Genomic DNA, 144179 nt, shown 5'->3' with positions numbered 1-144179 from the left:
CTATTTGTATTGAACTTTCATTCCGTGTCTACCAACTATATATCTATAACATTAGAACAAAAAAGAAAAGGGATTTACGTAATTTAACGTTACTCCCATCTCAACAAATGAAATTCTTATCGTACCTTGTTCCTGATAACCTTGACCTAGCTCAAAGCAAACTAGTATTAGAGCAATTATCAACTTTTAATTTTTGTGTCACATGGTGAAAAGATTACGTTATCTAACATAATTAAATTACTAGCAAATGAAGATGTTGTTGTTTTAAGGATTTTTTAGGGTCATAACCTTCAAAACAAGTTTTATTTTGTTATTTTTTATTATACACAGGAGGAAAGGGAAGGATAAATAAGAGAGTCTTTAGCGGTAAAGTGAGGAATATTTTTGTGTGTATCTTTTTCCACTTGTTTTAGGCATACCAAATCACATAGCCTTATGTTCCATCAGTAATTAACACTGTGAGTTTTGAGCTGAAAGAGTAGCATTGACTGAAGCACTAAATTTTGTTGAACCCATAGTTAGATTCACCACTATTTTCCTCCAACGAAAAAAAAAAGGAATTACATGATTATGTACTACGTGCACTCTAACTTTTCTATATAAGATTAGATCACAACATGTTTTCCCGATAACTTGGTGTCAAATATTCCCTTAAAAATAAATTAAAAAACTCTTCAGATGAAGGAATAGATCACTTGACCAAATCTACTTTTTAAGGTCATAAAGTCGTTCTAAGAAAATAATCATGATTAACATTACTTTCAAACTTCAAGTCCTGTTACTTCTACTTTGACTCCTTTAATTATTCAGTACCGTTTTATTAATTTAATAATTAAATATTCTTTACACTAAATAATAGGGGTTCCTTTCTTCTTAAAGCTACATAAACAAACTGAATTTACAATCAACACCCACCATGCCGTATGTCGGGGTGACATCCTGTCATTTAAAACACAATTTCATTCCAGAAATTTGGTAGTTTCTTATATTTTTTTAGTCTTAATAAAACCAAAAATACCTTAAATTAGACTACATTCAATTTTATTATTATATATATAGTCCTTAGTTTTATGTTTCCTAGGTTTTGACCACACGAGTGAGAATCAAACCTTTAGCTAGCCATTAGATAAAAGGAAGAAAACTTGTAGCCTGTAGGGCCATGACAATATATTGCATCATCCAAATATGATCGATTAACTATGAGTTTTAGTAAGCTAATACTATTATTCTTTTTGCTTTTTATTTTTACCTTAAAAGAAAGAGAAAAATAAATAATAGGAAACCATGTTTAGGTTTTAGAAATTAAACTTTTATAAGAAACTGTATGGAATGTTGTGACCTGAATGAAGGGTTAACCACCTTTGTCAATAAAGTGGATATTCAAAGTTCGATTTTTAGCTAGTTTGAGTTTAAGAATGCAATGATTTTAAGATTTTATTTTCTTACTAATATTACTTTTATTATTTTTGGTATAGCTATAGTTTGTATTATTAACACACAGTATAAAACAATTTTTTTTAACGAAACACTGTTGGATGACCCTTACTTAATTAAGAGTGCCTCTACCACTGCATAAAATGAAAATAAATTCACTAACAACTTTTTTGGTGCTAGTATTACGAAGGGTAATCCAAAAAACAATTAAATGAAAAATTTAAATAAATAAAAGAGAGTAGCAGCTGTCCGTCAAAATACAAAATCAAAGTCTCAAACCATCAAATAACGTCATTTTCTTTACTTAGAAAGGACGTTAAGGCTATGTGCTTAGTTACAAATTAAACAGACAGGGATGCACCACATCTTTGAAATTGTTAGTTTCTAGATTCAGAGTAGTTAAGGTTATACCATTTTTCTTCTCGATGAAAATTTGTCCAATTTCCAAATCTGATATTCCATTAAAATCGTCTTTTTTCTTCACTGGTCAAAGGTTCTATATACGGTCAAAACCGATTTTCGACCTTCGTATGGTTAGTAAGGATTGGAACATAATAGACCGAAGGTCATCTTCATAATATCGAGACAAGATCTGAATCTAGGTTACCAAGCTCGAATTTTTGGGACCGATCAAATACCGAGCTCGAAGTCATTAGCGAGCTCGAAGTCCAAATCGGACTATGAAGTGAAGCGGTGTCATCGAACTTAAGAGCCAGAGACCGACCAAATATCAAGCCCGATTCGATACTGAGCCCCGAGTCAATATCGAGCTCGAGTTAATATCGAGCTCTAAATCTGGAAATCGATCAATACCAAATCCGACCAAGATCGAGGCAAGAGACAAGAGCTGTTACAGTCGCACTAAGGGAGAGAATCTCAGCGGGAATTAGGAAAAAGCTAATCTATCATAGGATTCCCACTATGTATTTTTAATTATATCTAAAGTAGGATTCCTCCACTATAAGAGGGATAGCTACTATTTCTGTAAGGAAAAAAGATCAAGGCATACATACACTCTCATATTATTGATATTCATAGAGAAAAACATACTGATATTCATATAGAGATTATCCTTTTTTGAGTTTTGTATATTGATTCGTCTTGTTTGTTCATAAACCATTTTTCACTCAGTTTGGTTTGTATTTCATTCTTTATACAGTCAATACTCAATATATTTCTATTTACCTTTATAATTTGTGCCACGTTATTCTACGTATCCTTAGAACCACGTATAAATTCAACTCTATCCGATTTCAGTTAAACCGTTTGGCGCCCACCGTGGGGCTAAGGATAACCGTGGTTATTTGGTACGAATCTCTACAAAACATACTATTTTACGCTTGCTCTTGGAAGTATCTTTGATTTCAGGTTGAAAATGACGAATTCTCAATTGATGGCCCTACCTATCGACAATGAAATCGGCCTTCAAGATGAGAACAACAATTTAACCCCCGAGGGTGGAAGGCCACTCGTCGATCCCGTTGGAGCTCGGGTCGAAGAGCCAGTAGATGTTAATTCATATGTGGCCATCGAGGCGAACCAACGTTCCGACCCTGAAAATAGCATTCATGATGGAACTTGGTCTGCAGCTCGAAATACCCAAAACGAGGAGAACGTAATCAGCTTGCGTATGATTTTGAAATGTTGCAAGCTCAACAAGTAGCAATAGCCCAATTATAGAGCCAAACCCAGGCACCGACCAGACTCGAGCCCAGTCCACCCCAAGAAGTCACCCACAAAATGGGGCCAACCATAGTAAGGTCAAATGAGCAAGAATCGGGATTAATCCCAAAATCGTTAAGATGTTCGAAGAACTGACAAAACGAATAGAGTGTGGAGAAAGGAGGATCGAAGAAACGACAAAAAAATAAAAACATATAACTCCAGGGTTGATCAGATCCCAAGGGAACCTCCGATATTGAAGGACTTAGATTCAAAAGCCTTTTCCCCCGAATGCGGCCCCTAAACCAATCCCAAAGAAGTTTTGCATGCCCGCAATTCCTAAGTATAATGGAACGACCGACCCCAACGAACATGTCACCTCTTACACATGTGCCATTAAAGGGAACGATCTAGAGGATGATGAGATCGAATCTGTATTATTGAAAATATTCGGTGAAACTCTGTCAAAGGGAGCAATGATATGGTATCATAATTTACCGTCTAACTCTATCGATTCTTTTGCTATGCTTGCAGATTATTTTATAAAAGCACACGCCGGATCCATAAAGGTCGAGACAAGGAAGTCGGACCTTTTCAAGGTAAGACAGAAGGACACCGAGATGCTGAGAGAGTTCGTATCTCCTTTACAAACGGAACGAATGGTTCTACAATTGGTCACTGATGATTGGGCTGTATAAGCTTTCATTCAAGGACTGAACGAGCGGAGCTCGATGGTTTCACGACAGTTGAAGCAGAATTTGATTGAGTACCCGGCTATTACTTGGGCTGATGTACATAATCGATATCAATCGAAGATCAGAGTTGAAGATGACCAGTTGGGGTCTAGGTCCGTTATTAAAAGGAACATCGACCGAGAACCAAGGTCAAACAAGGATCGATATCGGCCATATAACGGAGATCGTAGGGGTAGCAAACCTTCGCACAACCCCGTACGAGGTGAAAGGAAAAGTGATCGAGGCCAAGGGTCTCGGGGCTGATGAACAGGAATGGGTTCGACATGCATATCGGACCTAAGGAAGCACCACGGTTATCAGAGTATAACTTCAGCATCGATGCATCCGCCATTGTGTCGGCTATCAAACACATCAAAGATACTAAATGGCCTCGACTCCTGCAGACCGATCCTGCCCAGAGGAATCCCAATAAAATGTTCGAATATCATGGCACTCATGGCCACAGAACGGAAGATTGCAGGCAATTGAGAGAGGAGGTAGCCCGGTATTCAATAAAGGGCACCTTCGAGAATTTTTAAGTGATAGGGCCAAAAACTATTTCAAAAACAGGTGCTTAAACGCACTAAGATGTCGATTGTAAGAGAAAAGCGATCCCGGACTATGGATTACTCCCCTGAAGAAACCCTGTCCTTCAATAACGAAGACGCGTAAGGAATCATGCAACCACAAATGATGCACTGGTAATATCTGTATTTATGAATAAAACTCAAGTTAAACATGTGTTAATTGATCTAGGTAGTTCGGCCAACATTATTCGATCGAGGGTCGTAGAGCAACCAGGTCGTGCCCTCAACTTTGGTACTAAACGGATTCATCATGGTATGTGAAACGACGAAGGGCGAAATAATCCTGCCAGTTAACGTGGCCGGGACCATCCAAGAAATAAAGTTCCACGTGATCCAAGGCGATATGAGATACAACGCCCTGTTCGGAAGACCATGGATCCACAATATGAGGGTTGTACCCTCGACCCTCCACCAGGTTTTGAAGTTCCCAACATCGAAGAGAATCAAAACGGTCTACGGGGAGCAACCGGCCGCAAAAGAAATATTTGTCGTCGATGAAGTGATTCTGATATTATCATTATTATCAACAAAAGGATTAGATTCGAAAGAGGAACGGAATACCAAATGGCAATCACAAACGTCAGCTTCGACCCAATTAGAGAATCAGAAGACTGACAAAGATGATGAACATGGGGTCCCTCGATTCTTCGTAGTTCCCGATGATTCTGACGCTACCCAATCAACGATCAAAGAACTGGAGCAAGTCATACTAATCGAATATCTGCCCGAACGAAAGGTATACCTGGGCACGGGGTTAGATCCCGAGTTCAGGAGAAAGCTTATTCAATTTCTTATAGCTAATATAGACTGTTTCGCTTGGTCCCATCTTGACATGATAGGGATCCCACCGGGAATCACCACTCATAAGCTAAGCTTGGACCCAAAGTTCCACCCGGTAAAACAAAAAAGAAGGCACCAGTCCGAGGTCAAACATGCCTTCATCAAAGACGAGGTAACCAAACTTCTTAAAATAGGGTCCATTCGGGAAGTAAGATATCCCGAATGGCTAGCAAATGTGGTGGTACTCCCTAAAAAAGGGAACAAATTTAGAATGTGTATAGATTATTAAGACTTGAATAAAGCATGCACTAAGGATTCTTTTCCTTTGACTAATATCAATCGTATGATTGATGCCACGGCCGACCACGAGGTTCTCAGTTTTCTCGATGCCTATTCTTGGTATAATCAAATACAGATAAACCCGGAGGATCAGGAAAAGACTTCGTTTATCACTAAGTACGGGACTTATTGTTATAATGTAATGCCATTCGGCCTAAAAAATGTTGGCGCAACTTATCAATGCCTAGTAAACAGAATGTTCGAAAAGCAAATAGGAAAATTAATGGAGCTTTATATTGATGGCATGTTAGTTAAACCCCTACGAGCTGAGGACCATTTAAAGCATTTGCAGGAAACTTTCGACATACTAAGGAAGTCAATATGAAGCTCAATCCCAAAAAATGTGCTTTCGGGATTGGCTCGGGCAAGTTTCTCGGTTTCATGGTGTCTAATCGAGGAATCGAGATTAACCCCGATAAAATCAAAGAAATCGAGGACATCACAGCGGTAGATAATGTAAAGGTCGTACAAAGGCTAACGGGACAAATAACCGCCCTAGGACGATTCATTTCAAGATCCTCGGATAGGAGCCACCGATTTTTCTCTCTGCTTAAAAAGAAAAGCAATTTTGCATGGACTCCGGAATGTCAGCAGGCTTTGGAAGAGCTAAAACGGTATTTATCGGGCCCTCCGTTGCTTCATACCATGAAGGCAGATGAACAACTTTATATGTATCTAGCTGTCTCGGAGATATCGGTAAGTGGAGTCCTAATTCGAGAAGAACGAGGTACGCAATTCCCTATTTATTATGTAAGTCGAACTTTAGGTGAGGCCGAAACTAGATATCCACACTTAGGAAAATTAGCGCTTGCTTTAATAAGTGCCTCTAGGAAACTAAAACCATATTTCTAGTGCCATTCGATACATGTTGTAACAACTTATCCTCTACGAAATATTTTACACAAACCTGAGCTTTCAGGTCGGTTGGCCAAATGGGCCATAGAGATCGGCGGGTACGACATCGAGTATCGACCTCGAACCGCTATCAAATCTCAAATCTTAGCGGACTTCGTGGCTAACTTTAAGCCGGCCTTTGTACCCGAGATTGAAAAAGAATTACTAATAAAATCAGGTACCTCTTCGGGAGTCTGGACCCTCTTTACGGACGGTGCCTCGAACGCAAAGGGGTCCGGACTGGGCATCGTACTAAAATCACCCACAAGTAATATAGTTAGACAGTCTATTAAAACTACAAAATTGACTAACAATGAGGCCGATTATGAGGCCGTGATTGCAGGTCTCGAACTAGCTAGAAGTTTGGGAGCCGAGGTCGTGGAGGCTAAATATGATTCCCTCCTCGTGGTAAATCAAGTCAATGGGACTTTTGAAGTCCGAGAAGATCGAATGCAGAGGTACTTGGATAAATTACAAGTGACTCTACATCGATTTAAGGAATGGACTTTGCAACATGTACTTCGAGAACAGAACAGTAAGGCCGACGTTCTTGCAAACTTAGGTTCGCGGTCGAGGATGACAAACTCAACTTAGGTTCGTCGGTCGAGGATACGACAAATGCCAAAGACATGCGCCCATGATCCATCAACCTGGGGAAATTCTCCACTCATTCTTATCTCCATGGCCCTTCATGAAATGGGGAATGGACATCGTCAGCCCCCTCCCATCGGCCCCAGGTAAGGCTCAGTTTATTTTGTTTATGACTGATTATTTCTCTAAATGGGTTGAAGCACATGCTTTAGTCAGAGAAAAGGAAGTAATAGACCTCATTTGGGACCACATCATATGTCGGTTCGGGATGCCATCCGAAATTGTATGTGATAATGGAAAGCAATTCATCGGTAGTAAAGTAACTAAATTTCTCGAGGACCACAAAATTAAAAGGATCCTATCAACAACTTATCATCCTAGTGGGAACGGACAAGACGAATCGACCAACAAAACCATCATCCAAAATCTTAAGAAAAGATTAACCAACGCTAAAGGAAAATGGAGAGAAATACTACCCGAAGTCCTATGGGCGTACCGCACGACATAACAATCCAGTACCGGAGCAATACCATTCTCGTTGGTTTATGGTGCAGAAACTCTTATCCCAGTTGAGGTCGGAGAACCTAACGTGAGAGTTCGGTATGCAACAAATGACTCGAATAACGAGACAATGAACACGAACCTAGAATTATTGGACGAAAAACGAGAAGCAGCTCTCGTCCGATTAGCCGCCCACAAACAGCGAATCGAAAGGTATTATAATCGAAGAACCAATCTTCGATATTTTAAAATTGGGGACTTAGTGCTAAGGAAAGTCACCCTCAACACCCGAAATTCAAATGAAGAAAAATTAGGTCCTAACTGGGAAGGATCGCATCAGGTTCTCGAAATCGTCGGAAAAGGATCCTACAAGCTCGGTGTAATAAACGGCAAATAATTACCAAGCAATTGGAACGTGTCACACCTACTACTGTTAAGGTATGACCCTTCTATGTCCATTTATATTTCGAAATTAACCGTTGCAGGTGTTCAACCAGAAACGAGGATGAAGTATTCAACTCGAAGCCTTTAGGCCTGAAAGCACGCGTTGCACTCTTTTTTCCTTAGACCGGTTTTGTCCCAAATGGGTTTTTCGGCAAGGTTTTTAATGAGGCAACCATTGATCGTGCTAACTTAGAACAATTCAACAATATCCGAGGCCTCTTTATAATCAACATCGGATACTGGGGGGCATTACCCTTGAATATATCAAGTTCCATGCAAGGAAGTTATTTCATGACAATAGGATTTCGATAGGAAAAATTGTAAGAGCCAAATGGTCAAAACGAACCATGCTCGTGTAGTTTGCTCGATCCCTGGTACAAAACATGAACACATATATAATAACATAAAGAGGAATTTCTTCTTTACCTATATCTCATATCTCATAATACATCCTCTATTTCGTGATCTATTATGCAAACAAGTTTAAGGGCCGACCATTACCCATAAATCGGGGACTGCCAACCGAAAAATCAACGAAATACATAAGCCTAAGGGCTACATTACTTCGAGTTCGAGCAAACACTCACGCGACTATTAAGCCTAAGGGCTACTCTTGTTTCGAGTTCGAGCAATCACTTACTCGACCATAAAGCCTAAGGGCTACATTACTTCGAGTTCGAGCAAATACTCACTCGACTATTAAGCCTAAGGGCTACTCTTGCTTCGAGTTCGAACAATCACTCACTCGACCATAAAGTCTACGGGCTACATTACTTCGAGTTCGAGCAAACACTCACTTGACTATAAAGCCTACAGGCTACATTACTTCGAGTTCGAGCAAATACTCACTCGACTATTAAGCCTAAGGGCTACTCTTATTCTGAGTTTGAGCAATCACTCACTCGACCATAAAGCCTAAGGTCTACATTACTTCGAGTTCGAGCAAACACTCACTCGACTATTAAGCCTAAAGGCTACTCTCGCTTCGAGTTCGAGCAATCACTCACTCGACCATAAAGCCTACGGGTTACATTACTTCGAGTTCAAGCAAACACTCACTCGACTATAAAGCCTACGGGCTACATTACTTAGCGTTCACTCGACTATTAAGCCTAAGGGCTACTCTTATTCCGAGTTAAAGCAAACACTCACTCGACTATTAAGCCTAAGGGCTACATTACTTAGAGTTCGAGCAAACACTCACTCGACTATTAAGCCTAAGGGCTACATTACTTCGAGTTCGAGCAAACACTCACTCGACTACTAAGACTATGGGCTACATTACTTCGAGTTCGAGCAAACACTCACTCGATTATTAAGACTAAGGGCTACTCTTATTTCGAGTTCGAGCAGTCACTCACCCGACCATAAAGCCTACGGGCTACATTACTTCGAGTTCGAACAAACACTCACTCGACTATTAAACCTAAGGACTACTCTTATTTCGAGTTCGAGCTAACACTCACTTGGCTACTAAGCCTAATGGCCACTCTTACCCCAAGTTCGAGCAAACACTCACTCGGTTATAAAGACTACAAGGTCTGACCTCGATCAAATTGCCTAAAGCCTCGAACTTATGAAAACTTTCATAAGGCATGAATGAAACAAAATCTTCACAAGGCAGAGAATTAAACAAAGACAAGTCGGGAAAGGAAAAGATATTTAAACATATATAGTATTTACCAGGTCCGATCAGGACCCTACACAGAAAGATCAAAATGGAAAAAACCCTAAGTTTCCTGATTATCTCCGGGGGCATTTCTTCTCCATCAGGCTCCTCCCCGCTCTCAGACCCACTCTCGTTATCGTCATCATCGTCATCGAAAGCCAAGGCTCCAGTATCGGCTTCAAGTTCTTTAGCCTTTAGTATCTCTTCGGTAAGGTCGAAACCTCCAGCATGGATCTCCTCGAGGGTTTCCCTCCGAGATTGGCATTTGGCAAGTTCAGCAACCCAATGTGCTCGAGTTTGAGCGATCTCAACTGCCTCTTTCGCTTGTACTTGAGCGGCTTCAGCATCAGCCCGATAGACATCCACGATTGCATCCGTATCGTCTTTTGCTTTCTCGGCCTTGGCAAATTCGGAAGCCAACCGAGCTTCGAACTCTTCTATTTTTCTTGCTTGAGCCGAGCTCTTCTCCTTCATGACTTGAAGTTGATTTTTGACCGATGATAATTGAGCTCGAGCAGTCTCTTTCTCTGCAGCAAGATGCTCCATACCTTCTTTCTATACCAAGGACTCCGCCTTTATCGTGTCGACCTCCTCATGAAACTGCTCGATCCTCTCGATCTTCTGCTGCAGCTGTGAGATTGAAATGTTAGCCACCGTTCCCGTGTTGAGCCCATGAGCTTTTAAAATTTTCATTACCTGCTCGATCAGGTTTGTCTGATCTTGATGAGCCTTGGCCAACTCGGCTCGAAGATCTTTGATCCCTTCCTCTTTCTGCCCACTAAGAAGTTTGAGGGCATTTATCTCCTCCAAAATCCCTCGGAAGTCGGCCTCACGTCGACTCAGCTCTGCCCGAGACTTGGAAAACTCCTCTTGATGAAGAGCTAAAGCGTATACGAAAAAGAGAAAAAGTTAGGCAAAAAATGAAAAAATATGACATCGACAAAGGGAATCGAGACTTACCCGACTCAGGGTTTGTTGAACCTCGAAGAAAAGACCTGACGCGTCACTCGGGCCAGCAACATCCTCGATACCGGTAAACAAATCATGGAAGGGGTCCGCTCCCTCATGGGCCCCGTCTACCTCTAGGGTCTCCAAAGCTCGGGCTTCCCGAATCGCTCCTTTGAAAAAAGCAGGGAGAGCAAGCGAGTCTCCGATTACTATTGCCCCAAGTGAGTCTCTTGGGGCATTCTCCTCAGTTCGAAGAGCTTCAGATATATCCACCGTTTGTTGACTTCGGTGGGAGGCATCTTCGATCTCCAACGACTCGGGGACTTTGCCCGAGTCCTGCTCCGATACCCCCTCAGTTCGAGAGGGAGCCTCATCAACCACCATCGAACCAGCTGCCTTTGGGGCATCGATGGTTTTCTTCACTCGGGCCACCAGTATGGACCCATCATTTTCTTCTTCTTCTTCGTCTTCATCCCTTAGATGCCGAACTGATTCTTCGGTCAAAAGGATGGTATTCTTCCTCGGCTTATTAGCCGTCCTTGTCTTAAGTTTTGGATCCTCGGAATTAGAAGTCCTCTTTCTCTTATTGTCCTTCGCCGATTTTGGAACCGGGGCCGAAGTCTCTTCCTCGGCAGACGGGGGCCTCGTAACTGCATCTTTGCCCAAGCTTACACACAAGAAAATTAGTTAAGTATAAAAAGACATTTTGTTCGAATCATCGAAGACATGGGAAAGAGGCTTACCATGAGTTTTAGCCTCCCATCGGCCCTTTGATAAGTCGCGCCACGAGCGCTCGGCATATGTGGAGGTCGAAGCCAGGTCCCGTACCCAACTCTTAAGGTTAGGAACAACATCGGGCATCCAAGCAACCGCTACATCACGGAAAAGGATATTGGTGAGAAAGAAACGAAGGAGCAAAACGATAGGAGCTAACAGTAAAATTATACTTACGCTTCATGTTCCATTCTTCGGGAAATGACATCTTCTCGGCCGGGATTAGATTGAAGTCTTCACTCGAACGAACCAGCCCATCCAGCCTCGGTCCTTGTCCTTGTCTATGCTCGAGAACAATACTTTGTTAGCCTGGCGTTGGAGTTTTATTAACCCACCCCGATAGAGGCGAGGGCTGTACAATCTGATGAGCTGGTAGAGGGTGAAAGGCATCCCCTCGACTTTGTTCATGAAGAAGCGGATCAGAATAATGATTCACCAGAAAGATGGATGGATTTGGCCCAGGGTTACTCGGTATTGGCGGCAAAAATTTATGACAACTGGGTCGAGGGGGCCCAACGTGAAAGGGTAAGTATAAACACTTAAAAACCCTTTCACATGAGTAGTAATATCTTTTTCGGGAGCCGGGATTATCACTTCTTTGTTCTCCCAGTTGCAATCTTTTCTTAACTGTTCAAGATGTCCCTCGGTTATCGAGCACATGTACCTCGATACTGGCTCGCATCGACCGGGAATCGGCGAAGCTTTGTCGATCTTAAAATCAGAAATAAGAACATACACCGGGAACACACTCTTCATGTCGTGGCTCCACCAGTATTTTGTCGCCGGCGGGCCGTGAAGAGGAAGCTTTTTCTTTTTGAGAAACGGTTTTGACGTTTTCGCCATTTGGATTTTGAATATAGAGGAAGATGACAAGATTTGGTGTTCTGAAGAGGGATTTTGCAGTGAAAACCACAGATTTACAGATGAAGAACTCAGAAAATGTAAAAAATAACTTAGAAGATTTGGAAATTGGAGATATAAAAGTAAAAAATGGTAAAAAGAGGAGCTATTTATAGGGTTGGTAATGACGGTTCAATACCGGCAATGGCCGACCATCGTCTGACACACATTTAATTTCATGGTAACTGAACCGACGGGACATCTATCACGTACACCATGGTCGGGCTCGATACAAACGTCATTGTATATCTAGTCATACCGTTGGAAAATCATATCGTTTCTCACCATATTCTTCCCGAGAAATGAGGGGACTATCTGTATATGGTCAAAACCGGTTTTCGACCTTCGTATGGTTAGTCAGGATTGGAACATAATGGACCGAAGGTCATCTTTATAATATCGAGACGAGATCTGAATCTAGGTTCCAAGCTCGAATTTCTGGGACCGATCAAATACCGAGCTCGAAGTCATTACCGAGCTCGAGTCCAACTCGGACTATGAAGTAAAGCGGTGTCATCAAGCTTAAGAGCCAGAGACCGACAATATCAAGCCCGATTCGATACCGAGCCCCGAGTCAATATCGAGCTCGAATCAATATCGAGCTCTAAATCTGGAAATCGATCAATACCAAATCCGACCAAGATCGAGCCAAGAGACAAGAGCCGTTTCGGCCGCACTAAGGGAGAGAATCTCAGCGGGAATTAGGGAAAAACTAATCTATCATGGGATTCCCACTATGTATTTTTAATTATATCTAAAGTAGGATTCCTCCACTATAAGAGGGATAGCTACTATTTTTGTAAGGAAAAAAGATCAAGGCATATATACACTCTCATATTATTGATATTCACAGAGAAAAATATACTGATATTCATATAGAGATTATCCCTTTTTGGGTTTTGTATATTGATTCGTCTTGCTTGTTCATAAACCGTTTTCCACTCAGTTTGGTTTGTATTTCATTCTTTATACAGTCAATACTCAATATATTTCTACTTACCTTTACAGGTTGTGCCACGTTATTCCACGTATCCTTAGAACTACGTATAAATTCAACTCTATCCGTTTTTCGGATAAACAGGTTCAAAGTACAACAATCTTCTGCGTCAATTTTTTTTTTCCCACCAAAATTCTTTTTTCCAATAATAGTTTTTTTATGCATCTAGATCAAGTCATTTTTCCTTTAGAAGGTCATCAATGTACCACATTTGATGCATTAATTAGTGCCCCATACGTAATATAACAAAATAAAAGTGATAATACGGAAACGCAACTCACAATTACCATCCGAAGATTAACACTGTTATTTTATAAAGTTATCAAATTACCCAAACGAGATCTTCATCAACTTTATCTTGTTCGACATTTTCTATAGAATTACTACATTAATTAATGGTTCTAAGTAAATGTTTTATTTGATGGGTTTATATTGGTACCGAGATACTCGACTAGACATTGCCTCAGGGGTCGTCTGGTTCGATAGATAAACTAAAATAACCTTGAAATAAAAACTTAATACCGTCTTATCCCATATTGGGTTACTAATGTTGGGATAAATTATCACATAATTAAAAATATTATCATGATATATCAAACAGTCAATAAAAATTTAAATCAAAATAGTTAATCACAGTATAATTAATTTAAACATAATTAATGTATGTGTCAAAATCTGCCATAGAATATTTAAGATAAGATAACATCAAAGGAAGAGTCCTCGAGTCGTCATCACTCGAGGTCGACCAGGAAACAACGAGATTCGTGGTCGAGATGTCAACAATGGTTGAGATCGAGCACCGTTGACGAAGCTGTAACGGCTAGTATTCGTAATAGGATATTAAAAAGAATATTCTAGTGGATATATTCTTTGCACTTGTACTATTAGGGTTTGTTAGTAAAATATTTGAGATAAATAGAAAAAAGACAATGGTGTAGGGAGGAAATTCATTTTTGATAAGAACAGATTTTTGATAAAAGATTTTCTCTCTCTCTTACTAAGATACAAACACTGCCTTTTTCATCAAGATTCTTGCTCATATTATTCCACACTTTTCCATCAGATCTAAGAATAATTCGAACATTCTAGGATTTGTCTGTTACTCATCATTGTCAGGAGAGACAATCATCTAGATCATCCTTTATTGGGTGAATCACTCCTCGTATTTATTTAAATGTCATTTATTGTTATTTATTGCTAGTTATTGCTATATTATTGCTCATACTTTTTGAAATAGTTAATGCATATTGTTGTCAATCCACCACCACATCTACCTATTACTAGTCATATTTTCTGAACTCACTTCTAGAAATATTATTATTAACTAAGTTTAACCCATTATTATATAAACTCAACTGATTTTTTCAAAAATTATATTTTTTTGTCAAACAATTTGGTTCCGTTTGTGGGGATTTCTTAGTTATTCTTTAAGTTTTTTCTAGATCTACGAGCAACACGGGTCCCTAACGTACAAAAACAAAAGCAAAAAAAAAAAGATCTCCTTTCTTTATACGTACAAAATCCTAACATGGCAGGTAATCGAGAAGAATGGACGAGAATAACAAGCGACCTCCCAACTAACCTCATGAATGTCATCAACGAAAGCTGTGAAATGGCAGACGAAGGCGCAACGCCCAACGCCTCCCATAAGCGAGATGGGTCACCGCCTCCTCACTGCAGTATCACAAAATCTCTTGGTAAGGGAGTCTCCACATCTATAGGGGAGGAGACGCCCCCAGCTATAAAAAAGCTCCATGAAGCATGGGTAACTGACACGCTAACCAACATCCTCAACAAGCCCGCACAGGACGCGACTACAAAAAATGCAAGGATTTGCACTATGCAACCGACAGACGAACAATGCAACCAACTCCCTCATCCTCCAACGACATGTATTGCTCACAATGTCATTAATAATGCAGGTTACAACGCCCTTGCAGCTATTTTGAAAAGGATGGAGGAAATGGAGAACGAGAACAAGGTACTCTGAGATCAAATGAAAGAGCACCAAAAAAGGGTCGATAAATACCGGGCGCCCCCAAGCTGTTGCCAAATAGAGACGCCGGCCGGTTCGTCGAACAACCGTACAGTGATGATGCAGCCCCCCATGCCATACCAAAAATCTTTAAAATGCCACCCTACCTCAGGATATATGATGGCACGACTGACCCTGAAGATTATGTGACTCACTACGTTACTGCCGTGAAAGTCAATGACCTCGCCAAAGAACAAGTATCTTCCTTTTTGTTGAAAAATATTGGTAAAACCCTCACATGAGAAGCATTAATATGGTATTCACAACTACTAGCGCGTTCTATTGAAACTTTCCAAGAAATGGCTGACAAGTTCGTAACGGTCCATGTTAGGGCCAAGAAGGCCGAGGCAAGAGTGAACGACACAATTGCTATTAAACAGTCTCGAGGAGAGTGATTGAGGGACTTACTCGCCCGGCTCAACCGAGTAAGGATGACCCTGCGTAATGTATCGAAAGTGACGACGATCACAATCTTTCAAAACAGGCTGAGCAAAGATGGTTCGAGAGCGACAAGAATGTTATTAAGTCGACTTATGAAGTACCCCCAACCACTTGGGACAAAATACACAATTCATATTATGCCGAGGTCCGAGAAAATGAGGATGACCTTAATGGACCAACTCACCGACTAACCTCGGTACAGGCCGAATCCAAAAATGATCGAAGAAATGATCTAACAGGGAACGACATCAACCATATGTCGGAACGACCGTTGTGCCTTCCTCCCCCCACAAAGAAGGCCCGCCTAGACCAAGGACAGGGACTTACCAGAATGAAAGAGGTATGCCCCCTTTATTATCCGCTCACAACATATGTGTGTCACCTACAGAAATAGTCTATGTCTTGGATAAGCTCTGACCAATGGTAAAGTGGCCGCAAAAGATAAGGTCAGATCCGAGCACTAGAAAGTTAGACACCCTCTACGAGTTCCATAAGGAACGAGGATTGCATTGCCCTAAGGTAGAATAAACATGTTACGACAAGGACACCTCAAAGAGTTGCTGAGTGACCGGGGAAGGACCAACTTTGCTAGAGGACGCGAACAATACCAAGGACTATCGAAGCCGCCCTCGCCAGCTCGTACAATCCACATGATCATCGGCGGCGGCGATGATGCTTCCATCAACAGCGTGAAGTTCGCCACTACCCACAAACTCAAATGATCGATCACTCGTGAACGGTATGATGAACTCGAAGAGAGTATCATCTTCGATAAGTCAGATACCAACAGTTTGGTATTTCCTCACTATGATGCCCTGGTTATCACTTTACGAATTTTAGATACCGACGTGAGACGCATTATGGTAGATGATGGAAGTGGCACATGTATTATCCATCCTCAAGTGCTTGTACAAATGAAGCTCGAAGATAAGATAGTGCCGCGTTGCATCACTCGAACTGGTTTTAACAATGCAGTCGAGCAAACATCTGGTGAAATCACTCCCTATTCTGCCGGTGGCGTCACTTTGGAAACCACATTCCACATCATGGACCAAGACATAACGTACAACACCATAGTAGGGCGACAATGGATACACACCATGCGAGTCGTCCCTTCCAATTTATACCGGGTTATCAAGTTCCCGACTTCGTGAGGAATATTCAATGTACGAGGGGAACAACGCACATCCCGGGAATGCTACAGCATCGCCTTAGACAGCATAGTCACTCAACAAAAGAAGGAAAAGAAAAAGAGGCTTACATCGGCTGCAAAAGAGACCTCGATATGGTCAACCTGCATGTTCAACCTTAGAAGACCTCGACCCCATTACATTAGACCTCAACGACCACGTCAAGAAAGCTTACACATCAGCTGCAAACTTCAGGAACCGGGTAAATGCCGTCAATTCTTAGCAACTAACACAGATTTGTTTGCTTTCGACCATGCAGACATGCCAGGTATCCCAAAGGAAATTGCCACGCACAAACTGAACGTCGACCCATTCCACCCCTAGTAAGACAGGTCAGACGTAAGTTCAATTTCGCAATTAACGATGCAATACATGAAGAGGTAGAAAAACTGTTGGAGAATGGCTCCATCAGGGAGTCAAAGTACGCCCAATAGGTCACCAACGTGGTCATGGTAATCAAATCCTTATGGAAGAAGAGGATCCGGAAAAAACCACATTCATCACCCATTAAGGGACATACTACTACAAGGTCATGGCTTTCGGGTTAAAGAACGCGGGGGTGACTTATCAAAGGTTGGTGACGAGGATGATTAAGGACCAACTCGGTAAAACGGTGGATGTATATATAGACGACATGCTGGTCAAGTCCAAAAGGAAAGAAGATCACATCGACCATCTAAGAGAAGCTTTTGACATACTCAGGCAATACAGAATGAAGATGAACCCTAAAAAGTGTGTGTTTGGCGTGGCCTCAGGAAAGTTTCTAGGTTCCTGGTATCACATAGAGGGATCGAGGTCAATCCTGACCAAATCAAAGCCATCGATGGGATGCCGGAACACTTGATCACTAAAAAGTAGGTTCAAAGGTTTACTGCCCGGATTGCCGCCATGTCAAGGTTCATTTCACGATCATCAGATAGATGTCAAAAATTCTTTGTCGTACTCAAGAAGGATGGAGGCTTTAGGGTATGCCACATCGCATTCCAGATTATCCAGATGCTTACGGCCCCAATGGACTTCAGAGTGAGTCTAAGCCCTTAAAGGAATTAAAAACATCCTTGTCTTTACCACCACTGCTTTCAAAATCACAGCCAGGAGAACGTCACCATGTTTATCTTGCTGTATCCAAAGTAGCTGTGAGCGCAGTCCTGGTTCGAGAAAATAAAGGTACACACTCCCCCATCCATTAAATTAGCAAAATATTAGTCGACACTGAGATGAGGTATCCTCACCTCGAAAAGCTGGCCCTGGCCTTAGTCGTAGCTTCGTGAAAGCTTACAAATGGGAAGGCTGTACAAATGGGCCATCGAGCTGAGCAAGCACGATATCACGTTGGAGTCGCTAACAATAATAAAGTCACAAGTGTTTGCTGACTTCGTCGCCGACTTCAGCGCAAAATTAATGCCCGAAGTTGAAAGAGAAGCCTTCAAACTTCTCCCAAAACACAAGACCTCTGGGTCTTGTACACCGATGGTGCGTCCAACGCGTTAGGGTACGAACTGGGACTCGTACTCGAAGTCCCAACCGGCGAGGTAATTTGCCTGTCCATAAGGGGCCTGGATATGACTAACAACGAGGCCGAGTATGAGGCCGTAATTGCAGGTTTGAGGCTAGCACTCAAGTACGTGGCTAAACGGTTAAACTATGTTGTGATTCCCAACTCGTAGTCAACCAAGTCACAGGGAATTTCCAAATCAAGGAACAAAGATTGCAAAAGTGTTAGACCGAAATTTGCAAGCTGTTGCCCGAGTTCAACGAATGTCAACTCAACTAAATTCCACGGGCACATAACGCTGAGGCAGATAGCCTCGCTAAACTAGCCGCAGCCACCAAAAATATTATAACTTGAGACAGAAGCGTGGTCTACCTCCTCAACTCATCGCTAGACCAAGTCAAGGTAAGAACCATAAACTTAACTTGGGATTGGCGAAATCGTATTATTACCTATTTGCTGGACGTCACACTCCCATATGATAAAAAAGAATCCAAGAAACTAAGAATGCAAGTGGCTAGGTGCAATATCATCCACAACAACCTGTATAAGAGAACTTATGGCGGTCATCTGGCAAAATGCTTGGGCCCAGACCAAACGCTGCGCGTCTTTGAAGAGGTCTACGAGGGCCATTATGGATCTCACTCCGGCAATCGGGCTCTGGTCATATGCCTTATTGATCGCGTCCAAATGCACACATCAAAAAAGGTATGAAATGGCCGTTTATCATTATAGAAACTCAACTAAGAGTCAGGGTCGAATCCACATGGAGCTAAGATGGGAGTGAGGGGTATATATTTCAATGCGCGTGATTGAACTATCTAGATTGCACTTCCAGTTAAATATTGGTAGTCTATTTCTAATTCTACTCTATTGATTGTAAAATAAAGAAAGAAGACTAGAGATAATTATTTTTTAGGGTTTTTTCAAATTGATAAAAAGCCTAGGGCTGCGACCATTACCTAGGCGTTTGCCTAATGGGATAAAGACTTCAATGCTTGTTCTGTTGATTATGGTGTATTATAGCTATCAACTCAAAATTGCCCACTCGATACCTCTCAATCAGAGAGTGGTTTTGTCCAATTTGGCTTTCTCAAGACCAAATAGGTATCATACAAAACAATTGATAAAAGCTCAAGTCGGTTTATTACTATCTCTAGGTTGAACCCTTTAATTGGGTAAATCAATATCTCGATTGACCCAATTCCTTGTTAGACAAATTATCCTAGACTAGGTCTCTCTTTCTCAAGTAAAGACTAAGTCAAGTAGGCATGAACTAATGTTTGCAACCATTAATTCTACAAATTAAAGAATAAACTAAGCTAAATAATAAACACTCAATCATAAATAAACACTAAATTAAATACCCATAAGGTTTACACACTAGAGTTGGATCACAACCCTAGTAAAATTTAGCTACTCATAATTGGGTTTGAAAAGAATGAAGAAGAAAGACTAATTAAACTAATAATGAAAACTTAAAATGATTAAAACTATTGTAAAATACACCAAAGTAAAGTAAACTTCCAAAAATGGCAAAGAAAAACGACTACAGTAATTGCAGAGGTTCAAAATTGACCTAATTGTGTGAAACTCGTCTATTTATACAAGGCTGAAAATCTCAGACAAATATACCCCTCGAGAGGTTCTGCGACCGCACAATTCTGAACTATGGTCGCGAAGCAACTTTTCTGTTGTCCGTAATGTTAGGGTTGCGGCCGCAATACAATCTTCTGCAGCACACAAATGTTGTGTGGTCCGCAATTCACTAAAGTTCTGGACTTGGTAATTTTCATACTCTCTGATCTTGACTCCTAGCCCAACTTTTGTGGCTGCACATTTCATGTGTGGTTCGCAATTTGCACAAATGTCTGCAGATTTTTCCTTCTTTGGTTGCGGCCGCAGATGGAATTCTGCGGTCTGCGATTTCTTCTACGACCGCAGAATTCCTTCCACGGATCGCATATTTTATGCCTTTGTGCCCGTTATTGCCTTGTGCTTAGACTGCTCCTTTTTTAGTAGGATTTCATCTCGGGAGCCCAACTTCCAGCATTCCTGAAAATTTGCATAATTTCATTAGTTTCGGGCACACAATTCAATGCTTTTAGACTAAAATAAAAGTTAAAAGGCGCTAATAAGTAGTCAAAATCCCTACTTATCACTCATACCGACAGGATATTAGTGGCCCACCATGAAAAAGGAGGCCGCAAACTTCATAAAAAAAATGTGAGCAATGCCAAAAGTATGCTCTGATGATTCACCAAGCGAGTGAACACCTTCACTCGGTCACCTCACCTTGGCCGTTCATCAAATGGGGAATGGACATCGTGGGCCCCCTCTCGGAAAGGCGAGGTAACGTACGATTCCATTTGCTTTCAACTGACTATTTCTATAAGTGGGTGGAAGCAGGAGCATTTGCCAAAATACGTGAACATGAAGTAATCACCTTTATATGGAGGAACATCATATGCAGGTTCAGCCTTCCCAAAGAGATCGGTTACGACGACGGACCCCAATTAACGGGAAAGAAAACCGATGAGTTCTTTGAGAAATGGCATATCAAAAGGATACTCTCGATGCCATACCACCCCGCAGGCAACGGGTAAGCGGAGTCCTCCAACAAGTCGATATTGAACATCATAAAGAAAAAACTTGAAGACGCCAAGGGAATGTGGCTGGAAATATTACCAGAAGTACTGTGGGCTTATCGAACAACTCCAAAAATGAGCACATGAGAGATACCATACTCTTTGGTCTATGGGACTGAGGTAGTAATACCACTCGAGGTCGGTGAGCCCAGTCTGAGGTATTCCCACGAGAGCGGTACAAGAAATGATGATGGTCGAAAATAGGAACTCGACGAAGTCGACATACGGAGAGATATGGCCTACATAAAGATGATCGCCCAAAACCAACAAGCAGAACGCTATTATAACAAGAAGGCAAATGTCAGACCGCTCAAATTCAGGGACTACGTACTTAAAGCTAAAACACAAGCGAGCAAAGACCAATGGGAAGGTAAACTAGGAACAAATTGGGACGGCTCCAAACAAAGGTTCATTCCAACTAGAAACAATGGAAGGAAAGCTACAACCAAACAACTGGAATATTACCCATCTCATGTACTTCAACTTTTAAGAGATAAAGCGTCCCCCAAGACATACTCTTTTTTCCTCACTTGAGTTTTGTCCCAATTGGGTTTTCTCAAGGAGGTTTTTAACGAGGCGACGAAGGGAACACATCAAGTCGAAGTACGCAAAGACGGGACCGGGACGACTTGTTTATTGCTCGACCTCTCAAGCACTCTCCTGGTCAACCAATGAAGGGACTAGATAGACTGGGACTGGAATGCTAGCCAACGGCCGGAAATTTATAAATTTCTCCTAGTATATGACCAAAGCAACAATGCTTGAAGTTTATTGGTATTTATCCAAGTATATGACCAAAGCAATAATGCTTAAAGTTTATGGTTTAGACAATCTTTGCACTTATCAGCACATCTTTCTAAATTTAGGTTATGTTCGATCTTGTTCGAACTAACACCTACCGACCCTCGACCGAAATTGAATTCAGGTAATGTTCGACATTGTTCGAACTAACACCTATCGTCCCTCGGCCATAATCAATTTAGGTTATGTTCGACTTCGCTCGAACTAACACCTACCAACTCTCGCCCGAATTCAAATTTAGGTTATGTTCGACCTCACTCGAACTAACAGACAGAAAAATTAAGTCCTGAAATACTTACCCTGAGAGCAAGGTCGGCTATGCTCCTCGATAAAGTAACATCGTCCAGCTCTTTCAGGGTTTCACCCTCCACGTCGGAGGTAAGGGGGCCAAGGGAAGGGACCACGTTCTCTGTATTTTTGATTAGATCACGATCCATAGGGATCACAATGGTCCGCGTAGATCCTTCCAGCCTCACCTCGAGCTGGGTAAATCCTTCAACCATCATCCTCAGCTCTGCAACATCGATGCCTGAACCCGTCTCATAGCAGTCTTCAGCAACGCCTTTGCCTATCCCATCGACTCGCGAAGAAGCATCATCAGTCAGTTGTGAGGTCGACGGCCCCTCATGCCGCGAAGTATTAGTCCTAGCTGCCGGCCCTTTGGTTTCGATCATCGCAGAAGGAAGAGATACACACTCGGCGGCCTCCGCCAACCTCGAAAACTCAGACGTCGGTCTGACATCACCGTCTATGACGATAGTCTCCATCTCATGAACCATGAAGTCATCCATCACCGAATCAACAACCCAGGAAGCCCCAACGTCCATGTCCACTAATCTCCTTTTACGGGGCATTAGGTCCCCGGTACCTAGCGCGATTGCTCCTCTTCGTCTATAAGACCATACAAGGGAGAAACTGAGGCTTCAACTGCAGAAGTCTCCAAAAATAAAGAAGGAGTTGATGCGGAAGTAGAAGTAAGTGGGACTGAGGAATGACCCAAATCAGTCGCGGTCGGAGAAGAGGCAAGAGCCGAAGAGGCGGAAATTTTCCTCTTAATAAATGCAGGCGTGGGGGCTCTCGACCTCCTCGAAGACCCCCTAGCTAAAATCAAGGGAAGCACAAAAAGATAAGAAAGTTAGCGAAAACAACCACATAAAGAAATAACCAACAAAATAAAGACAAAAGTAACTTACCGGTTAAAAGGGGAGCCGGTCCAAACCTCTTGAAGAAGCCCGGCCACTCGTGAATTCCCGTGATGTGAGGGAGGAGTTGGCCGACCTAACCAGAAATGTCCTCGACCAAAGAGGGAGGCGAGGTCTTGGATGCACAAAAAAAGGACAAGGGGTCAGAATCCACAACTAAGCAAAGTAAACCATACCTACGTGCAAGGGAGCGAGCCACTTATGAGTGCAATTCCAGGCTTTAGGGAAGTTGTCAACGTTGACTACTACATCTTCAATTCTAATGAAGAAGATGTTGATCCAGAACTGGCAGTTAGCCTTATCGTCCATCTTCAACACCAGGTATTTGCCCCCTCGGTGGCGGAGATTCAGCATTGTCCCTCTGTAAAAGCTGAAGGCGAACAAATGCATCAAATGTCGAAGTGTGATCTCGACCCCGGCCGATTCAGCGAACTTGGTGAACATCCATATGAGCTTGTAAACATAAGGAGTGAGTTGAGCCGGGCAAATGCCGTAGAAGCGACAGAATTCCTGCGCCAGATGGAGGAGAGGAAAAATGTAGACGACGTGAATGGGGTAGGCGTAGAATGTGCAATACCCATGACGGTGATGCTGCACCGCATCTCATCCGGCGGGAATCAATTCGACGTGGTCGGGAAGGCCGTACTTGGCTTTAAGCTTTGACAAATCGGCCTCCGTCATCATCAATTTAAAGGTTCTAGGCTCGGCTTTAGGCTACTTTGAGAAATCAGACCTAACGTCGGGGTTGCGAGGAACTATCTCTTCCACAGTCGGGAAGCTTCCATCCTCTATAGCAGTAGCAACGCTCTCTGCATGAGGAGGAAAGAGAATTGCCAGTGGGACCGGGTCACTTCCCCCGCTGGGCCCTGAAGGTACGTTAGACATATTTTCAACAAGAGGAAGGAAGGTATCAACCAACGGAGAGCCGAAAAAGATAGAGATCGTTGGAACAGGAAGAAAAAATGCACAACAATAGAGGAGGAGGAAGAAGGTACATAATTTTTTATGCAAGGATTTCGTAAAGGTTAAAGCTATACCCATACACCCCTATTTATAGAAATTCAAGCGTCAGAACTAATGAATTAATTCATCATTACCTGGCACTGTAATCGAAACGGCATATTCAATCAAAAGACGCACGCAAAACGAAGTAACACAACGGGAAAACGCGTCTTAATGACGCATGACGTCACCCTGATTCATGGAACTCATAACTCAAGAGTTTGCGGTTCACAAAGGGTCACGCTGCCTACTCGCCCCAATCGTCACGACTCGGTCAACTCATCCAATCGTTTCAACCACACTAAACAGAATCCGTTCATCAAGCCCGCCTGAGGCCGCCCTCAATAAACGGAGGGACTAACTATATGGGTTAAAATCTGCCCTAGAATATTTAAGATAAGATAACATCAAAGGAAGAGTCTTCGAGTCATCATCAGTCGAGGTCGGCCAGGAAACAGCGAGATTCGTGGTCGAGATGTCAACAATGTCGAGGTCGAGCACCATTGACGAAGCTGTAACGGTTAGTTTTCGAAAAATCTAAAAATACTATTATTAACTAAGTTAAACTCATTATTATATAAATTTAACTGTTTTAACTAAAAATTATACTTTTGGTCGAAAAATTAATCCTCGCATAATTTGTCTTCGAACCAAACGGTCGGTTAAGATTTTTGCTTAACCGTTGAAACTTGCAAATTAGAGTAGCTAGACGTGTCATGGTGTCGATTAGAAGAGGAAAAGAAAAAACACAATAGTAATAAAAAGGTGACCTCACTGAATGAGATGAGTCAGTAGTCAGTACTATGCCTTGAGCTTCTTGTGTTTGGTGAAGAACCGACTGTTCTAACGTAAGCAAGCGGTCATTTAAGGGATTTCACGGTGACACGTGGCGTGTCAGCTGTGGGTCCAAGAAAAGCCTTCCTGTCCTTTGCTTCCTTCACACACCACACGCTTGAGACAAGAATCGGACGGCGCGGTCTTTAGCGCCGTTACTAACTGTTAATGATTCTCAATTTGTACGACTTAGATTTTCTTTAACTATTAGGACTATTATCAATTTAAACTGTAAAAAAAATTTTACCGCCAAAGGGGTCGATGAGGTAATAGATTGAAATTCATTCTTTTTTAACATTTTTAATTACTCAACTCATTTTATTACTGTTATGCAACTTATTGTAGATGTGGTGAGATCATTCATACTGTGGCCGTTACGTTTGGCATCACGAAATCCGACGTGGCATCTTCCTATTGGAACCACAAATGAAACGCCTCACAGGCTGCTTAGTGCTTTGAACGCCGAACTGTCCACTTTGACTTTCCTCTTTTATATAAAAAAGAAGAAGTTGGAGTTAGAGTTAAACTTTGGACTCTCTTCCAAATTTTGTTAAGTGACAATTACGTCCAACTTTTGGATCTAATTACACATAATTCCTTTCCAGTTTTAATTTCTTCTTCAATCCTCATCTCAACCAGATGGAATTTCCACTTTTGTAAGTAAAATGAAAGTATTATATGTAAACACTCACACTCAACAACCATTTACAATATTTAAAGAATTGATCTTATTGAATTTGTGATCATTTTCTTGGGTCAAAATGTATGTAAAGGTGACTGATTAGGTAAATTATATACAAATACTCAGAAAGTTCCATATGAAATGATGCTTTTGTTGCCGGACCCTTCTTCTGTGTTCATAGAACTATTGACAGGGGCGGATGCAAGGTAATAAAATAGACGAATTCAATTGAATTCATAACTTTTTTTATGTGTAAAAATTCATTAAAATTAGAACAAATAATAGATTTGAACTCATAGCTTTAAAAATATAATGGATTCAATACTAAAAATCTTAAAGTTGAACCCATAAAACTTTGAATTCTGGATTCGTCTCTCATTATTGATTATGCCTACTGCAACTTATAGAATGTTTAGAGAGTTGGGGTGCTTGGCAAAGCTTTTAGGAGAAAATAAATACCTTTAAATAGAAGCATAAGTTGTTTTTCCAAAGCTGAAAGAAGTAGCTTTTCCCCCCAAAAATAGGGGTAGAAGTTATTTTTAATTTTACTCTTGAAAAAAAAGACACAAAAATACTTTTTAAAAACATAGCCAAATATTGAAAAAGTGATTAAATCAATTAGGTGAGAAATCTAAACCAAAACTTTCCTGGTGCTTCGAGGCCGGCCAGCTAATATATACTTGGTGTAATTAATGTTGTGAAAGCTTCAAAAACTATTTGTCAAAATTAAAGCTAACAAAAAAGATGTAGAGGCGTAATTATCAAATTGGAACTATATTAGAAAAGCTATATTGAATTCATTTTTCATAATGTTTGATAGAATTCCCAAGGCAACTAGCTAGCTTCTAAGTCCCACGCATGACAAAGAAATCAAAAGCACGATGAATAAATTTATGAACATAGAAAAGCAATGACATTACATAGTAGTTTTTTCTAAATTGATATTAGATTAGTTCTTGTTTTTCTTCAAAGGGATGAGAGTACTAAGCTATGCAAGTATTTGGGTGATATATATATATATATATATATATATATATATATAGGATGATATACCACGTCTATATATATACTCATCGTTTCTTAATTGGCGTCTTACAAACTGTTATACAAGGACAAAAGATTAGTAGCACAATAATTAACAGTCTTAGTAACTTTACTTTTTTTAAGTGACGTACGTCTATGATTTAAGAGTAAACAAAAGTGTTATGCTGTAAAGTAACTACCACTTTGTCCAAATTACGATTTAAACCAAAGAATATGCATTCCATTGTAAGCCAAGTCAACCTATTAATGAAGTGAAAATTAATTGAGCGAAAATGAAACAATTTGTATTATATGCCATGCATATAAACTTTACAAGAAATTCTGTAACACATTTTAAAGTTGGCGTGAATAATAAAAGTTGGGATTTAACTAATATCGACCGGTACGGTAAAAGAATTACACTATAAATTATTTTTATCGTTATAGCGAGCCACTTACCCTTTTACCTGATATAGTATCAATACAAGCTTTATTAGGGAGTTATATGTAATTGGCATTTGGTGACTTTATACCTAGTATAATGATTCTTTTCACAATCAAACACTTAAAAGTTTAATACTTTTATGCTATGAATGATTTGACTTTTTATAAAATTAATGAAGTAACCGGCTAAATTTTTAAAAGTAAAACTAGTCATATGCGTATCGATAAACATTCTTCATCATTAGATCAATCATATATTTAGAATCATGCACGTCAAGAGCACAACCTAACCATATCTTTTCATGCATCTTATAATGTGAAATTAATCTTGAGCATTTGAATGAAAAACTGCAACAAAATGGAAGAAAAAATGGATCACATTAGAGAAAGAATAGATAGTGAAGCCAAGGTGGTAAATCTATGAATATACTCTTTTTTGAAAACATACATTTTGGTTAATTTGTTGACACGATATGATTGATTATTCGGCTAAATAAAACAATAAAGTTCCTCCTGGACAAAATATTTTTATGGTTAATCTTCATACGTATTCAAGTCTTCACAATTTTTCTACAAGGGGAAAAATACAATCTATAGGAATTCACTTTAAGTGGACTAAGATAAATAAATAGCAAATTATTTAGTAGCTTGAATGAGAAAATCTAAAATTAAAACAAAAAAGGATGGCTGTCAATATCACCCCATCTTTTCATTTTGATGTAGTTATTTCAAGTGCTGCAATACCAACTTAGCAAATCTAGATATGGTTAGACAATGGACAAGAATCTATGATAATGATTTTGCTACAAATGTTATTTTTAATACAAAATTGTTACTTTCTTCCTTACCTTCTTGATTTCCCATCTTTTCCTTTTCAATTTCGCGACAACTTGACATGTTTGATGTAAACATTAATATACAATAATCACCATAAATTTATAATATTAGTGTACTAGTACATATCAGCATGTATAGGCTTAAAAATTTTCACACTCCTTAATTCTTATACTAACACTCTAGGAAAGAAACGAAAGAAAACAATACGCCTAAATATATAAATCTTATACTAGTAGAGTAATAATAAACCAGTTAAGTAGCTTTTTAGGTAATTATGTCATTCCAACAAACTCTTTTGTATAGAAAAAGCGTATAAAGCCGTTTCTATTTGGATTTTTTTTAATGAAAATTTATAAAAGAATGAAAAGATGAGGTAGAATGAATTCCTTTTCAACGTCGAAAAGGAGAGATATAGTTGGCGTCTTTTGCCCTCTACGCAGCTTGAAACACGCAGAGAAAGGCTAATATAGACACTCCCATTGACACGTTTCAACATCTCTCTCTCTCTCCAAAAACTATTCTCTTAGTTTGTAAGTTTGTGTTATATAGCAATGGTTTTTTTCTAGTATAAAGCAAGATTGGATGTATTCTTCTTGTATTACATCAAAAGTGGTATAAAAAGAGAGCCAAAAGAAAAATAGGTTATTATTGCTAGAAGAAAGAAAAGAAAAAGAAAAACATGAGGGGGTGTTGCTAATGCTAGCTAGCAAAGGCCAAAACTCACGAGAGGAAGGAAGATAAATAAAAAGGCAGTTGGCTTATCGCATGTTTGCTTCACGCAAGCAGCTAAATGGAGTTTGCTTCATCGCGTGGCTTTAAAGGCTTCATTTAGTGTTTAAAACACCCCCCCTCTCCACTAATATACACACTTCAACAAAACTCAAAATAAAAAAAATAAAAAAAATTAATACCAACAAATACCACCAACCAAACCCTAGTAAGTACTCCCTCTATTCTTCTTCTTCTTCTTCTTCTTCTTCTTCTCTAGAACCCCTTCAAATTATGTTATATCAAGTTCCAAAAGAGGTGAATTCTCCAAAAACATGAGCTCAAATAATCCTAGTAGTTGCACTGGAGGCGGGATCACCGCCACAGGCGGAGGAGGAGTTGGTGGTGGAACCAGTGGCAGTAGTAGCACCGGGGGTGGTGGTGGAGGAGGGCCATGTGGTGCTTGTAAATTCTTGAGAAGGAAGTGTGTAGCTGGTTGCATATTTGCACCTTATTTTGATTCAGAACAAGGTGCAGCCCATTTTGCAGCTGTCCACAAAGTATTTGGAGCTAGCAATGTTTCAAAGCTTCTCCTTCACATTCCTGTCCACAAACGTCTTGATGCTGTTGTCACCATTTGTTATGAAGCTCAAGCTCGACTCCGAGATCCTGTCTATGGCTGTGTTGCTCACATCTTCGCTCTTCAACAACAGGTAAACTTATATATTAAATTGTACGTGTCTATCAGCGTATATAAGTTAAATTCATATATCAAAGTGAAGACTCAACAGTGTTTCTTGCCATGACTATAGATTGGTTAACACTCATTATCTGAACTTTAATTTGGTTCTTGAAAAAGACTCATTTGTCCTCCTCAAGAATAGTTTTAACTCGTGGGGGTTGCTTTTTTTAATTATTCAAAGTCTGTCTTATCAACAAAGTTGGTAAAATAAAGGCACTCCTCTCTTCTTCCGTTACAAATCGTTTTGCTTCTTCTTTTAGAACTTCTCCAACAACTGATTATCAATGCCTTCACTCTACTTCCACGTTATGTTTTCATATGTAGAATAAATACAAAGCACAACCCCATATGCGTATTCAAGAATCTCCATTATTTTTTAAACCATTTTCTCCATGCGTTACGAATATGATCAACTCTGAATTAAACACTCTTAAGTCCCAGGTCCTGTTCAGATTTTCCCAAAGTTCAAAGGAATTTATTTAAGATTATGATGATCTTAAAAAAGAATACCATATTCATTAATTTTTTTTCAAAAGACTCAAAATTTTAGGACGAGTGAAAAGAGACAGCTTTCACGCATTAATTAATGTTTTGTGTGAAGAAAGCAAAGAAGAAATGTATGTAGGAAATAAAGCCTTCTTGCTAATTGAGGAACATGGTCTTGGATCTGGCATTGGTTGTCAAAAGTAAAGACTTCTTAAGGTTGCGATGAGTATGTTTTAAGATTTTGAGTTGGCATATGTAAATTGTCTAACATTTTTTGTGTTCAATAAACTTAATTAAACACCTATATATAAGTGAGTGAAAATAATGTACTTAGATCTTGAACAAGATTTTCTTGTACAAAGGGGAAATGGACCATGATGTGTTGCATTTGGGGAACAGTTTTATACTTTGCTGAAATCAATAAGTTGTTTGATTGATTAACTTATGATGATATGGGCAACAGTACCTCTACTTTTTCTCTTGCATATCTCTTTGAATTTTGCTGTTATTAAGGAAATGGTCGGCATAGGCCTAAAATCTCCATTTCTTCCCCTTCTTCTCCTTATTCAAAATTCATAGAAATATTCTTCTCTTTAACTAAAACAAAAAAATCAGTCTGTTTTTTCTTTGGAGCAAAATGAAAATATAATATATTTTGGTTATTTTTAGCACAAGGGACAATGACCACTCTTTTGTTGCTTCTCTAAGAAGCATGTTGAAACCGATACTCCTCAACTAGGATAATAATAAAAAATTTAAAAGCTTTCTTTAGCCCTATCTTTTTCTCTCTCCTTACATCCGGTTAACAACTTGACTTAATTTTGGTTCTTCAATTAGTATAGTGAATTATGTCTGCTTATTTTGATAAACTGTCCTTTTAAAACTTTTTTAACGTTAATTAACAGTGTAATATGTTTGTGTTCGCTGCATTCAGTTGCTTTCACATTAAGGCAAATCTGTATGGAGGTCACCACTGAATTTTCCCTTAAATTTTTCGATAATCTAAAATTTAACATTTGTAAAAGTAAACCGGCCGATTTCTTCTGAAAACATAAGGCATACACTATATTTTTCTTGATATCAAATATCTTAGAAATTGATGATAATTTTGATCCTTTAAATGGATTTAAGATATTTTTAATTAAAGTTCCACTTCAATAATTCACTTGTATTAGAGATTTAATTAGATTATTCTCCGTGTCTGCTGGTTGACTTTGAAGGTTATTTGCTTCTTGCATTTTTTCATTCCTCCCTTTTTATTTATCATTTGGAGTATTGAGAAGAGGGAATTTGTTAGATGACTTTTATGCTTCCCAAAAGAACCTAAATCAACTTCTATTCCCTTGAATTTGTCAGTAATGCACAGATCCCAAAGTTTACCATTACTTAAATGTGTATTTGAAAAATGCATAAGTATGGAAAATGTGAAGTATATACGGGACCTATAGAACACCAGCCCTTGGATGATTTTGTCATTCTTATAAGAAAAGTTTATCCCCCACCTCACTTTGTGTGCCTTATACTTGAGCTATATATTTTATATTTACTTTTTTTTTTTGAACTCTTGACTTAAGATTTGAAATTTATGAGTTCTAAATTAATAAATTGTAAATATTTGATGAATTTTTTAAGATAAATATATGTTTTGGACAAAAGCGACTAAATTTCTTGTAATATGAACACTTTGATAACTTCACGCAATTTTGAAAAGCTATAAAACTTTTAAACTAAAAAATTATGAAAATAGCACGGGCGATCTAGTTTTCGGACTGGTAGTTGAAAAATAGTCAGCGTGTGCAAAGTCAATGAAAAATAGCCACTATTTTGCTGCAACACGGAAAGTTCCAGCATAATATACTGGAGATTGGTGTACCCGTGTATGAACTTCCAGCATACGAAAAGTTCCAGCATAATTTATTGGAGATTGGAGCACATGTGTATGAACTTCCAGCATATTATGCTGGAACTCCAGTATACTATGCTGGAACTCCAGTATATTATGCTGGAAGTTCACATGTAAAAAATTCGAACTCCAGTATATTATGCTGGAATATTTTTCGGATTTTGAATAATGTTTTCGTTCAGATTTATCTTTAAATAAAAAATGGCTAAATTTCGATTACTTTTGAAACTATGGCTATTTTTCAATTATCACTTGTAAATCTGGCTATTTTTGTAAATCACCCTAGAAAATTTGAATCACGAAACCTCTCCTTCCTCTTTCACTAGGGGTCATTTGGTTGGGAAACAAGTTATCCCGGATTGTTATCCCACCCTCTTATAGGGATAAAAATAACACTTCAATCACGGGATAACTAATTCCGAGATTAATTAGTTATATTACGATTTTATCTCAACCAAACATAGAATAAACTCATCTAAAATTTAATCCCGAGATTAATTATCCCTTTTATCACCCGTACCAAATTCTTCTATAGAAACTTAGCCAAATAGATCACTCAGAATGCATTTACCTAAAATTGCTTTTCCTTCTTTCCTGGTAACAGAAAGGCACCCCATGATTACAAAATGGTTATTTAGACTATATAGCATGCAATATATACCTTTTTCTTTAAATTTGGATAAAGCAAATTTTTTCATGTAATCAAAATCTCGACTCTTTGTGAGAGTCACTCATGCATCATGTAAGTTTAGTTTTTTCTCTTCCAAATAATTAGGTGGTTTTTAAATAATAAAAAAATCAAAGCATAATTAATTCTGCCACTAGTGATCCACGAAATTATATTGTTCATTTTTCAGGTATAGTATGTTAGTAAAGAAAACGTTTAATTTCTGTGGACTGACAGCGTATAATTTTTTATCAACTCAGGTAGTGAATTTACAAGCAGAACTCTCATACTTACAAGCCCACCTTGCAACCCTAGAGCTTCCAACACCGCCGCCGCAGCCGCCGTCACAACAACCACAGACACTGCTACCGCCACAGCCAGCACTCTCCATAGCAGACTTGCCAACAGCAGGAACTTCAATATTGCCAGCAGCATATGATTTATCCTCACTTTTTGACCCAATGGTTCAACCCTCTTGGGCAATGCAGCAGCCACGGCCGCCGCCTATGGACCCACGCCAATTTGGCGGCGGCGCTAGAGCTCCGGTAGAGATGTCACCGTCGACTACCGGAGGTGGCAGCGGCGATCTTCAAGAGTTGGCACGTGAACTTCTGCATAGACATGGATCTCCAACAGTAGTGCAATGCACGGAATCCTCAGCTTTGCCACCACAGACCAAGTAACCAGAGACTTTGAAAACTGACCTATGTTAAAAAGAAATGAGGGTTTTAATTTTAATTAATCAAAAATAGGCAAAGTCATCTACTCAATATCCTTTAATTTTACCCTATTTGTAATTTCTTGATAATCCTTCCCTTTTTGTTTGCTGTACTTTTTTGGAATACTAATTACATTCAACATTAGTTAGTCTTAGATAATGCTTACTTTTAAATTACTCCGTGTGTGGTATAGCTACTACATAATTGATAACCGTAGCAATTAAATCAGGGTAACAATATTTAGTTTTTTGGATAGCATGGTTATGTTTTTATGGATTTGCTCTAAATTTTTTAGTGAAAGTAGGACACGTCAGCATAACTTTTTATTTGCAAAGAATCTTGATTCTTGTCTAGATTAGCGGTTCTTTTGCCTAGTATAAGAAATCTTGATTAGGATACGTAACAATATGATAAGTGATGGTTTAAAAGTTTTCTTTCATTAATTATTTATTATTGAATTGAGAATTCCTCAATATCTTCAACAATTTAATCACTTTTACTCCATTGAGTACTATTGGATCTTCGATTTTCTTTCGATAGTATGTGGTAGAGGTATACAAAGAAAACCGATAAATCGCACCAACCCGATAATCCGAGTCAAACTGAGAAAAAACCCCGACTATGATTTGGTTTGGTGTTAGAAAAAAAAAACCAACTATAATTGGTTTGGTTTTAACTTTAAAAAGTTAAACCGAAACCAAACCAACCTGACATTACATGTATATAAGTTTTAACTATATTTAATATATAAAAATGCTTATTGTAGTGTAGTTGATAAATATTTTTAAATTTTTTTTTATAATTTTATCATTTAACGTATTATTTCAAACTTGGACTTATAAGTTTTGAATGCTCCAATAAATTTTTTTTTTTTTTTGAAATACGCCAGACAGAGGTCTGAGCGTGTTGTATTTCAAAAAAATTGCAGTGAGGGGGGTTTGGCCTTACCTCAATAACGTAATACAACATGGTAATTTTTATCACCCAAAAAACAGTAGGAGGTATACAAAGTCCTCTCTATTGCCAGTGTATATATATACATAATCAACTAACAAAAAAGTTGCACTTATCATATTTTATTTTGATACTAGGCATTTGCCTTTTATCCAGAATGAAGGTGCTTTTAGCTTCCTTTGGTAACTGGCCGAAAGAGTGGCAGATCAACCTTGTACTGGAGGTGGAGGCTAGTTTAGCTAAGGCATCGGCTACTTGGTTGCCCTCTCTATAGCAGTGTTGAACAGTCGCATTTGCATATTGGACAACTTTTATAATCCTATCCACCACCATCTTTAGTTTCATGTTCTTTGTTCCTCTTTGGTTGATCATGTTAACCATGACAGTTGAGTCTAGTTCGAGAGCAAAATTAGTAAAACCTAATTGGTTGCACCATTTCCCTCCAAACTCCGCAGCTAAGGCTTTGGCCATGTTATTGCTATCACAATTAACAGGCATAGCAAAGGTCATGATACAGTTACCATTCCCATATCTGATTATCCCTGCTATGCCAGCTTTCCCGCTTTCCTTTATATAACTACCATCAGTGTTAACTTTGATAGTGTCATATAGAGGAGGATGCCATTGAACTTGTTTCCAAGTTTAAACAGGTCTCAACTTCTCTATCCTGCTGCATAAGTTAGGCCAGTGTTGATAGACGCCTCCATTTGGCATTAATTTGGAGATTATGGATTTGATAGTCCATATAACTTGATGTTTCATGAAGTTAAGATGAAATTTCTTCTGCGTGCCATATCTACAAGAGCTTCTCTGTTTCCAACTCTCCCATTATATGACTATTGGTGCTACTTGGAGAATCAAGCTATGAACTCTGTTCTTTGCTTTTCCTTCCCACCAGTTTTTGAAGATGACAGAAACAGGGTCTGTTGATGCCCAATTCCCAGCGGGTTGCCCATTGCCTTCCAAATAAACATAGCTGCCTCACTTTCCACGAACACATGTTGCACAGTCTCAATCTGTGGGACACTACAGCAAGAGCATCTAGAAGCGATGTTAGTACCAAACCAACCAATCATGTCATCAAACGGGAGTTTTCTTTTAAGAAGTCTCCAAGTTAGGAAGGACATTTTAAAAGAGGTAGAATGATGCCAAACTTTCTTTAAAAAATCACTTTTTTGCTAGTTTGATCTAATTAGGTGCCAAGCCGACTTGTTTGAAAACAGACCATCATCAGAAGAATTCCTGTCATGACCCGAAATTTCCCACCGATGGGACCGTGATGGCGCCTAACATTTCACTTGCTAGGCAAGCCAAAGTTTGAGAATCATTAAACCAATTCCTTATTTCTATTCATTAATTAACAATAATTAATTAAGATGAAATATAATATGTGCGGAATATCATAAAACTGTATTAATTACTACCAACACGATCTGGATTCATAATTCACGAGTATTTTAGAATTTATGACAAGTAATAGTCTGAAAGAAATACAACTGTCTCAACGAAAAAAATAGTAGAATAGAAAAGATAGACGGGGACTTCAAGGTCTGTGAACGCCGACAGATCTACCTTGAGTCTCCGGACAGTGAATTAATAGCAAAAATCTCGATCAACCCAAGCCGGTATCAAAATCTGCGCAGAAACTGCAGAGTGCAGTATCAGTAGAACCGACCCCATGTACTGGTAAGTGTCGAGCCTAACCTCGACGAAGTAGTGACGAGGCTAAGGCAAGGCACCTACAAATCAACATGTACAATTTAAGAGTGTATATGCAAATAACAGAAATGGAGAACTAAACAGGAAATGTCGGGAGGGGAATCATACTCAGGGGAATACAAGATAAAGAACTACAACAAAATGATCACCGGAGCAATCAATATACCATGAATCGACAGGAATAGAGAATACAGTAAGGAAAAATGCACGGCATCAGCCTTCATGCTTTTACTCTCAATCTCACCATAAAATTAATAGAAATGGCACGGCATCACCCTTCGTGCATTAACTCTAATATCATGGCACGACATCACCGTTCGTGCATTAATACTCACAATATGGCACGGCATCACCCTTCGTGCATTAACACTCACAATATAGCACGGCATTACCTTTCGTGCATTAACACTCACAATATGGCATGGCGTCACCCTTCGTGCATTAACACTCTCCCTTACCATAATGTAATGCATAAATAACAACAGGGAGATAGAATAACAAGTACAAACCTTACTTCAACATTTGGTTCTATAATATCAATCTCAACTTAAAATAAAAACTCAATTATCACCAGAAATTCCGTAAACATAATAAGAACGATAAATTGAACAACACTAGTATAACATGTAGCAATTAGGCATAGGAATGAGACAATACAAGAAAAATAGAGAAACATGGAAAAACGGGTAAATTGGCGGCGCATAAGTACTCGTCACCTCACATATACGCCGCTCACATGAATTTCACTTAGCAAGTAATCTAAGGTTCCTAATTTCCTCAAGTCAGGGTTAGACACAACACTTACCTTGCTCCGAAGGCCACTTAATTCTCAATCACAACTTTTCCTTTGGAATTCACCTCCAAATCACTCGTATCATTCAAAATGACTCAATAATATCAAACATTGCTAAAGGAATCAAGTTTAATGAACAATTACAGATTTCCCAAATTTTTTCTCCAAAAAGTCAAAAATTAACCCCGGGCCCGCTTGGTCAAAACCCGAGGTTCGGACCAAAATCCATCTACCCATTCACCCCCGAGCCCGAATATGTAATTAGTTTTGGAATTCGACCTCAAATTGGGATCTAAATCCTCAAATTTCCGAAATTCATAAGTTCTACCCAAAAATCATAATTTCACCATAAAAATTCTAGATTCTAGGTTGAAATCTTGTAATAAGATGTAAAAGATTGAAAGAAAAGAGTTAGGAATCACTTACCTATGATTTGGGGAAGATTTGGTCTTTGAAAAATCGCCTCTTAAGGTTTAGGGTTCGAAAAATTGAAGAATGAAATTAAAAATCCCGTCTAAGTCCAAAGTTATCAGCTGCGGACGTCGCATTTGCGACCTGAGCTAATACGAAGGGGTCATCGCAAATACGAGATCCTTCACATTTCCGCTGCCTTCGCATTTGCGAAGAATATATCGCAATTGCGACAATTGGCCCATCGCATTTGCGGGCAGAAATTCACATTTATGAACATACCCTTCCCTAGACCCCCATCGCAATTGCGAAGACAATCTCGCAATTGCGAAGACAATCTCGCAATTGCGAGAACATGCTGGCCCATGCCTTCTTCGCAATTGTGATAGATACCTTGCAATTGCCAGGCCTTCTTATTTCGCATTTGCGAAGCCTGATCTCGCAATTGCGAGATCAGAGGCCTGCAACAGGTTCAGTTATACCAGCAAAATTTTCTAAGTTCAAACCATCACGTGGCCTATCGGAAACTCACTCGAGCCCTCGGGGCTCCAAACCAAACATGCACACAAGTCTAAAAACATCATACGAACTTGCCCGCGCAATCAAATCGCCGAAATAACACCTAGAACTACGAATTTAGTACCAAATCAAATGAAATTCTCAAGAACGCATTAAAATTTCTATTTTCTCAACTGGACGTCCGAATCACGTCAAATCAACTCCGTTTCTCACCAAATTTCACAGACAGATCTTAAATATCATAATGAACCTGTACCGGGCTCCAGAATCAAAAATTCATAACTCAAGCTAGGGACCTCCTAATTCGATTCCGAGCATACGCCCAGGTCCCATAATTCGATACGGACCTACCGGGACCGTCAACGCACGAATATGGGCCTGTTTATCAAAAATATTGATGAAAGTTATCTAAAGTCAACTTTTAAGGCATAAATTCTTATTTTCATCAATTTTCAACATAAAAGCTTTCCGAAAACCTGCCCGGACTGTGCACGCAAATCGAGGAGGGTAAAAATGAGATTTTTAAGGCTTAAAAGTGCAGATTCGAGTTCTAAAACATAAGATGACCTTTTGGGTCATCACATTCTCCACCTCTAAAACAACCGTTCGTCCTCGAATGGATATAGAAAAGTATCTGGGCTAGTAAAAAGGTGGGGATATCTACTCTGCATATCGGACTCGAAATCCCAAGTAGCTGCCTTAATAGGCTGACCTCTCCAGTACACTCAAAATGAAGGTTAACTCTTTGATCTCAACTGGCGAACTTGTCGGGCTAGAATTGCCACCGGCTCCTCCTCGTAAGTCAAATCCTTGTCCAACTGGACAGAGCTGAAATCTAACACATGGGACGGGCCACCATGATATTTTCGGAGCATAGACACATGGAATACCAGATGAACTGAGGATAACCCTGGAGGCAACGCAAGTCTATAAGCTACCTCCCCCACTCTCTCGAGGATCTCAAATGGCTCGATATACCTAGGGCTCAACTTGCCCTTCTTCCCAAATCTCATAACACCCTTCATGGGCGATACCCGAAGTAATATCCTCTCTCCGACCATGAATGCCACATCACGAACTCTACAGTCGGCATAACTCTTTTGCCTGGACTGAGATGTACGAAGTCGATCCTGTATAATCTTGACCTTGTCCAAGGCCTCCTGAACTAAATTAGTACCCAATAACCGAGTCTCCCCCGGCTCAAACCACCCAACTGGAGACCTACACCGTCTACCATATAATGCCTCATAGAGAGCCATCTGAATGCTCGACTTGTAGCTGTTCTTGTAGGCAAACTCCGCTAACAGCAAAAACTGATCCCAAGAACCTCCAAAGTCAATAACATAGGCGCGGAGCATATCCTCCAAGATCTGAATAGTACGTTCGGACTGTCCGTCCGTCTGAGGATGGAATACTGTGCTCAATTCAACCCGCATACCTAACTCACGCTATACTGCCCTCCAAAAGTGCGAGGTAAACTGCGTACCTCGATCAGAAATGATAGACACGGGCACACCGTGAAGACAGACGATCTCACAAATGTAAATCTCTACCAATCGATCCGAGGAATAGGTAACTGCCACAGGAATGAAATGCGCTGACTTAGTCAGCCTGTCCACAATGACCCAAACTGCATCAAACTTCCTCTGAGTCCGTGGGAGTCCAACAACAAAATCCATAGTGATACGCTCCCACTTCCACTTAAGAATATCTAACCTCTGAAGTAAACCACCAGGTCTCTGATGCTCACACTTTACCTGCTGGCAATTTAGGCACCGAGCTACATAGGCAACTATATCCTTTTTCATTCTCCTCCACCAATAATGTTGCCGCAAATCTTGATACATTTTGGCAGTACCTGGATGAATAGAATACCTGGAATTATGTGCTTCTTCAAGAATTAATTCACGAAGTCCATCCACATTAGGCACAAAAATACGACCCTGTATCCTTAAAACTCTGTCATCTCCAACAGTAATCTGCTTGGCACCACCGTGCCGCACTGTGTCTCTAAGGACAAGTAAATGAGGATCGTCATTCTGCCGATCTCTCATGTGCTTAAACAAAGAAGACCGAGCAACTGTACAAGCTAGAACACGGCTGGGCTCAAAAACATCCAACCTCACGAACTGGTTGGCTAAGGCCTAAACATCCAATGCAAAGGGTCTCTCACCAACTGGAATATTTGCAAGGCTACCCATACTGACTGACTTTCTACTCAAAGCATCGGCCACGGCCTTCCCGGGATGATACAATATGGTGATATCATAGTTTTTCAATAGCTCCAGCCACCTCCTCTGCCTTAAATTGAGTTCCTTCTGCTTGAACAAATACTGTAAGCTCCGATGATCAGTGAATACCTTACATGGCACGTCGTAGAGATAGTGCCTCCAAATCTTCAGCGCGTGAACAATGGCTGTCAGCTCTAGATCATGAATAGGGTAATTCTTCTCGTGAACCTTTACCTGTCGCGAAGCATATGCAATAACTTGCCACCCTGCATCAACACCGCACCCAGACCAATACGAGATGCGTCACAATATACTATATAAGATCCTGAACCTGTGGGTAACACCAATACCGGGGTCGTAGTCAAAGCTGTCTTGAGCTTCTGAAAGCTCGCTTCACAGTCGTCTGACCACCTGAACGGGGCACCCTTCTGGGTCAATCTAGTCAACGGGGATGCTATGGATGAAAACCCCTCCACAAATCGACGATAATAGCCCGCCAAACCCAAGAAACTACGAATCTCTGTAGCTGATGTGGGTCTAGGCTAGTTCTGAACTGCCTCAATCTTCTTAGGATCCACCTGAATACCTTTTGCTGATACAACGTGACCCAAGAAAGCAACTGAACTCAACCAAAACTAGCATTTTGAGAACTTAGCATATAACTGGCTGTCTTTCAGAGTCTGAAGAACGATCTGAAGGTGTTGCTCATGCTCCTCTCGACTGTGGGAGTAGATCAAGATATCATCAATAAACACAACTACAAAGGAATCCAAGTAGGGTTTGAACACCCGGTTCATCAAATCCATGAATGTTGTTGGGGCATTTGTCAGCCCAAATGACATCACTAGAAACTCATAATGCCCATACCTAGTCCGAAAAGTTGTCTTAGGAACATCGGATGCCCTAATCCTCAACTGATGGTAGCCAGATCTCAAATCAATCTTTAAAAACACCTTGGCACCCTGAAGCTGATCAAATAAATCAGCAATCCTCTGCAATGGATACGTATTCTTGATGGTGACTTTGTTCAACTACCGATAATCTATACACATCCTCATCGATCCATCTTTCTTCTTCACAAACAACACAGGTGCACCCCAGGGCGAGATACTAGGTCTAATGAAGCCCTTATCAAGCAAATCTTGCAACTTCTCCTTCAATTCTTTCAACTCTGGCGGGGCCATGCTATATGGCGGAATGGAAATAGGCTGAGTGCCCGGAGCCAAATCAATGCAGAAATTAATATCCCTATCGGGTGGCACCCCCGGCAGGTCTGCAGGAAACACCTCTGGAAACTCACGAACAACCGGCACCGAATCTATGGAATGAACTTCCGCACTAGAATCGCGGACATAAGCCAAATAAGCTAGGCACCCCTTCTCGGCCATATGCCGAGCCTTCACATAAGAGATAACCCTGCCGGCAGAATGGCCAAGATTCCATTTCCACTCTAATCGAGGCAACCCCTGCAAGGCTAAGGTCACCGTCTTGGCGTGACAATCTAATATAGCATGATAAGGTGACAGCTAATCCATACCCAGTATGACATCAAAATCAACCATGTCAAGAAGTAGAAGATCTACGCGAGTCTCAAGACTCCCAATGATGACCACATACGAACGATAAACACGATCTACAACAATAGCATCACCCACTGGTGTGGATACATACACATGAGCACTCAACGAATCACGGGGCACAACCAAATAGGAAGCAAAATAGGATGACACATAATAGTAAGTAGATCCCGGATCAAATAGAACTGAAGCATCTCTACTGCAAACTGAAACAGTAACTGTGATAACAACGTCAGATGACTCAGCCTCAGGCTTGGCTGGGAAAGCATAACACCGGGGCTGGGCCTCACCACCCTGAACTACGTCCCTAGGACGGCCTCTAACTGGCTGGTCTCCACCTCTAACGGCCTGACCTCCACCTCTAACAGTCTGACCTCTACCTCTGGCTGCCTGACCCTTGCCTCTGGCTGGCTGAGCAGGTGGTGCAGCAACTGGTGCCGGAACTATGGCACGAAAATTCTGATGATGTGAGTTGCCCGTTGCTCGAGGGAAAAATCTAGCAATGTACCTCGGATCACCACAAGTATAACATAACATCGGCTGCTATGACTGCTGACCCTAAAACTGACCATGTCGACCTGAATAACCACCCTGATAACTCTAGAGTGGAGGTGTACTAATAGGAGCTGGTGGTGCACTATAGGCTAGCTGGTCGAAATAATGCATCCGAGGGCCACGACCACCTGAGGCACCGTGGGATGCCTAAAGCACTGAATGAAATGGCTTGGGAGGATAGACTCTACCAAAAGTACTCCTGCCTCTAGATGAGGCACCGCTGAACTCACCGGAATAACAAGGTCTCTTGTCAGACCCCTGACCTCTCTAAGTAAGAACCATTTCGACCCGTCTGGCGATATTAGCAGCCGCCTGAAAAGAAATATCACTCCCAGTCTCCTTAGCCATTTGCAATCTGATAGGTTGAGCAAGTCCATCAATATACCTCCTCACCCTCTCTCTCTCTCTCTCTCTCTCTCTCTCTCTCTCTCTCTCTCTCTCTGTGGGAAGCAGAATAATGGCATGACGGGCCAAATCCATAAAACGAGTCTCATACTGAGTAACAGTCATACTGCCCTGCTGGAGACGCTCAAACTAACGGCGACGCTCCTCTCTCAATGTGATAGGCAGAAACTTCTCTATGAAGAGCTGAGAGAACTGGTCCCAAGTAAGAGTAGGCGACCCAGCTGGTCTGGTCAACAAGTAATCTCTCCACCATTTCTTGGCGGAACCAGTCATCTGAAATGCAGCAAAATCAACCTCATTAGTCTCCACTATACCTATGTTTCGTAGAACCTCGTGACAGCTGTCAAGATACTCCTGGGGATCCTCTGAAGGAGCACCACTGAAGTGAACAGGAAAGAGCTTGGTAAACCTGTCCAATCTCCATAAAGCTTCAAAAGACATAGCTGGCCCATCTCAGACCTGTGCTGCAATAACCGACTGAACTAATCCGACTGGCTGAGCTGTTGGAGCCTGATACTGGGGAGTTATCTGCTCCGGAGCGGGAGTGGTGGGAGTCTGGGCTTCTCCTCCAGCCTGAGAGACTGCTGGTGCTATAGGAAATGCGCCAGTCTGGGCCACACTCTCCGTAAGGCCCACCAAACGGACCGAAGCGTCCTGAAGTACTGGGGTGGCAATGAACTCCTCCGAAACTTGAGTTGGTCCAGTAGGAATAGTCTGGGCTGGAACCTTCTCGTCAAGCTCTATATGAAGCTCCACTGTTGGGGCTGCTGCTCGGGCCCTAGGTTGAGCCATGCCCCTGCCCCTGCCCCTGCCCCTGCCTCGACCTCTGGCACGGCCTCGGCCTCGACCTCTGCCCCGCGTAGGAGCTGTCACTGGAGGCTCTGGTTGCTTCTCAGCTGAGGAAGCAGTATGTGTTCTCGCCATCTGCGAGAGAATAAGAGTAGAAGAGTTCAATTAGTATTGAGAAAGCAAAATCGCATGACAGAGAAGAATAGAAGTGAAACTTATTCCTAAACTTCATAGCCTCTGGAAGATAAGCACAGATGTCTCTGTGCCGATCCTCCAAACTCTACTAAGCTTGCTCGTGAATCGTGAGACCTAAGAAACCTAGTGCTCTGAATCTGTCACGACACGAAATTTCTAACCGACGGGACCGTGATGGCGCCTAACATTTCACTTGCTAGGAAAGCCAACGTTAGAGAATCATTAAACCAATTCCTTATTTCCATTCAGTAATTAACAATAATTAACTAAGATGAAATATAATAAGTGTGGAATATCATAAAACTGCATTAATTACTACCACTCGGATCTTGAGTCACAATTCATGAGCATTCTAGAATTTACGACAAGTAATAGTCTGAAAGAAATACAATTGTCTAAATGAAAGAAACAGTAGAACAGAAAAGATAGATGGGGACTTCAAGGTCTGTGAATGCCGATAGATCTACCTTGAGTCTCCGGACAGCGGACCAATAGAGAAAATCTCGATCAACTCGAGCCGATATCAAAATCTATACAGAAAGTGTAGAGTGCAGTTGTAAGGACCCGTAAAAAATTTAACCAAAAATTCAGGTTTTCGTGGTGCCAAGATAGATTCCTGCGTTACCATAGTAAAAATTCTTCGCGGCGAGCAAGCTCGCCGCGGTTTGGACTTTTTGGACTGAACAGTACCCTACGGACTTAGAGAAAAATGTTTCGCAGAAGAAAGCGTTTCTGCGGCCCATTATGCGGCCGCATAATGGCCGCAGAGTAAAGCAGTAAGTTTGGCCAGTTTGAGGTCAGTTTTGCGGTCGATTTTGCGACCGCATATCGATCGCATAATTCCTCTTAGGTTTCTGCGGAGGGAGTTCTGCGGTGCATTATACGACCGCAGAATAAGTATGCTGACCGCATACTGTTCGCATACCTGAGCCGAAAGTTTAGGCCCCTAAGGGCCATTTCTGCGGTAACTTTGCGGACAACATAACCATTATGTGGTCGCATATGCGACCGCAGACCTGTGTCGGGGCACCATTTTTTCTTAATTTAAAACCCGACCCCCATTCCGTTAAAACACCTATTTAGTCTATTTTGAAGCTCATTTTTGATATTTCTAGAGTGAGAGAGAGGGTTCTAGAATGAGGGCCTAATTTTTCATCAAATTGATCTTCAACCATCACTCAAAGCCTTGGAAATATTTAAGTAGAGCACCAAAATTCTTCACCCAAAAAGGTAAGACTTCATCACCCCAGCTCTTAATTTCAAACATAGCTATAATGGGGTACTAGGGTGATACTTCATGGGTATGAGGGTGGTTTATCTTGCATACATGTGTGATGAAGAGTGTGGGGAAAAAGGTGAGCTAGAACCATGAACGTTTTCCTAATTCTGGGTTCAATTTGTATATTTTTAAAATAGATTGTGGTTGCTAAGGGTTCTGGATAATTGTAGAGTCTAAAGAAGCGCAATTGAGGTATGTATGGCTAACTCTCTTCTTCCTAGAATCAAACTCCTGGTGTCCGAATGATGGGTGTAAGTTCTAACTTGATCATACTAGAATTGTTTGCCTTAGTGTGTTGGATTGAAAGATTCATGTTCCCTAATTGTTTTAGATGGTTACCATGTCATCATGCTATTTGAGAACGTAATTATGCTATTTCCAAGCTTCTTCCCTTATGTGTACAATGCCTTATGTGATGATGTTATTTGAACGGATAAAAAGGGAAAAGACTTGAATTGTAAAATATTCCCAAGTGCCAAGAACTACTTAATAAATGAGGTTGTTTGTGCCATGTAATGAAAGATGGGAAAAAAATATGAATTTAGTAAACAATTTAAAGAGGCTATGTCTCAAGTGAGATGGCTTAGCAGATCGGGCCGAGATCGGACGTCATATTGTACACATGGTGGCATTTGTGTTGGAATTATTGATTTATATTGTGGATATGGATATGTCTCACTTGAGATGGCTTAGCCGGTCGGGCCGAGACTGGACTCCGTGTAAAAACACGGTGGCATTGTGAGTTGTGGCTTTGGCACTAAAGATTATTAATCTAAAAAGATGGAAAGATTGAATTGGAAACTATGTGACCCTTACTTGGTGTTTTCTTTGTATTTCTATGAAACTCTTATTGATTATTATGACTGCCTTCTCTTTGTTTCACTGTTCATTCTACTAAGATTGGTGTTTGCCTTACATACTAGTACTATTCGACAGTACTAACGTCTCTTTTGCCGGGAGTGCTACATCTTTGAATGGATGTAGGTGATTCCATCGCAGATAGGTGGTGCTCTCTTTCTCTCCTCACAACAGTCTTGGTGAGCCCCATTTCTCTCTGGGGTCATGTAGTCCTTCTTTTGTATAAGTTTTCATATTTTGAGGTATAGCCGGGGCCTTGTTGCTGGCATTGTCATATTGCTATTTTGTACTCTTAGAGGCTCCGTAGACGTTTATGTGGGTCATGTATGTATGTTGGGGTGTTCGTTGGATCAAGTTGTATTTTGGGAACTCAGCTATGGCATAAGGTATATAAGAAAAAATGAACTAGCAACGTTTATATATTTATATAACTAATCCCTCCCCCCTTGTTTTATAAATGGTGATGCGATCCCTTTTTGGATTATGAATGAGTCGGGTAGGAAAGGTTTAATAGGCTTGTTCGACCGGGTTTACTCGATTGAGCGCCGGTCGCGCTCCCCGAGGTTGGGGTGTGACAGCAGTATCAGTACAACCGACCCCATGTATTGGTAAGTGTCGAGCCTAACCTATACGAAGTAGTGACGAGGCTAAGGCAAGGCACCTACAAATCAACTTGTATAATTTAACAGTGTATATGCAAATAATAGAAATGGAGAACTAAACATGAAATGTCGGGAGGGGAATCATACTGAGGGGAATACAAGATAAAGAACTACAACAGAATGATCATCGGAGCAGTCAATATACCATGAATCGACAGGAATAGAGATTACAGTAAGCAAAAATACACGGCATCACCCTTCGTGCATTTACTCTCAATCTCATCATAGAATTAATAGAAACGACACGGCATCACCCTTCGTGCATTAACTCTCATATCATGGCACAGCATCACCCTTCGTGCATTAATACTCACAATATGGCACGGCATCACCCTTCGTGCATTAACACTCACAATATGGCACGATATCACCCTTCGTGCATTAACACTCACAATATGGCACGGCATTATCCTTCGTGCATTAACACTCACAATATGGCACGACATCACCCTTCGTGCATTAACACTCTCCCTTACCATAATGCAATGCATAAATAACAACAGGGAGTTAGAATAACAAGTACAAACCTTACTTCAACATTTGGTTCTATAATATCAATCTCAACTTGAAATAAAAACTTAATTATCACCAGAAAGTCCGTAAATATAATAAGAACGATAAATTGAACAACACTAGTATAACATGTAGCAATTAGGCATAGGAATGAGACAATACAAGAAAAATAGAGAAACATGGAAAAATATGTAAATTGGCGGCGCATAAGTACTCGTCACCTCACATATACGCCGCTCACATGAATTTCACTTAGCAAGTAATCTAAGGTTCCTAATTCCCTCAAGTCAGGGTTAGACACAACACTTACCTTGCTCCGAAAGCCACTTAATTCTCAATCACAGCTTTTCCTTTGGAATTCACCTCCAAATCACTCGTATCTATTCAAAATGACTCAATAATATCAAACATTGCTAAAGGAATCAAGTTTAATGAATAATTACAAATTTTTCCTCCAAAAAGTTAAAAATTGACCCCGGGTCCGCTTGGTCAAAACCCGAGGTTCAGACCAAAATCTATCTACCCATTCACCCCCGAGCCCGAATATGTAATTAGTTTTGGAATCCGGCCTCAAATTGGGGTCTAAATCCTCAAATTTTCGAAATTCCTAAGTTCTACCCAAAAATCCTACTTTCACCATAAAAATTCTAGATTATAGGTTGAAATCTTGTTATAAGATGTAAAAGATTGAAAGCAAAGAGTTAGGAATCACTTACCTATGATTTGGGAAAGATTTGGTCTTTGGAAAATTGCCTCTTAAGGTTTAGGGCTCGAAAAATTGAAGAATGAAATTAAAAATCCCGTCTAAGTTCAAAGTTATCAGCTGCGGACGTCGCATTTGTGACCTGAGCTTCGCAATTGCGAAGCTCGCAAATGCGAAGGGGTCATCGCAAATGCGAGATCCTTCATATTTCTGCTGCCTTCGCATTTGCGAAGAATATATCGCAATTGCGACAATTGGCCCATCGCATTTGCGGGCAAAAATTCGCATTTGCGAACATACCCTTCCCCAGACCCCCATCGCAATTGCGAGAACATGCTGGCACAGGCCTTCTTCGCAATTGCAATAGATACCTCGCATTTGCAAGGCCTACTTATTTCGTATTTGCGAAGCCTGATCTCGCAATTGCGAGATCAGAGGCCTGCAACAGGTTCAGTTATAGCAGCAAAATTTTTTAAGTTCAAACCATCTTGTGGCCTATCCTAAACTCACCCGAGCCCTCGGGGCTCCAAACCAAACATGCATACAAGTCTAAAAATATTATATGAACTTGTTCGCGCAATCAAATCGCCGAAATAACACCTAAAACTATGAATTTAGTACCAAATCAAATGAAAATTTCAAGAACGCTTCAAAATTTCTATTTTCTCAACTGGACGTCCGAATCACGTCAAATCAACTCCGTTTCTCACCAAATTTCACAGACATGTCTTAAGTATCATAATGAACCTGTACCGGGCTTCGAAACTAAAATACGGACCCGATACTAACAATGCCAAATATCAATCAATTCTTAAAAACAAATAATTTTCAAACTTTTAACTTTTATCAAAAATTCATAACTCAAGTTAGGGACCTCCGAATTCGATTTCGGGCATACGCCCAGATCTCATAATTCGATATGGACCTACCGGGACCGTCAACGTACGGGTCCAGACTCGCTTACCAAAAATGTTGACCGAAGTCAACTAAAATCAACTTTCAAGGCATAAATTTTTATTTTCATCAATTTTTAACATAAAAGCTTTTCGGAAACCTGTCCGGACTATGCACGCAAATCGAGGAGGATAAAAAGCACAGATTCGAGTTTTAAAATATAAGATGACCTTTTGGGTCATCACAATTCCAAACAGGGAAGTCATCTTCCATATCATTACCTATATCAATTTTAATAATGTAATCAGTAATATGAGAAGGAAGAACCTTGTTTAACCTGTTGATGTCCCATTGCCCATTGTGAAAGAAGCCATTTACTTGAGTTTTTTCAGATTTCCTGGTACCTTGATATAGGTGAGCTAGAGGTCCTTTACTAGTCCAATTATCCCACCAGAAGCTGGATGAACCATTTTGAATTTTCCAATAAATGTGCATTTCAGCTTTACTCCTGGTCTTCAATAGATTTTTCCAACTGTGAGAATCTGACGAGTTAAGGACTTTACTCACGGGATGAGATCTCTTACAATACTTGTCTTTGAGAAAGGTGGCCCATAAAGAATGTTACGTTCTAAACCTCCACCATCTTTTGATACTAAAGGTTTCAATCACATCTTGCATCTTCCTTATACCATGCCACCTTCATCTTTGGGAAGGCACATATTGTGCCAAGAGCTCCAGTGGTATTTATTCTTACCATTCGTAGATCCCTAGAAGAAATTCGCAAAATATTTTTCCATAAGGGTAACAGTACCCTTGGGGGGGGGGGGTTCATAGCTGACAGAATATAAGTGGGAAGTGATTGTAGAACATGATTGATCAAAGTGATTTTTCCACCTGATGATAGAATCTTGCCTTGCCATCCATCAAGTCTTTTAACAATTTTAGCTAACATGCCCTCAAATAGGACATTGTTCTTCCTCCCATGGTAGATAGGGCATCCCAAGTAATTGAAAGAAAACTTTTTATCCATGAAACCAGAAGCTTGTCTAATTCTATTGATCCTGGAGGCAGAGGTGTTGGGAGATGTAATGAAATAACTCTTGTCATTGTTGACTTTTTGCCCCGAGGCCTTTTCATACCTCTTGATTTGATTCTTGATAAGCTTGATAAACTGCTTGTTTCCTCCACAGAATATGACAATGTCATCTGCATAGGCTAAGTGGTTGATGTTGGGTCCTCTATTATTCATGCTGAATGAAGTGAAGTTGTCATATTCGAATAGTTTATTCAAAGACCTGGATAACACTTCAGCACCAATGATGAACAAGGATGGGGACAATGGATCCCCTTGCTTCAGACCGTGGGAAGAAGTAAAGAAATTTTTTCTACTACCATTAAAAATAATAGAAGACCAGACTTCGTTGACCAAACCCCAAATGATGTCAATCCATTCCTCGGAGAAACCATATTTCCTCATAACTGACATAAGAAAATTCCAAGACATTCTGTCGTAGGCTTTCTCCATATCTAGCTTGATAATAACATTATCACCACAGTTCCTATGATTGATATTCTGAGTGATCTCTTGCGCAAGTAGAATATTTTCAGTGATATATTTTCATTTGACAAAACCACTTTGATTCTCTGAGATGAGCTTGTGAAGCATAGGGTTAAGTCTTCTTGAAAGGATTTTGGAGATGATCTTGGCAGTGAAATTGCTTAGGCTGATAGGTCTAAGCTCAGAAAAATTGTTAGGAGACTCCACTTTAGGAAGCAGGACAAGGCAGGTATGTGAGAATAATTTGGACAACTCTTCCCATTGAAAACCTCTTGAACAAAATCAGTAATATCATTTTTGATAATATCCCAACATTTATGGAAAAAGGTGCCAATGAAACCATCAGGCCCTGCTGCACTTGTAGCTCCCATATCAAAGACAGGATCTCTGATTTCATCAATATTAGGAATGGCAGTGAGAGTTCTATTGTCCTCATATGTGATTCTTTGAGGGATGCATTCAAGAATTTCAGTATCTCTGAATTGGTGATTGATGTTGAATCTCTTATGGAAGTGTCGAATAGCAGCTTTTGCTATGTTATCATCACCTTCCACCCATTTGTCTCTATGATCTTTAATTCTGTAGAGTTGTAGTTTTCTTCTTCTTTCTCTGATTAGGCTGTGAAAGTACTTGGTATTGGAGTTACCTTCTTCAAACCACTTGATATTAGCTTTCTGTTTAAAGATAGTATCTTGCATGGTCATCCATCTAATGTATTCTGCTTGCCCTTTGTTTAGTTCTTCTCTAGAGAAATCAGTGTTGTTGTGTAAATCTAACTCCTCAAGGTCATGCATTATGGCCTCCCAGTGTTGAACATGATCAAAAACATTGCCAACTTCTTCTTTAGACCACTGAGTAAGTCTTTTGCTGAGCATCTTTAGTTTCTGTTGAAGTTTCCACAAAGCATTCCCACGTATGTTAGTTGCCCACACTTCTTCAACCAGGTTCATGAAGGAAGGCTGCTCGGTCCAGAAGTCAAGGAATCTGAAGTACTTTATGCCATTATTGTTCCTGTTATAACAACTAAGCAGCAATGGTCTATGGTCTGATCCAGTCCTCGGAAGGTGCTTGACAATGTTATTTTGAAGGAGTTGGCACCATAAATCATTTACAAAAATTCTATCCAGTCTCTTCCAAATTCTTCTTCTAGACTCCCAATTATTACACCAAGTGAATTTAGGTCCAACATAGCCCAAATCCTTAGCTTCACAATTGTTCATACAAGAGGTAAAATCTAGACTTTTGTACATTCTGTGTGGACGACCCCCCCTCCCCCGTTTCTTATCTGGATCAAGAATAACATTAAAATCTCCTCCAATGCACCATGGCCCATCAATAAACATATGAATATCCTCTAAACTACTCCAAAGATATTTTCTTTTATTTGCATTTAGCATAGACATCTGTGATGAACATATTGGTAGTACTCACCCCATTCTGCATTTTGATGGTGATTTGTTGGTCATCTGCACTAATCACGCTTGTTTGATAATTACCTGACCACATGAGCCAGATTTGCCCATTGGTGTTGGAGATGCAGTGTCGAAACTTGAGATACCCCATGTATTTATCAATCTTGTTCGTGCTGGCAAACGGTTCCATAATAGCTATGAAATCTACTTTGTTGATGTTGACAAGCTTTTTAAGCCTAGGCATGGCTTTCTTGGTATTCACTCCTCTAATATTCCAGAAATTTGCACTAATCATGGAAATATGGGAGGAGGATTAGTTTGATCTACCCCCCTAAGGAGGTGAATTGGTATTGTATTTTTTCTTCTTTTTTTTCTTTTTGTTTTGGTTTCTGTGTTTGGTGACAGGTGAGAAACCATCCCCTTCCTCTTTGTCATGCACAGTATGTAATTGATCTTCTGAAATCACAACAGTGGCTTTGTTGGGGGAAGTTACTTCAAATTGTTGTTGAGTTTCTCTCCTCATTAAGGTTGCTTCTGTGTGGGCTTCCTGTTCTTCAGGGATCAAATCGACTGCCAGGCAAATTCCTGGTAGATTCTTGATGTCTGAAGGGACACTAGTGGATTCATTGATATACCTCTGCCGGTCAGGAGCCTTGTCTGATTTTATGGCTTCAATATTGCTTGATTCTTGCACTGCTTATTCATTCTCATTTTGACTTTCATTCTTGGTCACATTAGTGCTTCCTTCATCTCCATTTTGTATCTTATCCTCACTTTTGTTAGTGTCCATCTGAGTATTTATTTGCAACTTGTTTTCTTGTTGGTCATTCATAGTAGTCTCTATAACTCCCTTGTTTTTGGAGTTACCAGATATCTTGACATGTTTAAATGTCACCTTGGGCTTCTTTTTTGGAACTCTCTTATGTCTTCTAACTTTGATTTTTTTGGTCGTTCTTCCCTTGATGCTTTGCATCCTTTCCTGACTTTCCACTCTGTTCTCATCAGTTGGTTGTTCTTCCTTGCTGATTTTGTTTTTGCTCTCTTTTTTGTTGTTCTACTCTATACCGTGTCCCTGTTTCCTCTGAGAATGCAATTCCAAATTTATTCTGCTGACTTCCCCTGTTTCTGCTTCTTTGTTATCTGTTTTTTTCGCATTTTCTTTAGTTTCAATATTCCCTCCCCTGTCCTGTTTTGCTTCCTGTTCTTTCTTTTCCAGTTCCCTTTTTCTTTCCAAAACTCTACATTATCATATTATGCCCAAGCTTTCTACAATGTTTACAATATTTTAGAACCCCTCATATTCAAGTTTTTGAACAAAACTTTTTTGAGGGGCATCATCATAGACTTGACCAACATAGACCGAATCTGGTTGTTGTTTTAGAAGGTCAATTTCAATTCTTACCTTAGCCATGCTAGGTCTGGTCTTTTCTCTCGTTGCCAGGTCCATTTCCAGTGGAGTCCCAACAGTGTTGACTACCTGTTTAACGTATTGTCATGTGTGCATATGAAAGGGGAGTCCTGGTAGAAGTACCCATATTAGTGCCACTGGAAGATCTTCTCCAGGCTTGAAGTCCGGCGACCACCTTTGTAGCCACATTTGTTATCCCTCAATTTCAATAACCCTCTTGTACCAGACAAAATTGAAATCATCTTCGTTGGTGAAATTCAAGAATATATTGTAGTTATCATAAACCCCAATTTTGACCGAGCCTTTGATAAAAATTAATTCTTTGAAATTTGACCTAATTCGGTCAATTTGGGGCCTAGGTTTGAGGAATCTTCCAACAATTATGAGCCTACACTCATCTTCCATGATGCCGTAATAATTCGACGCCTTGAAAAGGACCGTCGGCATTCCATTGTGAGTGGTATGTGTTTCAATGACAGATTCTCTTGCATGTTGATTTGGGGGTTCTGGGAATTGTTTGGAAGAGGAAATTTTATTTGCATAAGACATTTTTCTATCAGATGGTTCAGGGTTCTGTTTTATTGGGAGGTTGAGGTTGGACTGGCCCTCCAGACGCGTCGGCGGGGCACCGTCCGGTGGATCCATGAAGAAGGAGCGTGAAGGCACTCGCTTATGAAGTAGCCGTTAGCTAGCCGTTTCTAGAGAGAGAAGAGAGAGTTTCTTGTCAATCCTATTAGGTATGCTCCAATAAGTTTGATAGTCTATAAATATTGGTAACTCAAATAAATCCTAAACCAAAATCAAATCAATATTAATGCTAACAAAAGACAATAGTGTTGGATATCTCTTTTTTTAGTTTTTTCATGGTTTAAATAAAATGCACAACTTATTTTTTCAGTATTTAGTCATGTAAATAATAGTAGTACTTATTAGTCGTACTTATTTTAGCAACTTAGTAATTTTAGATCATGTTTGTTTTTATTATGGCTTATTAAAATATTTATTTTATGCGATTTTATTATTTTTATTGTTGAATATTTTAGTACAATGTTATGGCGTATCTTATATTTTATGTTACTTTCTTGAAAAGCACCTTATATAGTTATGTCTTACTAGGATTAAAGAAATATTTAGAGCGCAAATTCTATGTTTTGTGCTATGAAAACTTTATGGAAAAAAAACCCAGAAAAAACCCGAAAATCCAAAAAATTCAAGAAAAACTGAGATTACAAAATCCGACTTTTATTGGTTTGGTTTGGTCTTTAAATTTAATAACCCGACATAATTGGTTTGGTTTGATAATTGAAAAACTCGAACCACCCCGACCTATGTACACCCCTAGTATACCGTTGATGTTGATCCTGATTCACTGCTTCATGGATTAAACCTTAAAGGCAGATCTAAGATATAAACTTGATGTCATCGACTTTTAAGATTCTTAAAAGTGAACTCATTAATTATTCTTTTATAATAATGTAAGTTATTATCCAATATTTGCTGAAACTTTAGTGGGCCTTCACATAAATTTATATATATTTCGAGTCGACAATGCTAGGTTTAAATGAATCAAAAAGTTGCATATGCACTTGCTAAAAGATTGTATTATGATGGATAGTAATGAATACCTAGAAGACGAGATGATGAAATACCTTATAATCCTCCTCTTGTTCTTCTCCAACGTAATCGAATAAGGGAAGATGATTATTGATATTTGATACCCTAAAATTTTCCTCAAAGTTTACTTTAAATTCTTAATTTAATTTGATGAAAATCTGATGATGTCCTAATTTGGGTTGCCCAGGTGTTATACGATGGATTTCAGGATGTATAAACCGTTCAATGGACAAACAATAAGAAAACTTATCATATTTTAGATTAATAACAGTGCGTGATAAAAAAATTCAGCTTGAATCATCATTAACAAGTTAAGTCATGAGGTTATAGATTAAGGAGAAAATTGCATCTTTTACGTCTCAAAGAGGATATTGGCAGATCGCACACCCTGTAACCTTTTTCTGAAATTTTATTATCTCGTTTGAAGGGCGAGCAACCGGGGTTGTTTGGTGGGGAACAAGTTATCATCGGGTTACCATGACGTGATTATAATACGAGGATTAAATAGCAACACGATTATTTAGTAGTGGATATACTTTTATTGAGAGATATTGGCTCCTTGGACTAGAAATGAAATATATTGTGTATAATATAAAATATATGTTTGGTATATTCGAGATAAGTTAGGATAAACTTTTATTTTTAATTTTAACCTAGTACTTTTTAAAGGACTTTAGAGGAAGAGCCTTGGAAAAGGGCATCTTTGTTATTGTAGTGTTTTATCTCGGGATAAAGTAATCCAAGGATTATTATCCCAGCCTCAAAATGAGATAAAATAATACCATAATTATGGCATAAATTATTCGAATTCAACCAAATGAGAAATAAAATAATTCTGCATTTAATCCCAAATTATTCCTTATCCCACCGGTCAAACGACCCCGTAGAGTTATTGGCAAAGGACTATGTTATCTTTAACAACAGCATTTTTCGCCTTCTCCTCTTCCTTTTTTCCTTTTTGAGTAATTTTGTTTTTCAGAATAATTGAGTGATTATAATTTGTTACTTCTCCACTATGGCAACCCAATTTTTCTTTTCTTTTTTTACCTAGAAGAAATAAAACACCATTTTCCATATAATTTTCTTTTTCTGCCACTTTCTTTTCTTTGTCTAATCAATTATCACAAGTTTCTCAATTCTCTTATTAATTTTGAACAAGTTCCTCATGTATTTAGGTTCAAATAAGATTATTTATTCGAAAACACTCATGTTGTCGTTGTTATTTCTTTATAGTGCATTAATTATTTATCAAATTTAGATTAACACAGTACTAATTTTGCCGAAAAACTGCTTAATGGTTCTTTCACACATGTTACACACACACACACCTATATAATATATATCCAAATACGAGTTAAAACAAAAAATCACATACTTTATAAATTTAAATTAGCATCAAATATCTCCTAAACCATTTATAGGCTCATAAAAATTAAACAGTGAATACATATTCTCACATTGCTTTAATTTAAGTTTTACACAGTATCTTTTGCCATTTTGACTAGTCTATAACTCAGTCACAAGAGTGAGTTGCTCTAGTGGTGAGCACCCTCCACTTCCAACCAAGAGATTGTGAGTTCGAGTCACCCCAAGAGCAAGGTGGGGAATTCTTGGAGAGAGGGACGAGGGTTTATCAGAAACAACCTCCCTACCCTAGGGTAGGTGTAAGGTCTGCGTACAAATTAACCTCCCCAGACCCCACTAGTGGGATTATACTGGGTTGTTGTTGTTGTATTAGTCTATAATTCTATATAGTATAATAAAACTATTTGTGGAATGAGAGCTGGGAATTGTACTTATCGAACTAAACAACAATCAATTTATGGAGAAAAAGTGTAGTTGTCATAATCAAAATCTCGTCCTGCCCTTAAGTATGCAATAAGTAATCAAAATGACAGATTTTGGCATTCGCTGTATGTTTCCTGATCTGAAGTACACGTACTTTTCTTAATAATATTTCTCTAATCAAACACTTGGATTTTTGTTACTGGCTTAGGTTCAACAAAAATAAGGGTTACAACTCAGGATGAACCAACTCAAGGAAAGGTTTCACATAACTAAAAACTGAAGCTGAAAGAAGATGATCAACCAACACTTGGGAGTTGGGACAGAGCCATCACCTTTTATGTACACCGTTGTTCCAGTAATTGAGAGTTGCTTACATACATGAAAAGCTGCTTGTTGCCCTCAAGCTCTTACCAGAAATATGAAAAACATACTCTCTGCTTGTTTTGTTGAAACAAGCAGCTGTAACTTGTGATACTTTCCTGGGCAGTATGTTGTATCGACTTACAGCATAGTGTGAAGATACCTGAACCAAAGCCAAAAATTTAAACTCAAACACTAGGCTCGAAAAGCTTGACATATGTGTCGCCCACGAGATTATCTTGTGCTTGAACATATGCAAGCATGCAGATTTACGAGTATATTCACCAAGTCAGAATGAAAAAAGCCAGCTCTTGTTTCCAGTTCTCTTTGTTTTACTAGCCCCTTTTTTCTTATGTGGAGGCAGGGATTGGCCGGAGTTACTGAAGACAGATTTAGCAAACAAAGTTTCTTAAGCGAAAGAAGTTACATACCTGTAGATAGGAACCAAGACTAGTTCTCAAACAGATGCAACGGAGAGAAACTTCAGACTACAGCAGAAAGCATCGGTATTCTTAATACACTAAGTTTGATGCATAAATTCTCTCAACACAAGCTCCACTTCTCCAACTACCCCAAGTTTCTTGAACCAACGAGCCAATATTTCGGAAGCTTCTCTACCAAGCACAACACCATCCCTCTCCAAATTCATCAAAACATCAAGTGCCTTGCTCAGGTTGTTTTCGGTTTCATAAGCTGACAACAGCAGTGCGATACACTTGTCATTAGGTTCTATGCCAGCTCTTCTCAAATTTTCAAACGCAATACAAGCCTCGCTCAGTTGACCAGCCACAACATAGGCATTCATAAGCAGCCCACAGACGGTCGCATCAGGGATTATTCCTGCTAACTGAAGAGTATCAAAGACCCTTTGAGCTCCTTTGCTATCACCAATCATCGAATAGGCTCTCAGAATTGCTTTATAAACTTCTCTTCCAGCATAGATCTCTTGTTCTTCCATTTCCCTCAGTAAAGCCTCTCCCTCGCCAAGCATTCCAGCTCTGACGTAGGCCATGATCATTGACCCATAGGATCTCTTATCTAATGCTACTCCAAGCAACCTCATCTCTTCAAAAGTATCTTCAGCCATCTTAAGGTTACCAGCCTTGCTATACATGTGAACTAAAGCCGTGAGAACCACCTGATCACATGTGAAGCCTCTAGTCTTCATGGCTAAGAGCATACTTTCAGCTTCTCTCAGCCGATTCTGCTTTGCATAGCCATGAATTAACTTGGTGTAATCACGAACATTGGCTTCAAATGATTCTTCTAAGAGGGACACTTCAGCTACCTTGAGATACAGAAAGTGCACCGAAGGAACTAATAAGTTGACTGAATTACTCGTTCTTCATCACAAAAAAAGTCATAAGTTTGGCGAACAGATTAGTAAGCACATAGTTCACTGAAATCAAGAAAATTCACAATAACTATGGCCCTGTTTCTGATTCCTATCTTTCTTTGCAACTGGGATCAAGAGAAGAATGTGTCTTCACTTGTTCTTAACCAAATTGTGATTCTATAACTGATCGATAGTGAGGCTCTATGGAAAATTCCAACAATTTTGGGGGCTAGAGTGGTCAGAAATTAACACACTTGAAAGGTTTGATGGATAACTCTTTATTGATAAATGACACAATGGAATAGAAGAATCAAATGCTCTTTAGGAGAATACTAGAACTAGAAAACAATCCACAGATTAAATATTAGTCACCTTATGGATTTGGAAGATTGGAATTGCGACTCTCTGAAAAAGAAAAAGAGAAAGGCTTGAGCTTTTCATACCCATGAATTTTTTAGGTATAAGAGCCCGTTCGAATTTTTTGCTTAAAAGCACTTTTTAAGTGCTGCGACTAGTTTTAAAAATAAGCAATTACGCGTTTGGATAGAAGTGTTGAAACTGAAAACAAGTTGTTGATGTATTTGGCAAAGAAATGTTGACGCATGCTTTTATTTGTTAGAATGACTTAAATATCCTTAAAGTTGTTAACATTGAAAAGAAGTTGCTTATCACAAAATATTTGATTCTAAATTAATACACAAACAAATGAAGTTATGTTTCAATTCACTTTAAATTTTAAATTAATTAAAAAATTGTATTTAATAAATATAAATTAATTACTGAAGTAACATATTTACTGATATGCTATTTTTCCTTCTTCATTGCTCGTAACTATTCATCTAATTAATTTGATTTTGTTCTTCTCTTTCTTCATTGTTCCTAATTTTTCCTTTTTTTTTCATGGTTTTCGTAGCGTATTTACAAAGAAATAACTTGGTTAAGTAGTTGAAAGAAAAAGAAAAAAAAAAGATGAAAAGAAATGAAACTATTAAAACATCAAGAAATAAAACGGAAAAGCTCTCATTCAGGAGAAGCTTGATGAAAAAGTGGAGGAGAAGTAGGAGAAGAAAAGATATGTTGCAATGGAATGAGAGCATTTTGATGATTCTGAAAAAAGACAAGGGATAATAGGTAAAATTATTGGTCAAACGTAGATAGCTTAAAAGCCAAAAAGCCATAAGTTGGGTTGCCCTGCTTATGACTTTTGGCTTGTTTTAAGCACATTTTAACTTGTTTTAAGCACTTTTTGTTTTTGCACTAAAAAGAGCTTAAATTTTAGTTTGACCAGCTTAAAAGCCAATCCAAACACCCTCTAAATCAAACATTGGCTTCAAATAACCCAACCGAATGGGAAGGCATACCATAAACTAGCAATCCCTTAGGCACATACCAGGGTATAGATTAATATATACTACCATTTAAGAAAAGTTATGTTAAAATAATTCTATATTCATGGACTATTAATGAATTAGAAGATCTCCATGGTATTCTAATGATTCTATAGTTTTCTGATTGAAAGGGATTCCAAATAATAACACGGCAAGTATCTGGCAAGATGCATTTACACATACTTCAAAGTGCAGTTTTCCTCCTTATAGCTTCTAAATAAGCTAAGGTCATAGATTGCTGGTCTGTGCCCTCGCCCTCACAATAAAACCTCCACCCTCTCCCCAGGTTTAAATTAAGGAAGTTGTTTGTGTATATGCTGTCATGGAGCTCTTAGGATTACTAACGAAGTCGGAATTCTGCACATCCAACTGTAAAAGAAACCAGTAACTTGCAGTAACAAATTGACACTACAACGAAAAGGAAACAAGGCAACTCAAATAACCAGTAACTGAGGCTTTCGACAGCAGTAATAAATTAATCATTTAATCTAGTAAGACTTATATGCATGTACAGGGATAAATATGAAGTTTTTTAGTAATTTTTTGGATAGGTGGATAAGTATGAAATTTTAAGAACCCTAGTTTTAGATAATCTCTAATGTGCCTTGAAAGACAAATAATTTAGTATATGAATGATATAGACATGAATAGAGCGGAATGGATACAAATTATTCATGTAGCCAACCACAACAAATTTGAGATTGAGGCATAGTTGATTGAAATTGCCGGAGGGCTAGTTAGCTGTAACTAGGATCTTTGACATGTGCCAGTTGCCCTCATCTCCTAGGGAGAGGGGAGCAAGCTTTTACGAGAACAACTAAGTCACTGCATCAAGTGTTTTACCACAAACCGGTAAGGTTATGCCAGAGTAAAAAGTACTAGCACCGTAGCACATCCATATGACAGTTATAGAAAGATGCCCTGCCATCTCACAATAATGTTAATGGCAACTGAAGAAAGAAATAGGGTGGTGATGAAAGACAATTATTCTCCGGCACAAAAAAAAAACATGACCTATCGCAGAGATTAAGAGTAAAAAAGATTTAATAGATTTTGTATACTGATTTAGACAAATTGTTTGAAAAATTAGCTTGAATTTGTTAAAAGTAATTAGTTAGTTTGTAAAAAGCTGCATCAGCTCAAAATAATAGTACATATTAGCGTGAACTGTAAAGTAAGGAGTGGAAATCGTCAAGCGTTTCTGGTAGACAGGGAACAAAGTCAATTGAGTTTTGTGAGAACAGAGAAGAGCAGTTTTTGGTTTTAATTCTAAAAAGCAATGAGGCAACCTTCTACACAGAAAAAGACAGAAGTCGGACATACACCTCATAACTTCAGGGAAGATATCTAAGCCATTGCCTCTCTGTTTAAAGATCAATTGAAGAAAACAACCTCTCAACATAGCAACCATTATAGAAAAGACCACAGATGCCGTAGAAGACATATAGTTATTTAAGTCTTAGTAGGTAATTGTGCATCTCCTAATTTCAATTATCTAACGGATAGGTGAATAAAATCTCTAATCTACTATCCAGTGGATGATGATTGACAAAGATAACAAATTCATCCAATTTGGATCTAGCTTCCTGATTCCTGTTTAAATAACATTAAAACTAGTGCGAGGGTACCAGCTATTTCAAGGAGAATGTCTACAAATCAAAAGCTTATGAAGAGGAAACACACACTATTTGACAAGAAATGGAGTCAAATTCTTGTAGGACAAAAGTTTAGCCAATGCAAAGTGATCCCAATACTACTTCAAGCCATTAATACAAACCTTTAGTGCTGAAATAGTGAGCCCTCCAACTAAACTCCACAAGGAAAGAACAGGACAGACAAATAATGGGAATAGATTGAAGTCTTCAACCCAAAAAAAGGATCTTTAACTTCAATATTTAATGGCAGCAGAAAGATCAGACAAATCAGTGTCAGAGGTTAAGGTATGGAAGACATGGAATAAAAGAAAGAATGCATATGATTTGGCAGAGTAGTTCCAAAACCACCTACGAAATTTGTGGGAACGAAAAACATCATGAAGTTAGTAACAGGAGGCAATATCAACAGTTGTTGAACACAAATTTTTGGAGATGGTTCCAAATAACCACCCTTAAAGTGATATGAACATGGACTAGAAGTATAAACCAACCAATTACAAGTAGAAAAAAGTTCCAACCATTTCTGTCTACATCCTTCAAGTTTGATGAAGGAAATGTGACACTCAAGCACAATCCTGACCACATTTTGAGTTTAAAAACGTGGCCAAAATAATGGTTGTAATTAACAATCTTCCACAATAGATAGAAGATTGAGTAAATAGAATACTAATACAGCAAACTTTAAGTGACAAACTCAATGAATATGAACATAAGTCAGCAGCAAGCAAGACTTTGGTGAAATCAAGAACTATGTTGTAGAGGAAGAAACTGAAATTACCTCAAAATACAAGGGATGATTCAGCCTGTCCAATTCTTTGAGTGCCTCAAGCCAATCAGCTCTCTCGGGCTTCATACTCTTCACCCAAGCCTCTAACAAGAGTGACACACTACCCTTTTCAGCTGAATAGCAAATGATCTGTTGCATTAATGCCTTACATCTATTTGCCATCTTTGGTGGGAGCTTCAAAATAGCCTGTTTCTGTACCTCAGTAATATCAGAGCCTATCTTAACCCACTTATACCTGGGTTTATCATTAGCTTGGTTTTCAGCACTACCCTTCTCAGCTGCTACATTACTCACAGCTAATAATGGCTTAAAACCCAATTCACCGTACCCAAAAATGGTAACTTTTTGCAAGGGAAAAACACAATTTAAAGGGTAGTGATGGATTCTTCGAATAGTATTGCTTAATGGAGATGTTTGAATGGAACAAGAAAAGACACCATATGCCGTAAAACCCATGTCAAATTCAGATATTAATTAATACCAGAATACTGCAAGATTAATGGGTTTCTCCCACAGAATTTTGTGGGCTCTTTTCAATCTGCCATCATCACTGCGAGCAGCCAACAACAATTCGGTCAAGCCGAAGCGTTTCTTGGAAAACTGGAGAGGCTAACTGGCTAAGTGGATAATAAACGGGTTAATACTTAATATTTAATCTTATTTTGCCGGGTATTGTGGGGCTCCTAAGCAGCTGTTTTAAAACATAGCCAATATCTGTAAAATATTAAAAACTTAAAAAGCCAAAGATACCCTCCTCTTCTTCTTCTGTGCTTCTTTCTAAAGTGCGAATCAAACTTTAAAAAATTGTATCCTGAACGCATTTGCTTGTGCTTTACAAATGCAGGTCTTTTCTCTATTATATAAAGATTAAAACACAATTGATCAGTAGACCTTCCCTTATGCATTCTTTTGTCGATTAATAAGCTTTCTTTTTCTTTTTCTTCTCCTTTTTTTAAAATAAATAAATTGTTATCCATAAAAGTAGAAAGTCAAAACAATCCTTTTTTGGAGAGAATATATTTGGCACAAAAAAATATTTTTTGGCGCTATATTCTGGTAAAATTTTGGTTGCACAAATTACAGTAATTTATTTTTAAGTAAATTCTTGGATTAGTGGCTTTGGAATCTTGAGAAAAAAACCAAACTCATTTCAACACCAGACAAACTTTTCAAGGTGAGTTGCTTTCTTCTATTGAAGTAACACGCCATGTCAATAGATTTTTGCTTGTGTGCAAATTTCAATTTTTGAATTGGGGCCTTTCGAAAACGGCATCTTTACTTTCACAGGGTAGGGATAAAGACAGCGTATATACTACTATTCTCATACGTGAAAATATACCGAATATGTTTTTGTTGTACAAATTTTATATATGTATATATATATATATATACACAACATTATTTGCCATGTTTCATATTTCAAAAGGACAAAGTACATATACTAAAATACTACAATATGATTCATCGTCTTATCATCGAGAAACCATGGGTACTGCTCAACAGCAGTGGGTATTCGAATCTTCTTCAAAATCAACTTCTTGATCAATACGAGGGATTATCACATCTATCTCGTGGATATTATACATCTTTCACTTTTTTTATTTTTACTCTAAGAATGTTTTTATTATTATGTGAATTGGTTTTCAAGTGGGTAATTTTCCAACTTGTCAATCCTGCGGCCTGTTTGGCCAAAGCTTCTCGAGCCAAAAGCACTTATTTTTCAAAAAACAAATATATATATATATATATATATATATATATATATATAGTTAAAGTGTTTGACCAAGTTTTTAAAGTGAAAAAAAGTATTTTTGGGAAGAATTAGAAGCAGTTTTGGAAAGTGGCATCTCTCCAAAAGTACTTTTGAAAAAAATACACTTAGAAGCAGTTTTTAAAAGTTTGGTCAAATATCAATTGCTACTCATAAGTGCTTTTCAAATAAATTAGCCAAACACAAAAAAATTCTCAGCAAAAGTATTTTTGAAAAAAACACTTTTGAGAAAAAAAAACACTTCTCAAAATAAGCTTATTTTTGCAGCTTGGCCAAGCATGCTACTAATATTCTTTCTCTTCGTCGATCATCATGGAGGAATTCATTTCTTTTCAATCCAACAGCATGAAAATGCAACATGAAGAACTTTCCAATCATATGTCTTATTATATAGTTCAATTTTCTGTTGCTACATCTTTTGTTAGTGTCACTTTAATATGTTGGCCTAAAATTTTGATAAGCATTGAATTAGAGCTTTTAGGATGATATGGCCATTTATAAATTGAATTTAAGTAAATGTCCCTACCTCTTTTAATATTATTTTTTTCAATTATTTTTCTTATATATTTTCTTATGTGGCAATATAGAAGCCTACATTTGCAAACTCCAAATGTCAAAGGACGTATTTGTAAACCAAAATCAAATACTTTTCCTTTACAGTAGGAAAATTTCTCTAGAAAGACAAAATCCTTCCCTTGAAAACCCTTCCGTCGATTTCGACTGAAAGAGTGTTGGCTTCTAAATTCTCCATTTTTTTATGTTTTCTAGTCCTTTATGTTCTGCTATGTTCTAAGATCCCCATTGTTTCTTGTCCAAACTGGGGGAAAATGAGGTAACTCAATTTTTTGTTCCACTTGAATTTGTCAAAGCTACGGAAAATGAAACACAAATTCTTGTTTTTCTTGTTTTCATCCAGGCCTTTCCTAAATCCATGTGAATTTTTCTTCGTAGTTTTTCATTTCACGAGGCCCGTGAAATTATTTGACTTCCACAATTCAATAAGACTGGGGATAACAATTAATGTCGAATTTGCTGCTCGAAACACAAATATAGCTTGAGGACTTTGTATTGATTGTGATTGTTGTTTTTCTTCTCCATTTGTATTTTACGTTTGAAGTTAATAATATTTCTCAAATGTTTAAAAGCCTTAAATTGCTAATGATCATTGTATCATATATATATATATATATATATAATCTCTTATGTATATTCTAATATCTCTTGTATTTAAAGTTAATGATCTCTTGTGTTTTGTTGTAAGATCTCTTATATAACTAGTTTAAAGTTTATATATGATCTCTTATGTTTATTCTAATATCTCTTGTGTTTAAAGTTAATGATCTCTTATGTTTTGTTGTAAGATCTCTTATATAACTAGTTTAGATCTCTTATGTTTTGTTGTAAGATCTGTTATATAACTAGTTTAAAGTTTTTGCTAATGTACTAGTTAAAAGCTTTGTAAAATCTCTTATATAACTAGTTTAATGTATATATATGATCTCTTATGTTTATTCTAATATCTGATGTGTTTAAGTTATGTTATAAGTTTTATTGTTAATTAATCGTTATTATTTTCTTATAACATCTTATAATTTAGGGATCTTTACACAAATAGCTGGTCATATTCATTGTTTACTTTTTTGGCCATATGCATAGATTATACATTCATTCTACACAATTATACACATATAATACATAAATTATATATACATTATACCTCCACCGACTATTTTTAGTTTAAGCGGTTAGGTGGACGGCTATTTGGGTTAATTATTCTATAATTGAATAGCAGTATACATATGTTTCCCTTGATAGGTATGGGATTATGAAGCAATAAATATGTTTGAGGAGCGGTTAGGCAAGGCTGAGGAGTATTTAAAGATACATTCAGAAAAGGTGAAAAATCCTTGGATAATATTCATGGAAGTAAAACTTATGGTGCAGATGTTTTGAACCAATCCAATTGCTGTCAAATGTTTAAATGTTTAGAATCTAATTATCTCCCATGTTATACATATATTTTCTCCTATGCTTTATTCTAAAATCTTTTTTGTTACGTTCATTAGTATCTTGCAATTTATAATCTCATGTGTAAGAGATCTAGCATTTAGTCGTAAGAGATCTCTTATACTTTATATATCAATCTCTTATGTGAACATAAATATCTCCTACATTGCAATAGAAGAATCTCCTATATTTTATATTAATATCTCCTACAGTTTACCACACAAATTTCATGCTTCAAATCGCCATGGTCGCAAGAGATCTATGTCAAGGTCGTAAAAGATCATTAGTTGTTCATAAGAGATTAAGACCATAATATACACATTAACTTTCTTTCATTGTAATTTGGAGTTAGTATGAATAATTACTTGACAAGCATGATTGCACTTACTACCAACTAAATTTGAAAGTTTCAAAAAGATAAATTGTGTTGTAGTTAAAAAACAATAAATATAATAAAGGGTGACCACTAAATATAACTTGAGAGATCTACTCATGGTCGCAAGAGATCTGTATCATGGTCGTAAGAGATTAAGATCATAATATACGCATTATCTTTCCTTCGTTGTAACTTGGGGTTATTATGAATAATTACTTAACAAGCATGATCGCACTTACTACCAACTGAATTTGGAAGTGTCAAGACGATAAAATTGCATTTTAATTAAAAAATAATAAACATAATAAATGGCGACAAATAAAAATATAACTCGAGAGATCTACTCATGGTCGCAAAAGATCTATATCATGGTCGTAAGAGATCATTAGTTGTTCATAATCGATTAAGACCATAATATACGCTAGGGGTGTCAATGGTTCAGTTCGGCCGGTTATTTTATAAAATTTGTACCATATCAATTTTTCGGTTATTCTATTATGTATAACCAAAATTAGACTTTTCGAAACCATTCTAATCATGTCGGTTTCTCTTCGGTATCGGTATCGGTACGGTTCGGTTAATTTTCAGTATTTTTTAAAATATCATGTAAAATTTACAAGTAGAAGTAGAATGTAATAACATGTGTTCTTTTCGAATATCCATTGATACCCCTAATATACGCATTATCTTTCTTTCGTTATAACTTGGAGTTATTATGAATAGTTACTTAACAAGCATGACCGCACTTACTATCAACTAAATTTAGACGTTTCATTAAAATAAGTTACGTTTTATTAAAAAATAATAAATATAATAAAGAGTGACCACTAAATATAACTTGAGAGATCTACTCATTGTCGCAAGAGATAAGTATCACGGTCGTAAGAGATCATTATTTGTTCATAAGAGATTAAGACCATAATATACGCATTATCTTTCTTTCGTTGTAACTTGGAGTTATTATGAATAATTACTTAACAAGCATGATCGCACTTGTTATCAACTAAATTTAGACGTTTCATTAAGATAAATTATGTTTTAATTAAAAAATAATAATAAACATAATAAATGGTAACCACTAAATATAACTTGTTTTACTGCACTTTTCTTTTCAATTTCATATGCATCCTCAAGTAAACAAACTTTCAATGTTGGCCTAGCACCCCGTTCATCAACAATTGTTAAATAGGACTTTAAATCAAAATCATCATCTATTTGATCATACAAAGTCTCTTGCCAAGTTTTATCCAAAACCATTGGCTTGTAACTTATAATAATATTTTTCGGGTTACATGTTATCTTGCGTCGCTGACATATTACTTCTACCAAGTCATTATAACGTACTCTTTGGCGATAATGAATCACCCTAATAATTTTCTTCTCCTTAGACTCAAACTCAATGCAAATAGTCAAATCACCCATTGATATCTACATATATTGATTACCTGTAAATAAAAATAAAAGTCAATTAATATCAATATCTTACATTTTATAATAGCAACCTCCTACATTTAATATGCTAACATTTCATAAAATAACAAAAAAAATAGAAGTTGAAGTAATGTATTACTTACTTAGACATTTATGAACTCAATGCAACTATTTTTTTTCACGCAATAGACGTATTTGGAAGCTTGGACTTATCATTGATGGAGAAAATTCGCTCGCTTCTTTTTTCTAGGCATATGGTTTGATAATATTTTAATTGCAATGAGGCCCTCCAATTTGCACCAATTTTCCAACACAATCACAAATGCTGACTTGGATGGCATGTAGGTCCCACAAAGGTCATAAACCAAAATGACAATTTGAAACATCCTCAAAGCAAAATGACATTTTGTAAAGGATCAAATAATGAATTGACCCATTGAATTATCAGTTGTTGTTTAGGTATATAATGACATTGTGTTCTATGGTCCTTTATCTCACTTTCAGTTGTTTGATTTATGGTAAAGAATGGCTGGAAGTTAGCTTTCATCTAGAACGAGCAACAATACAGAAGATTGTCCTAAGGAGTTTAGCCGCACTTCTATATTTAATCAAGGTTAGTTAATGTGTAAAGCAAATCATGAATAAACAAGAAGTTATTTTTCCAAAAAAAATGAAGGAGAGGAAGAAAAAGAAAACCTAATTGGAAAAAGATTACATAGGGGGTTCACTTTCTCATTCAAAATGCGAGGGGTGTCATTTCCCAACCTATAAGGTTAAGGGGGTAAACTGAGTTTTACTCAAAGAAACAATAGCATTTGTGTGGTGGTTTATTTTTTTTGTCAAACTTTAAATATTTCACAAATAACACTAAATATGTTTAAACAAATCTAAAAGTGGTTACGAGTGCGTTTAGTCCCATTTATCTATTAACTGGCGTATCCATATTCTTGTAAATTTAAATGTGAGCTTTTATAGCATGTTTGGCCAAACTTCTAAAATCAACTTATTTTGAAAAGTACTTTTCTATTTTTGATAAAAAGTAATTTGTGTTTGAGTAACTAATTTTAAAAATACTTTGAGCATCAATTAGTGTTTGACCAAACTTTTAAAAAGTGATTATAAGTGTATTTTTTCTCGAATTACTTTTAAAAAAAGTATTTTTAGGAAAAAACTACTTTTTTTATACTTATCAGAATTTGCTTCAAAATATTTATAAAAGCTTGACCAAACAATTTAACTTAGGAAAAAATACTTTTTAAAAAAAGGCCAAATAAGCTTGGGTAACCGGACTATTAATCCAAAACATTCTTCTGAATTGATCATTATTATAGAAGTCTTGACATTGGATTTAATGCGGCTAAGGGTCAAATATACTCCTATACTTTCGAAAATGGTTTAAGAATACCCCTCGTTATACTATTGGGTCATTTATACCCCTCCCGTCATACTTTGGAACAAATATACCCTTATTTTGGATGGAGTGCCACGTGGCAGCATCAGATGAAAACGACCCATTTCTTTTTTTTTTACCCGATCCGTTTTAAAAAACCCACCACCCGACCCGTTTTAAAATCAGTTTTTTCAGTTATTTTAAAGCATATATTTTGTAAAAACTGGATTTTTTTTGTAAAAACTGAAAAAAAGGAATTTGCAATATATATATTTTTAAGTTTTTTCAGTTTATTTAAAGTATTTTTGTTGTAAAAACTTTAAAAAAAATATTTTTTGTAAAAACTGAAAAAAGCTGAAAAATACATATTTTGTAAAAATTGAAAGAAAAAAAAGAATTTGCAATATATATATTTTTAAGTTTTTTCAGTTTTTTTAAAGTATTTTTTTTGTAAAAATTGAAAAAAAAACTGAAAATATATATTTTGTAAAAATTGAAAGAAAAAAAAGAAATTTGCGAAATATATATTTTTCAGTTTTTTCAGTTTTTTAAAGTATAGTTTTTGTAAAAACTGAAGAAAAAAAAGATTTTACAAAATATATATATTTTTTAAACTAATGCATATGTAGTCCACTGCTTTAGAAGAGTTTTTTTTTCCAGTTTTTACAAAAAAATATTTTTTTTTTAATTTTTACAAAAAAAATACTTTAAAAAAACTTAAAAATATATATTTTGTAAATTCTTTTTTTTTTTTCAGTTTTTACAACAACAAATTTTTTTTCCCAGTTCTTACAAAATATATGCTTTAAAAAATTAAATTTTAAAACGGGTCGGATAGTGGGTTTTTTAAAACGAATCGGGTAAAAAAAAAAAATGAGTCGTTTTCATCTGGTGGTGCCACATGGCACTCAATCCAAAATAAGGGTATATTTGTTCCAAAATATGACGGGAGGGGTATAGATGACACAATAGTATAACGAGGAGTATTCTTAGACCATTTTCGAAAGTATAGAGGTATATTTGGCCTTTTGCCGGATTTAATAACAGCCTTCTATTATTTTACTTAAATAGTATATGTTTTGTGAGATAATTACTAAATAATGTACATTATTATCCGGGTAACTACACAATCAAATAATCACAAAAGATAGTAAGTTTAAAACGTGTTTGTTTGTCATATTATAATTATAATATTATATATAAAGTCATATTTGCATACACAAGTGTAATTACATAACATATTTCACAAATTTAATTGAGAAAATTAGTCTTAATGAGTGGCACATATACGTGTATCGACAAAGTGACAAATATTCTCCATCAGCGGATATATAAAATGCATATTACTGTTAAAAGCATATTATATAAATATTAATTAGATAACTGATAATGTAAAAAGTAAATATTATACTTTTTTGATAGTCCACATTATGTTTATACCAATTAAGTACCACAAAAACTCCATGCAAATACAATATTTTGAGAGAATTGTAAACAATAGTTTACGTTTTTGTTAGTAATATCGTAAGTTTGAATATCTGGAGACATTCCTAGGTCTTACTATAAGGAAACTTCACTTGACGTTCCTAATTTTTTTGTTTCAAATTCATTTCCTAGTCGTAGTAGAGAGATTGATAAAGCAGAAAACGTAATAGTACGTACGGTAGGTACTATTAGCCATTAGACGTCTTCCAATTTCCTAAAATCCCAGTACCAAACAACCACCATGTTCATTTCCTAAATTGCTCCTATGGTCAAACCTTCGGGCTGCACACCACTTGTTTGATAATACTACTATACGGAAAAAATAATCAAACACCCATCGCGATCTAGATTCGCTCCACTTTCTATCACACTCCCTCACTCCATTCTCCTACACCGGATCCACACATTCTGGGCGCCCCTTGTCGCCGCTGGAACTCTCATTACGACGTCGTCTTCAGCGACCTTCCACAGCCGCCGCGCTATTACGAATCCAGATCCAATCTAACCCAAATCGGGAATGGCTTCTTCGGAAGCCGATTCCCGGCTAAACCAAGTGCTTCTCCCAGCCCTTGAGAAGATTATTAAGAACGGATCGTGGCGTAAACATTCAAAGCTATCCCACGAATGCAAATCCGTTATTGAATTCCTCACTAACCCATCATCTTCAACCCCACCCACTTCCCCTTCTACCCAATCCGATCCTGATTCAACTAACCAACACCCCGGAGTTCTCCTAGATCTCTCTTTTAATGATTCAGAGCTTATTCTTAGCCCTTTGATAAACGCCGCTGTTTCAGGTCACCTTAAGATCGCTGAAGCTGCTCTTGATGCTGTGCAAAAGCTCATTGCTCACGGGTACCTTCGCGGTGAAGCGGACCCCACTGGAGGCCCTGATGCCAAGCTTCTATCCAAATTGATTGAGTCTGTTTGTAAATGTCATGATTTAGGAGATGATGCCGTGGAATTGCTTGTAATTAAGACTATTTTATCTGCCGTAACATCCGTTTCGATCCGAATCCATGGGGATTCTTTGTTACAGGTTGTGAGGACGTGTTATGATATCTATTTGGAGAGTAAGAATGTGGTGAATCAGACTACGGCTAAAGCTTCCTTGGTTCAAATGTTGGTGATTGTCTTTCGGAGAATGGAGGCTGATTCGTCTACCGTGCCATTGCAGCCTATTGTCGTGGCGGAGTTAATGGAACCAGCTGAAAAAGCTGATGCTGATGGGTCGATGACATTGTTTGTTCAGGGGTTTATAACCAAAGTGTTGCAGGACATTGATGGTGTTTTTAATGCTGGGACTCCGAGGGTCGGTGCTACGTCTACTGGTGCTCACGATGGGGCATTTGAGACAACTACATCGACTGTGGAGTCCACTAATCCTGCTGATTTGTTGGATTCCACAGATAAGGATATGTTGGACGCCAAGTATTGGGAGATTAGCATGTATAAGACGGCACTGGAGGGGCGAAAAGGGGAGTTGGTGGATGGAGAGGGAGAAAGGGATGATGATTTGGAGGTTCAAATCGGGAATAAATTGAGAAGGGATGCATTCTTGGTGTTTAGAGCTTTATGTAAGCTCTCAATGAAAACCCCACCCAAGGAGGCAGCAGCAGATCCACAGTTGATGAGAGGTAAGATTGTGGCATTGGAGTTGCTAAAGATATTGTTGGAGAATGCTGGAGCAATATTTAGGACAAGTGACAGGTATTTACCAGCTATTATACTCAAATCTATTCTAAGGACTATGCCTCAATCACTTATGCAATTGCTCTAAGTACTGTATATCAGTTCTTATTTTGATGTATTGAAGTATTGTCTCTGCCACACTGCCACTAGTTCATTTTGGGTGGCATAAATGTGTAAATGGCACATGTTTATTTTGTTACTTGATCTAACTTATAAAGTACTGTTCATTTTTAATTATTTAGAAAGTACTATTCTCAATGTTTCACATGGAAAGATGGTTGTTTGTTGCTCTTATATGTGCTTAACTAAGGTAATACCAACAGATTATACGACGAGTCCAAGAAGCTGCTTAGAGATAGTGATAACATTCCCCGGTAACATACATAGTAGCATTTTATCTTAAAAGAAATTTGAAATGTGCTCCTATTGAGAATCCCACCGGAGGACCTTTTTTGCGATTGGCCTGGATAAAACAAGCCGAAGTAAAGTGCAAAGCACAGACTTCGGTCTATCCATCTAGTTGGGGATTCGATGATTTCATACCATTCAGGTTCTGTGATTAGATCTTTTACTCCTCCTAGTATCTTCCGAAGCTGGGCCTTCTTTCGATTTCCAGTCATAAATCTCTCATGAAAAATAATATCCAACCATTCGTAACTGTGCTGTATAAAAGTAGAGAGAAGAAAAAGAGAGAACTTGTCTTAAACTGATGATTAACAATGTACAAGAATGGCTCCTCATGATTGATGATTTCTAATGCACAATAGAAGCTTCTTATGTAGGAGTCTCAGACTACCTACAATATAATTTGTAATTACTTTCTATGTCTAGTAAGGTAAGTGAAAATGCTACTAGTAAATGCATATTATCATATGATATTTTAGGGATTAGCATGAAATATTCTGCAGTATTCTGGCTTACGTTCAATAAATCAAGCCTTGTAAGCTCTACCAATTAAAAAAAAATCAAGCTTGTTAATGTAGACACGTGTAAGTCTATTAGTTCTCTTGACTCCCACCAAACTGAGCTACTGTTTCATCCATGTTAGCTCCGAAATTAAATAGGTCCAGGAACTGATGTTTGAGGGGGATATGTCCAAATCATTCACCAGGCCCAAAGGGTTATTATCTACCATCCCCATCTCTGAATGAATTTTGAGAGTACTCATTCTAAAGGTTTCTTATGCGTTTCCACACCCAACCCCTTAAAGCATGATTCCTAGTTAGTGCATCATGGATCTTGGGCTCCATATTTAGCTTGTACAGATCTTTGTTTGTGATACTTTTTGTGAGTGTTGTTTTAGTTGTTCTGAGAAAGATCATCATTACTTTTAAAAAAGTTTCCTGCTTCCTTCTCACTTTATGTTACTGTACTCTATTTGAATAAATAGATTTTTTTTGAAAATGTACTGGAATATTTGAGTAAATAGAATTTTTCTTCACTTTTTTTCCATCCAATAGGAAATCCCTCTAAAAAAATTCCAACTTTATCTGTATCTTTCTTGGAATAGACATCATGTAAGTGGACAGACCGAAGAAAAAAAAGTCATGTAAATGGGGAGTGATTTATTTATTGTGTTAAAAAAAACGTTAGCCGGTAATGAGTCTAGAACGCTATTTATAAGTAGTAGTCTCTCACCAATTGGATTTTCCTATTGGACAACCTCTTTTCAAACTTCTCCATGATCATTCTTACTTTTAAAATTTTTTCTTGATAATAAAAAAATAACACTATTAGACGTAGAGGGGCGGGCTTATCCCTACACCAACAAACTAAGCCTGGTATTTAAGTAGAGAAAGGTAGAGGGGCGAGCTTATCCCTGAGTTTCGAAGGCTGTGGTTGGTCCTAATCTGTTATTGAGTTAATGGCACCAATTTATTCCTTGCTCCGAGATGCATGCCCAAATGTTTTTCCACGCAGAATCTCAATCTTACATCTTATATTCTTTCTTAACTCTTGCAGTCCATGGAGTTCATTTAGAAGATAAAAAAAATAGCTTTTTGCTAGATTTATATGCAGGGGACCCATGAAATTATGACCAGCTCAAGTAGTTTAAAACTGGACGAGTTTGGCTGGGATATATTTATTGGCGGGTCAATTTGGGCTACCTATGCAGCTAAAATTGGCCCAAACTTTTAGGATGGTTTGACTTGGGTTGTGCCTAAATTGACTGCATAGTTAATCCAATTGACTTATAAAAAAACTTGCAACAAGAATAGAAAACATAGTTTCTTGGTATGGTTTGCTAGATACTGCTACGATTAAAAAAGGTTTTGGGCTTTAAAAAAATTGATGGAAAAAAAAACAAATTATGGTTTTGAGTTGAGAGGGTTGAGCATGACTATTATTTTAGCCGAAATAGACCCAACCATGTTGACCCAAGCAATATCTGGATGAGTTAGCCTCATTTCTGCAATATTATTTCCTTCTGGTCGTCTACTAGATTGTTGCATAAGTCTCATAACCTCTCTTTATTTGAAATTTTAATTAGTGCCTACTCTTAGGTCTTGGCACTGTCTGTGATTGTTTGACCTACTGCAATCAGCAGGGCAACTTCTTGTGCATCTTTCAATTTCAATGATGGTTGGTCTAAATTCATGGTTATATTTGGTTTTAATTGCTTTGTTCTATTCTTACAGGTTTTTAGGTGCTATTAAGCAGTACTTGTGTTTGTCGCTTTTGAAAAACAGCGCTTCAAGTCTCATGATTGTCTTCCAGCTTTCATGCTCAATTTTTATAAGTCTGGTTGCAAGATTTAGAGGCGGCCTCAAGGCAGAAATTGGAGTTTTCTTTCCCATGATTGTTCTTAGAGTATTGGAAAATGTTGCTCAACCAAATTTCCAACAAAAAATGATAGTGCTTCGATTTCTCGAGAGGCTCTGCATTGATTCACAGATTCTGGTTGATATATTCCTTAATTATGATTGTGATGTCAATTCATCAAACATATTTGAGAGGTATCTTTCAAATCCTGTTGTCTGTGTATTACATAGTTAAGAAATTTCAGCTTAGTCTGATATAAATTTCATCTGGTTCCTGCTTTGTTGTCCTCACAATTCTCCCAGAATGGTCAATGGGCTTCTTAAAACGGCTCAAGGGGTACCTCCTGGTACAACAACAACTCTGTTGCCACCACAAGAGGCAACCATGAAGCTAGAAGCAATGAAGTGCTTAGTGGCTATCTTGAAGTCTTTGGGAGACTGGATGAACAAACAACTGCGTATTCCGGATACTCATTCAACCAAAAAGTACGAGGCACCTGACAGTAACTCGGAACCTGGGACTCTTCCCATGGCAAATGGCAATGAGGATGAGCATACTGAAGTATCAGATTCTCATTCTGAATCCTCTAGTGAAGTTTCGGATGTTTCTACGATTGAGCAGCGTCGCGCTTACAAGCTTGAGCTTCAGGTAGGTGATGAGTATATTTGTTCTTTGGACAAGTAACTATTCTGATTGACAAAAGAATTGTCATGAGCAGTGTCTGCGACATGGTCTAACTTGAAACTTGTGCAGGAAGGTATATCTCTGTTTAATAGGAAACCCAAGAAAGGCATTGAATTCCTGATTAATGCTAATAAAGTGGGGAGCTTGCCAGAAGAAATTGCGGCATTTCTTAAAGATGCATCTGGTTTGAATAAGACTTTAATAGGTGATTACCTTGGGGAAAGGGATGACTTAGCATTGAAAGTAATGCATGCGTACGTGGAATCCTTTGATTTCCAAGGAAAGGAGTTTGATGAGGCCATCAGGGCCTTTCTACAAGGATTCAGATTGCCTGGTGAGGCCCAGAAAATTGATCGAATCATGGAAAAGTTTGCTGAACGGTACTGTAAATGCAATCCAAAAGCTTTTAGTAGTGCAGACACTGCCTATGTCCTTGCTTATTCAGTTATATTGCTTAACACTGATGCCCATAATCCTATGGTCAAAACGAAGGTATGCTTTTTGTTTTGCAGGAGATGACTATTTGTTTATGCCCATTTTCAGTAATTTGGCCTGATATCCCATTATTCTGTAGATGTCAGCTGATGATTTTATAAGGAACAATCGCGGAATTGATGATGGAAAGGATTTGCCAGAGGATTATTTGAGATCTTTGTATGAACGAATATCGAGAAATGAAATTAAAATGAAAGATGATAACTTGGCTCTCCAACAAAAGCAGTCTTTGAACTCTAACAGGATTTTAGGTTTAGACAGCATTTTGAATATTGTTGTCCGTAAGCGAGGAGATGGCAGTATGGAGACTAGTGATGATCTTGTCAGACACATGCAGGAGCAGTTCAAAGAGAAAGCTCGCAAATCCGAGTAAGATTCACTTGATAATTCTTCTATGCGTGGGCGGGAGAAGTTATATTCTTGAAGTATTATCTTACTTCCATCATTCTGTCTTTATTCTTAACAGCTTCTTTTCTTTACCGTCTGTAGCAGTTTCCTGTAAAGATATCAGAATGCGAGCTTTAAAAGAATAACGTATTGATCTGCTGCTGAAAAATGATGATACTATTTACTGTGTTGTATTCTTTTTCTGAGATCAATCTTTCACACATTCGTATTCATTAGGAAGCTTTAGAAGGATGTGTCATAGTATCATTGCTTATGATCTCTTTTAGGGAAGAAAGAAATATGTAATTTATTCATTACTCAAGGTCAATCTTGTGTACCACCTTTCATTCCATTGCGTGATTAACCTAGATCACTTTGAATTCAACTTGCCTTTGCAGATCAGTGTATTATGCTGCAACAGATGTGGTGATCCTCAGATTCATGGTAGAGGTCTGCTGGGCTCCAATGTTGGCTGCCTTTAGTGTTCCTCTAGACCAAACTGATGATGGAGTTGTGATAGCTCTGTGTTTGGAAGGATTTCGTTGTGCAATCCATGTTACTGCTGCAATGTCCATGAAAACACATAGAGATGCTTTTGTGACTTCTCTTGCAAAATTTACTTCTCTTCACTCACCTGCAGACATTAAACAGAAAAACATAGAAGCAATCAAGGTTTGTGTTTGCTCCTAGTATTGCATGCCCATGATTCTACTGTACTGAGTTAATCTTTTTTGTTGCTAATCTGCTTTTAGGTGGTGCTTACCAAGTTTGCAATTTGATTTTTTTAAATTTTATTTATTGTAATAGAGACTATGCATAATATTCATGAAATCCCTTGCATGTACGCATTGTTGTCGGGACTTAGAGTTCCTCCCGAGCTAATGGCTTATCCGATCTCCAGCATCAAAGTGAATGATGGATTTACTAAGAGGACTTCCGACTTCCTTTGTGTTGGCAGCTGATAATACAGTTTAGTAACATTAGGAAGTTGGTGCGGTGAATTTTGGAACGAGCTAGAATGAGTCTCACAGATTGGAGTCTTATGTGATGGTTATTGTCTATAGTTTGGAACTGATTGTCATAGGATAAATTGTAGGGCAAATCCTTGGAATTGATCAATAGAGCTGATGTACCTTCTATTGGGTGAGGTTGTGCTGAAGTTTCATAAGTTCAACCTACCCCTTTAATTCAGGTCCAAGGATACTATTGGCTTGTGAAACCATGACTCACTGATAATGAAACAATATGGTTTGACCTAAAATGATGTTTGAGTCAAATAACTGTCAACAGAGCTGGGCATTGATCTTAGTTTGATTGTAGCTTTCACCTTTCTTTTAGGCATAATATCTAATGTATCAAATGATAGTTTCACAATATTTATATATATTTAAATGAGTTTAGACTTCTCAACTTTAAAATTGTTTTATTCATCATCCCTAAAAAATAATAAGTTTTTCTTTTTTTGTTTGTTTGTTGAGAAGGTAACGAATTTTATTATATTAAAAAGATAGTCCTTAGCACGAAGAATGTGCTAAGGAGTGAACAGTGTTACAAGACCCAAAATGTGGACATTAGGAATAAAACCTATTCTGACAAGTAGGAATAAAACTCAAATCTCTCATATTGATAACCGTCCAGGCGAAATGTGGACATTCAATCTGGTAGTAGTTAAATTTTGACAAAATTTGGTTAAAAACATAAACAAGCCAAACAGGAAAACCACAATTTGACTAAATTTTATTCGAGAATGATCTTGGATGATGATATGAATGCAAAGGATAAGGTATTGGTCTGCCCTAACAGATATCAGTGCCCTTGGAAATGAGAATAAGACTAAAAGTACACTTTCTAATGATTATAGTGCCTATCTGATATATTTTTTGATTGGTATGCTGCTAAGAAATTTTCACACCCTTGTCCTCTTTGAAGCCTAACTCCAGAATTTTGCGCATTCCCATTATGATATTGAAAAATCTGTGGTCTAGATTTAGTTTTCCACTCCTCTTTACTACCAAACTTCTTGTTCCATTATTTCTTAAATTATCTCTCTTTTACTCTCAGGAAATATTTTGGATACTGCTGCAGTTATCCTATTTTCATTGACCTATTTCTGCTCAAGCCTGCCCAAAAGTGACTTAATCCTAGTAAAAAGTTTACGCTTCCAATAATTTAAATTCTTATTAACTACGAGGCCTGGATGCTCGGCAAAGCCATGCTCGACTCCATTAATTTTTGGTTAACTTGGAGTTTTGGTTCTTAATTTTTTTTTATTTTATTGAAAGGAAATTTGGTTCTTCATGTTTTGGGAGAAAACATCTCTAGAATTAGTCTCGAGTTCAGTAGCTGATCTAAGTATGGGTTTTCAGGCAACCAAATTTCTGGAATATAAGTGATATGGACTAATTTTCCGGAATTCAAAGTTTTCCTTTGCATAATAGGGGGACTATGTTTAGTGTGACAATATGGAATTGTTTTTTATCTTTGCTTGCATTTAGCATATCTATAACTGAAATTCACCGTCCTTTTTTTTTTTAGATGAAGTAATTTGTTTATTGATGGCATCAAGAAGATGCAGTAGTACAAAAGATAATACATCAAAAAGAACTAAGTCAGCTCTAATACAAGAAATGCTAATTTAAGACCAAGGTGCTGACAAAGTTCAGAAAGCTATCAGGGGTGTCTACAGGGGACAATTTGTGCCAACTAAAAAGAAACATTAAGCATCCTACACACTCACTAAGAATGAATGCTGTGTATCTTGTTGTAAATTTTTTATTACCTTCTAATAAAAAAGGCTTAATATTTTTTTCACCAATTCCCAATACAGGGTGTGGTTAACAAATGCTAGTCCATGATCTTTCATTAGTGTAATTCTGACTACCTTGATTCTCACTGAAGGTTGAGGGACTATATGCTAAATATCAAGGACCAATAGAGTTTCCTATACCTTTGCTCTCACTTAAGGCAGGTTTCCATAGATAGATGTCTCGTCCACAACAAGAAAAAAGAAACAAAGTAGGTTCACATAACAAAAAAAGTATTACCGGCTTACTTTTTGCCTCCTAAAATGAAATTCTCATTTGACCACATGATTTTCAATATTATATATATTTTTGATGACCATTCAGTATTTTTTTTATATATATATTACATTTTAAAGAAGTTTGTCCTGTAAATTATCTCGTCCACAACAAGAAAAAAGAAACAAAGTAGGTTCACATAGCAAAAAAAATTAGTATTACCGGCTCACTTTTTGCCTCCTAAAATGGAATTTCCATTTGACCACATGATTTTCAATATTATATATATTTTTGATGACCATTCAGTATTATATATATATATATATATATATATATATATATATATATATATATATATATATATATATTACATTTTAAAGAAGTTTGTCCTGTAAATTTCAGAGAATTAATCTATGATGCAAAGAATTTCTACAAACATTTTAGATTTTCTTGGCTAACCACATTTTTATCAGTATAAACCATTATCTGAAACTGAAATAGCAAAAATTGGTATCCACAAAACCAATCTACTCATCTACTGACAACAATGAAACTCCGCTTTATTGTTGGTTATTCAGTTTCCGGGGACACGTGCGTAATATCAGTTAATTATATTCTGTATTATTCAAAAAAAAAAGGTTACATCTCTTCAACAGTTTTAAGCGGAGCAAAGAGGGTCAATGGAAAGGGGACAGAGGAAGTTTATTACCTGGAACGGTTCGCAACCCTATATTACACTGTATTTATAGTATACAGTTACAAGTTTACACATTTAGAGTGCCAGGATTTCTACCAGAATAAATGATGGTTGGAAAGTGTTTTAGATCCAATCAAATTGGGCTGGTGGAGGATACCTTTCAGCATCAATCCAATGCTACCCATAGTCATGCCTGGTATTATGATTCAGTGGCTCTTTTGTAAGGTGTGGGGATATAAGAGACTTTAGTGGACCCTTGGCTTCTCTTTCAGCCTGGACTTTCTTTTTCTCAACCCTCTTCTCCCCCCTTTGGCTAATTAGTCAACCTTAAGCACTTTCATTTTCCTTTTTGTTTCTTTTAGCTGAGAATTAAACTTAATTTACTCAAATCCAAGAAAAATAATCCTTGTACGAGTTTGCCTGCACCTCCTTACAGATATGTGATTTCATGTGTATAATGAAGGGGTTGTTGGCACTTACACCGCTCGTGTGTTTTAGGCTCTAGATTTGTCATATTCTGGTGGGACTTCATGTATATTAATAGACTGTTCCTCGCTGACTAAGTGGCAAATGTAAAAGCAGGACCACGTTTCTTGTCAAAGTAGCAGGTAGTCTGGACCTTGTTTGACCCGAGTGGTTAGTTTCCCTGTGTCAGTGCTATTAAGTTGCCGTATTATCTTTTCCCTGAGGTTTATGGAAGACTATACAGTATCCTTGCAAGTAAAGGCTGGTGGTTATAAATTCTATGCTCATCCTTTCCTTGAGTTCTGAAGGGAGAAACTCATTGAGTTTCCTTTTTGTTTAACAGGCAATAGTTACGATCGCAGATGAGGATGGAAACTACCTTCAGGAGGCATGGGAACATATTCTGACATGTGTTTCTCGGTTTGAACATTTGCATCTCTTGGGGGAGGGTGCCCCTCCGGATGCTACTTTCTTTGCACTTCCTCAAAATGAATTTGACAAGTCAAAACAAACTAAGTCTAGCATCCTTCCTGTCTTGAAAAAGAAAGGTCCTGGGAAGATTCAAAGTGTAGCTGCAGCTATGAGGAGAGGTTCATACGATAGTGCTGGTATTGGTGGCAGTGCTGCTGCAGGCATCACATCTGAGCAGATGAACAACTTGGTCTCTAACTTAAACATGTTGGAACAAGTTGGTGAAATGAACCGCATATTCATAAGGAGTCAGAAATTAAACAGTGAGGCTATAGTGGACTTTGTTAAAGCTTTATGCAAGGTCTCCATGGAAGAATTACGTTCAACTTCGGATCCACGGGTTTTTAGTCTCACAAAGATGGTTGAGATTGCGTACGTCCTTTGGTTTCTTTACATAAAGTGTATCATTTTGCTTTCCCTTTTGCTTCCTGATAACTAGCAGAACTATTGATTCATTTTCGTTAAACAGGCACTACAACATGAATCGTATCAGATTTGTTTGGACAAAAATCTGGCATGTTCTTGGTGAATTTTTTGTGACCATTGGCTGCTCCGAAAATCTTTCAATTGCCATATTTGCAATGGATTCTTTACGCCAGTTATCAATGAAGTTCTTGGAGAGAGAAGAATTGGCTAACTATAATTTCCAGAATGAGTTTATGAAGCCTTTTGTGATTGTTATGCGCAAGAGTAGTGCTGTTGAGATCAGAGAATTAATCATCAGATGCGTCTCTCAGATGGTTTTATCTCGAGTCAATCATGTGAAGTCCGGATGGAAGAGCATGTTCATGGTATAAACCATATTTTGATCTTTACTCCATTATAGATTACATGTTAATACTGAATATGCATTCTTTTCTTAAATTTCTAGTTTGTTCTTTTCACCTAATGTTTTTTTTTTCTTTCTGATTACCTAACGTTTTCAGGTCTTCACCACTGCTGCTTATGATGACCATAAAAACATTGTGCTGTTGTCTTTCGAGATAATGGAAAAGATTGTTCGAGATTATTTTCCATATATTACGGAGACTGAGACCACCACATTCACAGACTGCGTTAATTGCCTTATTGCATTCACTAATAGCAGGTTCAACAAAGATATTAGTCTCAATGCCATTGCTTTCCTTCGTTTATGTGCGGCAAAACTTGCTGAAGGTGATCTTGGCTCCTCGAGGAACAAGGAAAAAGAAACTTCTGGGAAGCCTTCACCATCTTCACCTCATAAAGAAAAAGACCACAATATTGAAAATGGAGAACTGACAGATAAGGAGGACCATCTGTATTTCTGGTTTCCTCTGTTGGCTGGTAAGGACAAAGATATTAGACTTGGACCAGGATTTCATGCCTGTAAAGCAAATGCTCTCTTTCACTGTTCTTTGTAGAGACAAGTTTTAAGTCTAGGTTAATATTTGTTATACTTGTTTAAGAAATTATTCCTTTTCTCTTACAGGACTATCTGAACTTAGCTTTGACCCGAGGCCTGAAATCAGAAAGAGTGCTCTGCAAGTGCTGTTTGATACCTTACGCAATTATGGCCACCATTTCTCTCTATCATTATGGGAAAGGGTGTTTGAATCTGTCCTATTCCCAATCTTTGACTATGTTCGACATACGATTGATCCTTCAGGTGAAAACTCACCTATGCACGGAAATGACGATGAAGAGGGTGAGCCTGATCAGGATGCATGGCTTTATGAGACCTGCACACTGGCACTCCAACTGGTCGTAGATCTTTTTGTTAAATTTTATGACACAGTCAATCCACTTCTGAAGAAAGTGCTGTTCTTATTGGTGAATTTTGTCAAGCGTCCTCATCAGAGCCTTGCTGGTATTGGCATTGCTGCATTTGTCCGTCTTATGAGCAATGCTGGGAATCTTTTCTCTGAAGACAAATGGCTTGAAGTGGTTTTGTCCCTTAAAGAAGCAGCTAATGCAACTCTTCCCGACTTCTCTTTTCTTCTGAATGAAAATAACAATTATTGGTCCCAGGAAGAAGATATGGCTAGGAATAGCAATGCTGAAACCACTGGGACAGATACTCCAGATGAGGATTTGGAAAACCTGAGGAGGCACCGTCTATATGAAGCTATTTCTGATGTGAAGTGTAGGGCTGCTGTTCAGCTATTATTAATTCAGGTATCCAGCATAGCCACTACTGTGGGTTTAGTTCTAATTCATTTATATATGCTCTCCTGAAGCAAGTAAAGATGGTATACACTACGTTAAGGGTACAAGATAAAGGGCTTAATCAGTAAATTGTTTCATGTTCCTACATAAAAATCATTAGTGTGATGGACTCAGAAAGCCCAATGAATGTCATACTGTTTAAAAGATCTTTTGAATATCTTGTGGTTTGACTTGACATTGTTAGACACAAATTGAAGGTGGATAACGTGTTAAATTAAGTGGGAGAAATGTGGGGTTGCCATATAAGTTTGGTTTTAAAATATATAGGCACAGTTAGAAATTTTGGACGCATTTATATCTGGTATGCTAGTGTTTATTCAAGCTCTTAAGTTTGAAATGTATATATGGATATAAAATAACAGATTTATTGTGGAAACTAAAGCTATTTTTAAATGTCTAGAAGGAGATACCGTGAAGTCCATATTCGAATAGGAGTAATTTGATGAAGGTTGGGCTAAGATATTTTAATAAGGAAAGATAACCGGATAAGTACTCCACTTGATTAACAATCGACCATTCACGAGTTATTGATTACGGTTGCGTTATCTTTTCTCACAGTTTTTAATCAATCTGAGATTAGTACTAGTTTATTTTTTGATATTAGAACTATAACTAGTAACCACCTTCATAGAAGTTAGTACTTATTTTATTTCATCATAGTTTATTTTATGTATGACTAGAACTGGGAAAAAGAGAATCAAATTATAATTGACTAATACTATGAACTCTTGATGCCTTCTCAAGTTTCAGACAATCTTTCTACTGCTGATCTCTGTAGTTTGAGATTAGAGACTCAGAATATCTCAGAATCCTGTAGGAAGATCTTTGATATGATAGGTGTTCGTGTTTTTGGTGTTTGGCGGTTGTGTTTCTCTTTCTAGGTGTCTACTTGCACTCGGAATATCTTTGTATTGTTATTTTGGTCATTCACTGAAGTATGGGGGCCGTGTGCTTCCTTAAATGTCATGTCTTCAGAAAGAACATAGATATTATTGGAAACCTTGTATGGTCAATTTGATCTATCGTTCCTGCTTTTCGTGTATATGTGGAGAGCATAATTACTACCGTAATGGTCGCTTGCACATTGCAGGCTGTGATGGAGATCTACAACATATACAGACCTCAGCTGTCTAGCAAAAACATCATTGTCCTCTTTGATGCCATGCATGGCGTGGCGTCTCATGCTCATAAGATAAACAGTGACGCAACACTGCGGTCAAAGCTTCTAGAGTTCAGTTCCATGACCCAAATGCAGGACCCTCCATTATTACGGCTTGAGAATGAGGCATATCAAATTTGCCTCTCATTTTTACAAAATCTTGTGCAAGATAAACCTAATGGTTTTGAAGATTCTGAAGTGGAAACTTACCTCGTCAACCTTTGCAGCGAGGTCTTACACTTCTATATTGAAATTGCACGTTCAAGACAAATGTCTGAGTCATCTCTTGGTGCACAGCTTCGTTGGTTAATCCCCCTGGGCTCTGGTAGAAGGAGAGAGTTGGCTGCACGTGCACCTCTTATCATTGCAACTCTCCAGGCAATATGTAGTTTAGGAGATGCATCATTTGAGAAAAACTTGTCTTGCTTCTTCCCATTACTTTCAAGCTTGATAAGTTGTGAGCATGGCTCAAATGAGATTCAGTTAGCCCTGAGTGATATGCTCAGCTCATCCGTGGGTCCTGTTTTGCTTCGATCATGTTGAGCTTAGGTTACTCATATGTTTTTTTTTTTTTTTTTTTGCGATATATGGTAATATTTCTTGTATTTTTGCAATTTTTGCTATTATCTAATATTGCAGAAAGATAGTTATGGTGCTTCAAAAACTAGTGATTGTTTATCTACCCAGGCATTTAGAACCTTCTGCAATATACTGAGGAGCTTAGCTCTTTGTAGAGTCATTAGATGTTAGCAGGAGTTCTGGTGTTGTATGTGTAGCATTTTCCTCTACATTATATGAGCAATTTCATGCCTAAAGTTTGCTTGTTCTTTATCGGCTGAGAATCATTTTGTGGGCTTTGTTTATCTGATTAGTTGCAGGGGTCTGGTAATTGATGTTTGAATTTACAGCTCTGAAGCAGTATAAGATCATCCATGGCGATTCCGTTGGTTAGAAGACAAAGATGTTATTTGTGTTTGATGCACAGGTATGCTTTTGTTGGATTGATGTTTACTTCTTTTTTCAATTTATTTTGTGACGGTAATGATATTCGGGCCAACTTGCGTGCACCTTGGCTAATACACCGACAAGCAGACTTGATGGGTTGGCCTCTCATGAGCAGATGGGCTTAACTAAATGTTGTTGCTGGGATTCAGACCTAGGATTTTTAGGTTGTTACTTCTATGCTTCAACCACTAACATAATTGCTTTATGGAATAGGGCCTTGATTTTTTTCTGAACCTGCAATATTTTCGCTGGCGTATCCAACTGTTTTTTAATGTTATAACTCAATAAGCAATGACCATTAAGGGACTCGAGAATTTTCCCTGAAAGGCGTAGTGTACAGACTGTCATTATTCTTTTACAACTCAAAGATATACTTTGCTGGTGATCCAGTTCTTTCCTGTTATCATAGACTAACAGAGTAACTAAGGTTTCTGAACCCTCGAAAAAAGTCCCTTTTGTCTTTATGCAAGTTTCTGTTTCTGCTATGTCTGGGTGATTATTGTGGTGTTTATGCGTTGTGATTTTGGAGAGCTGCCAGTCTCCACTTTCCATGTAGTTTCTTAACCTATTTTCCTTTTTCCGTTTAGAGCTTTTGTTGAAAAACAGACAGATATCAGAGTGGTTATTGCCATGTTTTGTATCCTATAACACTTGCAATTTGAATAGAAGAAATGACCTTTTCAAATCTCTTGTGTGTTCTTTTCATATTTCTTATGTGTAGAAATGAAGACCGCTTGTAAAATAGACATAAAGCTACAAACACATTTTTAAAGGACTACAAAACCAATTGATGGAGTAATTTTCCTTATCTTCCAAGTCTATTGTTGACATAGTGCTTTTTACGGTCTCTGAAATGATTTGCAATTTTGCATTTATCCAGGGAACTTTTGACATCTTATGAGTGCTTGACCCTCATGTCAATCAAATTTCGTAAAGTGTGGGGGATTAATGGAGACTATTTGCATATTGACTGTCTTCCTAGTTCCTACTATTCGTATGAAACTCTGTTTTTGAATCATCCCACACTGTTATATTTCTGTTCAGCTAGCGAATTACAAATGACTGAAAGCCCTATCCTACTGATCTAAGAATGTCTTCTTCTTTTTTTTTTTTAGTGGTAGAAATCAATGTGAAGGGAGACTCAAAAATTTTCTTCTCCAAAGAATATTCAGTCATCGCTTTTCAAAGTTCAAAACAAGATTTTGGGCGCACTTTTAGAGTGTTTTACCTGTGATTTTAACGCGGATAGCTGTTAACTTAATTCTAGAAATTAGTCCAATTGAGTATCGATAAACTAAATTTATCAAGTTGGGTTGCAGAAAGTGATAGGAAAATTCCATCAACTACTAGGTGACTTCTAAAACGTTGCACCTTGGTCCCTAAAGAATCCCAAGTACCTTCTCTTGCTGTTAGAAAGAGTATTTGTGTCTTAAATTGCCGTCTGACATGTAAATTCCTAAAAGATTGTTCATTAACACTTGATTCCTTCACAAACGGAGAGCCAAAAAGTAAATAAAAACATGATGATAAATATTGCCGGCAATTAAAAGAGGATATTTCCATATTCCACTAGGAATTAAACTTGGTAACTAGCACAGCAAATACATTGTCTACACTCCGCGACATGACTTCTTCCACTTCGTTCTTCTGCTGCTTCTTTTTAACTTGGAAAAGCCAGAATTTTTCACTTAAACAGAAAGAAATAAATCTTACTCGGAAAATGCAGGTTACTTTCTGTAGGACCATATGAGGGCTATAGTATGATTAGAAAGTGACAAATGACTGACTTTCTTTTCCCAAATTCCACGGCACATGTAATGTCACATGATGCACTCGCATTCATTTGTACTTGCTAATTCTACTTCTTGACTATTCACAGTAATCCAACTACCACTATTTTTCAGTCTTTTTACTCTTATCTTTTCTCCTTTTTTTCAAGATCCTAGTTAAAAGATCACTATGGATTCTTTCAGAATATGGTTCTCGTCTTTAAATAACTCTGCTGGCAAATTTCTTGGAGAATTTAAGTACTGGAAAAAAGGGAAAAAGAAACCAAAGAGAATGGTTTCTGATTTCAGTTGGTTATCAGGTTTTGCAGCTATGGAAATCTATAGTCAACTTAAATTAGTCTTTAAATTCATAGATGCTAATGGGGATGGGAAGATATCTCCACTGGAGTTAACTGAAATTTTGTTGAGTCTTGGACATGAAGAATTGAAAGCTGCTGAGGAATTAGCTGAAATTATGGTAAAAGAAATGGATTGTGATGGGGATGGATTTGTGGATTTGGATGAGTTCATGAGTGTTATGGGGGTAGAAAATGATCAAGTTCTTGGTGATTCTACTAAGGATATTGATGAGCTTAGGGAAGCTTTTCTGGTTTTTGATGCTGATAAAAATGGAGTAATATCAGCTAAAGAGTTGAGGAGAGTCCTAATTAGCCTTGGTTGTGTAAATTGCAGTGTTAAAGAGTGTCGTAGAATGATTAAAGGGGTTGATAAAGATGGTGATGGATTTGTAAATTTTGATGAGTTTAAAGAAATGATGGGTGCTGGTTGCAATCTTTAGTATAGTAAGCTCATAATCTTTTTCTTATTCTATTTTTGTATTATTTGGGATTTAAAGGGGAGCTTAGCACAAGCGGAGAGTTGATCGGTACGAGTTCAAGCCGTGGAAACAAAAGGTACGTGTGTATATAGTTGACCCAATATGGTTTGGCCCTTCCCTCATCCCTCAACTTTACGCGTACTGATAGTTTAGTGCATTAGGCGGGCCTTTCTTTTTTATGTTTGGGATTGCGCATACTGATAGTTTAGTGCATTAGGCGGTCCTTTTCTTTTTATGTTTGGGATTTCTTCGAAATAGTGCTTTGGTTGTTAGGATTATGTACTGATTAGCATAATACTCCTCTTCCGAGTTCTGTCCTTTGCTTTGTGTTCTGAAGTGTACATGTTTGTGCGTGTGTTCCTTCGTTTGCATGTTCACTTGTGAAAATTCACTTTTTCTTGTAATTATATAGACTTATATAGCCTATTTAGCCAAAATTCTAAAATCGACTTATTTTGAGAAGCATTTATTCTCAAAAGTGATTTTGATGAGAAACAATTTGTGTTGGGTTAATTAATTTGAGAAACACTTTTGAGCAACAATTAGTGTTTGGTCAAACTTTTAAAAAGTGCTTCTAAGTGCATTTTTTTTACAAGTGCTTTTGGGGAGAAACTACTTTTTTCGGCTTCTCCAAAACTATTTTTGCTTCCAAAGCACTTTTTTTTCTCCAAAAGGGTGGCCAAACACTTCAACTTTTTAAAAAAAGAAGGCGTTTTATGTAAAAAAAAAAAAAAAAAGGTACTTTTAGATTTGGAGAACCTTGGCCAAACATGCTATTAGTAATTTCAAGCTTGTGGTTTTCTCATCATATTATTAAACTTGACCCTTTCGCCGGGGCAGATTTAGGGGTGCGGAAGAGGTTCACCCGAACCCCATTCGTCGAAAAATTACACCGTATATATAATCAAACATCTCTATAACAGGCTCGTTTGTTCCAAATATTTTTGGATGTTATAGCGAAATGCTGTTATAGAGAACATATATTATAACATAACATAAAAATTGGTTCCGGAAAAGCTTGACTTTTATAGTGAAGTGTTGTTATATAAGGATGCCGTTATAAAGATGTTTGACTGTATAAGGCAAAATCTATTTTTTTTTACCTCTATATATTATGTTTTGAATCCCCTTGACATAGCCCAAAAACGGCTATAATTTTTTTTTACTTTTTACTTTTTTGAACCCCTAACAAACGGCTCTTTTGTTGCCTCCAACAATTCCAGAGATCAGAGTCAAGATCTGAAGACCTAATACAAACACGGCCATTTATTAGCTGCCTCGTCAAATGACACGTGTCAATTGTTATATCCTTTGAAAGGATTAAAAAAATATCAAAATTGTTTACTCTTGTCGCAAGTTCTTGACCTAAATGGATTTCCTTTTTCTTGGGGTCTTAACTATTTAAAAAGAGTATTTCACAGCAATCATTTTCTCTCTTTTATTCTTCTGCTAAAATTTTCATTAACGAAATTCATGTACTAAACTCTGTCAAATAGCATAAAATGTTGGTATAGATTACAGTACTAGGGTGAATGCTTATTAGCATTTGGTGTTTATCAAATCAAGTTTTTTAACCTTAACATTTAAAAATTAATATTAAAATCATATCACATAAATATGTGTATGAAAGACATATGTCGTCTATTCATTGATTTGATTATGTATTGGGTGCAGATATTATCCACAACCGGGTTCATCTCAAGAATGTAATTGCTTTTGTTCGGACGTTTCACAAATTGTGCAAGTTCAAATTTCTCTTCTTTCCTCTTCTTTTTCTCCTACTGGTTAACTTATTTATATATAGCGGTCAGAAGATAAACGCAGACATAAGAGCATTCCACTTTGTTAAAAGATTACATTTTGATTAAATGAGAGAAGAGGTCACTATTTCTGTTTATCATAAATGCGATAAAATCTGAAAAGCTCCTATATTCATCAAACGAAATGTATATGAATGAGGAGAATTGTAGCATTGGTGTTTAACTGAACCATATTTTTTAACATGAGGAATAAATAGGTATGTGAAAAGTTCTTAAGATGTTAACAAATGTATTAAATTTGGAGCCCATAATTTAAAATTGGGATCATTACACAAGTAGCCAGCTAGCAGGGGAAGACTTTTATGGGCCATTACTTGTTTATTTGGTTTTGCGCTGGATTCATTCGTTAAGAACAACGTACTACTTTTATTTCTTTTTTCTTTCTCTTTCACTCTTTTTACTGCAACGTAATATTTGTTATGAAGTGTGTAGACAATTAAAATTTTATTGAATTTAAATCCATATGAAATTTGAATTTGATCTCAATTAAATATATTTTGGTCTAAATAAATATTATGGGCTGATATAATTGGATTAATTACTTAAGTCCAATAAATATTGATAGGGCTAACCTATTTAGTTGGGCTACAAATGATGAGCCCATTTCATTAGACCCAATATGTCATATTCCTAGAGGCCCAGTTTGGTGCCACGTGTCAAATGACGTGGCACGTCAAGTCAAACAAAAGAGCCAATAAGATTATGTCACATGTCAAAATGACAAGGCATATCAAGATAAATTAAAAGGCCAATGAAACCGCGCCACATGTACAAGTGACATGTTCTGGCCAATCAATTATGGTCTTGTCACACTTTAATTTGATTGGTCGGAAAGAGTTTTTTCTTATCATAACTCTTCTCTCCCACAACTATAAATAGGGGTATTCATAACTGAGAAAAAACCAGAAGTTATAACAAGAATCAAGAGGGAGCTCGTGGATTAAACACTACAGATTTCTCTAAAAGCTACAAGCATTTAAGTGTTCTAAGGATTAAAAGATCAAGACGGAGATTTAAGAACAAGCTGCAAGCCCTTGGATTAAAAATATGTCAAGATCAAGATCAGACCTCATGCACTTGGATTAAAAAAAAAAAAAATCAATATTAAGCTCAAAGGCTCTTTTATTTACTATCGAAAAGAAGAATAAGAGGATTCATAAAGATTGTAATACTCATATTGTTTGAAATAAAATACCACGAATGTTTTAGTAGTTTTCGGTCTAGATTATTATCTCCACGCAATTTATTGTTTACAAAGTGAATGCGATCAAAGAATTTGGTTCAATTATCATTTTATTGAAAGATGATAGAGAAAGAAAATATGAAAGGACATGAAATGATGATTTTACACACATTTCCCCAGTACTCATATCTTCTATACATGCTGTTATTTTTCATATTAGAAGCTTCTATAATGTATAGGTAAGAGCCAACCAGGTTACAACTATCTTCCTAGCTTGTACATAAGGATTCGAATTTCGGTTTCTAATCACAGCTATTCCGGCAAGCAAATTAAGAAAATAATAAGGTAAATTTTATCTAGAAAAATTAACCTAAATAGTCCGCCACCTAATCTCTTAAACTAAAAATAATATATATATATATATATATATATATATATATATAAAATTGTGTATAATTAATGTATAATCTATTTTTATTGACTAGAAAAAGTAAACATTGAATCTGACCGATTATTTGTGTAACAATCCCATTATCTACTCGTGCATATTAGTTAGCTAAACTTTGTTGTTAAGTGTTGCTTGGCAAAATAGGCATGCCACAGCCCATTGTATTGTTACGGCTCAAAACAGTTTTTTTTACGAAGAATTAACTTAAATAGCCGTCCACTTAATCTCTTAAACGAAAATTAGCAGGGAGATGTATAATATATGTATAATTCATGTAAAATATATGTATAACTATATATAAGCAATATATAATCTATGCATACCCTTTGACCTCCAACCCTCCAACATTGCACACTGAATCTCTCCTTAGTTTTCATTAAGTTTTTTGCCTTTTTTTTATACGTAATTTGCAAAAAGAAGATGGAGACTTTGAATATCTATCTTTATAATCTAAATTGTAGCCTTCAAGTATAAAATCATCAGTCCTTGTTTTATATTGCTATATTTATTTGGTTGAATGCTGGGACTTGGTGAGTATATTTCTATGGTATTCCTAAATAGACTATCTTTGCATAATGGCTATGATTCTCTCGTTGACATTATTTTTATTATATAGAGAAAACAAAAGAAAAGAGAAGTCGCTTCGTACCAACCAATTTCATATCGACTTGCATTTTTGGTGACATTTTAGGGCTTGGCTAGTAAACAATCTAGAAAAAAGGAATTTAAAGTTTATTGATAGAAATGCCAATCTTAATATATCTGCCAAAAACTTTGTAATGTGTGCATATGCATGCGTGTATATACAATTAATCATTTTGATTTTAACCTAAATAAAATGAAATAGACACAGAGGATTCATATTGCTGACTCTATTTTGATTGTGAATTTGTGATATTGATATAATTAATTGATTGATTAAATGATTTCTTTCTCAATTTATTTATTCTTTTTTTATTTAGGTTGAGCTAAACATGACAAGGGTAATATAAACTACCTTATGAGTGAACAAAAAATAAACACATTTTCGAAATGACCAATATAAGTAATAGTAATAAATAATAAATAAAAAAGATGCCCGAATATGGGTAGACTACAGATAGCAGCTGGACATCACAATACGAAGGAACTATAATACAAAAAATATAAAGAAATCCACTTTCAAGGTAGATCAAATATAATCTCATGCTTTCTATTTTCTTTTTGTTCTCTTTTTGTTTTTTTCAGATTTTTCAGGGGAGTAGTATACTATGCCCTTGAATAGGGGAAATGAAAAGGAAGAAAAATAGAAGGACCCAATGGTGAGATATGTTCGAAAAAAGGGTTAGATTTTAACCCTATTAACTGATGTAATGTAAAGTTGCAATTGTAATCTCAAGATTGGATCGTAATATTTACACTGGCTTGAATCAAATGGATCTACGCAGAACTGATTTCCTTTATTAGATTAGTGTTCTTGTATTTGCATGTGAAGGAGAAATAAAATGGAAAAAATTAAAAATTGACCGCAAATATTAATGTAAAAAAATTATTAACCACAAATTTCAAGTATTTGTTGAAACAAGACGGAAGAAAAAGAAAAAAAACAAATCCAAGAATGTGAAACCAGAAAAACAAAAATCGAACATGAAATTCGAAAATTTCAATGCTATTTTAACAGCACTTCAGTAGTACAAAAAATCACCTATTTTTTAAATTAATATATGACACTACGATGCACAGAATTCAACAGTTTATAATTCTTATTAAAATCATTCATGTGGAATGTATGTATATGCCAGTAAATTGCTCTTCTAATTAAATGAGTTTGGAATTGTTCTCAGCACAGGATATGATCTTGGCCTATACCAAATGATAAAGGTGAACTGTCTCTTTTTTTTTTTTAAATCTTGCTGAACTACTTTAATGCATTTCAAAATTGTAAGTCTGCAAAAAGTACTAAAGATCATACAATTTGTTGTGTGTGTATATATATATATATATATATATGTTTTTTTTTTTTAAGTGGGACATTGGCACCACCAAAGCAGTTTATATTTTTATATCCTGCTCCGGATATTGTAAAGTCCTAATATTAATAAGCGTTTGGGTTCGGATCTTGATTTCATAGAACAAAGATTTTATTGTCTAAACATGTTCAGAATATCTTAGCAGACTAGATGGTTATTATTATCAATTAACATAGGAAAACCTAAAGAGGGTTCTGTTGGATTTCCAATTATGGATATAGTTAGATCAGATTTAGGACCCTAGCTAAGTTTATATTCAATGAAACAAAGCCATATTGAATATAGTGTTGTCTTCCCATTGTTAGTAGTATTATTTATATTGAGTAACTTAATCAGCACTTTTCCGACATCCTCAATACACTCTTGTATAAAAAGATCTATTCTGAACGTATTATTTTTCAAGAAAAAAGTACAGTTATAGGCATAAAAGTCAGGATTAATTAACAGTATAAAATTTAAATCAGTTATATACTTATATGATCTAGATTGGTCGTTATCTAGGCATGTTGCAACATGTCCTATTTTGCTCTTTTCTTTTCTCCCTTCACTTTTTTCATCTATTTTATGTGCTTCTCTTGTACGGAACATGAAATTCTCTACCAATCCCAATATTTCTTTTCAAGAAATAAATATTGAAATACTATGTACTCATCTATTTAAAGAAAAAAAAGTGCTCACCTGGATAGGCTATCTTTTCTAACTTCGAGGATTTTACTACTAAAAATTACTTCCTTTTCCATGTTAATTGATTTTTTGGCCGTTTCACGCATCTTAAGAAATTCACTTTTTAATATTAATTAACAATATAATTGACCATATTAACCTTAATTTGTTCATTGAAAATATAAAAAATATTACTAGGTTCTTTATTCCAATGGCAACTTTAGAAGAAAAAAATTAATTTTTTCTTGATATCTGAAAAAATTAAATATTGTGGATCACAAAAAAAATCAAAAAATTCAATTAAAATGGACATGAAGGATTATTGCGCTTCTCCGTGCCTACTCAAGCTTTATTGATCTATCGCGTGTAAGAAGAAAAAAAATACTGTACGAAAGAAGTAGATAGTTTTTAAAATTCGAATACAATTGTCTGGATACATTGGATACTAGAACGGATATAGAGGAACAAAGAAAGACATTAATTTGTTTATTGGATTATTTATACAGTAATATAGGTAAAGTAAAGTAGTCATGTTCATGGCAATCATATTATTCAGTTAAACTATTCAGTTTCTGATTTCTTTGCTCTCTAATTCCTACTGCTGATCATACCGTAAACTCGGTTTATTTTTTATTCTAAGAAGATATAATAAAATGGAGCAAGAGTATGTATACCCTCTAATTATTTTTTAAGTTGATGACCTTTATTAGCTTACCATTGTTTAGAAAGCTTCTCAATAACACTTCAATGAAGTAATCATTACAGACAGATCGTTTACACTTTAAAACAAGCATCTATATTATTATTGTTTGAAATATAAAATAGAGTACTACTACTAGTTAATACATACATGATACACTTTCCTGCCCTTTTAATTATTGTGTTTAAAGTTACCATATTAATAAATTCTAATTTTCACTTTGCTGCTAAAGGCTCCTTCATATAATAACAAAGCTAGCTATTCCAAGTTGGCAGGAGCGTGGAACCTGTATCTATTTAATTGGTTTCAACTCTGGTTAATCAGGAAAATCGACTATAGACTATAATTCATGCTTTGTCTGCATTATTTATTATCTCAACTTAAGTTAATAACAATAACAGGATACAGTTCTTTAACCCAGATGATTTCCTTGTTGGATAATGAACCTATATAGTATCGTTTCCTGTTAATATAGTAACTTAGAAAATCTCCTTTATTTATTTTCCTATTAAATAGTAATTTAGAAAACCTCATTTATTTTTTCTTTCATTTTTTAGAGCTTTCAAACAGCCGATTGGATTTTTAGTTAGCCGAGGGGATGAATATTTCTAATATTCCATAGGTGAAAGAAGGCAAACTCTCTCCTTATAATAGGTAACATTAACATCTCCGTAACAGATTTAGGCAAATCTCCAAGACAAGAAATTTTATTAGAGACATACATAATTCAACTGCTGATACATCTCTCGGTTTAACGCTCAAATGAGTAAAATTGTGAGGCTCTAAAGGTTGGGCCACAACGTAACTGACAATAGCATGGTTGTTACAAGTGGTAACAACGTCCTGCAGATCAACGGCCAAAGAATTTTATTTTGAAACTTGAGTTAGGCAAATAACATATTGGAATAAAAGGAAAAAGTTACGTTAGGGGACATTCAAGGACAAGTACAAAAATTCAATTCTTTTTATGCTTTTTGTTAACACATACGGTTACAAAACCGTGAGAGTATATAGATTGAGTCAAAGTGGACAATACTTTAATTTGTCAGTTGGGTCTGATCGTTACAAATTTTATGTCCTACCAATTGTTTTATTTTTGGTATATGTATCACTTATCTGTGAGTAGCTTCGTGATACACGTGATATTTGAAGAAACAGAAATCAAAGTTTAATTTCGCTCAAGAGGAACTTATACGTGAATCAAATCAATCATTCAATAGTGTGATACTAAAAAATACTGACATCAAATAAAGTAGTATACTGGGACGAATTCCTTCTCTCAGATATCAACGTAAAGCCTCATTTCCTTACTCATTGTTTTGTAGTTTGTACGTAGGACCTAGAGCGTGGGATGGGTATTAATTAGATGTAACCAATCTTTGGAATAAGATTCTGAACTAATTAATTCGCTTTCCAAAGGAAAAAGGTTTAATTAGAGCCTATGATTGTATTCTTAGAGAATTAATCGAACTGTAACTCACCGACAGAGTTACTATAATTTAAGTACTATATTAAAGATGCTAAGCTTTTTGCATTTCAGAAATTCTACGACGTTGAATACAATTAAGTTGCAATTTTCAGAAATATATGTTTAAATAATACCACTTGTCCAAACCAAACAACATTCTATTTGACCTTATTTAAAATGAAAAACATGGCGTTTAATTTAACTTTTAAAGTATGGAAAATTGAAAACGCTTGAATGAAGTATCTTTAAGAAGTTCAGATTTCATAGTTGATCATTGTATTGAATTGAAGGTCTCAAACGGTATGCCAATACCTAATTAGTGGGTTTAAAAGAAATTGGCATCTCCTCATATAGTTGTTAATTCACTGATTGGTATGATGATTAGTTGCTTTCCATGAGTGTTTGAAACTTAATTAGTTTCTCATGACGATTGACTCAACAAAACATCAGTATTTATTTAATGAAAGGTGAAAGGGACTTTTTTCTGATTTAAATTTAGGGAGTCATTAGTTCGATTAATTCAGATTTCGACACGGGATACGCATATTAATAGGAGTAAAATGCTCCATATACAGAAAGATTCTCTGTTCTTAGGATTTAAAATCGAAATATCTGGTTAGAAGTAAAAGAAATTTCAATTGTCCTATCATACCTTCTGTTAAAAGGTGAAAGAGATTTTTAATTTGTTTAACTATCCTGTGAAAGAGATTTAAAGCTTAACATATATACAAAGACTTGTTAACATCAACAAGACCAACAACATTTTTACTTATCCTACATGAAAACAAGATGTATATGATCAATAATGTCAATCAAATTGATATGAAAAGAGACCGTTGACATAATGCTAAAGCCAAAATAATGGACATTAACCAAAATAATATATTAATTAAATAAATTGAGATGACTAACAAAGGGTAGCAGGTGGGCATGACAAAGAGTCGATTCCAAATCGAAATCACTCTCATCCCTTCACGTGGATAACCCTTAACTTGGTCGGCTGTTTAGGACTTAAATATTCCAATTAAAGTCGTCAAGTTGCTTTTAATTAATCTCAACTTGAGAGCTACCTATTGGTAAAAGGAGGCAAATGACAAAGTAGTATACGACAAAATAAGTTTACATCTCTCTCTTTATTCTTTTTACATGAAAACTGATTAGGGTAGTGTTAATGTAATGATTTAGACCGAGGTATTACTGTTAAAAGATATAGTACAATACTTATGAAGCTTGTGTTATTGCATCTCTCGTATGAAGAGGCAAATTCTGAAATTTAAATTGGTACGGAGTATTAATGTACCTATATCTTTATTTATTTTTTTTGTGAAAAAACATGCCAATTTTACATTAGTATACACTCTCTTCGCTCTCAAATATCAGTTGTTTTATTTTGTTTCAAAAAATATTAACGTTTTATGAAGTAAAAAGTTATTTATTTATTTCTTTCTTCTTCTAATCTACTCTAACCTTTATTGATCCAATTAGAAGAGTATTAATCAAGTGGTAATGATCTCTTATGATCGGTTAAAATTTGAGAAGAAGAAAATGACCCAACAAATATATATGTGATGTTTTATTTACCGATTTCCTATATTATTATTTTTGAAATCTCATAACAAAAAAGACCATAATAACATAAAAAGATAATTAGTGCATCTACATCAACTGCAATAAGAAAGCATGTGTATGTGATAAGAATCCACTAATTCAAAAGCGAAATCCCAGAAAGTGAGAACATGCAGAACATTTGTGAGTCAAAAAGATTCCGAAAGCCAAAAACCACAATTAGTTAGGTGCTCTTCACATGAAAGAAAGATGGTGTCTTTCTTTGTGAGCTAGGAGTAATTAATTAGTGGTCCATGTTTCTGCCGCAAGATTAGCTTGTCTAATTCAATTAATTGTTTATCTAAGGGAAGGTAATGGGGGTTCAAGTTGTTTAATAAGACAATGAGTACTTGATTAAGATAAGCATTAGGACAATATTATTATTAATATCTTTGTTGTCGTGGTTGTCCAATCGATCTAATTAGCAACAATTTTCTATGTTTTTTTTTTCCTTTTTTCTTTTCTTAAAAGTAAGGGGAAGAAGAAGACCATGTCTTCCTTGAAGACCCCACTTTCCAACTTTCCCAAGATTCAACACAAGACAATATGGTTGGTACATCTTTGGAAACTCATTGTCTTATAAGTTATAAGTGATGGACGTGAGCTCATTTTATTACGGAGAATTGCACTTAATTCGTTTACAAAATTTAATACTAGCTTCGTACGTGAAAGTGCTAGCTAGAAATTATATATCACATTTTTCCTTTTTGTTTATACTAGTATATTGCAAGAAGTAATATCTAGCTTTCGTTTATTTTTTTCTGGGGTTTCTTTTTAGTTTTATAAACACCGAAAAGAATTCACTTCTTTTTTGGGTTGTTTGCGACAGTTTTGCTGCTTAATTAGTTAGACCTGTTATAACTTGGGAATAACATAATGGAGTAACACATAGTATGGAATTGGAAGTGCTATTTCAGGACTTGAAATTCATGATACAATTCAGAAGATCAGTTTATCTTCTGAGCTGATAATTTAAAAATTATCCAATCATTTAATTGTACTGTCTATAAATAATTGGACCCAACAATCTGAATTAATCGGATTAATAAGTTTAACTTTAAATACTAAAACTTATAAAAGAATTGCCAATTGAACTAGTTATGCAAACATAAAAGCCAGATTAAAAAAGAGAATAACAGAAATGCCAATCATTTGGGAAACAATTGTCCAAATATTTTTTTCTACTAAAATAAGTGAAAAAAAGTGATGGATAAAAATATATTTAAAGAATACATATGTAACGGGATGGCATTAATTTCAGTTCCTGGAAAGGTGGTGGGAGAATCGTTGACTGCCCTTGAAAATGATGGTTTTGCTGTATTATTAGCTTTGCATTTTATTTTATTTTTATTTTGTAATTTCAATATTTAAGTTTTCCCTTTCTTTTTTACTTTAATTATTTTTCCGTGCCTCTAAGAGATTAGAGAAGAATGCGGGCCGGTTGTCCTGGGGGAGGACCCCACTTTATTATTTAGATTCTTCATTATCCAATTGCCAACCATTATTATAACCGGATTAATAATAAATAAAGAATATTCCGTATTAATAGTATTATAATTATTGTTATTATTATTATACATTTATTATAGCAGTGCAAGGACCACGCATGGTACCCAGAGAAGGACCTAATGCTACAGCTCGTCGGTCGCACTATGGTACCCAGAAATCTCTCACAACATAACTGCAAATGGAATTTTTTTTTTATTTGTATAGTGTAAAATATGTTCATATTTAATGATCGTATGAGAAAGTCATATGTGTAGCCAAAGACAGACGGGACCGAAGGCGATGATCACATTTGTTATCGTAGAGAATAGTATTCTTAAAGGCGAAATAAATGTCTGTCATCCGGTAACATTTAATGAATAATATTCTATAGCATTAAGTTCATGGTCCGTTATAGAGAATATGACATTCACTGCCTACCGTTACACATTCTTCTATGACCCTCATAATTGTCATTTAAGAAGGGTTTGATCCTAGGATTTTGTTCCCTATGTGCAACTATAAATAATGAGATCTACCATCATTGTAAAAGACACGAATTTTCTGACAAGCATACACTATATTTTGTTCAAAGCTCAATAGCATTTTACTTTCTTACTTATTTACATTGCTCTTACTGCCTCCGGAAGAGCTTCCAGGCTCAAGATCTCTATCGTCTTATCTCGATTTTAACGCTAAGTCTTACATTTTTGTCTAATTCATTTATCATTTTAGGATCAAAACGATTCACTTGTCTATAAACCACGTATAAATTTAACTGTACCGTTTACGGGTAAACAATATTCTTTTTTGTTTGGATAATTTTACGGCTGATCACTTACTATTTGGTTTTATTATACTAAATTTTTACTAACTATTTTTTTTGTAATAAAAACATTAAATTTTGTCCAAATATCTGGAATATATTTTAAAATTGATTTAGTTGTTAAATAAAATTAAATTGTATCTAACATTTTGAGATTGACACTCATTGTTTTGAAAACAAAGGATACATTATTCTTTTTCAAATTCCACTAATTCTTACTACTATCAATAACATATAATCGTTAATTTTTTCATTTAAGAAAGAGATTAAAGATAATTATGTCTAATATTTTTTATGATTAACACTATTTTTTAACGTGTGTTGTTAAAACATTAAATGGTGGGAGAGAGTAAGTGATCTAAAGGTGAAGCAATGCTTGTATGGATTAAAAAGTAGAGAAAATGATGGAAAAAATTTAAAGTGGAAGTGCATGAGTTTGAGGGAGGGCGTGCGGGGCTTTTGGCAGGAAGAGAGTAATAATCACTGCACAACCAATAAGCTGTCAAGAATTGTAATTGCTGTAGTATGAAAATAGACAGGCACACTACACACATTGAAGAAACTCATCAGAAAGAAGCGGTATATAATATTGGAGTATAAAATATGATTGTTTAACAGTGATAGATCTAACTTTTGGTAACAGGTGCGACCATTTTCACTGTTTTTGACTAACTAATTATTCACTAAACATACACACATATACACGTAACTCTCCCAATACTCACGGACGGATCTCACATGCCTGATTCGCCGAACCTAGTAATTTTCGTCTATGTCTTATATTTGTCTAAAAATTTTATTAAAAATGTAGAAATTATTAATTTAGAACTCAATAATTTAAAAATACTAAAATCCTAAATCGTTAGCTTCACATCGTGATTCCGTCTTTGCCAATTAACATTTTTGCATGCAAGCTCAGAATGATAGAGCTTCCATGGAGTTCTCTAGAGTATTCTCAGAAAAGAGAAGAAAGGGAGCGAGAGATAGAGAGAGTGAAAATACCGACATTATTTGTGTAATGAGAACTCTGTATTGATTTCATTAACTGTACAAGTATTTATACATGTTGACTAAGCTAACCACTTATTGACTAAGCTAAAGACTAACTAGGCTAAACACTAACTAAATCTTCTAGCTTTTATATTATACACTACAATAATGAATGTATTAATAATAACTATACTCAATACCCCCCTAAAGTTGGAAGTGAGGTTCTCACAGCCAACCTGCCTAGAACATTTGAATGTTTGACCCGTGTGAGGGCCTTAGTAAGGATATCAACCAACTAATTGTGAGTAGTCACATGATGGAGAGAGATTAGGCCTTCTTGCAGCTTGTTCCTTACAAAGTGGCAGTCGACTTTAGTGTGCTTGGTCCTTTCGTGAAATACTGTATTATGGGCAATATGTATGGCAGGGTGGCTATCACAAAACACTTTGATAGGACTTGATTGGGCAACAATAAGTTCCGCAAACAGCCTGCTCAACCACACTAACTCTCCAACTACTTTCCTCGCGGATTTTATTCTGCTTCACCTAACGATAAGGAAGCAGTCTCCTGCTTCTTGGACTTCCAACTTATAGGGTTGTCTTCTACTAAAACAATGTACCTAGTAACAGATTTTCTAGAGTCTGGGCAAGCTTCCCAGTCTGAGTCACAATAAGCCTTGATTGAACAGTCAGGATTGTTGGAGAAGAAAACACCCAAGGCGGGATCCTTTTTTAGGTATCTAAGAAGATGAAATGCTGCAGTTAGATGGGAGTCCCTTAGAGCTTGCATAAACTGACTCAAGAGTTGCACACTGTAGGCTATATCTAGCCTATTATTAATGAGAAAGTTGAACTTTTCCACCAATTTTCTGAAGTATGCAGTGTCTAGTAGAAGATTCCCCTTTTATGCTTTCAACTTCACAGCAGGATCAAGAGGTGAGGACACATTGTTGTAGTCAAAACACTAGTATTCTTTTAATAAATCCCAGGCAAACTTCCTTTGAGAAATAAGAATACCATTTCTTGAAGCATTTTTAGAATTCATGGAGAATGGAAATACATTTTCACGAAAAATTACATCTCTAGAGATATGTATTCTCTTTGGTGGCTAGGCTTAGTACCTTGTAGCCTTTTGTTCCAAATAGATATCCTACAAAGATATGAGGGGTAGCTCGTGGTTCAAATTTGTCTCTGTGTGTCTTGGGTATAGTGGGATAACAGAGACAGCCAAAGCTTCTCAAGTGAGAGTAGTTGGGTTTCTTTTGGTATAACAATTCAAAGGGACATTTGTTACTTAAGTAACTGGTTGGCAACCTATTTATTAGATAGGTGACTATTAGGATGCACTCTTCCCAATATTTGGTTGGGAGTTTGGACTTGAACATGAGTGCCCTAGCAGTTTCAAGAAGATATTTATGTTTTCTCTCTACTACACCATTCTACTGTGATGTATAGGGACAGGTTTTCTAATGTATGATCCCTTTGGATTGGTTGAATGAGTAGTCTTCATGGATGGTGAACTCCAAGCCATTATCAGACCTAATGAGTTTTATAGGTGTATTGAATTAGTTTTCAATCATGGCCACAAAAACCTTAAAGCCTCAAGAGCATTACTTTTGCAGCTCAACAAGTGAGTCCAAGTGGATCCGCTAAAGTCATCCACTAGTGTGAGAAAATATTTGTGGTTATCATGGGTAGTTACATGGTAAGGGCCCCATATGTCTATGTGTACTAGTTCAAATAATTGGGAGGTGATGCTGGTTCTTTGAGGAAATGCGAGTCTGGTTTTTCTTGCCATAGGGCATATGGGGCAAATAAATGGTTGCATTGGCGCAAATTTTGCATGAATTGAGGATATTCTTCTCATTTTAATAAAAAGAACATGACCACGCCTATTGTGCCACAGAGAATTTATATCATGTTTATCAAACACACATGAAGACTCATTCTTATTATTTGAAATGGGAATATTTACAGATTGTGGATTGTGACATGAATGAGTATGACTAACAGACTCATGACTATTTACATTGGAAGCATGAATACAATTGTAGTAAGAAAAAACAGTCGAGGGTAAAACTGTCTTTTTACCCTTCAAACACCTAGAACAGAGATAGTACAGACCTTTTTTGCTACTACCAATCACCTGAGGCACCTTTACTGAAGGGGCCTGCAATAGACATAGTATATCACTAAAGAATACAATACATCTAAGGTGTACTACAAGAGAGTGAACAAAAATCAAATTATATTTGAATGATGGAACATGAATGACCTTATGTAAGACAATGTCTGAAGAAAGTATCACATCTCCAAATTCAATAACTTTTACTCTATATCCATTTGGTAGGCTTATCAGTCGAGGATTTGGCAGTCTAGTGATGTTAGTGAGTGCATGTTTGTCAAAGGTCATATGGTTAGATGCTCTTGAGTCTATGATCCAAAGATTAGCCTTTGATTCAAAACATTTGCATTAAGGTTTGTCAAAATCAATGAAAGAAGTGTAGACAACAATACCTACAAAGTTGGCACTACCAATGGTGGCATTGCCATTGCTGGAAGATCCTCTTACATATCCTACTTGAAAGTGCTGCAGCAAGCTCATTATCTGCCCATATTACTCTTTTGTTAGGTTGACATTCTGATTTTCATCTTGCATGTCCTGCTATTCTCCATTCTCATGAATCATATCAGCTGGGGTTCCATGTACATTTGCCACATACCATTTTCCTCTATTGAACTATTGGTTCTGGTTGTTCCCCTGATTATCGGACTGAGTATTGACACGATTGAAGTTTTGATTATTGTATGAACTGCCTTGAGGGTATCCATGTAACTTATAACACTTCTCCCTTGTATGCCCTAGTCTTTTGCAATAGTCACAAAATGGACGACCCTTATTATTGTTGCTTACTGTGTAATGTGTCTTGAAGTTTCTGGTTCCAAATGGATTCTGATGTTGTGGATTTGCATTTACATGCAGTGAAGTAGAGTCTAGACTAAGTTGACTATTAGGTTTGAATTCCTTTTGTTTTTGTTCTTATATCAGTAGAGAGAAAGCCTGTGCCATAGAAGGTAGAGGCTTCATCATAAGAATACTTCTTCGCACTATTGTGTAGACCTCATTCAAGCCTATCAAAAAATGGATAAGCCGTCGATCATGTTCTGCCTTGTACATAGCTTCTTTTGCTCCACATATGCGATTGCAACTGCATTGAGATTTGGCACTCAAGTTGTTCAGTTCCTCCCACAATCTCTTCATTCGTGTATAATACGTGGTAATGTCTAAGGATCCTTGTGCAAGGTCATTGATCTCTTTTTGAATCTCATACAATTTTGCCCCATTCGTTCGGTCATAACGATCCTCTAATTCCCTCTATAACTCGACTGAATCGTTCACATATTCCACACTGTCAGATATTTTCTTATTAAGGGAATCGAGGATCCACAAGGTTACCATGCCATCACACCTCTCCCATTGACGGAATTGAGGCGAATTAGGGCTAGGTCTTCTACATTCCCCATTAAAAAACCCTAATTTATTTTTAACTGACAGAGCTCGCAACACGCTTCTTCTCCAGGAACGATATCCAATTCCGTCGAACGGAACTGGTACTAAAGTCACTCCAGGACTATCCGAAGGGTGAATATAGAGGGGATTACCTGTATCGATGACCAATTGGTCATTTCTGCTCGTACCAGAAGTGGTCTCTTCAATTTGGTCGATAGCCATGTGCGAAGTTTCGATTCGATGAAATTGAGGAGTATAAACACTTCAATTAGGTCTAAGATCTTCAATTTGTGGAATGATTTTCAGAATTGGGCAGCAATGGCCAAAACCCTAGAGAATGACGAGGACAGATGAAATTCAGAACGAAAGATGGAGATGCTGAAGGAATCCGAGCTGATGTCCAGGCTGTGATACCATAACAATTTTGCATGCAAGCTAAGAATGATAGAACTCCCATGGAGTTCTCTAGAGTGTTCTGAGAGGAGAGAAGAAAGGGAGCGAGAGATAGAGAGAGTGAAAACACTGACATTGTTCGTGTAATGAGAACTCTGTATTGATTTCATTAACTGTAGAAGTATTTATACATGTTGACTAAGCTAACCACTTATTGACTAAGCTAAAAACTAACTAAATCTGCTAGCTTTTACATTATATAATATAATAATGAATGTATTAATATTAACTATACTCAATAATACTCATGATTTGTGTATAAGTCGAATAACATTAGGTCAATCGTATGCAGCTCATTTACTTGTATATTTATACAAAGCTAATTTTCATGCTTGAACCATCATTTGACGCTAACTTTTACCATTGGACTAAGATTTTTCTTCCAAAAGAAATTAAAATATATAACAATAATAACAGCAACAAACGTAATAATTATTATTATGTTTCAGTTCATGTAAATTACTATATTAGAACAAGTTTCATCGGCCATGGCCAAAACAATAAAATTGCAGCAGAAGACAGATGCAGAATGCAAGTAGCAGAAGAGCGCTCGTGGCAACTTTTTTGGTGTCAGGTGGTCAGTGCAACCCACTCTGCTTCTCAATCACGCCCATTCTCTTTGGTTTCTAATTCCAATAGCACATCACTAATTCCCTTTGACCAATATCTCTCCTCAAACTCCTCTCTTTTAGCATTGAAAATGCCCACTGCATGCCTGTGACTAGAAGGCCGAAATATATAAGACTAGTGACAATATAATACAGCTTAGTTATGTTATTGTTACACAAAATTCAGATATTTTATTTTATGCTGTAAATATTTCTTTCGACTTATTCATGTTGAGCTGGTTTGTGATTATTCAAATTTGTTAAATGAAAAAAAAATCAAAATTTTGCAGTAAGGATTAAGATACCCTTTAGCCTTTAAATGATCATATATATATATATATATATATATATATATATATATATATATATATATATATATATATATTATATCATTAGGGAGTTAAATTTATAGTCATATAAAAGATTGAGAGTTATTAACGGATTAATAGTTCTCATCATTAAGGGAGTTAATATATAACCATTGGAAGAAATTATTGTTATGCTAATTACCAATGAGAACAACCATTACTCAAAACAAGTATGACAAACCTTTGATAAGAAAATAGACCTTAGGATCAAACACAACTTAAAAAATTAGTTGATGAGACGGGGATTGTCCAAGAATATGAACTCAACAAAATGAAAGATGATAATTCCACGCATCAAAATATTTTACTTAATTACCTTAAAATTATAGAGCAATCTGATAGACCCACACTTGTTTAGTCGTTCTCAATTCTTCATGCGATTGTTTATTTGGAGGCAAAAGTGTATTTTTATTTCCCTTCTTTCCCACTTTGCACATTAGCACTCGAGATATGGGAGCTTAAGTAGGTAAAAATTGTTAGAAAAAAGGTCCATTTTGACACTCGGTAGTGGACTTTATTTGGAAGATAGTAGTATTAGACTATGAGTGACGCACATATAGTGCATTTCGCGACATTTTAAACTTCGATTGGTGCATTTAATTACTCTCTCTTTTATTTATTTATTTATATCTTGACTCTTCCACTTTTTTGCCCTCTTCGTTTTTGAGTTAAAATTTTCATATAGAGTCAAAGCCGTTATGTAAAATGAAACGAGGTTGAGTAGTAAATGATTTGGCATCCGGATCTAAGGATATAGTATAGACTAAAAAAAAGAAAATGAAAATGAAAAGTGGGATTTGGAGGAATTCATGTGAGAGAAAGAGCCAATTCCCCAAAAAACAATAAAAGCCACCCAAGATGATCAGACCGTGTCTTCTGGGGGAGCAGCCAAATACACACACACACACTCACTCTCTTCCTTTCTCTGAGTGTGCGTGTGTTTGTCCTTGCTGTCTTTATCACCTTTGCAAAGACGAACCTCCAGTTAATTTTTCTTCTTTTTCTTTGCATTAAACTACGAGTTTTTTTATTCTCTTTTCTAGCTCCCTCGTTATGGCACTTACTCTCTCTACGTGAATTCCGGGTCCAAATTTTCGTAACGCTTCTCAACTACTCCTCCCCCGCCACTGCTATTTCTCAATAAAGTCCGTAAGAGTATCAATACTTGACTTCTGAGGTGAAACCGTGAAACTGAACATTGACTTGTAGTAAGTAGTAAACAAAAACGAAAAGAAGTAAACAGAGCCACAAATATAACACAAATCTATTTTCTTTTTAGTTTTTGCCAAAAAAAATGACTCATTTTCATATTTGGAAATATTTATATTTATGCATTGGTTTATAATCAAACAAAATATTTGTACCTCTTTTTTACATCAAAAGTTTAAATTTTTTTCTTTTTTCTTAAACTCCATTCCCAATCAAATATGTTCAGTAACTGAATTGAAACGGAAGGAGTATTAATTATTTATTATTAAACATTAACGAATATATCGTGCATTTATTAATTGTGTGTACATGTTGAATCCAAATAAATTTGTTCAATAGGCATGTGTTCTTTACAAGGGCAAAAGCGAAAAGCTTTTTACAACATGTTACTAATATATAGATGATGAAACCAAACCAAACCAAAGCTCACCCCAGCCACCCAAAATAAGGAGTTTTTTGTTAAAGAGAGACAAAGGAGAGAGAAAGAAGTAAAGGAGAAGGGTCCCATGTTCCCACCGCCCATACGCACGCTGTCTCTCTTACCAAAACCGAACTCATCATCCCCATCTCAACACTCCTCTAACTAGCCCCCCTTCACCCTCTATCGACCTAACCCTAACCCAAATACTACTATAACCCAAACCCCCTTCACAAAAACTTTTAATAAAAGTATCTAATTTCTCCAACTCACCCTTCTCTCTCTCTTCTTTCTTCTCTCTTCATTTTCCCCCAAACCCTCACCAAAAGAAAAGGAAGATCAGAAACTGAACAACAAACAAACCAAGGATAATTCTACACTTTGCTACATGAGCTAATTATAGTGTTCAGATATGGTTGATTCACCTCTTTCACCTGAAAATTTGTTGGCTGACTTCACTTCTCCTTTCCTACTTTTTTCTAGTGAAGGTTAGGAACACCCATTAATTTGATACTTCAGCTCTACCCTCTTAGCAAATTTTCTTTTTTACTTCTATTCAGTTGAGCTAGAATTTGCAAGTTCCAAGAAAATACTCAGTTCTAGTTCAAGAAGAAGAAGAATAAGCTCCCAGAAAAGATGGATCAACTAACAGCTCATGGCCGTCCTTTGCCACCTCCTTTTCACACAAGAGATCTTCAGTTACAGAATAATCCTCACCAGTTCCATCACATACAACAACAACAACTACAACCCAAAACTGAAGACGAACAACAAAGCGGACACCGAAACCAGAAACGGGATCGTGACGATAACTTTAGCATCTCAGCAGGTTTAAATCCTGAATCCGCCTCTATGGACAGCAAAGGAAATTCGGGAGAGGGTGGTGGAGAAGTCACAAGAAGACCAAGAGGAAGACCAGCTGGTTCCAAAAACAAACCAAAACCACCCATCATAATCACTCGCGATAGCGCTAATGCCCTTAGATCTCACGTTATGGAAATCGCCAGCGGCTGTGATATCCAAGAAAGTATCTCCACTTTCGCCACCAGGCGCCAACGAGGAGTTTGCATATTAAGTGGTAGTGGAACTGTCACAAACGTTACAATAAGGTAAGGTTAAAAAATTTATAATTCCCACAGCTTTACCTGCTAAGTGATATGTATTCTCACTCTAATTTTTAACTGTCAGGCAGCCAGCGTCTCCGGGCGCGGTGGTAACTTTACATGGAAGATTCGAAATTTTATCTCTTTCTGGCTCTTACTTGCCACCGCCAGCCCCGCCAGCAGCGTCGGGACTGACGATATACTTGGCCGGAGGACAAGGCCAAGTAGTTGGCGGTAGCGTAGTCGGGCCGTTAAATGCATCGGGTCCGGTTGTGATAATGGCAGCTTCGTTTGGAAATGCAGCATATGAAAGGCTTCCACTTGAAGACGAAGAATCGCCGGTGGGGCAGCAGGGAAGTGGGGCTTTACCAATAGTAAGTAACCAACAGCAGCATCAACAGCAAATTATGGGTGGTAATAGTGATCCAAATGCTAATTTACTACAAGGGTTGCCACCAAATCTTCTAAATTCATGTCAATTACCAGCTGAGGCTTATTGGGGAACAGCAGGTCGTCCTCCTTATTGATAAACAATTTGGGAAACTTCAAAAACTAGTTGTCTTTTTTTATCTTTTTTTTTTTTGGCATTAATCCTGGACATGGTTTCCGAATTCCAATATTATTACTAGTACAGTAGTACTACTACAACTTCTTCTCCATCACTTTTTGTTGATCACCTTTACTTCTTCTGAAGTGTTAGTCGTGTTTGTGGAGTTATTTAATCTATTTAATTAGCTAGTAGTGATCTTTACTTTTTGATTATTAGTGAGGTATGTAAAATTTCAAGAATTCTTTGTGGATTTTTTTCTTTCTCATTTTTATTTTTATTTTTATTTTTATTTTATGTGGATGGTAGAAATTAAAGATGTTAACCAAAGGTGCATGACATGAACTGTCTCTTCTCTCATCTCTCACTTTCTTTTCCTCATAGAAGATAATCAGTCTTTCACTCCCCACAGTCGCAAAAAGCCTCTTCATTTTACTTTCTTTTAGTTTTCTATAATTTAGTAACAGAATATAATTCAGGTTCAATATTAAAGGGTTCAATATTATCTTGTCATAGTTTGTTCTAATTATGGAGGAACTTTATGGAGGGCGGGAGCAGGCCGGCAGCATCATTATTAGCAGAAGCGGCGCCATTATAACATCAGTTGCTCGCAGTGGTGATGTTAATGAGAAAAAAGGAAAAGTGTAGGTAGGAAGCAGAAAGAAAGAAAGTAGTGGAAATTAGACAAAAGAATGAGAGAACATGCAGAAAAATGGGCACGAGTGATGAATTACGCAGAGAGGTATGGTCACATTTAGTATTCTTCGAGTTTTGCTTTTTGACTGAAGTAAGTGAGTACTATATTTATTTAGGGTTAATACTATGAAGTGAGCAGAGCAGGAGTAGCTTAGCCTTAGCTAGGCAGACATGAACATTGGGTAGTGGGGAGTTACACGTGCACTTCTCTGAACTTAGCTCCTTTTCGAGGCAACTAACACTTTCACTTCCATACTAAGGCTTTACCCACAACAACTAGCGCACAACTTCTCTTCTCCTTGCTTTAACTCCGGTAGATCTAAAATTTGAATTTTAAATTTTTATCACATTTTGTCTAAGTTAGTGGATTCAAAATATGTTATACTACTTGTACTTATTTGGCGAGTTTTTTAATTAACATATGTATAGAGGGTCTAATCCAAAGCTACACTATATTCGCCCATGAAATCAGCCATCGGCCTCTATTTCTTCTCTATTTCTTCGATTCAGAATTTAGAAGTAGATTGTAATATATATATATATATATATACTAGTTTATGTCAGATTTTTTTTGTGTGTATTTGCCGAACCTGAAAACCCGTTAATTTTGTATTTGCCGCCGCTCAATCCCCTCTTTCCCCTTAGTACTCTCCACATCGAAGCTAATACTATGTTTCCACTTCGGTCTCTTTTTTTTTTCCCCTCAAAATATCATAGAATTTTCTACGATGAAGATATTAACTTAAGACTGATTTTCGAGTCATCCGTATAGAAATCTTTCAAAAGTAGTTGCCCATCAGCTAGATGTTTGAGAAGGAATGATCAACCTACAGATGACTACAGGTAAGTTGACTGTTTCAAGAATTCAATAACGGGTTTAAACTTAAGTTTGGTTCACTGCATTCAGTTCTATTCTTCGTTTTGCATCGTCTGTTTCAATCATAAAGGATTCTATAATCAATCACATCCACCATGATTGCTTCATTTTTAGACGCAGAAAGTGCAACATTGTGATACAACGGTTATAAGTTATACACACGGATAGCAATTTTTAATTTTAACGTGCATGTTTTAGTAGCTGGTTGTTTGTTTTATTTTATACGTCATTGTTCCTTCGTACTTGCTATGGAAAGTTACGTGCAATTATCTTTTTTTAGTATAAGTCTAACAATCATGTCATTATAGATAAATCTCTATAGAAGTAATAATTGACAGCGTGATAAAAATGATGGCAATGCAAATAACTTCAATTTTTATTTAGATCATGTTAATTCGGATTAATATATCGCTTTTTATTCCGAACCGTGTTTGGTTTAATTCCTATTGTTTGGCTGGATTTTTCATAACTAACTTCTGTGGAATTTGTGGTATTCCACCTCTTGCTTGTTTTTGGTCACAAGACTAAATTCTTAATGGTTGTTGGTTTTATATTTGACAATTTTCGTAATAATAAATTGGGCCACTGCAAGATTAATTAACCATATTTTATATGTTTCAGATATATTAACCACCGTCATTTTCAAAATTATGGTGAAAAATAAAAAACCTTGATGGGGTAAAATTGGAGTTTAAGTAAACTATGATTTGATTTACTCCTAAAAATTCAACAGCCCTCCAAATTGCATCTGGAAAAATTAGCATGTTATCATGAGAGAATCATATATGCTCGATCGACTGTATATGCAACCACAAAACTTCTAAATCCTTCGCGAGGCTCCAGTTCCAGTCGTTGGGATCACCTTTGATTTTATTCATTTGGACAAATTTTGTTTATTTAGTACTTATATTTTTTTATATGCACATTTTTTTTTTAAATATACGTAGAGGCGCTGTGATCTGGGAATGGTCAAGAAAATACGCTTATAGAGCGCTACTATGAGTTTGCTTTGCTCTTATCCTTATACTGATCAAATTTTTTGAAAAAAAAAAGAAGAACAGTACGTAAATATGGGAAAGAAATCAAAATTTCTTTTTGAACTCTATCATTTATATAAGGACCCGTTGTTGTTCATAATCGCTTGATTTCTGGAATTCGTGAGACAATTAACAGAACGATAGGTCTTGCAAAATAGTGCAAGTTGAAAGATATATTATGCATTTGGTTGGTACGAATCGTCTTCTTTTCCTTTTCTGTTTCATGCAACGTCAACGAGAGAATCACAACCATGTCTTTCTTTTTATAGATGTTAGTCTCATACAACAAATTCCATTAGTCCATTTATGAATACCATAGAAATATACTCACCAAGTCCCAGCATTCAATCAAATAAATATAGCAATATAAAACAAGGACTGATGATTTTATACTTGAAGGCTACAATTTAGATTATAAAGATAGATATTCAAAATCTCCATCTTCTTTTTGCAAATTACATATATAAAAGAAACTAAAGGCTAAAAACTTATTGAAAAATTAGTAAGGGAAAATGATGTTGGAGTCAATCTGAGTTGTCATTGTCACTGAAGGTTTCCGGCTTTCTTCTACCTCTTCTCCTTCACCCAACCAAAAGAAAGAGAGGAAAATGTTGGAATGGCTTTCTTTACACATTTACAATGGGTTGTTGGAGGTACTACTCCCCAAACTCACACGGTCTCACAGTAATAGCACTTACACTTGATGACCTCATTTGTTAGAGAGGGTTCAACTTAGGTGTTGTAAAAGCACATGAGGATAGGACCTACAGTTTAATAGCACAGCATATCATGCACAACATCCAAAAACCGCAAAGGAATATATTCTTTTATCCTCAACTTATATCTAAACCTTCACTTGGCAGGTTTTAACTTAAGACACTAGAGATTTTTTCCGTTTCTACAAACAAGATCACAACGATCTTCGGCAATTAATAGAAGGTAGACAACGAGGGAAGGGGGTAATTGAAAAAACTTTAGTAGTTTCATTATATCAATCAGAAATCAAGTCTTCCGCAAATGAAGAATAAAACAATTTCATTAGTTATATTATAATTACATGCTTACAAAAATACAATATTGAAGCTGAAGCAACCGCTTTAGGGATGAATTCCTACCCCAGAACCCAAAGAAAAATGAAAGAATGTAAGCTTCTCACTGAAACTTAAGAGCACATAGAAATACTACACACTAGAAACTATTTAATGTGGATACTTTTCTTCTAAGAGGATTTTGCTTGATGCACTCCCTCGATGCAAAATTGTGAGCAATCACTTTTCAGGAACTTGTTCATGTACACTATGCATGTGCATTTCAAGAATTAGGTGTTGCCTCAAGACCCTGGAGTGAAACCAATAACTTAACTATAACTCTATCCGCAAGCGTCGCATTTCAGCTAGGAAAGTCGGACTTGAAGTCAGAGTTCGACGTGCAAGAGACCTTATGTCATCTCGAGAGCAATCACGTGAGATACGATATAGCTCCCAAAGGGCTCCCCCACTGATCATGTCTTTTGCATTGACCTCTGAGGATAGGAAGAGACAGGTGAAACTTAAAGTTAAGTATAGTGATGAGAAATGCAATGCATGTATCCCAAACTCTTTGGTAGGATAGGATTGCATACCATGTTGTGCCAAATGGCAGAGAGCCAGTTCAACATGGCGCCTGATCATTGAGGCTTCATTATTGGAATTTTGAACAATCCATGGAAGTGCACCATCTTCTAACAGTGAAGAACGCCCAGCGTTCTGGCCTGTTGTAGCAGATCAACCTTAAGAAACATGGTAATTTGATAAACAAGATTGACATGTGCAGCACTTACCTTGAGCTGAAGATCTGGATTCGCACTTTGCAAAATTTGCAATTCCCCGTGCAACTTGTGACAAAACGTCTGGATGTCTACATCTCACCATCCCTAATAGTGCCTTGATACCACCTTCAAACCTGAGTCTTGTCTGTAGTTTATCTGGAATACAAATATATACCACGATCAAGGGCTGGATTAATTGACGGAAGAAGAAGGATTACATGACCACAAAGTAAAACTTGGATGGAATCCTTCAAGGAAGTCACGGGACCATACTGAAGCTAAATTCACTGAATACAAGAATGAATTGCAGCTTGATAGAGTCACTTAAATCGGTAGGGCCTCATTGGTTTCATGAACACAGAGAAAATGGTAGTAAAAAAGATGGAGCTATTCCTACCATGATCTGAAAGGCTGAGGAGTGGGGACGGGGAGAGGGGTAAGCCTACAGAAAAGTGAATGAGCTTACCGTTACCACATAGATTAGCAATGGCTCCGGCAACCATGCGTAATGTTTGAGGATCCTCAGCGTCAGCAGCTGTCACCGCTAACAGAGCAATCCCACCTTGAGTCATTATAAGTTCCTGGTTTGCTTCTGAAAAGACAGAAACTAATCCTCAGAACATAGTAGTTTTACCAGACAAAGGGCCTCGATAAGGACATAAAGTACCCTCTGCAGGGGAAATAAAGAGGAAAAGAAAATGAGATCGATAGATTGAGAATCACCACTCATTGCAAGATTTGCAATTGCACCAGCTGCTATTCTGCGAATAGTTTCATCCTCTGAACTACCAAGAAGCATCAGTAATGAAGTAAGACCACCAGCTTCTACAATCTTTTCCTGATTCGCTTCTGCAGGTATATTGAAGGCAGGATTAAAAATGTATCAGACGACGAACTATGACAAACAGCAGTACACCACACATAGAGCCCTATACTTTTTATCCCTGATTCCATCTAAGAGGCGAAGGTTGTGAACAATAAGAGTCACTTTTAAGTGACCTACTGAAGCCACCAAGGACAAAATGTTTAACTTGAAGGATAACATATGGAAACACTCAACAACCAAGAAGTTGGAGTAATTTACTGAATTTGTACAAAGAAACAAAAAATGAGCGATACACTTCTTTTTTCCAATAAGTCAAGTAAAGTGGCAAGCGAGAAAATATGCCGTCGCAAGACTTTGCTTTCTGCACTTGGGAAGTTTGGGTGGAAAATAGATTACCTTCAGCTGCTAGATTAGCTACTACTTTCACTGCATGAATCCGCACGGTAGCATCGTCAGACTCCAGCAGCGACAAAATTTTATGTAATCCAACTGTAATGCCCATGAAGGAGAAATGAGAAAATTGTGTTCAGTTGCTTTGCACATTAAAAGGACATACTCTGAAGAATATATTGGAACCTTGCTCGTGAAGATTGGTGATTGAGGATCTCTCTCCATTAGCCGCATCTTTGCAATGCAGATTTTTAAGAGGAGACAAAGAATCTAGCCCAGGAAGTCCAGTGCCATTTCTGCTTCTACCCAGATAGCTTGTTGTCTAGAACAGGCAATTAAAGTGAAAGTGAAACTGATTGGAAGAATTGCGAGGAAAGGGAAAAAGAGAGACGCAAAAGGTGACATAAGCATATCCATCAAATCACAAATTCTCACAAACCACAGAACATTGTCAAGTGCGGCAAACAGAACAAGATATCAGCAGTAAGTAGAATATATAGCAAAGACCTAATCAAGCTTATAGGCAAGTTAAAGACTGTACTTGACCAGCTTCCATAGTTAGCTGTGAAAATTGACTACGTAAGACAATCACTTCTTCTTCCAGTCTCTTCTTCTGACGAATCTCTTCTTCCAGCACGCTTTGGAGGTTTAGAATATCAGAATTTCCACCTGCTGACTACAGTGCACATTGATCAGTCATATTCATCAGCTCAATCCTAAATTACATTCCAGAGAATTCGAGCAGTTCTGTTTAAAAAAAGATTATCAATGAAGAGCATACCCCTGGGTTTGTAAACTTGTCCAGTTGATCCTTGAGTTTGTTGATTTCCTCTTCTGCCGCCTTTCTTGTTAGCATTTCATGCTGAAGCAACATCTTAAGTTCAGAGATTTCCTCATTACCAGAGCCCATCTGGCCCTGCACAAGAAGCAATTTAATCATCGGAAACAAAATAAAGAATCAAGCAGCAGTATGTTGCTCTTTCCTCTGAACTAAAGCCCAATTTATGCCTTGAATCAATACATGCTCACACAGAGACTTATAGAGGGCTACTGACGCCAAGGTTCTATTATAATTTCAGACGGTCTTCATGATTTTGTTGATCCACAATAATCTTGAAGACTCATTAGCAGTGTTATCAAAGGTGCGCTTAAGCCCTGAAGCGAGGCTCAAAGCAAGTTGAGCGCTTCGCCTCGCTTAGCGGGTGCTTCAGTATTGGCATCAAGGCTCTAAGGCATACTTTTCCTTGCCAATGAGCATAATTCTGAAGAGGCGACACTAAACAATTGATATTTCACTTTATCGTAAATTTTCTTCAATTTCTTTGTCCATATATTTTGAATTCATGCTTATAGATATTAGTCTTGGACTACACATACATATTTATAGTTTTTCTCCATTTGCTCTTTTCTTCATTAAAGCCCACGCTTTATTTGCGCTTTGCGCTTAAAGCCCCAATAGACCTTAGAGCTTTTTTGCGCTTTTCGCCTTTGATAACATTGCTCATTAGAAACACGAAAAGGAGATTTCCAACAACAACTAAGCCTCAATCCAAGCTAGTTGGAGCTGGCTATATGAACCCTCACTATCCAATTCGCTCTCACTTAGACCAGTCTCACTCCATATTCAATAAATAAGGTTCTCTAGTCCTAGAAGTTCTCTACAGTTTCTACTGCTATATACCTCAAGATTTACCCAGTCGACTACCCAGGTGGGTGGGTGGAATGTGTTAAATAGAATGATTATTCTGATGTGTGCATCTCAATTTCCGCCACCAGCTTCTGCTGAATGATCTGGGTTATGAATTCTACCATTTGTTGCTTGACCTTTGCATGGGAACAGAGCAGTGATTATTACACTCCTATTCGGTGAAGGCGTGAAGCCTTCCCACAGTTTAAACGTATAGGACTTCTATAAAAGAATATCTTCCCGGTGGAGGTAACTCTAGATCCTCAGCTGTCACATGGGAAACAAAAAGCAGATAAGATGCTACTTGTTTCAACAATAGAACTAAATGCTACGTGTTCCTACTATAAAATTCCCTTTTTGAGAAACAGACCTTTTGTGAAGTCCACCTTAATAATTGAATTGTATCAACTATAAGAAATTTTTTATTTTTTTTTATACGGTAATTGTATCAACTATAGAATTAGATGCTACTTTTGAATTAAAGTATTTCCTTTTCCAGAAACCGACTCTTTGTGAAGTATAACCTTGATACTTCTACAACATTAATGATAGCCATCATCAACAACACAACAAAAATAAAATTAATAATGATGATGATAAATAACAGGAAAAAGCAGAGTAACAAAAACCAGATGACCTCTGTGATATATGTTCCATCAGTTCTTACATTGTTTGTGTGCTTTTGTTGATTAAGGCTCCACTTCTCCTCCAACTTCTTGATTGATTCCATATATTCCATCTGACATTTTATTTTCTCCTCCTGCAAGTAAAGCAGAATTGTATTCCAGAATAGTTGAATCATAATTCCAGTAGGTACAATCTCGAATCCTAGTCAGATTCCATCAACATACAACTCAAATCTTATTCAATATTAGTGTTATGACCGTACTAACTTTTTTGTGTACAAGTATTATGACAGTAATACCTCAATCAGCCAATGAAATCATCTTCATTTATTTGTCGTCTCTCATCTTATTACTTATTAGTTTAACTAATCGACTTTATGAAGTCAGCTCCGTATATGTGAGTTTTGCATAGCGTAGCCGGTCCCAAGTCCAAATAAAGGAGGAGGGTTATGGTAGCCAAGCTACCAACATAAAAATAATTAAATAATGATGATAAAGCTTAACCCAACTAGTTTGGGATTGAGGGGTAGTCGATTGATATAGACTTTCTAAAGTCAAAAGACAAACTAAATGAGATTCATTAAAGAGAGCAAAAATATTTTTATCCGAGCAAAACTAACTGCAAAAGCCCTGATCTATTTACATGCATCAAAAGAGAGTATAACTATTTCCTTCTTTTAACACAAGCAATTGGTAACAAAACTAGGCACATATAATCAAAAGTGTTACAGTAAAGTGGTGCACTCCACCAATATGTGGTTCTTGATTTAAACCAATTCCCAATCAAATTATTAATTACAGCAAAAAACTTGCAACATCATGAGAACAAAGAAAGACAAACTACCTTCAGGGCTTCAGCATAGTTCCTTTCAGCCTCTGAGACATGCTTCTGTGCTTCTAATCTAATTCGTTCAACCTCGGCCTCAAAAGCTTTCTGTAGTCTTTCATTTTCAGCAATAAGTTTGTCTACTTGCACCTCGAGCCTTTTTGACAAACTTTTGTAATCGAATTCTTCCTTAATCTTCAACATGTTTTCCACCTTCATAGCCTGCACGAAAGGATAAAACTATCTTGGCACACATAGGCAGCAGTACAACCTATCCACACAAATTATTCCGAATGGAGAACTCACTCTCTGTCCAAACAAAATGGTACTTGATGTTTCTGCTCTATGCCTAGGTGATGGCCCAATGGTGATAACTAATGAGGTTCTTGACGTTCCTGGAAAATCACAGGAAGTAAACCAACATGATTGAACTTCAAGTAAACCAACATGATTGAACTTCTTGAACAACTAAGATATTGACTCCTAGCTCTTTTTTTTTTTTTTTTTTTTGGGTGAATAAGTAAGAAAGAATATCGCCTCCTAGCTCTTGAAACAGTTAAAAGAGCATATCTTAGTAAAAATGTTGGCATCCTTGGGTAAGAAAAGGCCAAACCAGAATGTACACAATTCTAGAAACTGGTATAGCCCATTTGTAAAGGCAGTACACTCAGTTATATCTGTTGATATAAAGATACCTCTAAACATTTCCATGTATATGTACAGACACAAGAAACAGAAAATATAAGCCCACCTCCAAATGAATCTTTAAGCAACCGCGTAAGTTTCGAATCTCTGACAGGTACATGAGCACTATTTTCGGCCAACGCATTTATGCACTTCCCTAGGGCACTTAGTGAAAGATTGATGGACTTTGCTTCCTCCAACATGTGCCCTTCGCTTCCTACAGGACATAAGGAAAGGACATGTAGTCAGTTTACAAATCAAAAGACCAAATTACATGCAATAACCAGAAGACTTGCTACATCTACATACCTCCGGCAATAAGAACCTTTATTTTTATTTAGGTTAATAAATTATTCCTCCCTTTCCATTTTTCCCCTTCTAATATTTTTATGTTATGCAAAAGTGCATATTTCTTCTGTTCTACTACAACCATATTTCACTCCAATTTTTCTTCTCTTAAACCATATATCCTGCAGACTGGCCGCTGACACACCTTGCGATACCTATAATTAGAGCAAGACTTTATCTTGATGTTGCTCTAACAAACAATGAGTACAGGATCTTCTTGCAGTCATGGTTTTCTCTTAATCTTTTACAAAAAAGCAGATGAGCCAATGTGAATCTTTTCACCCACACAACAAAGAATATAAAGCTAAAGACTAAAAGAAATAAAGCATACATTAAAAGCACATAGATAGAAATATTCTTAAATTAGAGAAGAGGTTACTCGGAAAAATCTCAAACCAGTAACTAAGATTTACTACTCAATTTGGGAGGCCCACTGTTGAGTATACCTGACTTGTTTACACGCTCAGAACCAGCAAGATCTACAAGAACTAGTTTGCCTTTTCTCAACATCGGCGGCTTATAATTGGTTGTTAAGTGAGAGGAATGATCTGTTTCAGCAGAAAAATCAGCTTCTCTTCCAGGAACTGACCTCTTAATATGTACCTACAATAAAATAACAACACAAATTCCAAATGAAACATGTTTATACTGATATACTTTATACAGATTTGTAGTTAGAAACCTCTATCTTTAGAGAACCCTAATAATTATTGAATAGTGCAACAAAATGGGCCCGAATAGAGTGAAACAGACAGAGGACTTATACCACCAACAAAGGTACTGTTGATTGATTGATGTTGATAAATAATGCAATTAATTGGAGAGATGAAATATGTAATTCCTGATTTACCAAGAGAATAGCATGACTTCGGGAAGATTCAGTATTCAGCTTTGTGTTAGCAGCATATCTATGAGCTTCCCCAACCCGTAGCAGTTCAACAAAACTTTGCTGGTCCCGGACCTCCACTATTGTTGCCCCTGGTAAAGACACATCACCAGTTTTTTGGTCTTCAACTATGGGGATGTTGTCATTAGCAGGATTTAGGAGGTCCTGAATTGTTTCCATGTAAAGCTGCATGCAAACCAGGATATTCAGATAACACTTGACACATCTTTTCGTTGCAAATTGATTGTGGTCATGAGCAGTAGCCAGCCAGCAAGCAAAAGATGCACAAGAACAATGTAGTTGCCGATAGATTTAAGAAAAATATTCCAACCTGTAAGTACGAGACTGAAACTGAATCGGTCTCCAAGCAGATATTTGCAAATATGTCTTCCATTGAACGAACCATGATACCGCGAGCAGAGGCATCTTCATCACCTAATCGTCCAAGGGTATAAGTCTTCCCTGTGCCGGTCTGACCATATGCCATCACTGTTCCATTGTAACCGTCCAAGACACTCTAGTAAAATGGGCAAAAAGAGAAGAAAGAGTGTTCATAAACATTATCACAGAAAGATAGCATACGAATATGGTAAAATTTACATTCTCAAGGCGTCCTTACATACTTTGTCCAACCGTTTGTAAGTAATTAATCATGTTAATTATAACAAAGAATACATCAACACCTGACTATTTCTGACTTGTATGAACTTTCACATCTCTCATAATAAATTTATGTAACATGACATGTACTGTTACCACAATCAACATCGTCGTCATAAGATCATATATTTTGTTGCACTTAATGTGAAGAAATGGTCTACAACAGTGAAGAATAGCTGCACGAACAATAAGTTATTGTGTTAAGTCCACCTATACTTAATTTCAGGATCGAAACATAGTTTGTCAAAGATGGATACTGAAGGAGCCAAATGTTGTCTTCTAATCTGGGTCCCCACTAGCTATCACCTAGTTAATGGTATATGAATTATTCGCCCAGACCTCCATTATTCAAGAACTCTCTTTTTGTCAAAATTACAATTTATCATCCACAAATATCACCCCTTGAAAAAAGATTTATGTTGGGGATGGGCTAGTTATTTGGCATCAGTGGTTTCTTCCCTAGGCATAGTTAGCTTCAAATTGGTCAAGGTAACAAATATAATACAAAATAAAGCAACAAACCTCCCTTATCAAAAAAGAAAGCAACAAACCTCAACAACAGGTTTTGCAACAACTTCATAGACACGCTTTTGGGATGCAAACTCGGTGAACACCTCATCAAACTCGTATGTATCTGAATCCCAATTGTTTTTCCTAAGTTTCAACCTTTTGAGCTGGCAGGGAAAAAGAATAAATTTGCATCATACTCTAGCTACTCACTAAAAAAAGCTTCTCGGGAAAATGAAAAGGGGGACAACCTCCGGCTGTATCTCAACGCAATCAGCAAAATCTGCATCTGCTGCCAATTCCTCGGCATTTCGAGGACGTAATCTGATAGCAACTCGAACTCTTCCAGACACTATTTAGACAAATCAAAACAAACATGCATATTCACATTTATCGAAGCAAGAGAAAACAGAAGAATCTGAGTTGTGCAGCTTAAGCCAGCAGAAAGGATGACCGTAACATAAAATACTCTTAACAACAAGAGAAATCACTAAAAATCACCAAATCTGTCATATAGTTCTTGATGTGATATCATTCCAATAAATATTCCATATTTATACACTTGTTTATTATGCAAGTATGTCTGACTGTCTTCAACTTTCAACCAAAACAAACCTTATTTTCTTAGTCTTTTATTCTGGGAGATTAATTTATTAGAGAAACATTTCAAGCAGTACGCAACCATACACAATCAAGCATACAAAGACCAATGCTTTTTATCTGTGCTAGTTAAACGGATTGAATAAATAAGACTGAAGGGAATAATAAATTATGTTCCCTTTACACATTCCAAATAATAAGACCTACTTTCAATTTTTACCCTTCCGAAATTTACGAACCTGTTCCTTAAATTTAAAAAGGGCAATCCGGTGCACTAAGCTCCCGCTATGCGCGGGGAAGGGTCGGACCACAAGGGTATATCGTACGCGGCCTTACCCTGTATTTCTGCAAGACGTTGTTTTCACGGCTTGAACCCGTGACCTTTTGGTCACATGGCAACAACTTTACCAGTTACGCCAAGGCTCCCCTTCTATTCATCGGTTAACATCATTCTATTCATAAAATAAGACAAGTTTTACCACAGTTTTGATTATGCTTCATTAATTATGCCTATCAACTATAACTCGTATCTCTGAAAACAGTTACTAAAGAAAGTTATTGATGCTATAATAAAGGGGGAAAAAACTAGAAAATTTTAAGAAATGATTGGTGTTGCGGGAGTTCCCAACCCATTCCCCATTTCCCGGGTCAACAGTCACACATAGTTCAACACAGTTACTTTTGTTCAAATTCTTAGCATCAAAGCCGCCACTGGAGTTTCTAATTTAAACCCTAGTACGAGCTAATCTACCACACTGTACATTCCTATGCATATACATCCATAAATCTAAGAAAACATAGACAATGATTAGGTGCACGGGAAAGTTGAAAGACTTGAAGTAGCAGCCTAGCATATAAATCAAGCCCCGGTGTCAACTAACAAAATCAGTCCATAACATCACATCGTCCAATAGAAGGAAGCCAGTGAAAGCGAAAAGGCACAATTTCTAACACAACTCTGAAAATCCAATTAGAAAAATTAACTCGATCCTCAACCAGATTGAAACTACATTGATGGAAACTCGTTCATGAATCAGACAAAATTCACCTAGCATCAAAGCGATAATGTATGTCTTTTGATTGTATATGCATAGGAATGTAAAAGTGTGGTAGATTAGCGATAATGTATACAATCAAAAGACATACAATCAAAAGACATAAATTACTGGAGTTTTTTATTTAACCCCCAAATACGAGCTAATCTACCACACTTTTACATTCCTATGCATATACAATCAAAAGACATACATAATGTCATGGGCGGCTTTCCAACCATGCCCCATGACCCCTTGGACGCGCCCCGTGGCGTCCTGGCCAGCTTCCCAACGCCCCTCGCCACGGTACGCCCCGTGGTCTCGGCAGCTCCAAGTGACAAGCGCGCATGTGCCTCTGTCGCCCCACCGATAGCCATCGCCATCGCCCAGCCACAGGCAGATGCCAGCAGCGCCGCGCGCGCAGACCCTGATGCTAAAGACAAAGTTGCTGCCAACGGACTTGTTTCTGCTTTGTAGAAGACTAAGTCCTTTTCATTGTAAATATAGAGTAGTTTTGCTGCATTTTCTTTAAGTGTGATTTTCCAGCTTTCATAGGTCTAGTCATGTAACTTTGGTTTATTTTTTTAAGCATTATTAAGGGGGACCAAGCAATCAAAACTTTCAAGCAAGCAAACAATTCTCTGTACTGGTGTCTCTCCCCCCCGACACCGTCTTGTTTTCTGTAATAGCTTTCATTCAATGCAATCAAGCTTTCTTTCATTCTCAATTCTCTTTTCTGCTCTCTTTCAATTGCTCATGACATTGGTTTTCCCGTACGGCACTGACAATCTAGTCTAGCGTACGGAGGGGACCTCAGTTGGCGGACAACAACCGTACTGACATCGATTGCTTAGCCTTACGTCGCCCTTCCAAGGAACTTCAGGAAGGCGCCGCGTAACAGTTGGTATCAGAGCCTAGGCTCGACATCGGACGAGGGATTACATTGCAATTACCACCATTTCTGACCATGGTGAATTATGGGGATCGCATCGCGACCCTTGAGGGAACGGTTGACGCATTACGGCCCATCGTGGAAATGGTGCCCGATCTAAAGACCAGCCTAGTGCAAAGGTTGGACGACCTGGACCGCAGATTGATCCAGGCCGAAGTTGACATAGAAAATATCAGTCGCGACTCTGAAGGAGACCGGCAAACGGCAGCCACAGAGGCAGCCAAAATTTTTGGTAAATTTGAGGTCCTCCAACAGGAGCGCGCCGGGGATTTAGCCAACAGGGCACAAGAGGCAGACAGGGTGACTGCCATGCAACAAACTATAGACAACTTGACAGGCCAGCTCAACGTTGTCAATGCTGCGTTACAAGGCCTGCTTCGAGGAGGTGGAAACCAAATCGGGGGTATTGTGAACCTCGCCCCTGTGGCCCAAAAACTGAAAATTCCTGAGCCAAAGCCTTACAGTGGAGCTCGGAATGCCAAAGAAGTGGAAAACTTCATCTTCGACATCGAACAATACTTCGATGCCGTGGGGGGCCTACAAGAAGCCAAGAAAGTAGCAACTGCTGCCATGTATCTTCAGGGTGATGCCAAACTCTGGTAGCGGGTGAAATACGAAGCCATCAAGGCTGGTGAAGATGCCCTCGAGACATGGGCAGAACTGAAGGCAGCCATACGCCTGCAGTTCTTCCCCGAAAATGTTGAGTACAATGTTAGGAGAAAGCTACGGGAGCTCCGCCAGACCAAATCAGTGCGGGATTACGTGCGGGAATTCTCTGCGCTCATGCTGAACATCCGCGACATGGGGGACAAAGACAAACTATTCACCTTCCTGGAAGGGTTGAAACCTTATGCCCGCATGGAGTTGCAAAGACAAAGGTTAGACACGTTACCTAAGGCAATCCAAGCAGTAGAGTGCCTTGGGGATTATCAAGTGGAAGCCGGGAAGGACAGGCCTCAACAGCCTGTCCGAGGAGGATACAAAGGAGGCCAGCCGAACACTGGTGGCCCTAGCAGAAATGGAGGAGACCGGAGTGCAGCCAAATCTAAGGCTCCCTCCTCAAGCAGTACTAGTGCTGCATCTAACAACAATGATCGGGGGAGGAAACTCCCCTCATGATGTCGTCATTGCGGCGGACCACATTGGAACAATGAATGCCCGCATGCACAGATGAACGCCCATCAAGCTTTTGAGGATTGGACGGATGACGATGCCGATGATGCGGACCAGACCGAACCAGTTGGTGCATTCAATGCCATTGTTGGCTCTTTTTCTGAGCCCCTAGCGGGAACCAGTGCTGGTATCCGTAAGAAAAAGGACCCCTGTCCAATTGCCAAGAAAGGGAAAAAGAAGGCGAACGAAAGGACTCCTCCCCATCAAGAGAGAACCTTAATGTTCGTTGATATGAAGGTAAATGGCAAGCCCATTCGGGCGATGATAGACACGGGTGCTACCCACAACTACTTAGCCTCGACTCAGGTGGAGCGCCTTGGCCTAGTTGTAGGAAAGGGCAAAGGTCGTGTCAAGGCTATCAACTCACCACCTCAGCCAGTGGGTGGAATAGCCAAAGAAGTACCGGTGAAACTTGGCCCTTATGAAGGAAAGTTCAACCTGCGCGTGGTGATTATAGATGACTTCGAGTTGATAGTGGGGTTGGAATTCCTGAGACAGACCAATACCATGCCCGCACCGTATGCAGACTTGCTACTGATGATGGGAGAAAACGGAGCTAAGCCCTGCATTATTCCGTGCATTCCCATGAAGATGGCCGCCGAGAATATCTCGGCCTTGCAGTTGAAGAAGGGGTAAAAAGACATGAACCCACGTTCCTGGCTACCCTCTGCATGGAAGATATAGAACGCTCCTCGAGTCCCATTCCTGCACCCGTGAAGGAGTTGCTTCTGGAATTTGAAGACATCATGCCACAAGACATGCCAAAGCGTCTTCCGCCTAGGCGAACTGTGGACCATGAGATCGAGTTGGTGCCGGGTGCGAAGCTACCTGCCCGGGCGCCGTACAGAATGTCACAACCCGAACTCACCGAGCTTCGGAGACAATTGACGGAAATGCTAGACACAGGGATCATCGTGCCCTCCAAGTCCCCATACGGGTCCCCTGTGCTATTCCAAAAGAAACATGATGGTAGTTTACGACTCTGCATGGATTACCGGGCTCTAAACAAAATCACCGTGAAAATAAGTACCCTATTCCGCTAATGGCAGACTTGTTTGATAGACTGGGTGGTGCAACGGTATTCACCAAAATAGACCTGAGGACAGGTTATTGGCAAGTTCGGATTGCAGAGGGTGATGAGCACAAGACGACCTGTGTGACAAGATATGGGTCGTACGACTTCCTGGTTATGCCCTTTGGCTTGACTAACGCACCAGCCACATTTTGCACCTTGATGAACCAGGTCTTCCGAGAATACATTGATGAATTCGTCGTGGTTTATTTGGATGACATTGTGGTATATAGCCAGACACTAGAAGAACACCTGGAGCATTTGCGGAAGGTCCTAGCCCGATTGCGGGAGCACGAATTATATGCAAAGCTATCCAAGTGCTCCTTTGCTCAGAAACAAATTGACTTCCTCGGACATGTCATCGAGGAAGGGCGGATCAAGATGGACCAGCAAAAGATTCAGGCCATCACAGAATGGCCGCCTCCTAAGGATATCCACGCCTTGAGGTCGTTCCTTGGCCTATGCAACTTCTATCGGCGTTTTGTGAAAAGTTACTCCCTCATTGCAGTGCCGCTGACAGAACTCCTCAAGAAGATCACACTGTGGGTTTGGGGCCCCAAGCGGGTAGAGGCCTTCGATGCATTGAAAATGGCTATGTCTAGTAGCCCAGTCTTGGCCCTCCCTGACTTGGCCAAACCATTCGAAGTGCAAACGGATGCCTCCGACTATGCACTTGGTGGAGTATTGCTACAAGAAGGGCATCCCGTAGCATACGAGAGCCGGAAGCTGAAGGATGCAGAGCGGCGCTATGCCGCCCATGAGAAAGAATTATTGGCTGTCGTTCATTGCTTACGCCTTTGGAGGCATTATCTGCTAGGAACCCCATTCGTGGTCAAGATAGACAACACAACCGTTAGCCATTTCATGACCCAGCCAAAGCTGAATGGTCGACAGGCTAGGTGGCAGGAACTCCTAGCGGAATTTCACTTCAACCTGGAGTACCGAAGTGGGAAGACCAATCATGTTGCTGATGCACTCAATCGGAGAGCTGATCTAGCATCGGTGTGTGTACTCGCCGCCCTAAAGGGAAGCGAAGTAACCATCACCATAAAAGACCAGATACAAGATCTACTCATCAAGGATCCTGCTGCACAGTATTTGGTTGATTTGGTAGGACAGGGCAAGACTCGCCAGTTCTACACCGAAGATGGTTTCCTTAAGGTGAAAGGGAACCGACTTTATGTTCCTAAAGGAGGAGATCTGCGACGGACTCTTCTAGCGGAATGGCACGATACTCTGTGGGCCGGTCATCCCGGCGAGGAACGCACCATGGCATTGCTTCGCCGTGCATATTATTGGCCTCAAATGGTCGATGACGTCGCTCAGTATGTGAAGACTTGTCTAGTATGCCAGAAAGACAAGTCAGACCGCTTGATGCAGGCAGGGCTCTTGGAACCACTAGCTGTTCCAAAAAGACCTTGGGAAAGCGTTTCCCAGGACTTCATCACCAGATTGCCCAAGGTCGGAGATCTCACAACTATCTTGGTTGTGGTGGATCGGTTTTCCAAGTATGCTACCTTTATAGCAGCCCCACAAAATATATCAGAAGATACAGCTCGGCTATTCTTCTCTCATGTCGTCAAATATTGGGGCCTTCCTAAAGACATTGTTAGTGATCGCGACTCACGCTTCACTAGCAATTTTTGGACCCAACTCTTTAAGTGTCTCGGGTCAAAATTGAGTCATAGCTCAAGTTTTCATCCGCAATCTGATGGCCAGACGGAGCGATTCAATGGCATGCTAGAGGAATATCTCCGGCACTTTGTGATCGGATCACAGAAGAACTGGGTGAAACTTCTGGATGCTGCTCAACTGTGTTTCAATTCACAGAAGAGCTCAAGTACCAACAAAAGCGCTTTTGAAATTGTTACCGGACAGCAACCGCTACTCCCACACACAGTGAACGCACCAAATATGTCAAAATCTCCTCGGGCTGCTAGCTTCTCAAAAGAATGGAAACAAAATTTGGAGATAGTGCAGAGCTATCTCGTCAAAGCCCAAAAGCGGATGAAGAGGCATGCTGATCAGAATCGCCGCTTTGTTGAATACCAGGTGGGAGACAAAGTGATGGTCAAAATCCCAAAGCGGTACTTGTTTGCAGGGGTCCATGACCCTCGCCTATTGCAAAAATATATTGGACCCTTGTCCATTGAAAGGCGCATTGGGAAAGTTGCATACCGGGTGGATACCCCAGCTTGGTGGAAAATCCATCCTGTTTTCCATGTCAGTCTCCTGAAACCTTTTCGGGAAGATATGGAGGATCCTTCACGAAGCCAACTCACAATACCAAGTATTCGAGGCCCCAATTCAACCGGGAAAAGGCGTGCTGAAGCTATTCTTGATGATCGAGTGATTCACGCCTCAAGAAAAGATCACCAGGAGTTCTTGGTGAAATGGCAGGGATGTGATGCAGAGGAGAATACTTGGGAGAGGGGAACAAACCTCAAAGCCTACAAGAGCCTGATTGATGATTACCTTGCAAGGAAGGCGCCGAGGACGTCGCCAACTCAGGTGGGGGAGAATGTCATGGGCGGCTTTCCAGCCATGCCCCATGATCCCCTTGGACGCGCCCCGTGGCGTCCTGGCCAGCTTCGCAACGCCCGTCGCCACGGTCGGCCCCGTGGTCTCGGCAGCTCCAAGTGACAAGCGCGCATGTGCCTCTGTCGCCCCACCGATAGCTATCGCCAGCGCCCAGCCACAGGCAAAAGCCAACAGCGCCGCGCGCGCAGACAATGCCGCGCGCGCAGACCCTGATGCTAAAGACAAAGTTGCTGCCAACGGACTTGCTGCTGCTTTGTAGAAGACTAAGTCCTTTTCATTGTAAATATAGAGTAGTTTTGCTGCATTTTCTTTAAGTGTGATTTTCCAGCTTTCATAGGTCTAGTCATGTAACTTTGGTTTATTTTTTTTAAGCATTATTAAGGGGGACCAAGCAATCAAAACTTTCAAGCAAGCAAACAATTCTCTGTACTGGTGTCTCTCCCCCCCGACACCGTCTTGTTTTCTGTAATAGCTTTCATTCAATGCAATCAAGCTTTCTTTCATTCTCAATTCTCTTTTCTGCTCTCTTTCAATTGCTCATGACATTGGTTTTCCCGTACGGCACTGACAATCTAGTCTAGCGTACGGAGGGGACCTCAGTTGGCGGACAGCAACCGTACTGACATCGGTTGCTTAGCCTTACGTCGCCCTTCCAAGGAACTTCAGGAAGGCGCCGCGTAACAATAAATATGTGCGAACTTACACATTGATTCGGTGCACGTAAAAGTTTTAAGGCTTGAAGCACCAATATACCTAATTGGCGATATTTAAAAAACAAAAACAAAACAAAATGTCACTTCCAAAATTCACAACTATAAAAAAGAATACCAATGCAGCATTTAAATCAAGCTTCAATATCAGTTATCAACTAGCAAAATGTATACTCAACGTCACATCGTCCAATTAACACTAACCTAAACCACTAAAAAGCACAATCTCTAACACACACAAACAGACACACAGAGCAGAATCAATCAGTGAATTCGACGACTTGAAAAACCAATTGGCGAAATAAACTCGATCCACAACCAGAAAGCAACTAGTACATTGATTGAATCTTCTAGAAAATTCGGAACTCACATGCGTCAATAGTACTACTGCGGCGGCCGTTGGAAGAAGCCGATGTCGGAAGCTTCGATTTGAAGGAAGACGAAGTACGGAGATTCGGCGCCTTGTGAGTACCGTTTCTGTAACCACCACCTGACGACATCACTGTTCACTCTCTCTTGAAATGGAGGTGTTTGTTTGCACAGCGAGGAGGAACAACTTTTTTTTTTACTCTTTTTGGGTTCAAAATGAAGGGTAGTAATATAGAAAGAGAGAAAGATGGTGTGGGGTCCAGTTGCGGTGAATAGTTAAGGAGTGAAGGGACAGAGACTTGTCGGGAGCAGTAGGTGACTGAGTTGAGAAGAGAACTAAGAAGTATGGCGCTTAGATTTTTAGATGGAAGTACGAAAATGCCATTGATCTACTAAAATGATCCTTTAGACACGAGATTTAAGATATTAATCTATTTTATAAGCTTTTAGAGTGAATGTTAAAATCTAATTGGATAAGACCCCGTTTGGACAAAAGAATTATTTCCTTTTTTCAAAAAAAAAATTCAAAATAATTAAAAATGCATTTTCGAATTTGAAAAATTGACGACTGCCAGTTTTTCAATTGAAAAATGAAAAAATTAGTATTTTTAACTTTTATAAATTTACCCTATATTTTTAAAATTTATAAAAGGACTACAATCAGTTATTAAACCTAGGTAACACCTACAACTATCCACCATCTAATTGAGTGGCCTTGGACTATAATTTTGATATTCACTGTTGAGATCTACAATTTATACATTTACCTAAAGGAGTCACTACAACTTCTATTAGAGATTGTTCGTACAGTTAAACAATCAGCATGTTTGATTGTTTGTTTCAAGTAGGATAATCAAGTCGGGGTGATTTTGATATTTTTTATAAATTATGTGGTATAAATCATGTTTCATGATTTTGAAATAAGTACATCCAAATATGTTACAAAAATTATTACCAAACATAACTTCATCTTCAAATCAAATTTCGGTGAAATTGAAAGTTAATTGCAAGTATGAAGAGTAGTATTACTCATTCAGTTAAAATTGAAAGTGTTATTCAAAAAATAAGATCAAATCGTTCAAACTTTTTTCTTTTAACAAGAACATTGATTTTCCCAAAAAATACATGATACATATCAAAAATAACAAAAGAGTGATATAAATCATAATCTTTATAATACAAAATATATTAATACAAAAAGAATACTAACAAAGATAATTATTTAACTCTTCAGTAAAACATCAATATAATAGAATATAAAAGTACTCATATGATTTAGTGAGCTAGATTATTAATTTAGTGTAGTTTTAGATTGTTTATCTTTATATAATTTTTAATTATATACATTTTTATTCTGAAATTTAAAACAATCCATGTTGTCTGAAGTTATTCCAAACATAAAACATGTAGATAGCCATATTCTGAATTTTATCGATAAGAAAACATTTACTGTTTCCTTTAAAAGACCACCCTCGTGGCTCGTGGGTGCGACTTTGAATTGCGCCGACCGGTCGAGCATGCGGAAATTACCAGATTGGGCTTCTGCGGAATAACTGCCTTAAAAGTCGTGCCCAGTATATCTAGGCGTGAAAGTCAAGTGGGGTTCGATCGTGTACTTTGTGCGGGCCATCGTGTCGAGCCCACTACTTTATATTTTCAGAAAAGTGCTGTCTGATTAGATGGGTACGGACCTTATATAGGCCCAGATTAAGAAAAGCCCAGTATTTCCAGGCCTGTGAAAAGATAATGGGCTTGAGTCCAGCTGTTGCAAGAGAAATTACGTTGGATGAGTGTAAACCATCATTTACAAACTAATCATTTATATTTTGACCCTATTAAGATATATATTGAAAAATACTGCGTTAGAAAAAAACTTTTTCCTAGAACTTCTATCATCGTAGTAAAAAAATTAATAGTAGCACGAAAATATCTTCTTTGTGTCATTCGCCCCTTTTGCAACCCATTTTTACCAGTCCTACAGGGTGAGAAGAGTTCCCTTGTGATAATAAGAGGATATGGAAAGGGAATTATTGATTTGTTGATGTCCAAATCATAATTAAACTATCTCCTATCCTAGTAATAGAAAATCTGTTGTTAGGTAGCATAAATATTCTTCGCATTGTCAACCAATACAAAATAAATCCATCTAAAGTAGAGGACCGAGTCCACACTCCTACAAATTGGAGGTTGAAGGCAAGCGTAAGTTCACCTGGACTTGGTAGCTCGAATAGTTTCCTAATTCAATTTCTGTGCTACAACGTCATTTTATATTTTAATTTAAAAACATTGCAACGAGATTTGAATATCAGCCATTTTGCCCACTAGAATGCTATTGAAAATTTCAAAAATTGATCAAGGATTATTAGCTATAACCTATTTCAGTTATCTAATTTTTATATGAAATTAAATAATTGATCACTGATTGCATCTGCTGGTTGACACTAATTAAATTATTGCATAAACCTCTCTAACTGTTTGAACATTTTTCAAATATACGAGTTTGCCATGGGCTGGGTTGAATTTTTGTCTGAAAAATCCATTTTACAACATTTAAGTTTTGGGATCTTTACACAAATAGCGGACTGAATTTAATGTTTATTTTTTCTAGTCGTATATGTAGATTATATAATGATTACACATAGTTATATATTATACATAGATTATAGATATGTATTATACATCCACCAATTAATTTTAGGGAATCTTATTGTATAGGGTAAAATATGTTATGCTAAGTGGCCATTAAGAGAATGACACGTGGAGCCTAAGGCGGGGGATAGTTAAAACCGAAGGCAACTGTTCCGGTTGTCACCGAAAAGAATAACACTCGTAAATATGCAATGAATACCCTCCACCCGGTAGCATTTACTGGAGAATATTCCACAACATTTAGTACACTGCCTGTTACAGAGAATTTGTCATTTATGCTCACTGTTATACCTTCTTCAATGGCCTTCATAATTGACATTAAAGAAGGGCATGATCCTAGAACCTTGTTCCCTAGGTACATCTATAAATAGTGAGCTCTATTATCATTGTAAAGGACACGACTTTTCTGGTAAACTTATGCTATAATCGATTCAAAGCTTTGTACAATTTTATCTTCTTACTTCTTGATTTCATTGCTGTTGTGCCCGGAAGCTCTGCTCCCGGAATTACTGTTTCTGCTATTTTGTCTTCGTTTCAAGGCTAAGTATTGCGTATTTCCTCAATTATATTATTAATTCAGGATCGAATTAATTCTCTAGAAACTACGTATAAATTCAACTGTACCATTTTACGGGTAAACAGTTTGGCGTCCATCATAGGGCCTAGACAGCCGTGTAATTAAGTTGATCCTTACCTCTTTTACTAACATGTTTTGGTTATTTGTCTTAGCAAAAAAATCATAAAAAATGGCAGATAATGGTGTTAACAACACACACAATCTTGAGACCTAAGGAGACCAGCCTCATTATAAGAATTCAGTCAGTGACACCCGCAATGAGGGAAATGATGCTACGTCGGTCCATGACAGGTGGTACCCGCGATATGTATGGGAGGCGACTCCCGATAACGCTGGAGAGGAGCAACTCGTTGAAGCGGTAAGGGTCCTGCAAGAGCAGCAAGCAACCATTCTAGGCCATCCCACATGGCAGGATAAGGTTATGATAGAGTTGAAGCAGGCATTGTCGGGGGCTTCCAATAATGCGAATGGACGAGGTCCAGTTCCTCCCGGTGCTCCCGCGAATCAAGCAACTCAGAGGGTCGACAACAACACCCCGAGGGGCTGCGGGAGCGGATCCGCCCCCAATAATGAGAACGATCCCTTCAAGAGCGAACTCTTACGGTTTATGAGGGAAGTGAAGGCCCGTATAGACCAAATCTCGGGCGCACCACTGGTGGTGAAAGGGCCAGACTCAAAGAAGTATACTCAGTTGTCGTACAAACCGAGCGCGACGCCACAATTAATCTCGATGTGGTTTAAAATGCCCGACGTGCTAAAGTATGATGGAACCTCAGACCCACAGGAGCATATTACAACCTATACAATGGCGGTGAAGGGGAATCATTTAGCTCCCCACGAGATCAAATCTGTTTTGCTAAAAAAATTTGGAGAGACTCTCACGAGGGGAGCCTTGACTTGGTATTCGCTGTTACCCGAGCATTCTATAGATTTCTTTGAGATGCACGCAGACTCTTTTATTAAGGCCCATGCGGGGGCCAGAAAGGTGCAGGCCCGAAAGGCTGACATATTCAGAATTGCAAGAGGAGAGCTCGAGTTATTGCGGGAGTTTGTCACCCGGTTCCAAAAGAAAAGGATGTTGCTCTCGTCTGTTCCGGATGAATGGGCGGCTGAAGCATTCACCAAGGGTCTGAATCCGAGAAGTTCAGACGCTTTCTAGAAACTGAAGGAAAGCATGCTTGAGTTCCAAGCGATGACTTGCGGGGATGTCCACAACCGATACGAGTCTAAGATGAGGATCAAAGATAATCAGGTTGGCTTCCCGTCGTCGACAAAAGGACGAGAGAAGAATAAAGAAAAATTAAAAGATGATTTCAACACAGATAGATGGTCTTCGAGGGGATGGGTTTTGCCCTAAGAAACGGGCCGAAGGACGCGACATTGGTTTTCGATCGGCAGACAGGTTCGTTACCAATAGAAGAATTGATCGCGGTCGGAACAACAAATTATTACAGGACAAAGAAGCGTCGAGTAAGCGGGATATTTCCTACCCCAGGCTATCAGAATACAATTTTAACCTTAGTATAGTGGAGTTTGTATTGGTTATGAGAAACATCAAAGAAGCGCGGTTCCCAAAGTCGATGAGGTCTGATCCCAGCCAGAGGGATCCCAACTCGTGATGTGAGTACCACGTGACGAATGGCCACCGGGTTGGGGACTGTCGACATCTGCGTAGTGGCGACACTATTGAAGAATAGACATATCAGAGAATTCTTAAGTGACCGGACCAAGAACAACTACGGTCGCAACCGTGATAACGCAGAACCCTCAAAAGCAGGAGAAGATCCCCCGCACCAGACGATCAACATGATCTTCGGGGGGAACGAGATCAATAGGGTCACCTTCACCGTAAGCATCATTCCAGCCACAAAATTCCTCGCCGGATTCAACCTCGCAAGCGTGACAACCCGATGAGAGATCTTGCTGCCCACGAACGTCGAATGAGTGATGAAGACGACTCTTTTTGAAGTGGTGGACAGTGATATGGGATATAACATTATTCTGGGAAGACCATGGTTGCACGAGATAAGAGTTGTACCATCAACGTATCATCAGTTGCTGAAATTCCCAACGCCCAAAGGAATAAAACAGATAAGGGGCGACCAACTGACAACAATGGAGATGAATGCGATTTCGGTCTCTAGTAGCTATGGGAAGAAGCACGCGGTATAGCAACTACAGGAATCGATGCCCGCTCCCAAATCGAATGAAGTTAGCCAGGGGGAAGAAGCATCGGAATATTATCAAGTGCCGAGATATTTCCAGGTACCAGAAGATATGGATGCAACAAAATCCACAGCAGAAGAGCTCGAGCAAGTTGCATTGTTTGAAAAGTTCTTAGAAAGGAAATTCTACTTGGGGACATGACTGCACCCCGAGCTCAGGTTTGGCTTTATTGAATTTCATAAATATAATGCTGATTGTTTTGCGTGGTCGCATGCGGACATGATAGGTATCCCAACGGAAGTGGCCGTACACAAGATAAGCTTGGATCCCAACATCTCTCCGGTAAGACAAAAGAAACGCCCTATTGCGGAGGCCAGGAATAAATTCGTCAAAGAAGAGGTAACTCGCCTACTTGATATCGGTTCGATCCGAGAGGTAAAGTATCCAGACTGGCTGGCTAATGTAGTAGTAGTTCCTAAGAAGAACAATAAATCTTGTATGTGTGTAGATTATAAGGACTTGAATAAGGCGTGCCCAAAAGACTCGTTCCTACTGCCAAACATCGATCAAATGATTGATGCGACGGCCGGGCACAAGTTAATGAGTTTTCTCGATGCCTATTCTAGGTATAACCAAATTAAGATGAACCCGGAGGATCAGGAAAAGCCTTCGTTCATAACCAATTTTGGCACATAATATTATAATGTGATGCCCTATGGGCTAAAGAATGCCGGAGCTACTTACCAACGGCTCGTAAATAAGATGTTTGAAAAACATATAGGAAAAACTATGGAAGTTTAAATAGACAATATACTTTTTAAGTCTTTAGATGCAGGTGATCATCTTAAGCATTTGCAAGAAACTTTTGACATCCTAAGAAAGCATAACATAGAGCTTAACCCCAAGAAGTGCGCGTTCGGCATCAGCTCCGGCAAATTCTTAGGATTTATGTTATCACAAAGGGGGATTGAGGTAAATCCCGATAAGATCAAATCCATCGAGGACATCCCGGACCAGCTGTCAAGTGTGAAAGAAGTTCAAAGGCTCACAGGGAGATTGGCCGCTTTGAGCAGGTTTATTTCCCAGTCATCAAAGAAATGCCACTGTTTCTTCGTGCTGCTCAAAAATAAAAACAATTTCAAATGGACCTCGGAATGCCAGTAGTCTTTGGGAGATTTGAAAAGGTATTTATCAAGCCCTCCGTTACTTTCAAAATCGAAGGAAGGTGAAACACTGTTGGTTTACCTCGCAGTCTCGGAAGTAGCGGTAAGCACAGTTTTTGTCCGTGAGGACGAAGGTATACAATATCCCATTTATTACGTTAGTAAAATTTTAACAGGAGTAGAAACTCGCTACCTGCATTTGGAGAAGCTGGCCTTAGCTCTCGTAGTCGCCGCTCGAAAGTTGAGGCCTTACTTCCAATGTCACCTGATAGCTGTGGTGACCACCTTTCCCCAGCGGATTATCCTCCACAAACCTGAACTCTCGGGTAGATTGGCCAAATGGGCCGTCGAAATGAGTGAATTCGACATAGAATATAAACCAAGGATTGCGATTAAGTCACAAGTTTTGGCCGACTTTGTGGCTGATTTCAGTCTGGGATTGTTGCCCCTAGCAACCAAAGAGGCAGTAATGGTGTTAGAATCAACATTGGGAGTTTGGACTTTATTTACGGACGGAGCTTCCAACATAAAGGGGTCCGGGTTTGGCATAGTATTAACCACTCCTTCAAGAGAAACTCTAAGGCAGGCCATCAGAACGACCCCTTTAACTAACAATGAAGCAGAGTATGAGGCTTTGATTACAGGACTCGAACTGGCCTGGGGACTAGATTTCGAGATCATAGAAATCAAATGTGACTCCCAGCTGGTGGTAAATCATGTCTACAGGATCTTCAAAACCAAAGAGGAGCGCATGCAACAATACGTAGTGAAGGTCTAGGCTCTGCTGGCTCAATTTCGGGAGTGGTTGATTACTCATATTCCGAGGGAAAAAAATGCAGAAGTAGATGCACTAGCTAACCTCGGTTCATCAACAGTAATGAAGGGATCGGATTTCGGGATGTGTAGTACAACTCATACACTCGGTCCTAGACGCGGATAACTACTTTGAGGTAAATACGACTAATTTGGTCTGGGACTAGAGGAATGAGATCATCATTTTTCTCGAGCACGAGAAGTTGCCTGAAGACTCCAAGGTGTCCCGGGCGTTGTGCGCCAAAGCAGCTCGATATAGCTTCAAAGGAGGCCAACTATACAGGAAATCTTTCCAAGGCCCGTTGGCCCGATGCTTGGGAGCGTCCGAAGCTAATTATGTTATGCGAGAAGTCCACGAAGGGATATGCGAAAACCATTCAGGCGCAGGTTCTTTAGTGCTAAAACTAGTTAGGGCGGGATATTATTGTCCCCGAATGGAACAAGACGCCAAAGTTTTCGTGCAAATATGCGATAAGTGCCAACACTACGCACGCCGGTACATCAACCAACAGAGCCATTACATTTAATTCTGTCTCCGTGGCAGTTCATGAAGTGGAGAATGGACATCGTTGGACCGCTCCACCGGCCTCTGGTAAGGTAAAGTTTTTTTTTAATTTTAAATGACTATTTTTCTAAGTAGGTTGAAGCAGGCCCTTATCAGAGGATCGACGAACGTAAAGTGGTGGAGTTTTTGTGGGAGAACATAATTTACAGATTTGGAATACCAAAAGAGATAACATGTGATAATGAGCCACAATTTATAGGCGCAAAGATCACAAAGTTCCTTGAAGATTTGAAAATAAAGAGAATCACATCTTTACCCTATCATCCGAGCGCAAATGGTCAAGCGGAATCAACGAACAAAATGATTATATAAAATCTCAAGAAAAGGTTGGAAGTGGCTAAAGGTAAATGGCCTGAGAGCTACCTGGAATGCTATGGGCATACCGAATGACGGCCAAATCGAGCACAAGAGAAACTCCTTTTTCCCTTGTGTACAGAGCAGAAGCCTTAATACCAGTTGAAGTAAGAGAGCCTACCTTAATATATTTCGAGGAAAGCGAAGAGACGAACAACGAAGCGACGTTGGTCAACTTGGAGTTACTTGATGAGCACAGGGACTTGGCACATATAAGAATGGCAGCCCAAAAGCAGAGAATGGAAAGATATTATAATCGAAGAGACAACCTCCGTTATTTTAAAGTGGGAGACTTGGTTCTAAGGAAAGTAACTCAAAACACCCAGTAACTCAATGCAGGGAAGCTAGGTCCAACCTGGGAAGATCCCTAACGGATTTCACTTGTCACCGGGAAAGGTTCATACGAGTTGGAGAATCAGGATGGAGAAAAGTTGCCAAGCAACTAGAATGTGGCACACCTCAAGAGATATTATTGCTGACAAACATCACTTGTACTGAAAATATGTGCTGCACTCTTTTTCCCTTCGTCCAGTTTGAAAACGGAAGGGAAAAAGTAAAGTCCTTTTATTTTCCATCTTGTTTCTTGTCTGATCGATGAATTGATTGTATCATTTGAAAGTTAAACAAGTACTTCAAATGCTAGTACCATAATGAACAGGAGACGTCCTCTTCAAGAGCACCGTAAACATAAGAGGGCCCTCTCTTATAAAAAACCCCACGATAAAGGGTTGATTTCGGAAGAATTTGTGCCCTAAATCCAAAAGCTTTTGGGGAAAACTACACCCAAGGCTTTACATAATAAGACACGAACAATAAAACTTGCACAAAATACTTAAGGAAAAAAAAAATGCAAAGATTAAAACTTGTATAAATGTTCAAACCAAAGAAAAACTCATGCAATACTTGAGAAAAAAGAAGTCTTTATTTACAATAATGCGCCAAAGTGACACAGATACAAAAGTTGGAAAAAGAAAAGAAAAGCTAAATTGCTGCATCTTCGGAACCCGGAGGAAGAGAAGTATTCGCGCCCCCAGGGGAAGTGGGTAGAATCGCTGATGGCTCAACATCTTGGCCCTCATCAGTTTGGCCTTCAACATCTTCACCTTCCGTTTCCTCTTTAGTTCCCGAAGTTTCAAAACCGGAAGCATCAGGCTCTTCCGAGAGACCCCTTTTAGCAGCTAACTCAAGCTCACGAGCTCTAGCGATTTCGGCATCAAAGTCAATGATACCCGCTTTAGCCTCTTCCAAGATTTTCCTCCTCATGGTGTACATAACATAAGTTTTCTCAGCAACAAGGGAAGCCGCTGGGCGCTTAAGTTCTTATTTTGAGTTGGGTTACCTACGAGCGCAAAACACACACTTAAATTGTGCTCGCTAGTCAAAAATAGTATAGTATAATATCGTATCCATAAGGATTGGATTTAAATAATATTATCATAGTTTCTAGCTTGATTGCTATCCAGGAGGATCAATAATTGAGATTTATATGACTAAGAATTGAAATTAACTAAGAATCTAAGGCTATTGACTAATGACTATCGAGACAAAGAGTAAGCGACTAAGGTTATCAGTGGGAGAGGATAGGGTTTTGACAGGATATGTGCAAGATAATTGTTCCAGATCTAACTCTAGATAATTTACTTCCAATGTTCAAGCGAGTCGAATTCACTCTATTATTAGTTCAAACATAATGGGTAGGATATATTTGATATAAAAGTGACTACACCTCCCTAAGAACTTTAATACATATAATTTAACCATTTAAAACTCCATACTTATGTCAAACCATAACTCCACCTTCACGTCAATATATGTCAACTCCTTACTTCTTTACGCACAATTACATCAAGAAATACCACTATCAAGGAATCTTTTTTAGCAACCATCCAACTATTTTTTTAATTTTCTTTTTCAATTCAAGTGGCTTTTATTTGTTTTTTCAAAATAGTGCACCTTTCTCCTTATTTCAATAGTTCCACTCAAAAGCCAAACCAACACCCCACACTTTAATTTTTACAAAGTTTATAACAATTTCAAGTGCTCGTAAGAGGTAAGAAGGTTCAAATAGATGGTCAATCCAAACAATTGGGTAAGGCTTATAATATGATTGCTAAAGAAACATGATTACAATCTCAAAGGGGTCAACTAGGATACATAACAATTAGGTTTATAACAACATATAACTGGCTCAACAAAGAAATACCTATATCACTTCCAAGACTGAATAAAACTATAATTTCGCTTTGCAAACACACGGGGCAAGTTCTAGACATCAAATGCAATACACAGAATACACGAAACCTCAGCACACATGGCACATAACTCACTCAGGATCGGGCTCATCGAGACACTCTAGTCAAAGAAGTTAAGCAAAGTTAAGATCATACAATTTAAGGTACTTATATAAGAGTCAAAAACTGAGCATAAACGTCACAACTAAAGCACTTACTATTCTCAAGGCATAATAAAGTCAAGAGATATTGCTTTCATTTAAAATCACAACACAAGATCTCCTACTCCTAAAAAGAATAAAACTAACTATACCCGGTTCAAACAAAACCCTTGAAAAAGAACCGCGATACAAAAAAAAATCAAGGGGGAATTATTATACTACCTAAAGAAAATAATATTTTTTTTCTTCGACTTTAAAAATTTCAATCAAAAGAAATGAAAACACACATAAGAAACAGAACACAAATAGTTATTTACATATTTACATCCCGACCCCACACTTTAAATTGTGGTATGTCCCCATGACACACAAATAAAAAGCAAGAGGTAAAAAAAAACTCCCCTGGACTTTTTCCGTTTCCAAGAATTTGTGAACTTTACTCCTAATTCTGAATTCATTTTTCGTTTTCGCTCCTCGGGATTCTTTATGGAGCTCATCATGCCAAAGTCCTTTAAGGATATTTGTAAGACCCGCTCTTTTCTTTCTTTCTTGGCCTCATTTTGAGTGGTGGATTGTTATTGTAGGATTATCCTCAACTTGTTTCTGCATTCATTCACAAGATCAATCCCTGCATATTCTTGTAAATCCCCAAAAATAAAATCCACATGATCAAGGTTAGAATAAGAAAATGAAGAAGAAGGGTCATGTGATTACTCCTCTGGTAAGTCCAAGACCATTTGTTCCTCATTCTCTTCTAATAAAAATTACAATTGTGGATAGGTGGAGGGGGTTTGAACTCTTCTTGTATTGCTTCATAATCAACCAAAGCCTCATTTTCAATCATTTCAGTTGAAACAAAGTCCTCTTGCAGAGTGGAAAACTCTCTCTGTAGATGTTCATCATCTCGGGTAGGCTCATGTTCCCACGGTATCTCTTCCATATATTCACCATCACAATGCGACGAGCTAAGTCTATTTACTAATTGATTCACTTGCATTGTTAGGTTGTTAGCGGCTTCATCATCTTGTAAAAATTTCTCTTCCACCTTATTTATGAACTTATACATAAGCTCTTCTAAACTACCATTATCCTCTTGAGATGATTGTCTCACTTAGCTTTCTTTCAAGTTATAATAAGGGTATTCATCCCAACCAGAATCAGAATTGTACCCATATAAATTCTCATACCTGTACGGACTAGAGACAAAGTGAGAGTGTTCAAAAGATGAACCATAGGAAGAATACCTACCTGCTTGACAATCAATCCATAGATGATTTCCACCGCATTTAAAACACATATTACACCGCTGATAATATTCAGCTGCTAACTCTTCAACCGTTTTCTTAGGCGGGTTGTACTCCATCTTCACATCATTTAGAGTTCAATAACAAGAATATGCTCTTCAAGATTTCTTCAACAAAAAAAATCTTGAAGAGAAGTTAACCAAACAAACTAAAAATAAAAGAAAAAATTAAAAGTTAATTCCTGAATTAGCACTACAAACTACTTCAAACACTATTGATATCCAATACCCGGTAACAACGCCAAAATTTGACGAGCACAAAATACATACTTAAATTGTACCCGCTAGTCAAAGATAGTATAGTATAATATTGTATCCACAGGGATTGGATTTAAACAGTATTCTCGTAGTTTCTAGCTTGATTGCTATCCAAGAGGATCAACAATTGAGATTTATATGACTAAGAATTGAAATTAACTAAGAATCTAAGCCTATTGACTAATGACTATAGAGACAAGGAGTAAGCGACTAAGGTTACCAGTGGGAGAGGATAGGGTTTTGACAGGATATGTGCAAGATAATTGTTCCAAATCTAACTCTAGATAATTTACTTCCAATGTTCAAGTGGGTCTCTCGAATTCACTCTATTATTAGTTCAAACGTTCAGCAAAAACTCCTCTCTCGATTAAGTCCTAACCTCACGAGATGAACCAATTTAAGCACTGTGAAGATATGCAAGAATGCGTAGTGGATCGGTATTTAGGAAAACCTCTTTCGATTATTCTTCTAACTAGATTTAATTAATGATTCAACTAGCCTCTTTCGATTACTTAGAAGAATCTATGAACTTAACCAACAATATAATGCAAAGATATCACAAGTTATGCCTCTTTCGATTACAAGAACAAGTGAATATAGATGCAACAATTAAATCTTTCAAAAACGATTCAAATACATAAAAATAGAGTTATAATCCACAAACAATCATCAATACACCAAATCCATCAAAACCCAAAAGGAACTACTCCATAGACATGGAGAAGTTCTTCACAAATATAACTAAAGTATAGGAAAATATAAATTCAATCAAAACCTGGATCTTGAGTAAGGAAGGAATGGTGAAATCCTTGTGCTTGTGTTCTTCCAACTCCTCCTTAGCCTTCTTAGGTCAAAATTATGTCCAAAAATGGTATTTTCCCGTGTATTTAAGCCACCCCCCAATAATCCCCAGACGAAATTACCCCTTTTAGCGGAATTAGGAAGTCACTCTAGCATTTTTGGGCTACCGCGCCGCATGTCGCGCCGCCACATGCGGCGCGCATGTAGGAAATTCCAGAACGTGCCGAAATATGATTTTTGGTCACTTTTTGCACTAGTGCCCTGTGCGCCGCGGGGCGGTATTACAAATTGTGGCCAGAAATGAGTTTTTCAAATTTTTGACATCTAAACTTGGTTTTTGACCCCCGAACGTGATCCCGACTTAATTGCTTGAACTTCTACTCAGACTTCAAAGCTCCAAATAGCTCGAATTAGCTCCACAACATCTACATAACTCGGAATCATTCCTACAAGGCATAAAACACACAATAAGTGCAAAAACACTACCAATTAAAGCTCAACACAAGTAAAGTACCATGAATTAGAGTGTAATAAGCGACTAAAATACGGGATTATAGCCTACCATCAGTTACCTCGGCAGAAATGTTTTCCTGGGAGGATCTAACAGATTTGAGGCTAACATCGAGGTCACAGACATTTGAGCTAAAGAGCCTATTATGCTCAATAGTCTTCCTATACTTCTCCTCTAACTGGGCATGTTTAACCCCCATAGCAGCAAGCTCTTCAGTTTTGGAGTTTAAGGCTACCACTAAGTTGATCAATCTTTTAGTGGAGGCAGCCTCGCGGTCGGTCGCAGCAAGAATGACATTATGGACTTCATCCCATTTGGCCATGGCTTCGTCAAATTTAACCCTCAGCGGGCCAATCTCTTGGCTAAGGGTTACCACTTCTTGCTCACTTTGCTGCAAACGAGTCTCCAATACAACTGCCTCAGCAGCTTTGGCTTCTAATTTTGATAGGCGAGCAACAGTTTGCTCCCGCTCGGCCAAAAGTTGATTCGGTGCGGAGAAGATAAGTTATTCTTTTTCCCGAATCAACCTTTGGAGTCCCTCAGAAGCATGAAAGTTGGCCTGCAAAACAAGAAAGGCAAACTCAGGATATTTTCAGGCAAAAATAGAAGAAGTAACAAAGGAAATAAGGATTGTACCACTGCGGCATTGTGCAAGGCATTGTTCAACAAGCACTCTCCCGAGAGAGCCTGTATCTTTTTCTAATCTTTTTCTGAAGCCAAAGGCTTCATATAGTTGGCATGTTCCACCAGCCGGGATAGCAAATTGCATCCGGTGGAGACTGAAAAAGTAACGTTCCTCCTTCTTTGCAGATCTTCTGAGTGGGAAGCATAGTTTTGACGTAAATTCCCATGAACTGGGGACCGGGAGAGAGGGATACCCTCTTCTCGGGCAGATGCGGCTGGTGGAGATGATGTAGCAGTTGCTGGTAGAAGAGTTGACGAAGGTCGAGATGATGTAGCAGTTGCTGGTGTTGGTGAAGATGGAGATAAAGCTGATGGTATTGAAGGGTGAGAAATAGCTGCGACAAACGCAATACTGGTTGTTGGTTGCTCGTCAAGCGAAGACGGAAGGGACCGGTACCCAGCCCCAAAATACCGGGCACAAAGACTGGGACCCAGAAGCGGGAGTTGGCATTTTCCACCATTTCATACTCCCCCCAGAGTGTCGAGACATTGTCCTCGGTTGGTGTAACTAACTGAAAAAATTGATCGGTCTGTTGAGTTGAGGAAGGTCGTCGTCTTCTATGTAGAGAAGCTCCCTCATCACTTATGTTTCCATCATCGTCAATCATCACGGTATCTATAGCCGGCCCAGGCAGAGGGCTCGTCACCACAACTTCC

General features: G+C 37.9%; 8 protein-coding genes across 10 annotated transcripts; 4 read left to right on the top strand and 4 right to left on the bottom strand.

The window, feature by feature from the left end:
* Positions 1-4385: 4385 nt before the first annotated feature.
* On the bottom strand, positions 4386-12200 carry LOC138906551 (uncharacterized). The gene is made up of 6 exons (XM_070195589.1): positions 12022-12200; positions 10631-11250; positions 10332-10516; positions 9966-10190; positions 9696-9869; positions 4386-4538 (listed from the first exon to the last, which is right to left on the bottom strand). Exons 1-6 carry the CDS (start codon positions 12198-12200, stop codon positions 4386-4388), a joined length of 1536 nt encoding a protein of 511 aa, XP_070051690.1.
* Positions 12201-28778: 16578 nt separating this feature from the next.
* On the top strand, positions 28779-33286 carry LOC104099578 (LOB domain-containing protein 30-like). Its single transcript, XM_009606617.4, has 2 exons — positions 28779-29306; positions 32652-33286. The coding sequence occupies exons 1-2, from the start codon at positions 28929-28931 to the stop codon at positions 33072-33074; spliced, it is 801 nt and encodes a 266-aa protein (XP_009604912.1). The 5' UTR covers positions 28779-28928; the 3' UTR covers positions 33075-33286.
* A 16600-nt stretch (positions 33287-49886) lies between these two features.
* LOC138906548 (uncharacterized) lies at positions 49887-52734 on the bottom strand. The gene is made up of 6 exons (XM_070195585.1): positions 52669-52734; positions 52430-52614; positions 52203-52375; positions 51552-51830; positions 51222-51310; positions 49887-51128 (listed from the first exon to the last, which is right to left on the bottom strand). Exons 1-6 carry the CDS (start codon positions 52732-52734, stop codon positions 49887-49889), a joined length of 2034 nt encoding a protein of 677 aa, XP_070051686.1.
* A 3302-nt stretch (positions 52735-56036) lies between these two features.
* Positions 56037-62110, bottom strand: LOC104099577 (pentatricopeptide repeat-containing protein At1g01970). Of its 2 annotated transcripts, XR_687040.4 has the most exons (3): positions 61465-62110; positions 56739-57595; positions 56037-56470 (listed from the first exon to the last, which is right to left on the bottom strand). XR_687040.4 is itself a non-coding variant. In XM_009606616.4 (2 exons), the coding sequence occupies exons 1-2, from the start codon at positions 61927-61929 to the stop codon at positions 56828-56830; spliced, it is 1233 nt and encodes a 410-aa protein (XP_009604911.1). In that variant the 5' UTR covers positions 61930-62110; the 3' UTR covers positions 56037-56827. The 2 variants fall into 2 exon arrangements, 1 of the variants encoding a protein (XP_009604911.1); XM_009606616.4 differs by having other exon boundaries at positions 56037-57595.
* Positions 62111-70110: 8000 nt separating this feature from the next.
* On the top strand, positions 70111-84768 carry LOC104099576 (brefeldin A-inhibited guanine nucleotide-exchange protein 2). Its single transcript, XM_009606615.4, has 11 exons — positions 70111-71643; positions 74265-74582; positions 74691-75036; positions 75142-75564; positions 75647-75936; positions 76353-76626; positions 80480-80979; positions 81077-81398; positions 81534-81912; positions 82058-82743; positions 83885-84768. Exons 1-11 carry the CDS (start codon positions 70451-70453, stop codon positions 84494-84496), a joined length of 5343 nt encoding a protein of 1780 aa, XP_009604910.1. The 5' UTR covers positions 70111-70450; the 3' UTR covers positions 84497-84768.
* Positions 84769-86706: 1938 nt separating this feature from the next.
* On the top strand, positions 86707-89469 carry LOC104099575 (probable calcium-binding protein CML18). 2 transcript variants are annotated; one of them, XM_009606614.4, is made up of 2 exons: positions 86707-87641; positions 88789-89330. In XM_009606614.4, the coding sequence occupies exon 1, from the start codon at positions 86918-86920 to the stop codon at positions 87524-87526; it is 609 nt and encodes a 202-aa protein (XP_009604909.1). In that variant the 5' UTR covers positions 86707-86917; the 3' UTR covers positions 87527-87641; positions 88789-89330. The 2 variants fall into 2 exon arrangements, with proteins under 2 accessions (XP_009604909.1, XP_009604908.1); XM_009606613.4 differs by having other exon boundaries at positions 86708-87641; positions 89240-89469.
* A 17895-nt stretch (positions 89470-107364) lies between these two features.
* LOC104099574 (AT-hook motif nuclear-localized protein 22-like) lies at positions 107365-109090 on the top strand. Its single transcript, XM_009606612.4, has 2 exons — positions 107365-108437; positions 108517-109090. The coding sequence occupies exons 1-2, from the start codon at positions 107965-107967 to the stop codon at positions 108956-108958; spliced, it is 915 nt and encodes a 304-aa protein (XP_009604907.1). The 5' UTR covers positions 107365-107964; the 3' UTR covers positions 108959-109090.
* A 3461-nt stretch (positions 109091-112551) lies between these two features.
* On the bottom strand, positions 112552-129605 carry LOC104099589 (kinesin-like protein KIN-UB). Its single transcript, XM_070183044.1, has 19 exons — positions 129288-129605; positions 121087-121187; positions 120880-121002; positions 120000-120185; positions 119633-119854; positions 119229-119385; positions 118502-118651; positions 118057-118145; positions 117769-117972; positions 116966-117058; positions 115393-115527; positions 115153-115287; positions 114798-114933; positions 114618-114710; positions 114119-114244; positions 113862-113987; positions 113408-113551; positions 113210-113338; positions 112552-113110 (listed from the first exon to the last, which is right to left on the bottom strand). The coding sequence occupies exons 1-19, from the start codon at positions 129415-129417 to the stop codon at positions 112950-112952; spliced, it is 2640 nt and encodes an 879-aa protein (XP_070039145.1). The 5' UTR covers positions 129418-129605; the 3' UTR covers positions 112552-112949.
* Positions 129606-144179: the final 14574 nt, after the last annotated feature.

This window comes from Nicotiana tomentosiformis, chromosome 1, assembly GCF_000390325.3.
Source record: "Nicotiana tomentosiformis chromosome 1, ASM39032v3, whole genome shotgun sequence".
NCBI classification, from domain to species: domain Eukaryota; kingdom Viridiplantae; phylum Streptophyta; class Magnoliopsida; order Solanales; family Solanaceae; genus Nicotiana; species Nicotiana tomentosiformis.
Note: the sequence above shows the minus strand (reverse complement) of the source record. Positions and strands in the feature narration are given on the sequence as shown.

Coding starts and splice junctions, on each gene's coding strand:
- LOC138906548 (XM_070195585.1), bottom strand. CDS start 52,734: ATGTGGCTACAAAGGTGGTCGCCGGACTTCAAGCCTGGAGAAGATCTT. Junction 52,376..52,429: donor CAAAAACTTGAATATGAGGG/GTTCTAAAATAT, acceptor ATGATAATGTAG/AGTTTTGGAAAGAAAAAGGG. Junction 51,129..51,221: donor AATCTGGCTCATGTGGTCAG/GTAATTATCAAA, acceptor TGTTCATCACAG/ATGTCTATGCTAAATGCAAA.
- LOC138906551 (XM_070195589.1), bottom strand. CDS start 12,200: ATGGCGAAAACGTCAAAACCGTTTCTCAAAAAGAAAAAGCTTCCTCTT. Junction 11,251..12,021: donor CGATGCGAGCCAGTATCGAG/GTACATGTGCTC, acceptor CTTGTGTGTAAG/CTTGGGCAAAGATGCAGTTA. Junction 10,191..10,331: donor AGACAAACCTGATCGAGCAG/GTAATGAAAATT, acceptor TCCTTGGTATAG/AAAGAAGGTATGGAGCATCT.
- LOC104099589 (XM_070183044.1), bottom strand. CDS start 129,417: ATGTCGTCAGGTGGTGGTTACAGAAACGGTACTCACAAGGCGCCGAAT. Junction 120,186..120,879: donor TTGCAAAACCTGTTGTTGAG/GTTTGTTGCTTT, acceptor CCATTTTACTAG/AGTGTCTTGGACGGTTACAA. Junction 113,552..113,861: donor TGCTAATCTATGTGGTAACG/GTAAGCTCATTC, acceptor TTTGTATTCCAG/ATAAACTACAGACAAGACTC.
- LOC104099576 (XM_009606615.4), top strand. CDS start 70,451: ATGGCTTCTTCGGAAGCCGATTCCCGGCTAAACCAAGTGCTTCTCCCA. Junction 75,565..75,646: donor ATCCTATGGTCAAAACGAAG/GTATGCTTTTTG, acceptor ATTATTCTGTAG/ATGTCAGCTGATGATTTTAT. Junction 75,937..76,352: donor GAGAAAGCTCGCAAATCCGA/GTAAGATTCACT, acceptor TTGCCTTTGCAG/ATCAGTGTATTATGCTGCAA.
- LOC104099575 (XM_009606613.4), top strand. CDS start 86,918: ATGGATTCTTTCAGAATATGGTTCTCGTCTTTAAATAACTCTGCTGGC.
- LOC104099577 (XM_009606616.4), bottom strand. CDS start 61,929: ATGGGTTTTACGGCATATGGTGTCTTTTCTTGTTCCATTCAAACATCT. Junction 57,596..61,464: donor ATCATCCCTTGTATTTTGAG/GTAATTTCAGTT, acceptor CTGTATCTCAAG/GTAGCTGAAGTGTCCCTCTT.
- LOC104099574 (XM_009606612.4), top strand. CDS start 107,965: ATGGATCAACTAACAGCTCATGGCCGTCCTTTGCCACCTCCTTTTCAC. Junction 108,438..108,516: donor GTCACAAACGTTACAATAAG/GTAAGGTTAAAA, acceptor TTTAACTGTCAG/GCAGCCAGCGTCTCCGGGCG.
- LOC104099578 (XM_009606617.4), top strand. CDS start 28,929: ATGAGCTCAAATAATCCTAGTAGTTGCACTGGAGGCGGGATCACCGCC. Junction 29,307..32,651: donor TCTTCGCTCTTCAACAACAG/GTAAACTTATAT, acceptor TTATCAACTCAG/GTAGTGAATTTACAAGCAGA.